This window comes from Homalodisca vitripennis, chromosome 5 (genome assembly GCF_021130785.1).
Source record: "Homalodisca vitripennis isolate AUS2020 chromosome 5, UT_GWSS_2.1, whole genome shotgun sequence".
NCBI lineage: Eukaryota > Metazoa > Arthropoda > Insecta > Hemiptera > Cicadellidae > Homalodisca > Homalodisca vitripennis.
In genome coordinates this window covers 123,203,646-123,347,824 of record NC_060211.1, presented here as the reverse complement: position 1 = coordinate 123,347,824, position 144,179 = coordinate 123,203,646, and the positions used below count along the sequence as shown (strand labels likewise).

Here is a 144,179-nt window from a genome sequence, read left to right as displayed (position 1 = left end):
GGGCTGTAAAATAGATATTATTGCTGAAGTAACGAAAAATAACGAGGGACTGACGATATGAATTTCGAAAACGTATTATTAATATTTAATCTGGGTAGGCTAATTTTTATGGTGACACATTGAATTAAGGCTGTAAAGTTTTTAATATTTGCTAAACTAACGAAACTTTTGTGAGAACTAACGAAGAACTAACGAATAATATGAAAAATGTGGGTAAGCTATTTTGTGTATGTCAACTTTACACACCTGTCGAGTACTACTTTTATTCCAGAAGCCAAAGATATGGCAATCAGAGTTTTCTCTATGTAGGAAACAATGTGTATAAACTATATCTGTGTTTTTCTGTTTTGCTAACGTTAGAAAGCCTGTGAAGTGCCCACCCATAAATGGACACTTAAACAGGGACTGCCATAATATTTTGGAATTTTCAAAAGAACTTATCAACTAAATTAAAAATGTCTTGTCCTTTTGTTGTCTCAGGGAGATCTTTACAAAACAGGAATGGTTCAACTATAGATTTTTCATCAATAAACTGTTACAAAAGTCACCACCAGTGATTATATAAGTATATGTATCTTTTCAGTGTAATTTTACTAAATCAATAATTAAAGAGTCCATTTCGGTACGTGTTATATCTCTAAATTGTATGTGTATATAGATTAGTGCACAAACAAAAAGTCAAAAAGTTAGTTTAAATAGAGTGTAATAATACACATTTCACTGACTGCTCTAACGAGGCCTGTAACTTGTGTGGGATTAAACAAATTTAAATTTGTAAGTTTGTCTGTCTGTCTGTATATCTGTCCGCACGAAAAACGAACTAACCTACAAACTTAAAACTGTACCATAAAGCTAAATTAAATTAATTAAAGTTAAATTATGGTACATGTCACTCCATGGGATTTGGCTAAATGTTTAGACTACATTGGGCAACCGTGATAAAAACGAGACAGTATCAACATAAATAAATTTCAAAAATAAACTCATTAACATATTAACGCATATGTAGCCTAACTATCCCAACACATATGTAATTTAATAGTGACTTAGTGTGTAGAATTTTATGATTTTAACACCGATATGAAAACCCAAATTTAATGAACAAAAATTTGAATGTATTATCTGGAAGAGATGCCAAGAAAGACTTCATATGAAGGTTTAAAATTTTTGCATGAAACTTCATTTATACAAGACTGAGTTTTATTATAGGTAATTTTAGTTTCAAACTCTATTTTGTACGATTGTTTGTCTGATTGTGCACAGTGCATCTTCAGATTGAAACTGAGACATAGAATAGACATTTTTTATGCAACCTCCGCGAATCCTGTTACTTGATCAAAATAATGTCAATAGATTGAATTGCATCGAAAAATAAGTTTTTCACGGTAAGTATATAAAAAAACGGATTCACAGGTTTAAACTATTTAAGTACTATAACACGCTAATAAAATGAAAAGTAAATTTAATTTTCTTTGGTTGTAGTATTGCAAAACATATAATTTATGAAGGTGTAAAAAAAATATATAGTTTCCTGGAGGTATCCTTCATGAAAGAGAAGTTGAAAATGAATCATTATTATTATTGAATGTATCATATCACTAGAAGTTACTCACGGATTGCCTTTGCAATTTCGTATGCTTTTCATTTGTGCACGAGTACTTCTTGTTCGAGTGAATTATATTTCCGACGCCGATGTAGTATGCCTTGTTGCCACGATAAAGAAAATCTGTCAAAAGTGTAATATCGTAACATTAAATATGGCCATTATAAATTAATGTTGTCTTAGCATTCTTTTCTTCTACAATTTTGTCTTCTATCCCGATCAAGAAAATATGTATACAGGGCAGGGAAAAGCTTCTCTCAAGACAACTAAGATGGGTTTTACAAACCAACTTTATTTAAGCTTATAGTAAGTTAAATAGTGACTGACCAGTACTGACCAAGCACAGAATAAATTAACATTTGCTAAAATTTAGAGTTTATTTTCACAAAAACTGTTATTATCTTATCTGGATATTTTCTTACTCAGTGCTAAACAGCGGTTGCAGAAAATGTAGAGATAAGTGATGCTACTATGAAGCTCTCAGTACGTTTTCAAGCCTATAAATGTAAACCAAATTGAAAATAGTGGTTAAACTATATAGTTAAACCTATGATTGTATCTACCGTCAGCAAACTATGTTTTACTCAAAACATACATTACACACATTACATTACATTTAACAGGTCTTTGAATACATTTCCTTGCTGCAATACAATTTCAGAGACCAAGATGAGGATTTTCATAATTTTGGAATACGAATAGGCCTATATGTTAATATACAAACAAACTCACTTTCGCATTTATAATATAAGTTACGATGTAGGTCTCAAAAACTTATTTCGGTCAAAAAATTTCCACATTCGGAACTTGCAATCTTCTTTTAGTCTAAGATATTTCCAGTGCCATTGTGCATTTTACAATGTACCTTTTGTCTCTGTTATCTGCATTTCACTACTGACCAAGCACTGTATACTCCTAATATTTTATAAAATTATTAAAAGGGTTTAAACTTCTTTCAACCTTTTTGAGGAAAATCAGTTGAAAACATCAAATAATGCTTTAATATATGTTAATATATTACTAACATATATTATATATTATTAATATATAATATCATATATATATTTTTTTTCTTCTTCGTCAGAACAACAAGGCAAACTCAACTATGGTACTGGGAAATATCTTAGACCTGAAATATATGACAAGGACTAGAAATATACGCTTTTTTGACCGAAGTAAGTTTCCGAGACCTGTATGATCTGAGATTTGTCTTTTCTTGATCGGGATGACAAGGCAGATTCAGCTGTGACGTTATGTATATAATTAATTTGAACCAGAAATGCTCCCACATGTGCCAAACATGATATAATAATTGAGTTAAACTCTGATACCATTTACCATGAACTTAAATAATATCTACCTGATGTATGCCTACACAATTAAAATTTTTATAGGGACTTCCATCATATTAGCCTACATCATAATTGCTTTTACTAAGTAATATAAGGACTTTGGTTCTAAGATTGCGTGCGAAGCCGCGGGTAACAGCTAGTATTCTATAAATACCCGGCCCATACTAGAACTACAATGAGATTAACTAACTATTAACTACAGGCCACATGTAAACAAACTATTAACTATATGTCTATAAAGTTGATGTGCTAATGAAAATATGATGCATATATTACCAAGGAATTGACTATGTAGACTCAACACAAATTCCTAAAACTAAATTTTACGTACAATAATTGTAGTGGAAATATAATGATAATGAGGATTATACTTATTGATGAAGGGAAATGTGACTACACTTGATGTTATTAAATGTGTAAAGGTGTAAAGAACGTTTGGAAGTACCCAAGCCAAATTTGACATTTTTTACAAAAAGTTATTGTTTTATATGGGTCCTAGAATTTTTAATATTATTCCGAAAAGCACTGCAAATTGTGCAAATGCTAAGTTGTTTGCAAAAAAATTGAAGGTTTTTGGCTTTTAAAAAAGATAATATTGATCACCTTATTAATATACAAGTTTTAATTTGTGTTAAATCTATATCGTAAAGAAACAAACATTATTCTAAGCGGCTAGGTTTGTTGAAGTTATATTGCCACAAATTGCATTTATTTAGTGGGACTTTATGTAGTTAAATAAAATATAAAAATCTTTGTAGCGCAAAATGTTTAATCTTGGAGAAGGAACCTCTTAACAGGCTTTGCCTTAGAGGCTCTATGTTTTTTGAAAGTAAATATATATTGGATATATACTAGAATATGTGTGTTGCATTTAAACTTATATATAGTATTTTTATTCTTTTAATTATGATAATTTGTGATATTGTATAGTTTAATTGCAGTCATAATTTTAAGACTATATGTGAATATTATTACCATCTTTTTTGGTAATTTTTGCACCAGATTATTTTAGTTGTGATGGATTGTAATTACTTTCGAAAAATAAATATATTTTATTCTAAAATTCTATTCTAAATTCTATTCTAAATTCTATTCTATTCTAAAATATGTACATACAATATTCAAGCTCCATGTGAGTTTTAAAAATTATTTCTAAAAAATGTCGTTCACTTTTTCAACATAATTATGACGTAGAATAAATACCATTCAAATTGTACTCATTGATGGACTAATTGAGTCATTTTATATGTATCATTAATATTCTTCTCTACAATGGAGCGAGAGAACAATGAACTTTCCTGTTGCGGAGCCCGCCGCAGTCTGACCTGTACCTAGTGGTGGGAATAACTGAATGAAAATAACTGGTTAGTTTCGGTTATTTTATTTTAACCGATTAGTCGGTTATTTTTGCTGCATCCAGTTTAAAATTAGTCTATACACTAATTTTTTCTACCGACTAATTTTTTCTATAAGCTGATTGTGCAGACTTAGTCTGTACTTGAATTAATCGTTGATTCTTATCGGTTTATTTTAAATTAGTCTTTAGATAAGTTTTTCTACCGACTAATTTTTCTATAAGTTAACTGGTTGTGAAGACTTAGTCTATATTTGAATTAACCGTTGATTTCTAACCGGTTATTTTAATTAGTCTTTAGATTAGTTTTTTCTACCGAATAATTTTCTGCAAGTTACTGGTTGTGCAGACAGTCTATACTTGAATTGCTCGTTTATTATATTAGTTTATGTTTTATTACTGAAATATCGTTCTTTAGCGATTAAACTTTCGGTTAACTTTGGTGATTCGTAATTAAAATAAATTATTATAATTTTGCAATTTGAACGGTAATTATCTTGTAGTGTTATAGATGATATATGATAATATAACATTTTTAAAATGTTATGACTATAAACGTATGCACAGAAAAAAAGTAATAATACAATTACAGAATTTCGTTTTCAATTACGGTTCTGCCAGTGCGGGTTTGCTTGGAATTTTTGGTTGTATATTCAGGTCCGAACTCAGACGGGTTTTCGTACAATTTTCTTCCGGAGAAGCCAGTCACAAGTCTATATGAAGGGACTGTGTCTGGTGGGGGGGACACGACGGGGCCCGACCGAATATCTTTACCAGGGCTCACCAAAGCTAAGTACGGCCGTGAGTAAATTGGCCGCGCCGCGCCGCGTACCTGTCTCAACAGGAATGGTTCATTCCCCCACCACCCCATCCTAAAAATGTGGATTGAATTTAAAAAGTAATCGGTTATTCATTCGACTAAAATAACCGATTAACGACAAAAATAACTGACTGGTTAGTCGGTTATAAAATCCATTCGGTTATCCATCACTACCTGTAAGTACCACGAGCTCCTCATGCATATGAAGATTGAAGAATAGGGCGATCAAGCCAGGAGGAGAGAAAGAGTGGGGTGGGGCAGAGCCGAGCAGAGCCGAACAGTACCGATAAATCCCGAAAATTCCTGACAAACCCTGTACATGCGGCTGATAGCGACCTCAGTTCGGAAACGGTTCTGATTTCTATTATCTTACGAATTAATGAGTCGTCTTATATCCGAACATATCTGCAAAACATAGAAATTATATAGAATTAAATTATATTAATATTGAACTTTCTTTATAAACTCCAAAACACTTTACAAAATGTGTCAACAAATGTTTAAAACATATATAGTACACACCCCACACACACCACACCACTGCTACTGTCCGATGAGACGTTCTAAAATTATTGATTGTTAGTTCTAAACTATTTATAATTTTGGAGGGAAGACCAGTCTATATTTTGGAATGAAACGGAAGTGGCTGCTGGATAGTTGATAAGTCAAGCCAGCGTTTCTACGCCAGGTGCAGGGTTGCAGTATTGGTTGATATATCTCCTTTCTGTGGCATGTCCTTTGATATCTTATCGTATTTTCTTTTGAGAACTTTAGTATTTGAAAACACTTTGTTAAGTATTCATATTTTTAATAACCTCAAGTTATTAGATCAAGTTTTAACTTATAGCAATAGCAATAGATTTCTCTGTCTGTTTGTTGGATATATCGAGAATGAAAAATAAGCTAGGCCTATAGACTTGAAATTGTGCGTGTAACTTCGACCAAGCCTGATATGTGTCATGTGTCGTCTGGCGTACGCGATTATAATGCTGATCAGATCTATAATACATGGCAATTATCGAATAATTTTAACTAATAGTAATGTAACCTACAAATTATATTTATTTGATTAAGGCGCTGTTGGAAAATGCAATGAACCAAATATAATGTTATAAAACAATTTTTATTTGTTTACATTTTAATACAAAAGATGCAATTTAAAAAAACTCAACTTAATTGTTGATTTTTGTATTTTGGAGACCCTGAAGATCACTACTTACTACGGTACTATGCTAAGAACACAAGTCTCGAATCTTTTGAAAAGTTTAAATGTTTTCAAGCATGAATGCTTACAATCACATTTGAGTGACTAAGAAAATTATAAAAAAGTACAATTAAATTGAAAATTCACTTGTGTAAACAAACAAATTTCTAAATTTTGGCGGGTAGGGCTCTTTTTAAATCCTCCTGGATGTTTAATCCACCCTCGAATTGTTTTCTAGCTACGCCACTGAATGTAACGAGGTTACTTTGTTTACAGTAGACTTCCTTACGTCTTTTTTGGGTCTTTCGATACTCCGTTGAATTGGTTTATTTGTATGTAGACAAGATTAATTGCCTGTCATTAATTACGTTGTAAAATCAAGGTTTAATGAAATTGCGCTGCATCCTGCTTTGAGAAAATGTAATATATATGTATGTTTTACCAAATTATTGAAAGGTGTTTAACTCAGAGTAGAAGCTAAAACACAGTGGTACATTTTAAGAGGTTTTGTCAGATTTAATTGCCTGCAATTTAATTTGTGCTGCATCCTGCAACATACAGCATTTTAAAATGTAATTTAAATATATGTATGCTGTACTAAACTACGGAAAAGGGTTTTGAAAATACAATGATACATTTTAATAGGTTTGCCAGGTACTGAACTAAATTAAATTCAGAGGAGTACGGAGAGAGAACGCGCGGACTGATGCTCTTTCCACTATTCCAATTACACGGGCTATCTGTAGTTGGTAGGAGGGGGCCCCTCCATCACCACTCATTCTCTCCGCCGGTTGCGATCACCTCATTATGCCGCTGCATGAGGAGCTCGTGTGAACCGGAACACTGTGATTGGGGGACCCCCTGTGATTTCCCCCTGGCCTGGGCGGACTCGCCGCTAAGCTCCTCCCATTTCACCGACTGCGCGCATACCTCTCCGCTTGGGGGCGAGTCCAATATTCGACGTTTGCGGAAAGAATCAGATTCGGACTTGGCGGAAAAATCCCAATTCGGAGTTGGCGGACTGTTACGTATTTATTCGGAGTTAACGGACTGGTCCTGCTATAATTCGGCGCTGACGGAATGCTTCAGTTTCGGCCCTATCGGGACGATTGAGTTTTATCGGCCTTACTGGATTGCAACTGCTTTCGTCCCTATAGGATTCGGTGTTTAACGGAATATTACATATTCGGATCTCACGGACAATATCTTATTTCGGAGCTGGCGGACTCTACGAATAAGTATTCGAGGTTATAGGAATGTTTTAGGTTAGAATTCGGAGCTGACGGAAAGTCCATTTTTCGACCTTGGCGGATTATTTTCGGAGCTGATGACGGAAAGTTTCGTTTTCGGTCTTGGCGGAAAATTTCACTATTTCGGCCCTGGCGGATTCGGTCCTCACGGACCCACCCTAAAAAAAAAATACTCTAAGTAACAGCTTGGAAGAAGATACGTGCACTTCTAAAGATTCTGGTTGATGGAAGCTTTCTTGGCCCCATGCAATGAGATTCGGCCTATATGAAAATCAGCGAAATGTGTGAAGTATTCGTTCTTTGCTCCTATATTATTTTATGTTAAGAAATATAATGTAGCCTACAATAATATTAGTTCTTATCAATCATAATTTAATTTTGTATCAAGAATATGATTATCATGCAAAAACACAAAGGTAAAAGATTTACGCAAAACCACTCATGTGACTTTTAATTTGTTTTTACTTATTAAAAAACAATATAAACTATTACAATATACTGGTGTATTGTAGGAGCAATTGCTACTTTTGATTGTTATAACATTTAATTTAAGGCAAATACAGTTAATTACTTAAAACTATAAAATTAAACATTAATACATATTCTCTTAGAATCACAATAGTGCAATTAGAATAAATATATTTACCCATTTGTAGTTACACTGCTTTGCAGTTACATTACGCAATAAAACCATCAGTGCAAGGAATTGCATCTACTAGAACAATTGAAGCCTCACCGATACTTTATGGATGAAATGGATGTTTCTGTTAATGAAATAGGAATTCAAATAAATCTGTGCATCGTTGTACCATCCCTTAATAGGTGTGACGTTATTCATGTGCACGCTGCAGCGAGCGCACTCAATCCCATAATTCATACAAATGTTTATTATGCAAGAATAACAAAAGTTTTTACACATGCCAAAATATTACACAAATCAAAATATTGAAGTTATCAATACATGTCACTTTTTTAAAAATAAACTTTTTGTTTTCACTATGACTTTTCTCATTCTTTATTTGAACATTCAACACTGTTAAATTTATATATTTTATTATTTATAAATTTGTAGTTATAGGAATTGGCAAAAATACCTTTGAGTACTCTAACCCCATATATATTTTTTTTATACACTTTCTTCTTTATTTAAAAAAGTACCATGTTCTGCATCTGCTTCATTTTGAAATATAAAATCTTTAACCATATATTTTTTCATTAAACCTTAAACTACCCTCATATTACGATACATTTTCAACGTTTTCAAATTAAACCAGAACACTAAAATCAATAAACAATTCGAGTAAAACACGAATCGTTTCTGTCCATGATCTCTAACCACATTTTCCCTGGTGCAGACTGTTCCTAAAGTACTCCTTAAAAATCCAAAGCCTACACATTAAATTAAATTATTTAATTAAAATTTAAAATTAAATTTCTATATGAAATATCAATTGCAATTAAATTAAAATTTAAAACATAAACTAAAACTAAAACATTAGTTTTAGTTTTAATTTATATTACTGTTTATTAAAACAGTAATATAACTAATTTTACATCAGCTATTGTTTATTCTATCTGGTATATTTAAAACAGCGGATTAATTAACCTCTGACTGTAGAGATGCAAAGTTAACTGTCAACACGGGCTAAAAATTCAGGCTGTTTATTCACTGATGCATTTTCTTACGGAGATTTGTTCCACTTTAAAGGCCCAGGGGTATGAAACCCAAGTATTTTTTGTCATATGTTTTTTTTCACCGTCCTTGGCACTCCAATCTTTAAATTGAACCTCGTTATAACTATCTTTATTTCTTCACAGCTCGAGAAAGTATCCTGAGAACCGATTCACTTACGGAATGAAATATATGAATTTGATTTTAACAGATTAAATCGAAATTTTCAGAATGTCCAACAGTACCCTAAACAACCCGTAGAGTTTTGTTGGGAAATGGCTTTAGGAGCACTACAGTTTTCACCAAGTAGTGTGTTTAATAGCACAAACTGTCAATTATTGATGAAGGTTAAAATATGTGTGTTGCTGTTGTTGTTGCTTGGTTTATACTTTAATCTTTTAAGCATTCATAAACAAGTTTAGATATTGTCGGAAACTTTACTTGGTTGGATAAACGAGAGCGTTTTCAATTCAATACCGTCTACAATTCGTGAGTACCGGAAGTGAAATTGATTATTGGTGGAGGTAGGAAGGGTGAAATCAACATTTTAGGAATAATGGCATGTGAAGTATTGTTTGAAAAATATTTATGCGAATTGTTCTGAGTACTGTAGGATTCAATGATTTTTATTTTTGGCTAGATTAAGCTGATAAATCTTGAAGAAGGGGAGAAAATGTATTTGTACATAAGTTATACACGTAAAACCCTTTATACATAGGTAGGCCCTAACCCATTAAAATACGATAGATTGAAAGTCGACCAGAAGTTGAAATCTAACTCAGTCTGTAGGCAATGCCTAAAGGGATTATTATCACGTAATCTTTACTGTGCCTGAGTGAAACATAAAAAACCACTATGATGGTAATGCCGGTTGAAGTGTAAAAATACAGGATGGGACAGGACATGGCGTGTGTGAGTGAGTGTGTACCAAACACGTGAGGACTACCTAATTGATGGGGACCATTCCCTGGGGGCTGGGCGTGTCCTGACATGCCAAGGTAATGATAGCACAACTGCTCTACACTGCAAACGTGTTCGCCATTTGTTATACGTCACTAAGAGTCCATAATTAGATATTCTTTTATAGAAGAATAGATATAACAATCTTATTCCCTAAAACTATTATCTTGCGAGCAAACCCATAAAAATCATAACATGTTAAACTAGAGTCCAAAGTCTTGGCGCCAGCTACAGCAACACTTGGTTAGTAAACGCTGTTTGTAATATACAGTAGATACCTAGACTATTGTAATTGTCTCCAATTCATTTTTTGACTGTTCATGTGTCTCCCATCATTTTGCACTATTCATTGCCAATTCCCAAATTCAATTGAGAAGTCAGTCTTCTGATATATAACCAGACCACATTGATTTTTCCCGTCGTAATACACACTTTGACACTCGTTCTGTACTGTATTGTACCAATTTTTTCATTTAAAATCTGGATTAAGTCTTTTGGCTGAGAATTAGACCACGTTGGTTTTCACATTCTAATATGCAGGGTTATCATAAAAGAACGATGCGGTTTCAGTAATTCGTAAGAAGATAGTAGGGAAATTTCTGGATGACTGTTATAATGGTATCTCTGAAAGCCTCCGATCCAAAAGTTTGTTTATAAGCTGTTCTAACCTCAAAGTTAGTTCTTATATTGTTGTTGTGGTGAGTTTAGTGAGTTACCTTATTCTCAGATATAAAGATAAAGCAAAGTGTTTTTTTAATGTTGGCTGAATTCCAAAATCCGTAGTTTTAGTTCAACGTGCTTTCCGACGTGAATTTGGAAGAGATCCACTACAAAAAAATAACATAACAATTGTTGGTTTGAACAATTTGAAGAAACAGGATCATCATTAAGAGACAGAAATCAACCGGTAGACCAGGTGTACCAGACGAAACGGTTGAACTATTTTGGCAATTAGAAGTCCTGGGAAGTCCATCCCTCGAAGCGTTGAATTAGGTATTCCAAAAATAAAGTTTTACATAAAAAAACTCAAATTATACGCTTATAAAAATGCAGATACAGGAATTAAAACCCAATGATTCTGTAAATCATTACAATTTCACTGTTGAAACATTGGACAGAATAAGTGTGAAAACTAATCATGTTTAGACGATGTCGTTTTTTACAGACGTAGCTACTTTCCATTTGAGTGGATGTGTTAACATACATAATTCACGAATAAGGGGTTCTGAAAACCCACACGTAATTTATGGGAAACAAACGTGATTCGCCTAAAGTTAGTGCGAAATGTTTGGGTGGGGGTGTAATGAGGAATCGCGTTAGTAGGGTCTTTCTGTTTTGCTTAAAAAACAATTAATGGATGATGCTTTCTCACACTTTAGTGCATTGGGTCACGGACATTTTTAACGAAAGGTTTTGGAGATCGATAGATAGGCCGGCAAGGACCTGTAACTGTGGCCTCCAAGGAGTTCAGACCCGACACCTTGCGATTTTTTCTTGAGGGGGTACATTAAATTCGTTGTTTATTCAAAACAAATTCTCGACCTGAACCACTTTAAAACACCAGGATTATTGTAGCAATGACAACCATAAACCGAAGAAATTTTAACGAATGCTTGGAGAGAAGTTGAGTATCGTTTGGACATTTGTCGAGCAACTAAGGGCGCACATATTGAAATTTATGAATTATGTAAAAAAAACAGTTTTGAAACGAAAAATAAGGTGAATAAACAACTTCAACTGTAAACAATTCGTTTTTTTTCTTTAAAACCATGTTCGAAACCGCACCATTCTTTTATGATAACCCTGTACATTTCGACGCTCGTTCTGTACTGTCCTGTTCCAATGTTTCATATTTAAATTCGGAATTAAGTATTTTGACAGACAATCCCATTGATCTTCCTGTCTGTTTTCTGGACCATACTCCAGAAACTCGTGTTGTACGATAACATAACGATAAAAAGCAGCGTTTTTACAAAAATATTCAACAACTTGCTCAGGTGGATTTCTAGTTCATATTTAATTACTTCTGTATCGTATAATATCGCCATTTACTTTGGCTGTTGTGCGTTGGTAAAAGTACATTTAGACATAATACGTGTATTATGATCATGGGACCAACAGAAAATGTGCATTTTATAAACACTCATCTTAAATTATGTGACATCGTTCGTGGTAGTTCTAGTAGTAGCGTCGAAACGAGAGGTTAAAGAGTCGATAAACATGTCAAAACTATAGAACATAGCTCATATATTTTTAGCTTTATACACTTAACATCCAGGACACGTAGATGAATCATCGTCAGCCAATGGATATGGAGATTCATATTATCATCATAAAGGTTTGTTGATGCTCATATAACTTTTATCTACGGGTCTAAACGATTGAATTCAGTGTGTAAACCCCATTGATATTTTTTAAATTTTGGATTAGACCAAATTTTGACTAGTTAATTAAATATGAGGTAAAATTAATCGTTTTACAAATATAATTTGATGCCTTTTGATTAAAACTTTTAGTGACCTATTATTTCGATTCCACAAAAACTAGCGTAATCGGCGATCGATTTCTTTCTTAAGGGGAATTTATGTATGGATTTTAATAAAAACTAGCTAGTGTGTTTATAAAGAGCCAATTGGTTCCGTTACCTGGCCCGAGGGCTGTACAAAGTCTGTTCCGAAATAAAGAGACAAACAAACACTTGCGACTTTTTAAACTTTTTCCTACAATTTAAATGTTCTAGAAAACATTTGCGCATGCCTCAAAAGCCAATTTCCTAAAACATTCAACTAAATAAATTTTAACTAGTATTATTAATTTTACTATCACCTTGTAATAGGTTTTTAAACAGTTACGCTTTACGCGAGTTTCTCATGTGGAATATTAGCTGCAAACAGCTACTTAAGTGTATTTAAGAAGTTTTTGAAAATATTTATGGATTTACTCTCTATGGATAATATTTACGGATTTCTTAAACATTCTGTACATATATTAGTAGATAACATAATATACTTACGTAACTATCACATTATTCGAAGTATAAGAGAAATGTAATAGTCAATGAAATTAACCCTAATTTATTTCAATGTCGTAGTTATCGTCGTATAACGTCCACGATCAATATACATAATCCACTATTAAAAATATTAATTTATATATTTTTTTTGTATTTTTAAAATTGTAGCAAATTACAGTCAAATTGTCTGGTACATTTTAGTTTCAATTCAGTTCGCAGAAAAAATGGCTTAGTATGACACCGTGTATCATGAATGAAACGGATGTGGCTGTAAAACATATTATTTAGTAGACTATGTTCATCGAATTTGGAATAATATTATGAAAGAAAATATTGAAATAACATTTGTAAGGGCTGCCAAAAATAGTATATTTCGTATTATAAGGAGACAAACCACACTTACAATTTTCAGAATTAAATAAAACTCCATTTTAATCTATTATACAAAAAGGGTTACGTAAGGACAATATATTTTATAATATATATATATATATATATATATATATATATATATATATATATATATATATATATATATATATATATATTATATATATACGAGAAAACTCACTTTACAAGAATTGTGCACATTCAGTTCTGATTTCAAGTATTAGGTATGAATGCCGACTAGAAGAAGGCGGAACGGAAACTGACTTAATCCCACGGGTTTATTAATATGTAAAACACCAAGCTTTTAGGTTAATTGCGGCGATCCTAGGATTCTCTTATGTAATTTAATATGACATAATCTATGTCATTATTATAGAACGTAGACAACTTTTCTGCTATTGTTATACTTGTGACGATTATGGGCCTTAACATCTCGATAAGCACAGAAGCGGGGGATGCCTAATACCATGAGATATTTTAATCCAGTCAATTACGGTAGGCCTACAAAAGTGTAAACTGTGTATTTATCCCATACAGCACCGATTTTGTTTAAAATTTGGATTTAGGTTCTACTTTCTCTCTATTTCAAAATCTATCTCGTTCCGAGGGTTGCTCTTTTTTAGGGTTAAAACCACTCCAATCCAAAAAAATTAGAAACATTTATATTGGAGCATGTAACCAATTGAAATCATATTTAATCAGTTAAATGAACGTGAAATGACAATTTTATTTTTAATATAATTTATTATTTATTATTAATCAGTTTCGGCCCTTAACAGTCACCTCTTATGGCAGAAATCATTAAAAAAATAATAATAAACATGTTATTACGCACTAACTTAACTGATTAAATAGTATCGATTTTCATATAAATTTGGATGTAGGATCTATTTACCCTCTAAATTACTACAAAGTTAAACGTGTGTCGGGAGTTGATTTTTATTTATTAGGGGTGAAAACTACCCCATTCGAAAAAATTCATAAAATACTAGTTTCAAGCTTGGAATCATTTGTAAATGCATTAAATTAACGTTGATAGACAATTTGATATACTAGACAGTTTGAACCCTAAGAATCATTGTGTTTTGTGGCCTATTTTACTTCATTCTCTTCAGACTTAAATCATCTACAACTTTTAGTTAAAAGTTTGCGTGTTTATTTCTTATTTCATGAAGTAAGTGTACTTCAAATCTAAACAAAGCAGGTTTTTCGAGACCAAAATTTGCATATTTTGTCTGATATCTCAAATAAGGTTATAGGTCTGGGGCGTATTTTATTCAAATTTTAAGTTCATTTTAGATAGAATCCGATAAATTTAACACCTACCTTTGCGCCATAAAAACAACAGTTTTCGCTTTATTTCCGTTCTTTCCCAGAAAATCGGGCGAAATCTATCCGGACATATATTTAAATGAACTTTTTTCATTATTTAGATGAGAGGAAACCACTTGAAAGTCTGTCGGGTTACTCGTAGGACACCCTTTATATAAATGACATTTCGACTAAGCCTAAAATATAGCCAATACGTGTATTCATCAATATTCTAATATACGACATATTCTAAATTCTACAAAAATGTGATTTTGTTTGTTTTTTCCCATAGCTCGCTTAATTTTTAAGCAATCGAGCTTCAAAAAAGCATTTTGTAGGTTTTTTAAGAGCTATAAGTTTATGCTAAAAGGGCTCAAAAAGGTACTTTACACGCGAACGCACGCAATCTTTAAACGGCCATATCTCTTACTCAATTTTTACCCTACAAAAAAAGATAAAACGCCAAAAAAAGTTATGTTGAAGAAAAGGGTGAATTTTCGCTAAATTACGAAAATGATTTTCACACTTCAAGCTCGATTTGTTTAAAAAAATAAGTACTTTAGACTGCTTAAACAACTCAAAACATACTATAAGAACATAAATAAAGTTAATTGGAAAAGTAACAACAATCTGTTTCAAATGGGGTGGAAGAGAGGGTGGGATTTTCACTATTAAAAAAAATAGATATCTATATTACTCTATTTACAACTCACTTAGAAATTTGCTAGAAAGATGCTAGAAACGTTTATAATAAAATAGTTTTATGGGTTTTTAAAAAAGGTTCTGTAGTTTTTTCCCAGCAAATAGATTGGTTTGTGTGTTTATTGTACGTAGAAATTGTTCATTTTGGTGTTTAAAAAAACCAATCAACTTTTAAAAGCAACAATTCCGTTTTTATTAGGTCTGTATATATCATAAATACACGATGTTTTTTTGTGTATGTCTTTTCTAAAGATTTTGCTCTCTACAGGTTTATCGATTAAATGCATATTTTTCCAATTATTTGACTAAAATTATTTTACTCGCGAATATATCGAAAAGTATAGAATTTCGGAACAAATTTCATAGAACAAAAGTTGCTTAGAATTAGTAAATTTTTATCGATTTTGCACTCATTGTCAACGAAAACATTGCTCACCCCAAGAAGGTGTGGCATCCATCCCCAGGGAAACTCAACCCCCGGCCCGGCACAGGGTATATAATTTGAAATAGAGAGACAAATAGAACCTAAATCCAAATTTTTATGAAAATCGGTGCTGTATGGGATAAATACACGGGATATTGACTGGACTAATGGTTGAAACCAAGTTTTTAGGTTAACTATGGCGATCCTCTGCATGTTTTAGCATGCGTGATCTAGTTCATGTGTAGCCACTTCCTGATACTGCAGGGCAAAACACACACAACACACACACACACCACACACACACACACACCACACACACACACACACACACACACACACAACACACACTGTTCCATATTGTATTGAATTTACTTATGTGTTATTTATTATGTTACTATAAAAAAATATATGTACTAGCAGTTATCCGCAGTTCCGCACGTACTTTCGTAGGTTTGCACCGTTACGAACACTTCTGGTTCGAGTGCATTTAAATTTTCCGCCGCTAATGTTCAGTTTGCCTTCTTTTCACGACCAAGAAACCACGTAAAACAAAGTGTATACTTATCATTATTGTTATTTACTTGGATGTTAGAATTTTTGTTCCATTGCTGATTTTACCTCTTTTCTGATCAAGAAATATATACATACATAGCTCTGAGACCTCTACTATTATCAAAAAACAACTAACTTAGGTTTTATAACAGTCTATAAACGTAAAGTAAAAGTTTGTCTACATTGGCTCTTATATCTGCACTCAGTTACCCGCTCCTTTGCACACCATTTAGTCGTGTATGATCACTGCTGGTTCGAGTGAATTATATTTCCAATATTAAGTTTACCTTATTGTCATGATCAAGAAAATGTGTCAAAAAGTATATATTTATGACCATTCTAATTTACTTTTTTTAGATAGTTACATTGGCTTTAAGATCTAATACTTAATATTTGATAAAAATGTACAGCTAAAAGTACATTAACAATGATACTACGCTATTTTCTTCATAAACTAATCTGAACTTTGTACTGTTAATATTTTAGAACATTTAAACCTGGAATTAGTACATTAGTTCAAAAGCCCAGTCCAGCGAATTTTTCATCTAGCATAGTTCTTGCCCACTACTTCAAAGGGAGTCTTCGCTGCCAAATTGTGACCATCTTGTGTTTTGCCAGCATTTTGTAAAATAGAGTACCTATTCGCTGAAATCTAAAACGGCGTTAAAAATATTTGTACTCACTATAAATGTTAGTAAATTGAAAATAATAAACAATGTTTACACATAACAGTTGATTGCATGACAAATGCTCTTTTAATTAATTGTTCACTACTTAAAGACCATTGGGAAGTAGCCCGGAGGAATTTTTGAATAAAGAATAGGCCTGTATGCATCATCCCAGGGACCCTAAGAATATACATGTCAAATTTCAGCCCAATCGGTTGAATAGTTTATGCGTGAAAGTAAAACAAACAAATGTACTTTCGCATTTATAATATTAATAAGATTAGGATGTATATAAATAAATATTAGGACTAACATACAGTTTTGAGTAATTGTAACAAAAACTAAGTTGATTTTACAAACACAATAAAGTAACGTTTAATAAATAATAAAAATTACTTCATGATGCTCATATTTATAAATTGAATTATGGGCGATTTTTAAATATTTTGTAGGCTGAGGTGTACCCCGAACCACAACAAAATTACAAAACGACGCATGCTATACTTACATGTACTTTGTTATAAAGTGGCCTAACACTCAAGCTTTAAGTTCAACCAGAAATTTATTTTAAGTCAAATATGCATCATATCTTAGCGCTTTCAAATAGTGTTTGGCTATTTGATATAATAATTGTCTCGCAATTAATTGCACTTTATAATAAAAATTAATTGCACTTGCTTTGAAAACTCTTCTCTTCAAATAGCTTATCTTCATATTCATATTCATATATATATATATATATATATATATATATATATATATATATATATAATGTTTTTTCCTGGAACCTTTATTGTAGATTGCATTTAGTTATTAAAAATAACGTACATTTTTTACATGGAAAGAAGAGAGTAAGAGAGAGTGTATTAAATACATTAGATCATTATAATGCCCTTTACATATTTCAGACCTCAAACATCTAAATTTTAAGACTTTTCCTTTGCCGGAACGACTTCTAAAATGTTCGGATCATGTGTGCCATTGGAAAAAAGCAACTTGTAAAGGAAAAGTCAAACATACAAAAAAAGCATCATTGAGAAACCAATTGTCTTCTGATAACTTATCAACTTGCTGCTAGAGATGTAAAGCATTTCAAAAAATATATACATGGGCAATAATAAGTCATATCTTAAAATTAAAAAAAAAAAACTTGTATTATTTTATTACAAAACAAAATAAATTCGAATAACACTATACAGAAAGTCCGAGTGGAGTAGCATAAAAGATATATTATATAAAAATACTTATTTTACATTATTTCTACAGATGCCACACTTTTTTAAAGTAATAACACTAAACATTTTAACTAAAGTGTCTTTTTCATACTTTTAAAACATAATATTTGTTGCAAATCTTTGCCATTTCCCCACATTTCGTATTATATTACATTTTATATCTAGGTCTTATTATATTGAGATACACCTTTAATACTTGAAATAAAGCACTAAAGATAATTCCATCGAAATTACAAATTATTAATATAAAGTGTAATTATTAAAAAATTAAAAATACAATAAGTAAAGCAGGTATCTTTATAAAATGTATTCATTTAAAGTGATTGTGAATCTTCTGTTAATTTAAAGCCCAGTGAACTTACTTGATTACATATTACTAATTGTTAGCATAATTTAAAGTCTTAAAGGTAATGTTTTAGAAATAAAAACACCAAAACAATGTGTAAACTATTCAATCTCCGCTATCGTGATAAGCTCGCAATATTAAATAGTGTATTTATGATATTTTCTTCGTTATGAATTAGATTATAGAAATATATTTAAAATGTAAAAGTATTCTTAAAAAATATATGGATTTACTTTTATATCTTAAGAAATATTTGTAATGAACATTTATTACACACTTTTCACCTTTCTCTTGCACATAGTAGATAGTGGGATTTTAGTCTGACAGTTTGTAAGATCTTACTTTTAGTAAGATCTTTAAAGTCAATTTAAAATATATTTCATGGATTTAAATATTTTAGAATCACAAAGAATAGAATCGTCATATTATGCATTTGTATAAACGAAAATCCTTCTATTGAAGTATCTACATTATATTATTTGATATAAAGCTTTAATTTGCAATTAGTAGAGATTTTTATGCTTTATAAAATCATGTTTATAACAAAATAAAATAAGGAATTATTAGGCATTCCAAAATCTAATTAGTTAATAAAATACTTATTCTTTATCATACCACTAATTAAAGCAATATATAAACATAACATTGTTTTTAAAGACGTTAGTAGATATTGGTTGGTTTTACTTGAAATATTAATGATCTTATTAATTATAAAATTTATTTATCTTTTTCTTATCTATTCTAGTATAAACTAAATAAATTTGTAATTTTAATAATAATTTTTGGCGTTACTGGAACCATTTCCAATACCTCCATAGGTATTAAATGAAGATGATTTGAAGATGAATGAAGATGATGGCTAATGTTTATACATATTTTTTTAGTTTGAAGAGGAAAAAGCTCCGCATAGGTCCTAATTGTTTTCTTCGATATTTGTGCGCTATGAAATGGAAGTGTAGTAAAATAAGTAGAGTAATTAGTTGACTGTTACAAAGTATAACGTGAATTTCATCAGTATAAAAATGTTCTACCATGCCACAATAAAAAGTCATTGATAAAAAGATCAAGAATAATATTTTATAGCCAAAATTTAAATGGATTTAACTTAAAAATAATGATTCTATTTCTCTTTGTTCTGTTGACCCCACAATAAAACATCAGTAGTTACTAGAAGTTAGTAGTTATTTAGTAGTACTAAATTTGCTTAATTGACTATATTTTTATTAAAATAAACATCATGATAAACGGTCACCTTTTCACGTATAAATGTAAAGTTTATTTAAGCGAAAATTCATAAAAAATTACGTAATTTCAGCTTTATTATTGTGGAATTATTCTTGCTAATGTAAGTAGCATGAAAGAAGGATGCCACGTCAATTAACAGAATCTTGCCCAATTCGAATCTACTTGGCTCTGGATAAAAAGATGAGACAGATCAAAGCCATAATCATGTTGGCAATGATTTCAAAACACAAGCTATGAGACATATCGTTAATACATGTCTACCAACTTTTACAGGACACATTTAGATGAGGGGTAGAATATATGTTATAATGAGGTCAGTCACCGCACAGTAGATGAGCTGTGTTTGCGATAAAAAGCAGTAAACGTCAACAAAACACAAGCTATGAGACATATCGTTAATACATGTCTACCAACTTTTACAGGACACATTTAGATGAGGGGTTAGAATATATGTTATAATGAGGTCAGTCACCACACAGTAGATGAGCTGTGTTTGCGATAAAAAGCAGTAAACGTCAACAAAACACAAGCTATGAGACATATCGTTAATACATGTCTACCAACTTTTACAGGACACATTTAGATGAGGGGTAGAATATATGTTATAATGAGGTCAGTCACCGCACAGTAGATGAGCTGTGTTTGCGATAAAAAGCAGTAAACGTCAACAAAACACAAGCTATGAGACATATCGTTAATACATGTCTACCAACTTTTACAGGACACATTTAGATGAGGGGTTAGAATATATGTTATAATGAGGTCAGTCACCGCACAGTAGATGAGCTGTGTTTGCGATAAAAAGCAGTAAACGTCAACAAAACACAAGCTATGAGACATATCGTTAATACATGTCTACCAACTTTTACAGGACACATTTAGATGAGGGGTAGAATATATGTTATAATGAGGTCAGTCACCACACAGTAGATGAGCTGTGTTTGCGATAAAAACCGGTAAACGTCAACAAAACAATATTTTAGGTGTTGGCGAGTGAAATATTAAAGTAAAAAGGCGGGTCCCATAGCAATTAGTGTAAAAGCTTGGTTATCAGCGCAACATATCTTTCAGCGAAAAGCCAGGCTAAGCGCTTGCCGTCGTGAACCTGCCGCCCTGCAGAGTTCGCCCGCTATTGGTTTCATTTCCAGTATCAGTTTTTTAATTTTTGTAATAACACGCTACCACTATACCTCACGGGCTGAATACTTTATAAATAAACAACGTGTTTGACTACCTCTAAAACTTTATTTTTTTTCTAATTTTAAGTATTTGTTATTGTACATTTTTAACTCTCATAAAACTGTTGATAGATGAACTAGTAACAATACAGGGTCGGTGTTATAAACGGGTCACTATAGTGGTTTTTGAAACTATAAATCTGACAACAGACTTTAAATTGGGAACTTGTTCTTGTTTTCTAGAGTTATTTTCAAATATGTACAGGAAACATTTAGAATTTGGGACTTTTTACATATTGTATATTTTTTATTATAACGAAGATACGAAAGCTCAAAATGTTGAGATTAAGTGTTATGGAGTTGAAAATGGGGGGAACTCATTTATAATGGATCTTTTTTTAAACTGAATTGTAATATCTGACGTTTGAGAATATTCGCTTGTTTTAAATATATTTATAATTTTTCAACGGGAAAAGGAGACTTATTCACGTTAAGAACGTTTGCGTTCGCAGTGTCTGAATAGAAAATAACATTTGTTCAAAAAAAAAAAGCGTCTTATCTTTTGTCTCCAGCTTCTAATGGTTGATTTAAAAATCACACATTTGTTATTGCACATTTCGAAATATTTACAAAACCATGGAAAATTCCTAAATTTAAGTAGTTACATTTACAATTTATAGAAAGTATTCAAATGGAATCTTATTTAAAAATGTATTTTTTCATTGTTAAACTCCTTACGGAATCTCAACACTTTGAGCTTTCATGTCTTCGTTATTAAGAGATCTGTCAAGAAAGTGCCAAGAATGAAAAAGTCTTAACATTATTTAATTAGGGTGTTCTGTAAAAAGATTAAGTTTGATTTGTCTATTTTTAAATATCTCTGAAACAATTATGAAATATCCTATTTAAAGTTTACTATCAAATTTATGTTTTCTAAGACTACAAAGGTGGCAAAAAAAGCCACCTTTGATGGCCACATTGGATAGTTCTCCTCCTCGTACTGTGGATGCTCTAAAAGTGCTTACAACTGCGGTGCAGATTTAATTTCACATAATATTTAGGTATTGAGGATGGAAAGGAAGTGGCCTGGGACCAGATTAAGTTATTGTCGCAGATAACCAATAAAGGCAGTGCGGTGTGCGGCGCGGGGGCGCATTGCTGTACCTAAGTCTGTACGAGCATAACTGTTCTCGAACTTTGTTCACTGTTTATTACTCTTGTAGTATTCATGAACCTGAATATTTCTACACGGTTCGTTTCAACTTTTTAAACCAATATAAGCTCCAGAGAGTTATAAAAGCTTATGGTTATTCGTATTGAGAACAAATATAACCTAATAATAACTTTAACTGAAAATATAACAGTATTCCCGTTAGGCTACAAGTAACCCACATACACTTTTATTTTAGGTTATTGATAATTCGTTAACGTAAACTATTAAAAAAGCGTTCGACATGGCAGTCTTTATACTGTATGATTCCAGTACATAGAATAATATCCAATAGCTTTAAAATGTGAAACATTAATAAAAACTGCATTTATTACAACTAGGTCTATATGACGATGAAATACAGCATGGATATATAATCCCATACATACATCTTTAATATGCATACATTTTAGGATTATGGTAGTTTTGGGAACCATGAACAGAGAAATGCAAAAATATTTTCCGGAAATTCCACCATGGGGGTGATTGCAAAGCCATATTTGTAACACATGGACCTAAGAATGAAAAAATGTAGTCCTAGACCAACCCTACGAGTACCCTTGGTTAGATTTAATAATATGTCGCTAATCAAACAATACGGTTACTGAGTACACTGATTATTTGACATTCTGAATTTATTTTAGAATTTATTAAGTACGAATAATAATAGTGTGAAAATACGTTTCAAATAGTAAAGCAATATTCAGATACATTGCAAAAAAATTGGATTTTATAAAGTTATTGTGACCTCACGTCCTCACGTTACCACAATAACAATCGTTGTATACAACTATACAAATATATTTAACGATACTGATAAGACTGATAAGAGGTGTGGCGAAAATGGGGCTCGAATTATACTTAACTTAGTATCAGCAATAAACAATTATTCCTGAAAAGTATTCTTCTGCTGACATTTCATAATCTACCTGTGTGTGTTTCTGTTATTTATCATTTAATATCATCATTTAAGTCATCGTGGTTTTTAATTGCATTTTTGTGTCATATTTTCTGAAAAACTTTTTCGAAAATGTTAAACAGTTTTGTTTTAGTTTTACCAACGACCAAAGTTGATCAAACTCGTTCCATTTGTATGTTGTAGACCGCACAAACTAGCCTTGCAAGCATGGGCGCTCACACGCAACTAATTTTTGTAACGGATACCAAACTGACTATTACCACAGAAGTCACATTATAATTTTATGTTTACTTACTCCTGTATTCAAGGGGAAGAAGTGAAAATACAGCTGTACTGGTGAAATACGCAAGGTTTTATCACATGTTTCTTTATGTTCCTTTTTCAAAAACATATAAGAACGTTTACAGATTCGATATACGTATTATTAAGATACATGAACATTAATTATCGTAGAAGATCTGTGAATCAGTGGCTTCAAATTAAGTAATATAAGAAATGTACAAATCAGGAGGGAGAATGCAAACAAGCATCTTCTTGTGGTACAGGATACAGGTTATTGTTTGCATATTTCTAATCATAGTTACTTGCAAACTATTACTTGTAATCAGTCAAAGAAAACGTTTAAAAAGCATACAAACCAATTTGTCACTTACAAAACAAACAAAAAATTATCACAAATATTAGGAAATCCCAAGGACAAAAACAGATTCGAAAACAAATCAGGAATTTATGAAATTTAATGCATTGACTGTGATAAATTGTACATTGGACAAACAATAGGGAACATAAAGACACGATTCAAAGAACAATTTGCACATAAAGAATATGGAAAAAAATGAAAAATCTGCTATTGCGAATCAATGTATTGAATCACACCATCTCTAATACAAAATTACGATTATTGAGAGAAGTTACCAACACAATACACTTAAATGCTTGGGAAACATTTTATATTAACACAAATCAAGAAAAACTTATCGATCAAGAAGGCGGACTCATTCAAAATGCAATTCTACTCTTATCTCAATTTATTAGAAAATTAAAATGTAAATCTGTTTAAATATTTTTATACTGGATAATCATATTTCCAAATCTTTAACACTATGTTATTATAATTATAAATATTATAATAGATAGTAACATATTATTTAGAAAAATGTAAACATTTGTTCATTTATGAAGTGCCAGATGATAGAATCATTGATTCCAAAAGACTTTGTGCAATAATAAAATTAATATTGGAATTTTTTTATTCATTTACCAGTGATAGTCAATGAAACTTTTTTCCAATGCTCCAAGATTCTTAATTCTTCATAGTTACTTGAAGTTCACTTTGTTTATTTCCAATCTTAGGTGCAGTTCAATTTATTATTTGTGTTGAATTAACGTTGTATTATTTCTTTGTTTTACTACAAAGCTTACCAAATTTAACTATTGGACAATTTAGTTCACAACACTATAAAAATAACCAGGTAGTATTCGTGTTTATATATACAAGGTTAAACATGGTAAGCTTCATGTCTTCGTCCCATAGCGGACAACATCCTTGCCCGGAGCGCAAATTCCAATGGACTGATGGTTACCATTTTCAATTTCCATACAGTAGTAGAGTTTCAATATTTCAACTCTGAGTTTTTTCTCCTAGAGAAGGAAGCTGAGAAACCACTCATTGCACTTCCGGAGTGACAGGGTGGGTAAGGTTGAGGGTAGGAGCCGCCTCCTGTCGAGATCCGTGGGGAGGGATAGTCGCACTGTACCTCAGCCATGTCACCTTCGAAGAAGGGGAGTCCAATGTTTCAGTCAAAGCGGGCAGGGGTAGCACGCCCTTATGTCTAGGCTATAAACACTTATGGAGCCGCACTATCTACACCTCAGTCAGTCATACTATCAGTAGTCATACAGTACACCCCAGTACTGCAATATCTCTCTAGATTTGCGGTTAGTGATGAATCGCTCTTGGACATCCATTTGGTTGGTGAGATTTAAGTGACTAATCAGTTTTGCTATTCAACTGAAAGGTTTAAGCTACCCAGAAGAGAACTCGCCTGGAGACATCTCTGAGTTAGCTAGTTCGAAAGATATCGTTTATACATACGGATATGCACACACAGACAGAAACTTTCGTCATCAACTGTTGTGAGAGACTCCACAAAATGCTCAGCCAATTAAACTTCGTAGTGACTAATTTTAAGTGTCTGAATTATGAATACGTTTTGAAGTCATGAGTTAAAATCTTATAATGAGAAAATAAATTATATCATTTCCTTTTACATATTCTGTGCACAAGTTCACTTGCGTCCATTTATGATGGACACCATTCGTTCGAAGTTTGGGCAAAAATCAACCGATAAAGAGATTGGCACTGTGAAATAATTTAAAATCTCTTTAAAAAAGTGGGTGGGGGAAGTAAGAAAATCTGTAGAAGTAGACGATTAAACCAAAAATATACAATATTAAAAACTTGCCAACCTTACAAATTATATATTTCAGTATCTTAAGAAACTAATCAATTGGAAGATATACAAGCATTATTACGGTAAGACATTATTTGATGAACTTTTAAGTTGATGAATCACGACTAGAAAAGTGAATAAATAGGGAGTAAACAACAAGTACTAGAATGAGATCGATGAGACGATTAGAGCTAAGCTGAGTTCTTATACGCTAAATCCACAGAGATGCTGACAAAAGATAGCATTCGGATGGAGCATACGTGAACCAGCGTATAATAGCACGCCGCGAACTGAATGCGAGAGAGCATGATAGAGTAATGGGAAGCAAAAAACACCGTTGCAATTAACCGTAGTGGTGTTACTGAACTGCAGTAATCTCTAGAATGGTGAAAACGGGCAATTAAAATTTCCACAAGTCTCACTGGAAACTCATTTTAAAAAGAGGTTTTAGAAAATCCTGACTTTTCAAAGAGAAACTGCAGGAAACGGTAATTACAATTCGTTAACATTGTAGTTTCTCAAATTTTAGTTCTTACCTATTTAGCTTTCCTTAACTTTTAAAAGGTAATACAAATATTTATTAAGTGATAAGTTACAAAATATTTCAATATTCTTTCTTGCTATCCTTCGGAGATTAATCACCACAGGCTTATCTACCAAATAATTATACAAAATTTACATTGTTATAAAATTATGATTATAATAGCATTTAATTTTTTCTTCTTAATAATAATACGAATTAAATACGAAATAATTAAAATGTTTTCTCTTAATTTTTCTTCTTAAAATTGTGTTCGAGGTCTGCCGCACGAATGGATCTCGTCTTACCTCAGGGATAGAAGCCAGTGTGTGCAGATTGCGAATACCCTGTCAGGAAAGGTTCAAATGACTAATGGTGTCCTACAGGGATCTATCCTTAGACCTGTACTTTTCCTTGTGTACGTCAACAGATTGAACTCATCGATCCTTACGGGGAAGATGGTTCAGTATGCTGAAGATACAACTCTCTGCATCAGAGCAAAAACAAAAGATGAATTAGAAATCAACTCATCTTTAGAACTGAATTCATGTATTCAGTATTTTTCAACACTAAATCTGAGGGCCAACAGTTCCAAATCAAGCGTCGTCAATTTTTTTCTTCGGCAGCAAAACAACCCGACAACTTCGCTACCGTGATGGCGGATGATGTTTTAATAGAAGAAACTGATTCCACCAAGTTCTTCGGAATGCACCTAGATCGAGGGCTAACTTGGGACGACCACATTGACGGCATTTGTTCAAAGGTTTCCTCAGGCATTTATGTCTTACGGAACCTTGCAAAATTCTGCTCTTTGGATATACTAAGAACGACCTACTTTGGCTTGGTATATCCACATCTGACATACGGTTTGAGACTGTGGGGCAGCTGTTCTAAATACAAATTCGAACATGTATTTAGAAGTCAAAAGAAAGCTGTCCGAATCATTGCAAAATTGAACTTCAGAGATTCATGCAAAAACACCTTCAGGGAGCTTGGATTGCTGACTTTGCCCTGTCTCTATATCCTGGAGGTTGTCCTGTACTGCCGTTCTAAGTGTAACTTGGTTCAAGGCAGGGACGTTCACCAGTATGGGACTAGAGGCAGGGACAACTTCCGCGTTCAACAACACAGAACTGCAGCATTCGAACGTTAGCCGTCTGAGGTTGGTGTCAAGCTAATCAATGAGCTCCCTGGAGAGATCAAACAATTGAGTGACAAAAAAAATTTTAAAACTCGACTAAGACATCTTTTGGTGTCGAGGGTGTTTTACTCAGTTGACGAGTTTATGGAGTTATGGAGGAGTTATGGCAGTGGCAGGATTGTCTGGTGAGAATGAAGATGAGAGTGAATGAGAGAAACATGTGACTGTGTGCGTGAGTGAATGAAGTGTAGGCCTACCTTTTTATTATTTAAATATTTATTTATGACATTTTTACTATCCAAATATTTATTTATGACGTTTGTATGCAATTTTATAATTGTTTTATAATTTTATAATAATAATATTAATTCATTAATATTATTATTATTATATTAATAGACAATAGACAATACTCTTTATTTACATATTCATAGAGAATAGTAAAAGCGTCCTTAAAACTAACCCCTTCAGAGATAAGATTTTAAAGACTTTATTAATCATGCAAAAATGAGGTTGTATTGCTTTATTTAACGACATAATCGTACAATTGGTGGAGATAGAAATGTGAACTAATTAAAAGCTCGTATTTTAGTAGTTACCTTATCATAAAAACCGCCTTATGATGTATTTTCGTATTTAGTACAATCTTATATTATATCGAACTCGAAAGAGAATCTCGCTTGCGAGAAACATTAAAACGTCAATTCCTTTAGTACTTTCTCACACAATGCGCTGCCACTAAAAAAAACTGTTTTACCTAAACATCACTGAAACAAACTTTCAGTAGAAAATTAATATGTTTTATACCAAACTACTCAATTCCCCTTAAATATTCTCCATCTTAAAATATCATTTAAAAAACTTGTAAATAAAGTAGTTTTGCTGAAATGATTAAGTAATAATGTGTATCTATTATTATTCAGAATTAATTCATAGCAATTAAAATTCCACTTTTAAAAATTTGTTTATTGTGAACAAAATTATACAAATATAATTCACTTGATTTATCATGAAATATTATTTAGTGTAACTCTATATTTAAAACGTTATTATACAAATAAAGACATAATAATCAGTATATGTACGTTATGTACTCTTTGCGCAGAGTGGCTGAGCCGCTACAGTCTACAAATACAGGTTTTAAAATTTATTAACTCAATGCCTAAAATGATTAGTTTCAGTTTATGACTTTGGCTAGCTATTATTGAGGCAATCTTTTGTTTGGCATTCAATCTCTGTTTCTTACAATGATGATTAGGCCTACTTTGTACGAGGCATTATAATTTCGATAAAAGAGCTACTAAACAGCAAACGTCTAATTTAACGTAGTCTCTGTTTCTTCCAGTTGACTCTTGTTTCTATGCAATTCTTCTTATGAAGCATTATGATTAGGGAACAAAAGAAAATAAAAATAAAACATCACCAGCAGTAAAAAGAACCTACTCCGCCGGGATCCGAATCCGGATTTCTCACTTGCCGGGAAAATGTGCTGCCACTACACCTCATAGCCCTTATTTTTTAACGTCTAAATTATTTTGTATTTGGCCGTTTCTATCACATAATGTGTGTAATAACCAAATTTAAAAATAACGATTTAGGTTACTTATTATACTATATATCATATTATATGATGCTAAATACTATATAAAATGAATGTGTAATATCGTCATATCTCATGTATAATGCTGTATATGAAATAACTGGCTCAATTTTGTTAAAGTTCTATTTTTTCATAATTTTTGTATTCTTATTTGTTTTGATATTTTTTGAATATTAGGCACCCAAGACCATTTTTATACCTTCTTTTCATAATTATAATTTATCACTTATAATTTTATCAACATGTTTATGAAAGGTGTGTGTGTAACTATATTTCACTTCTGTATAATTTTTTAAGATTGTTAAACAGACCAAAATACATACTCATAATTAGAGTAGATCTTGTATTAACAAAGTGATCATTAAAGAATGGTACTTTGTTCCTTGTTGCAAGTAAATGAAACTTTCAAGAAGAGAGAAATGTGTTGAAGCTTAATGTAAGAAAAACGTAATTGCTTTTCTTGTAACGCTCCTGACACAAGTCTATTAACGTTCTTATATGGGAGTTACAAGTACTGCTTTGTTCTTTATTGGTAGGCAATCAAATCACCTGGCGGGTAAAGACAATTTAGGCTATTGTTTTCTCTTTATTGACTTGTCACTTAAGATTTCTTTTATCTAAGATTCAAAATACTCATAGTTATTACATTTTCTGTGGTTGTTTTAACTGTAGTTTTATAGTTAAACATAAGTGTAATTTTGTATGTTGAATCTAAGAATAAAAAGAATAATGTAATTTTTTTTGGTATTAATTGATTGGTGTAAGCTATCTTTATTTATATTTGAAACAGTGAAGTTCGTTGTTGGAAATCAGCTAGACCACACTCAGTGTTGTTTATAATTCGCGGGGAAACGATAGTTTCTCTTCTTTATGATACGATAGCGGTGGGGCCACGGTCGGTGGGGACCATCGTTAATTTTATCTATATATATATATATAATATATATATATATATATATATATATATATATATATATATATATATATATATATATATATATGTAAACTATATATATATATATATATATAGTTTACATAAGGTGTGAACTAATGATGAAAATACTAATTAAAATCAGTTTTCGTCGATTTGGCGAATCAACCAGGTCTGGAGCAGGGGTAGCAGCTATGACTGAATGTGTGAGCGAATGTCTGTCTATCTCTGTACATCTGCATGGTGAGTGAATTGTACGCGCTTTATGTTGACATTTTAACGCATTGTATACAACGTTCCTTGTATCAGACAAAAATGAAATATTATTATTTTGCGAAAAAAATATGTTTTAATCTAATTAGTACTATGAGCAAGTATCCTATGAATGCAGTCCTGCAGATCTGTGACTTTCACGGATGAAGAATTCAAGTTATTAAAAAAATTAAAAATTAGTAATTACTAAAATTAGACATTTTTGTTTGTGTATCAAATTTATTAGAATAATTTGGATGAATATTGTATTTGTTCGTGTGGAGGGCATCGCCGGAAATAAGCTGCAAGTAAACGGAGCCACGGGCCAAGAAAGTTTGGAAACCCCTCGTTACCAAATTCACATTACTAGTCAATTCTCCCGCTTTTAGACATTTACTCGGCATTATTCCACTTTAACTTCTGTGAAACTTAATGTATCTTAAAAATTCATCCAAGAGATTAAAAAACTTTATTTGCAAAAAGTTTATAGAAGAATCTGTTAAAAATTGTGTATGACTTTGCGTCATATTATTTTTATCGTGTCTCATATTGGAGAAAAAGGTGTATATCAATTTTCTAACTATACACAAAATATTCAACCCGAACATTACTCTGGCATCAAGGGAATTGGCCTCAAGAATTATCAGATGTTGGGTGACTAGCTTATAATAGTCACGTGTTTATTACTTCAATCTGAAAGAATCATGAAGCCATGCCTTTGCCCAGTAGTTAATTACCTGACGTTCATATCGCATGGGTATCCCAAATAATGGCTGAGTCCACATTAACATCGTAGACAATTCCTTATTTAGTAATACATCAGATGTCTCAATTACCTCTAATTTCAATGCAGCCTGGGGCCAAACACACAATGAGGTTGTTGAGTTTACCCAGACTGGGAACAGCAATGTAAAATTCCCAGACGATTCCTGGCACGAACTCACAGGACAGCGTTTTAAGACCACTTACCTTGAATGATGTACAAACGAAGTATCTGGCTCTCATGTGGTAGTCTGTCAACATGTAGGTGACACCATTACCACTTACACAAGAGGTAAATCACGCAGAAAACATACAAAGTAGCAGAGCCCACTTACCACAGTCCATCACTTTCCAAGATGTTGGCCCCAGTGAAATCTTTTACCAAAAGTAACCCTGAGATGCTTCACCTGAGTTGGCATGGAAAGATTAGTTTCTTACACCATCAAGGCTGCAATGCCTTCCATCTTTCTCCTCCTAGTAAAAGGGATGGCGGTAGCTTTGGAAGGATTAACTGAGAGATTACTCCCTTGGGACCATCCCTTGGCTTTCTTAGATCGGTAACTGACCCATTTTGTTTACCAGCCCACAAGCACAGCCAATGACGCAGTGTAGCGGCTAATGGTACAACGGTTGTAGCAAGATAACCGAATCAAGCAACGTTGTTGTGTTCATAATAGTACAGTAAAGTTGCAAAGAGCCGTCGAATTTATGAATGAGTAAGATTCCAGATTCAAATTAAATGCTTTTAGAGTTGATGAACGATGCCATCCGAATCTTACTTGGATTTTAATTGGAATATTAGCCTCGGTCTGGAAGAAAATAAGGCTGATGCTCCAGAGAAAGAGAAAAGACACCTAAATTGAAGTGGGAATAACTTTGAAAACGACAGATTAATTTGGTATATGCGAGTAAATTATTACAAAATTGATGTTTGCTATAAAAATGTATTTGGTCTCCATAGCTAACGAATGAATAGTGACTGTGGTCTCCAATACCAATTGGCGGAGTAAATGTTTTAATTTCAACTAGCGAAACTTCAGGAATTACTCATCTATATACAGGGTGAGTTTTTTTAAAGTGATCCAATAGCTAACTTTTTAATTACACGACTTAGCACCACACTTTAAATTTGGAACTTGCTCAATTTTAAGTTTCACTCAGGGATACACTTTCAAATTTTTTGAAGATGGCCGCCATTTTCCAATATGGCGGTCAACTTTAAAATCTCTTATGGAACACCCTGTATTTTATGTTGTTTTTAGATTCTACTCAACAAAATAATACATTTTTGCTTTTGAGAGTTTTTCAATATCTCTAATGGTTCAGGAGCTACGTGGACTGGAAGTTTTCATAATTTTTGCCAATATGGCGGCCAACTTTAAAATATTTTATGGAACACCCTGTATTTTATGTTGTTTTTATATTCTACACTACAAAATAAGACATTTTTGCATTTTAGAGTTTTTCTATATCTCTAATGGTTCAGGAGCTACGTGGACTGCAAGTTTTTATCATCAGTCCGAAAAAATCCGAAAACTTGCTGTCCACGTAGCTCCTGAACCATTAGAGATATAGAAAAACTCTAAAATGCAAAAATGTCTTATTTTGTAGTGTAGAATATAAAAACAACATAAAATACAGGGTGTTCCATAAAATATTTTAAAGTTGGCCGCCATATTGGCAAAAATTATGAAAACTTCCAGTCCACGTAGCTCCTGAACCATTAGAGATATTGAAAAACTCTCAAAAGCAAAAATGTATTATTTTGTTGAGTAGAATCTAAAAACAACATAAAATACAGGGTGTTCCATAAGAGATTTTAAAGTTGACCGCCATATTGGAAAATGGCGGCCATCTTAAAAAAAATTTGAAAGTGTATCCCTGAGTGAAACTTAAAATTGAGCAAGTTCCAAATTTAAAGTGTGGTGCTAAGTCGTGTAATTAAAAAGTTAGCTATTGGATCACTTTAAAAAACTCACCCTGTACAGTAGAACTTTGCATATATATTCAAGTTACAGTTCAATAATTGTTTTTCTTACACTTTAAATTAATTTCTAGTAGATTGTTTATGTTTTCACTTTTCTAACCTCTTAAACCAGCCAAATTCATATTTGGCATATTTAAGTTTTGGATTATTTAAAACACCTTTCCTATTGCCTGAATGTTCAATGTGGCTGAATAAATAACCTGTTTACAAGTGAGCACTACATTTTCTGTTTGGTTTCATTTGAGGTAGTATAGCAATTATCCTAAATATATTACTAAGTGAAGATCGTACATCTGCTATAATGTACGTAATTATTAGAAAATATAGTACCTTGATCCTAATTCTAAAATTTAATTTTTAAACCATGTAATACAATTTTATCCACGAATATTTCATACATTTCTGTTTATAATATAATTTTGACAGAATTGATCAAAATATATTTTGTTAATGGTTTTAACATATACAAAAATGCATACGTGATCAAGATACAACACGGATCTAGTACCTAAAGACGTAGGTATTTTCTACCTTAGACCTATATATTTTTTATAGGAATACTAGAAATAACACTTCTTTTCATAAGGTAAAAGGTATATACGAGAGTACAGTTAAGCAATTCAAATAGTTCTAAACGAATATTGTCAACTTTAAATAATTTTATAAATTAAGTTTAATAATTATGAAATATAAAATTATTTTAATTAACCAATGTTGTAAATGGATAAATCAGCACCTTACATTACTTTTTTCATTTGCCTTATTGAGCTTACAGAATTTACTGGCTATGGTAATTTAAACATAACCTCGTTTTTCTCAATTTCATAAATAGTAGTGTCTTCTTTTATGATTTTTTTGGAATCCGTGCATCTTTTTTAAGATAAGTAAACTCATACGTTTCGTTATTAATGGCCATAAGTTCTGCAACAAAATACTCCACATGTTTCGGTAGACAGCTTCACAAGAACAAAACTTCTAATTAAAAGATTCACGTCATCAGGATCTTCAAAATCTGCGAAATCTTCTTCAGAAAACCTCTCCTCTTCGCATAGGTTAGCTATATCTCCTTGTTCTGAAGCAGGAGCTGTCGAACAGAACCATTTTAGAGATTTTGGCTTATTGATTTCCCTTTCTTCTTTAATGTTTTTTATCTATATTGCATTCTCTTTTTCTATTCTCTCTTTTTCAGGGGTGTACGTTAAAATTGGGGATTTATCCTTTTGACCTTCATTTATAAGTCTGTTTTCTAGGCAACGCTTTAAGTAAAGGTCTGATATCTTCTCAATGTTGTAATATGCTTTAAATGTACTGTAAATCACCCTATGTAACGGCTGTATTTTATGGCTGCTGTGTGGATGAAATGCCACTAAAGTAACACCATTTTCCTTGGCCAGTGTAATAGTATTCACAGAGGTATGACTCTTATAGTCGTCAATCAAAATATTGTTATTGCCAGCACAACTAAATTTAATCAAATGTTGCATAAAATCTTATAACAGTTTTTCAGTTGACCATCCAATTAGATTGGCCTATCCATTGGTTCAACAATGGGAGCATCCTCTAACATGTGGTCCATAACTTTCTTGCCGAGAAAAGTTAAAATTGGGGGCATAAATCTACTCCCCGCATTTATACCATCTATCATTGTTACGACCTTTGCGAGCCAATATTTTTGAGGAAACATGGACGATAGAGACAACAGTCCATCACTATTCCATGTGTTGAATGGTGAATAGAGGGGTTTTAATCTAAAGCTTTCTTATAATTATCGGGGGAAATGGGTCACGTTAGGTTTATTAAATGAAGTAGAGCGGGCCAAGCTATTTTCTTCGGAGTTTCTCAAAGAACTGAGAGAATTTCTGTTGTCTTGAACATCTCTCACAGAGGTTATGAAACCATTCCTTGCCAGCTATCGTTTTGATGTCCCATATATTCTATTTTTTCTTCACAAAAAAACCTTCTTTGTGTCATTACTTTGCCTACATTTATAATGGGTCAAACCTGACACTTTGAAGGCCTTAAGGTGCCGTATAAGTGTCGGTTTGTTAATCCCAGTTTCTTTAACAGCAGAATAAACGGTACGCTCTTTCTTTAAGACCGTTTCCATTGCATTCTTTGTGTCCTCTTTACGTATTGGGTTTTGTTAGCTCCAGTTTTGCTTCTTGGCATCTAAAGCCAAATATTTAGGGAGAGGTATTTTAGAATTATTATATTTCGTTTTATAAATTAAAGTAACAAATCTATTTAGTTATCTAAGAGTTATAGTTCTTACTATATATATATATATATAGTAAAAAATCTTGAATATGTCTGTAGGTCCTTCATCGCCATGCATAAGTATTAGGCATGAGATAATACTTCAGAAGAGCTCGTCTGCGGATAGAAGCAAGGTTATTTCTTGGATGTAGGGAGTAAGAACTCTGTTAGGCCTACTACTTATTTCTCTTTTAATATTTTAGGAAAGTGGTTTTTACGTTTATCAGTCTACTTAAATTACATACGTATGTACATGTTTTCCGAGAAGAAAATTCAGAGGATTGAGTATTGAAGCAGTAGTACATGACAAGTCCTAAGAATGTTGAAGTAGTTAGTCAGTATTTTATGGACGAGGAGCATCCAAAATAGTTTTCAGCTTTGTGACATCTTCAGACAATTGGAACTTATGGTATGTCCCAAATAGGCGATTTCTTCTAGGAAAAAATCACATTTGTCTGCATTAAATGGTTATTTCGACATAACTTGTTTAATACTCCAATCAAGTTTGTTTTACGCTCTGAAAATGTATCCCCTGTACAAAAATAAGCAGTGGTTCATGGAATTATCTTTAATAAATTGGTCTATGAACTTATGAAACTCATTAGTTGCTTTACAAAGCTTGAACAAAGGCACTTTCTTTCTTATTCTTAAGATATAAGTATGGTTTGTGTATGTTCAAAGTGCAGAAGTATTTCCCACCAGGTATTTTGTGGAATACATCTTGTATCTTCAATCTTGCAACTGTGGATTCAGATTAACCCTAAGGTCAGCATAAATTCTGACCTGAAGATTAGGCTTTGGTATGGCAACTATGGGTTCCCCACTGAGAATATTCAATCTTATTCTGTGATGCTTTCTGCCTCCAATTTGTCTAGTTCAGTGTCAACTTGTGCCATTCACTAAGAGGGGGTGGGGGTTGACACTAAACTAGACAAATTGGCATAAGGAACACTGGTTTAGCATATTGATACAGTTGAAGAGAAACATTACCGTTTACACATCCTATCTTGTCTTGAAAATTAGAGGAAATCCTTCACAATGGTTGAGAAATCTGGCTTTCTTATAACATTTGTTTGATTTAGTTCTGTGAAGTTAATTAAAGTTTGGAGATCCAATTTCTGTCAAGTAGTTTTTATGTTGACTATATATCAATCCTCGTCCCAAAAACACTCTTGATAGATAATTTTGACTTTTGCAACTCTTACAGGTGACCTGTATACCAACTTCATTGACATGCATTTCAAGTAACTGAACTTTGACTTGAACTGCCTTCAATGAAGACTTTCTGTATATGTCCTTTTTTGTTACAAAATTGGTATACAAATGTATTCTTTGCTCTAAATTTATAACAAGAGTATGAAATACATCCACAGTGAAGACACATTAACCTAATTTTTGCTAATTACAATATTTTATTATTGCGTTTACTCTTCTAAAAATTAGATAGCTTGCGATTTGGTTCTTTCCCTTTCTGTACAGGAAGACGATTTGATTTTTATAAACTTCCTTGTTTTACATCTTCAATGGACAATGCGATCTCTACACATTTTTCTAACATTAAATTCCCATTTAGCAACAACTTCTGACCGATTTCTGTGTCCAAAATAAACTGAACTGTAAAAGTAAATTCACTAAAGATACAGAGAATTTGGAATCTCCACATGAGGATTTAAATTCTGAGGTTTTATCCAATAGCTTAAAGGCAGCAAGAAAATCTTGTGTCACCACTAGTCTGTGTTCTGAATAAAACTTAATGTTGCTCAGTAGAATGTTTCTCTTGGGACAAAACTGATTTTTTTAGCAGATTGATTAAAATGTCATAAGTTGTGTGTCTAGGCATTCTAAGGCAGTAGAGTTTGAAAAAAAGGTCGAAATGTTTTGGTAAAAGACAGTTGATTAACAGCTGTACCCATGTTCATCATCGCTCAGTCATACCTATCACTTTTTAATAATTTTCAAATCTGAATATACTTTTCAGATGTTTCAGTTGTTATCATCAAAAAAGAGAGAGAAGTTGTGTTGAGCCTGTAGCATTGGTGGTACTGACCTGTTTTCATTTGCTGTGGTATTAATGGTAATCTTTGCAAAAATGTATTTAATGTCGAAATTAAATCAGACATTTTCACTCACCACCACTAAAATGTGCTTAATTAATTAGTTAAAAACAGGAAAACCCAAAAGAATTCATTCTATGCTCTTAAATGTTTAGAAAAACATATAATAAATAAAACATATGGTTATAATAAACATATTGAAATTGAACCATAATTATACCAGAGACATTTTTGTCCAGTTGACATAAGAGAGTTTCATTGTCACTATTTGTGCTGAAAATAAACATTCTGAGTTCCCATCGAGTTCACATTCTGAAGACCTAGTTATTTGTTCTCATCTTTTGTAGGAATACTACTGCCAGGGCTTCATTTCATACTTCCTGGCAAAATGCCCCTTACAAGAAGTCTAAGAAACAGTGGTCTTTATCAGAGATATCAACATTCACACTTACCTATATGGGCAATGTGTTTGATGCATTATACATTCAGTAATGGTTATTGAAATAAATTAACATACAAGGTAAATATATTTGGTTACAGGAAAAGTATTGGATTACAATTATTTGTGTATATTTTATTATTTATCCGTAAAATATAAAATAACTAGTTCTGTTTTATATACTAATACAGTATCATTTCTTACTCAAAACTTAGTTGTTCACTTTTTAGTACAGCAAGTATTTCTTACATGCAATTTAGATTTAAGCAAGTCTTTAATTAAACATTACTGATCATAGAATATCACCTCCATTGATTTCTAAGACTATATACATTGTATTACAATAATCAGAAGACTATGTAAAATACCATTCTGTCTTCTTTACTTTTGTTAAATATCCATTATAAAAGTCATGAGGGCTTATAAAGTTCTTGCCACCCATTCGCACACCACCACAAGAAACACACAAACCGTCCCCACACTGAATCTTCATAGTTCTGTTCAGCTTGTTGTAGAATATTGTTCCTGGCCTTGAGATGGATGTGTCTATGAAGTATCGTGGTGTCGTACTGGGCTCTGTCGGGGAGTTCAAGAAGTCAAGAGCCGACTGTTTTGAAGATTCCGATACTGTCTTTGGACTAGAAGCAGAAGTTGTGGGATCCAGTTTTATATCTAAAAGCCTAAGTGGGCAAATATTTACCAAACATTAGTAAAATGAATAAATGAAATAAAATAATGTGTGTAGTAGTTGAATGTAATAAGAGCATCAAAGTTAACTTTAATTACATATTGAGTTATAAAGCTGTGGAAAACAAAATCAAACTGCCATTGCATATTGTAAGCTCTATTCTATATTTTATTTTGTTTATTTTGTACAACAAACAAAATTTAAAACACAACTTTAGTATAAAATGGTTTGGATAATTCTAAACAAATAAGTTTTGATTTTTCTACAATAAGACAACTTTTTTTATAAAACCATAAATAATATACAGTTTTAATATTGTGGCATAAGTTATACTACTGTTATTTATAACATCTAAGGTTGAAATCAAACGTCTCATTGTAATTTATTACATCTCTAAGATTGAAATAAAACAACATTTATTTTGTTTATTTTATAAAAGAAGTTTTTTCTCCTACTTATATGATAGCTAATAAACTCATATATTTTTCTACAAAAGAAATTGAATCAACCAAACATTTTATTTATGAGTTGATTGACAGTTGATTAAAGATTGTCAAACCTAGTCTGGATTCCATGCCAACTGGTTGTGAGAGAATATAGATGTGACATTGCTCTGTGAAGGTCGTACACCTGCTTAGCCCCCATTGTTGTCCAGTTGACGTAAGAGAGTTTCATTGTCACTCTTGGTGCTGAAAAAGAACATACTGAAGTTAAATGTAAACTAGACCCTTCGTTACAAATCTTAATTTTTAAGCTGATAGGGTCAAAAGTGACATACACTTATTAACACATGGCTGCGGTACATGCATGTTACTACTACTCTCCGGCTGTCCTATAGCCTTACATGATGTGTTTCACAGTAACTGTGATAATTGGCTTTATTTGCTAGATTAGTTTTTTTATTTTTTTATTTCAATGCTACAATACAATACCATCATTAATTGCCATAATAGGAACGGCATGAAATTAAGTTAGAATTGCAGTAACTGTGATAAAAATAGAAACAAAAAATAGTATATGTATTACAGATATGAAATTCACAATAATATTTTCAGACATTCTCTAGAAAGAGATTATTATCTGAAAAACTGAAAACTATTAGTATTAGAATAGATTTATTAATGCAAAAACACATATTAGGATCATAACGTAGCATATTAGTACATTAACATAGTTATGATTCATTTGTAGATCAAAAAGAATGAAAAATCCACAGATTATAACTCTTGAGAGGTATTGGATGTTTTTTTTTTAATAATGAACACTGAAAAGTTTCATATGACATTTCTAAAACAAGTTGGGCAAATCTTACTGTCCAAAACAGTGACACTTGGAAGACTGAAAAGTTTAAATAAACAGTTGAAGTAAATAAACAAATCTCATATGAATTTTAATTCATTGTTCCAACTTTGTAGTTTCTTTTTATATAGTTCAATACAGATTTGATACTTCCACGCTCTTTAAAGGCATTCACTGTACTCACTGTAAAATGTAAAGCACCTGTAAAATGTATTTCCACTATGATTACACACCATAAGTGATCCCATATTCAGGTTGTGGTGCTGCCATCTCCAGGCACCGTGGCAAGTCTCTCACGCACTCCATGAGTAGTCTTGCTCCTTGCACTGCCAACCTGTCAGTGACCTGAGGCGTTGTCTCGTTAGGAGCTACTGGACACCTGTACTGTCTCACAATACTGCCAGTGTCAAACCTGTTGTACAACACAATGCATAAGTAGTCTGGTTCCACACACCACTAACCTGTCAGTGACCTGAGGTGTTGTCTTATTAGGAGCTATTGTCTCACAATACTGCCAGTGTCAAACCTGTTGACAACACAATGCATGAGTAGTCTGGTTCCACACACCACTAACCTGTCAGTGACCTGAGGTGTTGTCTTGTTAGGAGCTATTGTCTCACAATACTGCCAGTGTCAAACCTGTTGACAACACAATGCATGAGTAGTCTGGTTCCACACACCACTAACCTGTCAGTGAGCTGTGGTGTTGTCTCGTTAGGTAGTACTGGACACCTGTACTGTCTGACAATACTGCCAGTGTCAAACCTGTTGTACAACACAATGCATGAGTAGTCTGGTTCCACACACCACTAACCTGTCAGTGACCTGAGGTGTTGTCTTATTAGGAGCTATTGTCTCACAATACTGCCAGTGTCAAACCTGTTGACAACACAATGCATGAGTAGTCTGGTTCCACACACCACTAACCTGTCAGTGACCTGAGGTAATGTCTTGTTAGGAGCTATTGTCTCACAATACTGCCAGTGTCAAACCTGTTGACAACACAATGCATAAGTAGTCTGGTTCCACACACCACTAACCTGTTAGTGAGCTGAGGTGTTGTCTCGTTAGGTAGTACTGGACACCTGTACTGTCTGACAATACTGCCAGTGTCAAACCTGTTGTACAACACAATGCATGAGTAGTCTGGTTCCACACACCACTAACCTGTCAGTGAGCTGTGGTGTTGTCTCGTTAGGTAGTACTGGACACCTGTACTGTCTGACAATACTGCCAGTGTCAAACCTGTTGTACAACACAATGCATGAGTAGTCTGGTTCCACACACCACTAACTTGTCAGTGACCTGAGGTGTTGTCTTGTTAGGAGCTATTGTCTCACAATACTGCCAGTGTCAAACCTGTTGACAACACAATGCATTAGTAGTCTGGTTCCACACACCACTAACCTGTCAGTGAGCTGTGGTGTTGTCTCGTTAGGAGGTACTGGACACCTGTACTGTCTGACAATACTGCCAGTGTCAAACCTGTTGTACAACACAATGCATAAGTAGTCTGGTTCCACACACCACTAACCTGTTAGTGAGCTGAGGTGTTGTCTCGTTAGGTAGTACTGGACACCTGTACTGTCTGACACTACTGCCAGTGTCAAACCTGTTGTACAACACAATGCATGAGTAGCCTGGTTCCACACACCACTAACCTGTCAGTGAGCTGTGGTGTTGTCTCGTTAGGTAGTACTGAACACCTGTACTGTCTGACAATACTGCCAGTGTCAAACCTGTTGTACAACACAATGCATAAGTAGTCTGGTTCCACACACCACTAACCTGTTAGTGAGCTGAGGTGTTGTCTCGTTAGGTAGTACTGGACACCTGTACTGTCTGACAATACTGCCAGTGTCAAACCTGTTGTACAACACAATGCATAAGTAGTCTGGTTCCACACACACCACTAACCTGTTAGTGAGCTGAGGTGTTGTCTCGTTAGGTAGTACTGGACACCTGTACTGTCTGACAATACTGCCAGTGTCAAACCTGTTGTACAACACAATGCATGAGTAGTCTGGTTCCACACACCACTAACCTGTCAGTGAGCTGTGGTGTTGTCTCGTTAGGTAGTACTGGACACCTGTACTGTCTGACAATACTGCCAGTGTCAAACCTGTTGTACAACACAATGCATGAGTAGTCTGGTTCCACACACCACTAACCTGTCAGTGACCTGAGGTGTTGTCTCGTTAGGAGCTATTGTCTCACAATACTGCCAGTGTCAAACCTGTTGACAACACAATGCATGAGTAGTCTGGTTCCACACACCACTAACCTGTCAGTGACCTGAGGTAATGTCTTGTTAGGAGCTATTGTCTCACAATACTGCCAGTGTCAAACCTGTTGACAACACAATGCATGAGTAGTCTGGTTCCACACACCACTAACCTGTCAGTGAGCTGTGGTGTTGTCTCGTTAGGTAGTACTGGACACCTGTACTGTCTGACAATACTGCCAGTGTCAAACCTGTTGTACAACACAATGCATGAGTAGTCTGGTTCCACACACCACTAACTTGTCAGTGACCTGAGGTGTTGTCTTGTTAGGAGCTATTGTCTCACAATACTGCCAGTGTCAAACCTGTTGACAACACAATGCATTAGTAGTCTGGTTCCACACACCACTAACCTGTCAGTGAGCTGTGGTGTTGTCTCGTTAGGTGGTACTGGACACCTGTACTGTCTGACAATACTGCCAGTGTCAAACCTGTTGTACAACACAATGCATAAGTAGTCTGGTTCCACACACCACTAAACCTGTTAGTGAGCTGAGGTGTTGTCTCGTTAGGTAGTACTGGACACCTGTACTGTCTGACACTACTGCCAGTGTCAAACCTGTTGTACAACACAATGCATGAGTAGCTTGGTTCCACACACCACTAACCTGTCAGTGAGCTGTGGTGTTGTCTCGTTAGGTAGTACTGAACACCTGTACTGTCTGACAATACTGCCAGTGTCAAACCTGTTGTACAACACAATGCATAAGTAGTCTGGTTCCACACACCACTAACCTGTTAGTGAGCTGAGGTGTTGTCTCGTTAGGTAGTACTGGACACCTGTACTGTCTGACAATACTGCCAGTGTCAAACCTGTTGTACAACACAATGCATATAAGTAGTCTGGTTCCACACACCACTAACCTGTTAGTGAGCTGAGGTGTTGTCTCGTTAGGTAGTACTGGACACCTGTACTGTCTGACAATACTGCCAGTGTCAAACCTGTTGTACAACACAATGCATGAGTAGTCTGGTTCCACACACCACTAACCTGTCAGTGAGCTGTGGTGTTGTCTCGTTAGGTAGTACTGGACACCTGTACTGTCTGACAATACTGCCAGTGTCAAACCTGTTGTACAACACAATGCATGAGTAGTCTGGTTCCACACACCACTAACCTGCCAGTGACCTGAGGTGTTGTCTCGTTAGGAGCTATTGTCTCACAATACTGCAAGTGTCAAACCTGTTGACAACACAATGCATGAGTAGTCTGGTTCCACACACCACTAACCTGTCAGTGACCTGAGGTGTTGTCTCGTTAGGAGCTATTGTCTCACAATACTTCCAGTGTCAAACCTGTTGACAACACAATGCATGAGTAGTCTGGTTCCACACACCACTAACCTGTCAGTGACCTGAGGTGTTGTCTCGTTAGGAGCTATTGTCTCACAATACTGCCAGTGTCAAACCTGTTGACAACACAATGCATGAGTAGTCTGGTTCCACACACCACTAACCTGTCAGTGACCTGAGGTGTTGTCTCGTTAGGAGCTATTGTCTCACAATACTGCAAGTGTCAAACCTGTTGACAACACAATGCATGAGTAGTCTGGTTCCACACACCACTAACCTGTCAGTGAGCTGTGTTGTTGTCTCGTTAGGTGGTACTGGACACCTGTACTGTCTCACAATACTGTTAGTGTCAAACGCGTTATATTCCAGCCTATTGTACACCCAACCTGACTATCAGTGGATTCTGGTATGATCTTAAGCATTTATAAATAAAATGTGTCTGTATACCAATCCATTTTGATTTTGGTTTATTTTGTATTTATTGATGTGAAGTAAATTTGTATATTTATAAACCATAGACTCAGAATATGCAACAAACTGCCAGTACTTTATTATTTTATAAGGCTGAATTGGAGTAACTCCCCAAAATTTGTCTCAGGTGCAATTTGGCAAACTCTAACTTTTATTTGTCATAATCAAATTTTGTAGACGAAAGTCAGAAATAACTTTGTATGTCATATTATGAACCGTGGTTTATACAAATATTTTTTCTTTTATTTCCTTAACTACAATGTAATACATGTGTATCATTTACTTGTGAGGTTCTATCTTCATGATAGTGACACCAGTTTCAGGGTCAGCATTCATTACTGCGTAGAGTATGGGTGCGGCTCCCCTCCACCTCGGTAGTAAGCTCCCATGAACATTCAGAATACCTCTGGAATAAAAATAACATTATGTTAACAAGCCTAGTCTTTACTTCAAGAACACAACATTGAAAGATGTATGTGTGGATGTTTTAATTTAATACCATGTAAATATTATGACAGCAGACAAAATACAGCAACTACTTCTAGAAACTTTTATTGCCCTTTATATGTACTGAACAAGGAAACATTTTTCAGCCATTCCAAGCCTATTATTTACTATTGAAACTCCCACTAATATTAATGACATTGTATATAAGTATTTTCAGAAAAATGATAGAATGGAAAATATATTAGTTAAAATAATGTAGTATAATTTTTCAACATCCCAATTAATATTTTGTTTTGCATATTAATATTTAATATGATAAAATAATATTAAATGGTGTATTGTCCATAGTTACAAATTGTCAACTTAGTTTGTTAACAGGAGTTTTTCCATTCTGACATGTTTTTAAAATGACAGATAAGAGAAGGAAACATTAACTTTTAAATGCAATCCCCATCTGGTGAACTATCAAATTGAAGAATACAAAACCAAATTTCCTTTAGGGATCAAATGACAAAATTAATGTTACCACAATTCTATGGTCAAACTTGTTTTAATTTTTGTCTCTTAACCCCTCTGTAAATGTTGCACTATATATACCAATGAATTAAGTACTCACAAAGGAATTGCACTGATGATCTCCTTAGGGATTAAATGACCAAATGATACTACAATGCCAAGGTCAAACTTATTCTCGATCACACTATGGTTGAATGGCCACTCAATAACAGGCAGTTTCTCATCTTCTGCAAATGCTCGGACCACAGAGCCTGGTTTCGACACAATCGCCAAGTCACTCATGAGGGTCCCAGTGCGACTGTAAACAAATTACAGTACACTAGTTATCCTCCTGAAACCAGACAATATGGCAATCTCAAAAACAATTTTTCTTACATTTGCTTACAACAATAAATATTTACAATGCATATGAATATTAAAGTATGTTTTAAATAAAATACAGTACATAAAATGTTGAAATGTTTAATAAGTTGTGTAAAAATATTAAATTGATATTTTAAAAAGTATCTGTGAATATATTATTTCATGTGTGTGAAATTAGCATGTGACCTTAGGACAAGAAAAAATGAGTATTAAATACAATTTTCATCATCAAACAGTGAACCAAACATTTCTTAAACAATTCAATTTATTGATGTTTTCCTCGATCAAACAGTCAAATATATTTCTTTACCAGCATCTGTAGGCATTTTGTGGTTATTATAAAAATGCTCATAGAATACAATAGAGATATCCATTTGTTAATAGACTGAACTAAAATAGGATTACATCATACAACTGCTTCAATATGTTCTTGAACCGTCCCATTTACAATCAGATCTGATGTAACATTTTGATATATATTTCATATTAAAACAAAACCGAATGTTACATTGGCACATTTTTAATATTGATTCAAAATTTAACAAAAATATCCACATATTTTTATTCTTCATACAAGAAGATTAATGTTAATGATTATTTAATATTCAATATTGAACAGTACAATTACTAACAGTGTTTAATATAACCTACAGGAAGTATGTATCAGACCACCTAGGCCACTACCTGTATTAACGAAACTAATTAAATTAAAGTCTTTATTCCAACTGTAATCACACATTTTCAACCTCAAATAAAACTAATATCTAGGTAATGGAATATAAAGGAAAGTATGTATCCTTGTTTCTCAAAGGCAGAAGGAAATACAAATGTAGATGCCTTCAGTTTTGTAGATTTGTATACTGAAAGAGAGTAACCCTCCGAATGACATGATATGAACCCAATCGACCCTTTGAACATATTTAAAATATTGTTATCCTGTACAATTATATAATGAGCAAAATATAATTTGTTATACACCAATTTACTCATAAAAATAAGCTGTATAGTTTGAAAACAATTAAAATTTAACTTATCAGAATAGTGGTACATTTTTATGGTCAAAAGTAGAAAATTCGTAAAAATATACTTTTATTCATTTTAGCCACTCAAACAAAACTTTACATTTTGTATTAACAATTCCAAAACAAACAATATGTACACTTTTTGTCATATACTTTAAAAAATATATATTGACTATACACTTTAGTTTACAAATAAAGTAAAAATTATAAAAAAACAAAACTAGACACAAGACAAATAAATGAAAGGAGTGTCTACCCAGAGTTACATTCAGCACAAGCTCCTTCCCATCCCACCATTTTATCCCTCCAGAAGTGCTAAGCTAGTACTAGCCTACTAGTATATAGCAATTCACAAATATTTCACTAAACAGCTATTTGTGATCTGTTTTATATCACAATGAGTGAGGTGAATAAAAAGTAGTACTTGCTTCATTATACTGATTTTGAAGCAATTACTTCATGTCAAGTGAACCAAAATGAAGTCCTACCAAAGGATAGCACGGTACTTCCTTCACATTTCCCAGACTCCGTAGTATTTTGACTACTTAACACCTACTACCCTTCTGTTTCATATTTCTGGAGCCTGACATAAGTCAGACTCCATATCAGGCCGATATTCATGCACATTTATGAGTGTAAGTCCGTGAACGTTGTCATATCATTGACACACAACTTTTACAGTTTAAGGATGAAAGTGAAAATTATATTATTGTCTGAAAGTGTACACGTGGAAAAGCTTTACCACTAAAGGAGAAAATGGAATTGTCTTACACGTTGTACTAATACCAGTTTTCATTTTGGTGTGGCTGAAGATTTTAATAAATCTGGAGTCGATCACTCAGTAGTTTTTAAGACTTTTTCACAATATTATGAACTGTATCATTGACCGAGCACATCATTGTGTTAAATTTCCAAATTCAATAAGAGAACCCAAGAAGGGTTGATCCATTCATACCTCACCCTCCCCTATGAACCACACTATAGCAGAAAGAAGAAATATGAGCGAAGAAAATCTGATGTCTCTAAAAGAACTCTTAAACCAGCAAAACTGGACAGAGGTCTATAATACCGACGAAGCTGATGAAGCCTACGCTAAATTTAGTAGCACCCTTCTTACCGCCCTTAACGAAGCATGTCCAAAAATAAAATCAAGACAAGGAAGAAGGAAAAAGAATTATGCTCTGTCTGACCCCACAGCATACCAGTTGAAAAAGGACTTCCTCAAAGCACAAAACATCTATAATACTACAGGTAGGGAGGAACATAGGCAAACTGCCATATTATTGGAAACAAAACACAATATCAACAATTGCAACGGCTGAAAACAAAACAAAATCAATATGGAATTTTATTAATCTAGAAAGAAAAGCAAAATCAGACAACAGTGCCTTAACACATCTCAACATAAATGGAAACATAGTATCTGAACCATTGGAAATGGTAGACCACTTAAACACCTACTTTATTAATGCAGCCGATCAAACAATAGCAGGTAAAAACCCAAATACTAACCACTTAACAGAACCAATCCCACAGGGAAATATTCCCAACTTAATCTAAGCCCAACTGATCCAGAGGAAATTTCCAAAATTATCAATGAACTTAAACCAAAAACTTCCTCAGGTTATGATGAAGTCTCCTCTAGGCTATTAAAATTGTGTAAAGACGACCTTATAGAGCCTTTAGTTCATATTGCTAACAAATCATTCTCTACTGGAACCTTTCCATCAGCTTTGAAACTTTCAAAAGTATATCCAAAACACAAACAAGGATGCACAGCACAACCATCTAATTATAGACCGATATCCTTAATTCCAAGCATATCAAAAGTTTTTGAAAAAATAGTTCTATCTCGTCTTTTAAAACACCTAACAAACAATCAACTTCTGACAAAATACCAACATGGTTTTATGCCTGGAAAATCCACAACCACTGCTTTGATTAGTCTGGTGGAATTCATCATTGACCAACAGGAAGAAGGAAATACAACTACTGCTATTCTGCTTGACTATAGTAAAGCTTTTGATTGTCTTGACCACAAACATCTCCTTAAAAAGCTGTCATCACTAGGAATTCGGGGAACAACAAAAGAGTGGTTTAAAAGCTATTTAACAGACCGAAAACAACTGGTGGAGATAAAACACTATAACAATGGAAAACTAGAATTAGTAAGATCACATCCGAAGAAGATCACAAGAGGAGTCCCTCAAGGATCGGTTCTAGGCCCTGTTCTGTACATACTCTTTACAAACGACTTTCCTAAACTCCTTGAGCTCTATTGCAACTGTTTAATGTACGCAGATGATACAGTGTTATTACTTGGCAGAGAAAACACAGAACAACTAGAAATTGATTCCTTCACAGCCATAAATATGGCAATCCAATACTGCCACAATAATGACCTTGTCCTCAATGAAAAGAAAACAAAACAAGTAGTACTAGGAAGAAACAGAGAAGTTGTCACACGAATACCAGAACTTGATGAAGTTAGCTCCACCAAATACCTTGGAGTTACAATTGACGAAGACTTATCGTGGACACACAACACATCAACTTACTCTGCAAGAAACTTAGCACAGGACTGTATGTGCTGAGAAGAGTGAGAAGTATAAGTGACACCACAACTACCAAGACTGCATACTATGCACTCTTTGAGTCACACATATGCTATGGAATAGCTGTATGGGGAGGAACAACTAACACTAACCTACAACGTGTCTTCCTAAAACAAAAAAGAGCAATCAGAATTCTAGGGAACCTTCAACCAAGAGAAACATGCAGAGACACTTTCAAGAGCCTGAAGATCCTCACAGTCATAAGCATCTACATTCTAGAAGTTGTGATTTATATACACATCAAGGCGCCAGACGCGGCAAGAAATGGAGCACAGATCCACCACCATAACACCAGGCACGCAACCAACTACTGCCTTCCTGTGCATCATCTTAGTAGGACTGAGAAGAAACCCAGCTACACTGGCGCCAAAATGTGGAACTCTCTACCAGAAGACCTTAAGAAGACAGAAGTACAAAAGTTTCCACGCCGCCTGAAGAGTTGGCTTCAGGACCGACCCTTCTACAGCCTAGCAGAGTTCTATAACTGGAAACAACATTTCAACTAGCACTAACTTGAAATTATTTTACCACTTTGATAGAGCATTTTAACACAAACTTTGACATGTCCATTTTTAACTCCAACTTGTTTCATTTTGTATCATCAATGTTAACTTTAGATTTTTTCATTCTATTTCATATGTACATTTTTCTCTGTAGAAGTTTCATATGCAGCCAGATTGTATTCATTTAACACTGCTTTATTTTTAATGTTTAACAGTTTTAACATTTGTGTCAAGTAATAATCACTGATCATGTAACATTACATGTTTTATAATATGTTAATTAATGTTCTACACTGTAATAGTTAGTAACTTTGTATTTGACGCCATTACTAATCTTAACGATTATGTAAATAAAGAAATTTTGAATCTTTGAAGTTGCAGTGGGAGACCACTTTAAAAATGCTGTTACAAAAGATTGAAGTATTGAAATGCATCAAGACATGATGAAACCTGTGTTTTCAATGGTACTTCATTTTTGTTTTGGTATGAAATTTTTCTTGTAATTTAATAGAGTTGCTTTTAGTTTATAAATTTTACGGCTTATTTATCGTATTAAATAGGTATTTTATTATTTCATATGTCATTTTAGTTTTATCAAACATGGCCGTAATTTTTTCTAGTGTATTTTTGTATTAATACTCAATACAGATAAGTATGTTGTTTTCAAGAACCAAGCAAATAAAGAAATAAAAGAAATATATAGCAAAAAATTTATACGTAAGTAGTATTTATTGAACAAAATCTACTGGTTCTATATGGTTTGAAAAATTATTTAAATTGTAGGCAAAATGTTATTACTATTTATGTTGGAAAGATGTTGGGCATTAAGCATATAAGTTATTATTCCAAAGACTGATTTAAGCACATCATTTTGTAAATGTAAACTAATTTAAATATTTAATTGTATTTGTTCAATAAGGTATAAAAGCACACCAGTAAATTAGACACACACAACACATTCACACTCATAAATAAAATTGTATTAATTTATAGTATTTTTGTTCTTTTAAGTGATGTTTTATATTCTAAATAAAGTTTATTGGTAAATTTTATTACTCTATGAATCAAGAAGCTCATCTGTCTCCATAGCTGTATTTACATATTTTATTTTCTATTTGAATTTTCTCGAGCTCCATTTGTTGCAGCAATACAGCACATTCGATTTGTGAAGAAGACATTTCATTAGTAGGTTTGACTTTTTTTCTCCTTTTTCAAAATTAGAGGATATTTTCTCCAACACTGAAATCTGTCATTCGTACTTCTCCTCCATTCATATTTTCGATCTTAACAGTGTTCCATGGAATGGTTTAATTTTCAGTTGTACACTATCCTGCCATGGAAATACTTATCGCACGGTTCGAAGAGAGAGCCTGGATGGCAAGAAGTAATAAATGGACTAGACAAAAAAATTTATTATACCAAATATCTAAAACATTTAAGGACCTGAAGGATCTCCAATTTACTAAAGAAATATCAATTTTAAAATATCTACCAGCAGCCTGTGGCTTTTAAAACCATGTACTATAATTACCAGTAAGTAAAATATCTTCATAACCTCTAAGGACTGCCAGCAACAATCCCTAACAATTTATTCAGTACCCATCTAATCTATTATATAGATACCATGAGAAAGTTCGGTACTTTGGGATTATACCGACCACACCAGTATGAAGAACACAAAAATATAAATATATAGTAACAAACATGATAGAACGAAAAAACAACTCTTTAATAACAAAATTACAAACTTACAACGATTATCAATTGTTAATGGGGTCAGATTCCGTAATATGCCCCCAACGCTTACACTTTTTCAATGAACTTAGAACTTAATAAAAAGATGTAGTTGAGTAACAGAACTAACATTCCATCAATCAACAAGCATTTCCAGGTATTGTGATCATATTGTTGTCGCTGTTATCTTATCTTTCTCGAGAATCCCGATTACGGCAGGCCGCACGGCATCACATGGTTATTTAAGTTTTTTTTGCACGGTACATAATTGCCTTTCCATTACAATTCAATTTATATTTCTGATCAGCCCCTCTAGAATTTTACTGATAGGTACTATCTCGAGGGATGTTTTTCTTGCGTTGACATCAGCGCGGGGCAGCACCAGGTGCTGCCGAAGTCCACGCTGATGGCCGGAGTCACTCGCATTTTGGGTGGCGGAGTGTGATCAAGAATAAAAACAAGTTTTGGTACTTTGGGATTACACCGACCACACCCAGACATGAATCGTTATTTGACATTTTGCTTCTACTGATTACTAGATTAGCGTAGAACAATATTTCGTCAATATAAAACAGGAATTGTCTTATCGCAAACCCCTCCCCATCCTCAGACAGAGGTCAAAGTCGAGAGGTCTAGTAGATAACGTGATTGCAGAGTCTCGCCGCCCGTTCAGCTGGTGCGTCGCTTTGTTGTACTTCCGTGTTTTACCTCTACATTTCTCCAAACACAAAAAATTCAATAAAAACAAACATGATCAAACTAAAACTAAACTCTTTATTGAAAAAAAAACACTCAAAACTTGTTTTTATTCTTGATCACACTCCGCCACCCAAAATGCGAGTGCCCATGCCTCGCGCTGATGTCAACGAAAGAAAAACATCCCCCGAGATAGTACCTATCAGTAAAATATCAAATTCTAGAGGATCTGATCATAAATATAAATTGAATTGTAATGGAAAGGCAATTATGTACCGTGCAAATCATGTAATGCCGCGTGGCCTGTCGTAATCGGGATTCTCGAGAAAGATAACAGCGACAACAATACCGATCACAATGCCTGGAAATGCTTGTAAGTTTGTAATTTTGTAATTAAAGAGTTGTTTTTTTCGTTATATCATGTTTGTTTCTATAAATTTATATTTTTGTGTTCTTCATACTGGTGTGGTCGGTATAATCCCAAAGTACCCAAGTTTTGTGTGTTTTTTTTTTCAATAAAGAGTGTAGTTTTTGTTTGGTAATGTTTGTCTTTGTTGAATTTTTGTGTTTGGAGAAATGTAGGGGTAAAACACGGAAGTACAACAAAGCGACGCACCAGCTGAACGGGCGGTGAGACTCTGCAATCATGTTATCTACTAGACCGCTCGACTTTGACCTCTGTCTGAGGATGGGGAGGGGTTTGTGATAAGACAATTCTTGTTTAATATTGACGAAATATTGTTCTACGCTAATCTAGTAATCGGTAGAAGCAAAATGTTAAATAACGATTCATGTCTGGGTGTGGACGGTATAATCCCAAAGTACCGAAAGTTCTACAATGAATTCTCATTATTAACAGTAGACCATCTGCAAATTCCTCCAGAATTCTGGGAGATTACATTAAATCTCAATACATCTACTAAACATTATTTTTGATTTCATATGGGATAGTTACTAATAAATATTATTTGTAGACCTATACAAAACAACAATCTTTGAAGCGATACAGTTTTTCATACAGATACCAGAACCGTAAACTTAAAATAACTTACAGTTTTGCACACAATGGTTGGACACTCTTCAAAGCAAATTCATCTGTACCAAAAAATATTATTCTCCAAGGGGGGCCACTGACATTAGATGAAATGTTCCGTTTAAAACGATGATAGCATTTTCCAAAAACTTCTGCTCTTGTAATTTGTACAAATGAAGAAAATGGATTCAATAAACTAACACAATAAATTGTTTTAAAGCAACCTAAATTCATTGTAATATTAGCCTAGAAACTTAGCTTTTTAGGTTAAGTAACAAAAAATCAATAATGATTATAATCTAACTACACTTTGTACACCTGATGTTTTATTGTGATACTAGTTAAAATTAGTAACACAGTGCTCAAAACTATTTCGAGATTTTATTCGTGGTGTAGTTTAAAAAAGTGGAGTTCTAGTTGCAATTGCCCATAAATTCTAACCTACAAAAGACAAAAACATCACAACATCGACCTAATGAAGACTCCACAGACCACAACAAGCAACACTGTCGTCTGCCTAACAGTGTTTCCACTGTAGGCAATTTAGTTGGCTCTTCTCAGAATTTAAAAGTTTTTATATACCTCAATTAATTGAAAGTTCCACCAAAATTCCATGCCGTATTGATTATAAAACATATTTAAGGAAAGTGAGTATAAAAATACCAATAGCAACAATTCTCCATAAGGACACGCCAAATTAAAACATGAAAAAAGCAGCAAAATAGGTTTTTGTTTTGAAATAATCCATTTGTGATCGAACATGTAAATATTAAAAATAGGTTCTTACTGTAGTCAAAAGAAGAATACAGATAAAAAGGAAGAAGAGTGCTGTAAAACATAGTAACTTACCTTATCGTTTTGAAATTATTAATTGCATGATAATACTACAGCGTATTTGAGGTGCGTTTAAAAATCTTGTCAGATATTTTAGAAGCTCATTTCATGGTTCTTCTAATTTTGAATGTCCATCTGATAGTCAACGGATCCATTCAAATATACAATTTATTATAAATACACATGCGCCTACCGGCAAGTGACTACAACCGAGAAAGATTCTTACACTTCGAGATAAAATAATGAATTATGCCATTCAAGTCAACTTAACACTTAAAAACAATATTATTCGTTTCATTTTACTTGATGCACATTTCTAATGCATATGAAAGATGGCTTCAATTATTTAAGTAAAATTATGAAGAAAGTTTCACATATTTAGGTTTTGTGTACTTTAAGGATGAATTTTAAAACGATATACTATGGCCATAATATTTTCCATAGTCCAAAGGCCCCAACAAGCCCAAATTCGAATGTAAGCATTGACTCTAAAATAGGACTCATAAAAAATGTACATTTATGGTGTTCCCAAAAAGTTTATCAATCATTGTCAAAATTGGCTTGTGGGTAGATCACTTTATTTGGTTTCAAACCAAGGCATCATATTTAGAGTGACCTGTAGAGATCTACCTCAGGGAAGCACCTTGAGCCCATTGCTATTCTAATTATATTTGGCAGAAATAAACAACTGTTTGCCTGAAGGAGTCATATCCCTACAATATGCTGATGATGTGGCTTTGTACTCAAGTAATAAGAAAATTGATCAAGTACTGGTTAAAATGCAGACTGCACCCACAAATATTGATAACCTTTTCAATAATATGAGCTTTAGTTTAAGTGTGAGTAAATGCAAAGCTATGGTTGTATCTAGAAAGAAGAGGATAAACAGTGTTGTAAATCTTAAAGTTGAAGGTCAACAACTCCCAATTGAGCCAAGAGTTAAAATGCTCGGTATAACGATCGATAATCAATTAAAATTTGATGAACACATAAACAACTTAATAAACTAATGCAGTAAAGATCTGAATATCATAAAGATGATTACCTGTGGAAGAAACGGTGTTAATCCTCATTTCGCACTTACAGTTTATAAAACCTTAATTAGATCTAAACTTGATTACTGCTCGTTTCTGTTTGGGAACTGTTCAGAACATAGATTGTTTGAAATAGAAAAAATTCAAAACCAAGCACTAAGGATAGCTTTAGGAGCCCTCAAATCATCTCCTATAATCGCCTTACAATCTGAATCAGCTTTAGAACCTTTAAACCTGCGAAGAAAAGTTTTACGGAAAGACTTGTGTATAAAACTATCACAGATATTGATAACCAAAATCGATACAGATGCCTATACCTACAACTACTGATCAACATCAACCCTTACTGGAAATATAAAAAGACTCCACTCTATATTGAGGCCATAGTTCCATGGTTAACTTCATCCCAGACTTTCCTGAAATGAATAAGAAAAAAATTAGATCTACTGATTGGGAAATTCCTCCTCAGCTAGCAAACATTTCTATACAGATTAATGATACAATAGATGATAACATTTTAACTAAGAAAAATAATTCTCTGGAAGTTTTCCAACAGATAGTTAACCAAACGATCAACTTAACCTATAGAGACGGTATCAAAATATTTCAGACGGTTCTAAAACAGGCGAAGTTACAGGAGCAGCAATTTTGATACCACAAATGAATGTGGAAAAGAAATATAAACTTTCACCAAATGCATAGATTTATACAGCTGAGCTTTTTGCTCTATACATGTGTTCTCAGCTTGTTAATAACCTCCCCAACTGTGACATATTAATCTGCACTGATTCCCTTTCTGCCATCAAATCACTACAAAGAATATGTGATGGCTTAATAGAAGATAACATGTCTCTTGAAATAATAAAAAACTGTGTAGACTCCAAGAATAGAACAACCTTTCAGTGGATACCTAGCCACGTGGGTTTGAAATATAATGAAATAGTTGACAAGCTCGCAAAAGAGGCAGTGGTGAATGGAATATCTGTTCAAGACATCGCCCTTCCATTAACTGACCTCAAATCGTTCCAAAAGAGGAAGATACTTGAAGAAAAAACAACTTGTTGCTGTATACAACAAAGGCCAGGTGGTATAGGAGTGTACAACCTATCAGTCCTTTACTACTATGGTACCGACTTAGCAGAAGGGAAATAGTAAATATAATCAGATTAAGAATAGGACATGTCACAGTGAACAAAACTCTTTATCTAATGAAACTTTATTTCACTCCTCTATGCTTAAATTGCACTGCAGGAGTGAATGAGACTGCGGATCATCTACTAATGAAATGTCCACAATTTGACTATGCAAGGAACTCATGTTTGTAACAAATTAGAAGAATACCTTATTACGATATCTCAGAAAAACTCAACAGAATTTGATCTACTTTTGATGCAAGATTATATAAGGAAATAAATCGATTTCTGACAACCATAAAAAGAAACATATAGCATAATCGTGGAATAATGATCGAAGGCAATCGCAGATGAAACCAGTGCAAAACACTTTTTTAAGTGAAAATTGACTTCATGGTATAATTCCAAGTCAGCCGTAAGGCGTTTAGATAAAAAAAAATGTCTGGAGTGAAACCTAGCTCAGAACTTAACGTCGTGGTCTCAACTTTACAATGTATTTCTAACCAAATCCAACCCAGATAAGGAAGAACACGAAAGAAAAATTACAATTCTATTGCACGGTCTAGGTGCCAACTGTTTTGAAATTCTAAACTATTTTAACTTAGATACTAGTAATTCAGTAAACTACCATAAGTGGTAAGCAAATTATGTTTCTCCTAAAAACGTTACTGTTGAAAGGCATAAGTTCTTTACTTTAAAGCAAAATCCAGATGAATTGTTTAAATTTTTCATACAGACCTTGTAGAAAAACGCCTAAGTTGTGAATTTGACAAATTATGGAAACATTTAGTGCGCGATGTTCTGATATGTGGGTTAAGTCTCCAACACAACGAATAAAGACTATTGCGTGAAAGACCTTACCTTGGACAAAGACTTTTCTATTTGAAAAACGGCAGACTGTCATCTATGCAAATAAAGAAGTTGGAATGTACCCAGATAGAACAAGAAAGCACAAGCAAATTCAACAAATCAAAAGTGTCGCCCAACGCTCAAGCTCAACAATCAAATAGACTTCCCAAGCGTAAACCAAACACTAAGCAATTCATAAAAAATATTACAAAAAGTGGTATAAGTCATTTAGTGAATTAGCTCACGGTATTGAGTGTTTCTCTTGTCAGCGTTTAAACCATCTACCTCATATGTGAAACATATATGAAATGTCTTGACCATTATAAAGAAAAGTCAAGTAAAAAGAATATTAGCAATAAAGTAAATGAGGTTGACCTTAATAATCCCAGTGTAAATATAGTAATAACATAGTTGAACATAATTTGTCTATTGGTAATTTCACAATTGAGAGTGTAACTCAATCACAAACTAATTGTTATTGCTAAGAAAATGTAGAAATCAATGATAAAAATGATCTTTTTAAACTAGACAGTGGAGCTCAAACTAACTTAATATCCTACTTTATGTTCAATGAATTAGGATTAGTCAGTCCTTAGTCTACTAATCAAATATAGTTATCTTTTCTTTTACAGGGAAATTTCGATGGCAAATTGATTTAAACCGTGTAATTATAAATCAAAATCAATCAATCCCATTTGTAGTATTACGGGGTGTTGCTTAAATGAAACACTCAGCGAATATTGCATGTAATTGACAAGATGTAATGACAGCATAATAGTTCCTCGCAGTTTGCAAAAAGAAATATTAGATAAACTTCATGAAGATGCAAATACATGAGTTAAGAGCAAAATGTGTCTAGTATAAGTTTAGATATTAAGAAATTTGTAAATAGTTGTGTTACATGTGCTTTTTACTTTCCTATTAATTCTAAGGAACCAGACATGAATCATGACATTCCCTCTTTTAGCCATGGTCTTAAGTTTTGGCAGACCTTTTTGAATTTAAATCCTCTCGATACTTAGTTTTAATGGACTATTATGCAAAGTACATTGAATGTATATAATGTCTCTAAATTATATTAGTGCTAAAGCTATAGTTTCAAACTTGTGTGTCATCTTCTGAATTCATTCATGTTACAACATCACCTAAAGATTCTCAATCAATTATAGGAACACACCTAAATATAATTTACCTTCTCCTGCCCAGTTCTCATTTTCTAAGAACCACGTTCGTTTATCTCTACTGCCACGTTCAACAAGTTCCTTGTAGCAAACGTAACAAACCACAATCCTTAAATTGTAAATACAAAAATAATATCCAAAAGTATTGTGACAAACGTGTTAAACCTTGTCACAATTTGAAATCAATTAACGAGTTTTTTATAGAGAACCAAGACGCTCCTTGGTCTGATGGTAAAATACAAGCTTTAGAAAATACACTCCTTTCACATTTGGTGCAGGATAAAAAAATGGTAGGTTATATAAACGCAGCCAGAATAGTTTTGTCTTAATTTTATATTCAATTGCTCACCCAAAAAGTATTAACCTCATTGTTAGTCCCGTGGTCAGACATTTCGGTCCCGTTTCAGGCAATCCTGATAACCTAAACTCAGCCTAACCCAATCACCAACCAAAATAGTCATTTAACTTCCCACAATGAGACAAATGAAACCATGAGTCCCAATCCAAAATACGACATAGAAGGTTATGTAACAAACCGAGATGCTAGTCAGAAATCTCAGAACGTCAACTTGCTAAATAATTTAAGTAACATACGTTATTAAACATAATAAAAACTTCCCACTCTTCCTTTATAATTGAATAACCTCTTTTAAAATTTGTCTAGTTGATTCTTATTATTTATAATGTGTTTAAAAATAAATAACAAGTTGTGTAAAAATTCTAAGTGTATTATTGTAAACATTTGTTAGAAAAAGGAAGAACATAACAGCCACTGAATTGATGACTGGGTTTGCACTGCACTGTATTTCTGGTTGACAAAAAGGAGTATATTAAGATTTTAACTAAACCTTCTAGGTTTTATGACAATATGTGAATACTGTAACTGTGTAACACCAAATTTTTAACTTGATTTGTTATGTTCAAGTTAAAATCTGTAACACTGTATCACTTTTCTATAAATGTAGTAATGGTATTTGTGGCTCATATGCATCATAAACTTTGATGATATGTATATATGAGAAGATTGCATTCATAGTCTACATAAGACCTAATTGCATCCAATTCTAACATTTGTTCCCCTTGAAATTGTGGGACGGCCAAAGGTTGTGGATGTGGGCTATTTAGTGACAAACGAAGGAAACAGCTATTTTAAATATATTACAGAAAACTAGTAAACACACTTATATTTAGTAAACACTTACAATAATGAAAAACACACTACATTTTCAATTTAATTAATAAAAATTAAGTAATTACTATGAAATTTAAAAGGGTTATAGCTCAGAACAAAGGGTTTATCAGAGTAGCGCCTTTTATTCTGTAATGGTTAGAACTAGCTTTATCGAACCAAAATTTCGGCCACAAAATCCTCAAATGGATGCAATGTATATATTCTGGAAATTAAGTCTTAACTAAATAAGGTTAATATTAATGTACTTACTACCTACCTATAAATTTTAAAATACCCAAGGTTTAAAATAGATTCTTTAGAGAAAGTGAAAGCTTTTTTATTTTCAGCAGTAATTTATTTTTCCTTGTTTACGTGTTTATAAAAGGGAAGTTAATAAATGTCCAAACACGGGAAGAAAGCCTCTTAAAATGTTTACACTTTTAAATTACAATTTTCAATGCCTTAATCCTCTGCTTGTTTTGTTTTATTAAATAATGCTTGCCGTATTTGGGTACTGAAAAAGCTTTTTTTAAATATTTTATTTTATCTCTTATAAAACAAATTAAATATCTCGTGTATACATTCGTTTAAAATTATGTATTTTGAAATGCAGGCTACGGTAGTACAGAAGGAGTTGCACTGATTGCAGGAGGCATATTTGTGATCAGACCATTTGGAATTTTGAGTTGCCTAATAGATACTTTCTCGAGAGATGTCTAACGTTTGTCACCAGCAATGCGGGCAAATTTGTAAGAGCCAAACATACTCGAATGGTTAGTGCATTTAGAGCTGTACTTTTAAATTTAAAAATAGCGAAAGAGCCATTCTTTCTGGATTTAAACGACAATTGTTTCCGTAGTTGGACGACAAATCTTCCTGCTAAGAAACTTAGATCAATTTTTTTTTCTGAAAACAAAACACTGTTTGGCCATTTGACTATTGCCACCATTAATTTTATTTAATTAAAGTAATAGTCTGTAAACTTAATATTTATTCAACAAATATATAAAGGATTCTTAAAGTAAAAATGAAATTAAATGAAATGAAATTAAAAATGTCTTTATTAGAGGCGAAATTAGGACTATAAAGTCCTCTCTACCACTCAACCTCGTAAAAAATTAAACTAACGCGCGCGCGCGCGCACACACACACACACACACACACACACACACACACACACACACACACACACACACACACACACACACACACACACAAATATCTATTTATATACATTATAGTAACATAGTATTTAAGTAACATACTGAGTATGAACAAATTCGATTATTTTACAATGTAACTGTAAATGAATTATTTTTATTTCAATATAACTCACAGTGTAATAAATTAGGAGTGTAGTTATGATCACACCTGCCATTTTGCCACAATGATAAATCCATAATGATAAATACTCATTTTCTACAAGTGTGCAACTGCAACATTGTAAATAAGGCCTAATAATGGCTTTAATTAGACATGGCTAAATATAAAGTATCTGTAATATTATTTAATGGAGCAAGGTTCATAATTTAATTTTTCTTTTCATAGTTCATTGTAGAATTTGCATAATTTTTTAGAGTGAATGAAAATCTGGCTTTAAATATAAAAATATAGTATTAATTTTGCGAATGAAAATATTTCCACTGTTTTTGGTGCAATATTGTTTTTAATGTATGTTTTATTTTCGGAATGTCCATTCCGATCAATTTCGGTGAATATGTAATAAGAACAACAACTGTACTTTAAAACGTACCATGTCATACAATCCAATATTTAAAAAGTCTGTTAACGAGTTTCGGTATAAAGATACCATCGCCAGAAGATAAAAACACAACACAATTCGTTAGATTTGTCAAAAGTATTATACAGTTACATACCAACACGACTGAAACCAACAAAACCCGATAGGCCGGAATGTTATACATAAAGCAGTGTGTCCAAATAAAGCCCCAGGTTATGACGATAGCAGGCAGTTTGTCAGGGAACTTTCTATAAAAGGTTACATTTTAATGATAATGATTTTAAATTCAGTTTTGAGATTGGAATACTACCCTTCTCAACGGAAAGTGGCGAATATGTAATACAAAAACCTGGCAATGCCGCTTATGAAATTACATCTTAATGGACAAAGTACAGTAGTCATCTTCCCATAATGTCTAAAGACGTTTAAAAGCTTCTGTCAAGACCATTCAATGCTGAAGCAGGTCCATAGATAATGGATATCATAATCAAGAGCTTGACAACTGGAAAATAAGTGTTCAAGCTCTGTGTGTTCAGAGGATTTTCTTGGCATAAGTCAAGCTCTCAATAATGCATGGTATTAAGGCCTTCTTCTTAAGATAAAATCTTCATTACAACATACGTATTTGTAAACTTCTCAAATCGTATTTGAAGAGCATAAGTTCCTGGGTGTATATTCTGCCTTGCGTATAGAATTGAGTTAGAAGTGGCTCAGGGAAGTGTGGTTGAACCTGTTATATTCATTATTTTCAGCCGATCTTCTAGCGACCCCAGGAATAATAGTAGCAACATTCCATGACGACACATCTTTCCTCGCCTCTCAAAGAAATCTTACTGTTGCATCTCAAATGCAACAATTAAGTCTAAATGAATTATTTACCTAGCTCAGTAAATAGAAAATAAAAATAAATCAAACTAAATAGCTAAACATTGTGTTGTGTTATTATTTATTATCAAATTTTGTATGATACCTATTTTGTTACTTTATGTAGATTTTTCATCTGATTATATTAATTTTATTTTCCGCTGTATTCTACTATCTATGCTTGTCTTTGTAAATTGGCTGCTGCTGCCGTTGGAAAATAAAATAAAAAATAAAAAAACATGACTCGCGCTCTAAGGGCACATGCATGCCCTCCAGTCTCAACTAACAATGTGCAGTTGCCCCAAGTTACAGGAGGTGAAATACCTAGTTAAACACGTTGATAGAAGGTTACGATCCTTAAATAATGTATATAGTTTTAAATCATTCCTCGATTTACTTAATTCTGAGATACAGCTCTACGTTGTAAAAGGTATTTTATATGTTCACCTGTGTAATAAGAGGTCACAAAGACCCCTTTGTTTTTCAAGGAATATTTTCCTGGTTTTAAACTATGCTTTGCTGCTTACAAAAAGATTCACTATTAAGTTGTATACTATTATATGCAAATTGTCACTTAATTATCTTATCTATAAAACTACAGTTAAAATAATTAAAATTACATAGTAATTACAAAATAGACAACAGTAAAACATTATGATGAATAACCAAAGCTTGCAAATATGCAAATAAAAAAAAACAGCTCCGTAGCAGACAGCTGCTAACGAGTGATGCACGTGAACGAAAACAACATACAGAATGGATTTAAGTTTGAGTTGATAGTTTCGAAAACAAAAATTAATTGGCATTGACCGAGTACAAGAGGAAAATGGTATACCATATCTGATGATAACATTTAAAACTTCTTTGTTTAACTATGATTATTGACAATTTATATAATAAATTTTTTTAAACTTGATGCTAGACTAGCTCTAGTTTACAATAACCAGTAGGATTAGTATTTACATACACATTTAAAGGTAAAATGGACGATGAAACATCATCTGATGAAGATCGGTCTAAGTTTTTACAAGCAGTGGACAAACAATTTATCAACGATGATTGGTACTCAAGCAAAACTTCTACCACAGGTATGATGGGTTTAAACAGTAAAAGTAAATGAGCTAGGCCTAGTATGTTTTCTTTTTTCCTAAGTTTAACTTGATATGAAGTATAATGGGTAGACATTTAGTTTATCAATTACCACTTAATTTAAAAAAATTCCTTTCATTAAAAGATCTTATGGACAGTTTTGTTCGTTTTAGAGCCAACTACATCGTATATATGAATGCCAAGAAAACTACTGAAAAAAGGGCTGCACAGTATAATAAGCGGTCATCACGACAATCAAATCAATATATAAACTATCGAATATATAAAAACACTTGGAGTAGGGTACGATAAGCAGACCCGGTTTTTTATATCGAAATTGGCAAACGATATTACATAATCATAACCATCGATATAATCAATCGATACTGATTCATTATTTTAAACTATTAACTTAAATAATCTATATCAACAGCTGTAAACACTCTAAAATAATTCACGTCTAGGATAATATTTCAATTTTACATAAGACATTTGGATTATTAAAAATGGCAGTCAATTTTATAAAAACTACACGTTGGTTTTTAATGGCTTCAAAATGTTGGACTCGTATGGACAATTATGAGTATTGATGATTCAATTGTCGTGGTGGCCACTTAATATACTGCAGCAAAAAAAATAAAAATACAATGCAGACGCTAGAAAAAACTATTGGTATTATTTTTCAAATATAATGTTTAAGTTTGTTTTAATTGGTATAAATTTTAAATGTATATGTTTTGTGTTCTATGAATTCAATGATTTATTGCAACGTCAAATACAAAAAAAAGAATTGACTGAGAAGTCAATCTATACCAAATGGTTCCTTAAAAAATTATTATTTGGTTACTTGACAATGCCAAAAAATTGATATATAATGAGTCGGTTTGAGAATCAATTCAAGGAGATCGGCTTCTCCTTTAAAAAAAAATTAGAAGTACATTTTTTTAAATGTTCAATTGTAGGAAAAAAACTATTTTTTATTTTAGTTGTGTGGTGCATTTGTTTTGCATTATTGCATTATTTTAAAAGTGCAATGTTACCCAACAAGTGAACTATGAAACATCCAGTATCGATTAGTATATATTTTAAATGTTTAATATATACTAATGGATACTGATAACTAACTCTATGGTAACAGATATTTTCAATAAAATATGGTTATAATGTCCTAATATCGTATGTTATAATTAAGAAAGATGAAATTGAAGTATAATTTCATATATAATATCATATATCCATTTCAAATCACCCAATAAAAATAAAATTTGTTGCTCAACATTTTTAATTTGTCTAATTTTTTTATTATGAGTTCCCTATGGGTAGACAATCACAAAACACTATTTGAAAAAAAATTTTACATGCCATAGTTTTTCCTGGCGGCCATTTTTAAAATGGCGGTTTTGCAGATTTTAGTAAAATACGCGGTTTGCGAAAAGTTTAATTGCCAAGTTATTTTTTAAAGATATCAGAATAATCCAAAAACCAGTGTATTCAGCATAAAATGAACTTCAATTTGACATTATAATAATGTTTCTTTTGTGCAAGAAAGTCAGTCAAACTTGTTCTGCAAAATCTCGGAAGAAAATCGTCAATTGTTACTTTTTAAGACCATAAAAGTTTAAGAAGGAAAAGAGACTCACTACTAATATTTTATTTCTTTGTTGAAAACTAATATAACTACCTACTGAAAAAGTTTTAGCCCTGAGAATGCTCTCCTTTTTTTTCGAGAGTTTTTCAAAAATGGCCGAAAGCCTAATAATGTCAATTTTCTAGGGTTAATAACTAAAAAGGGACTGAATGAAAATAAATGAAAATTTTACAGAATGTTCTTTATACAAATAGGAATATCTCATAAAAAAAATTATGACTGAGACTTAACTACATTTAGAGATATACAGCATTGAATTTCAGTTAAAAGCGCTACCCTTTTTCTCGCTTGTGCGGTACCAAGTTAGCAAACAAGGGCTTGTTTAAATCATTATGTTAACAATAAACTTATATTTAATGCTCAAAACATTACATTCCTTATTTAAACCTACTTAGGATTTACAATAAAAAATTATTTAAAACCAGAAAAATAATGGTATAAATAAACAATACTCATAACCTACAAAATACCACTTGCGCAACTTTAGGGAAAATAATTTGCTTAGATCTATTATACTGTCAAAATGTATATGCATTTTAATTTATGTTCTAAAATATAATATTATCAAATACATTTTATAAAATACATGATATAAAAATATGTGTTAGTACCTGAGGAATATTTTAAAATAGTAACTCATAATCTTACACAGTGAGAACAATAGGTAAGAATCATAATTCTTCAACTTAACTTACAGATACAATTTTTTTACACTTGCATACAGTATCCACATAATATTGTTCTTCTGTGCATTTAGATTTAAAACATTGGTTTCAATTACTTGTTGGCTGCAATTTTCATCAGCGAATTAAATAAAGATGATATTTCATTACATAGTTTCTCATTTATGTTATGTGTCCTACCAGACACAGTTGTTAGTTCCAGTGGAGTCACCTTTCGCACTATTTTCTTAGCAGGCACCCAGGCAGTGTCATTTTTGGAAAGCTGAAAGGCAGTTTTTGGTCCAGAAGGGTGAAAAGAAATGCACCAATACATCATTGTTGACTTCATCTTTGTCTTCGATTTTACCAAACCACCACTTGTCATCATAGATACAAGCAACATAGTCATTACTCGTAAAAGATGATACATTTGTGAAAAATATCGATGTTTGATGATCATCAAAGTTTGAGCCTGCAGAAGTAACAAAAACATGTTATTTGGTTGCCACTTCATGGGGATGTATCTGTGATAGCTTCTTGTTCCTTTCACTGGTAAACAGCATTCAAATCTCTCTGTAAGTTTTGTTTCCATTTGCTTGATTTCGGCTGAAGGAACAAAAAATATACTGAACTCCAGTAATATTTTCTCAACAATATTTGAACATATCTTGTGGAGTCAGGATATGTTGTTCAGTGTAAGGTCTTTTTAAGTGAAGCTAGTGTAACTTCTCGTTTCGTGGTTCCCCCAAATACCATCACAAGAATTCTTCCCGTGTGATGAGGCAAAGAAATTCCATTCTGCTTTTAAACCGAAATCAATTTTGTGTAGGCAGACATTAATGAAGTTTTTCTTATTTTTGTACTGGCTGCTTGCTCCATCGCTAAAGTAAATTACCATTTCAAAATTAGGGTTTATCTTCTTTATTTCCACTAATTAGGTGATGTTGAAATGTGTACACGGTCGTGGTATTGTGATCAAGATGGTCACTAATTTTTCTGGTTTTAAATAATTTTTATTGTAAATCCCAAGTAGGTTTTTAAATAAGGAATATAATGTTTTGAGCATTAAATATAAGTTTATTGTTAACATAATGATTTAAACAAGCCCTTGTTTGCTAACTTGGTACCGCACAAAGCGAGAAAAAGGGTAGCGCTTTTAATTGAAATTCAATGCTGTATATCTCTAAATGTAGTTAAGTCTCAGTCATAATTTTTTTTATGAGATATTCCTATTTGTATAAAGAACATTCTGTAAAATTTTCATTTATTTTCATTCAGTCCACTTTTTAGTTATTAACCCTAGAAAATTGACATTATTAGGCTTTCGGCCATTTTTGAAAAAACTCTAGAAAAAAAATGGAGAGCATTCTCAGGGCTAAAACTTTTTTCAGTAGGTAGTTATATTAGTTTTCAACAAAGAAATAAAATATTAGTAGTGAGTCTCTTTTCCTTCTTAAAACTTTTATGGTCTTAAAAAGTAACAATTGACGATTTTCTTCCGAGATTTTGCAGAACAAGTTTGACTAACTTTCTTTGCACAAAAGAAACATTATTATAATGTCAAATTGAAGTTCATTTTATGCTGAATACACTGGTTTTTGGATTATTCTGATATCTTTAAAAATAACTTGGCAATTAAACTTTTCATGGCAAACCGCGTATTTTACTAAAATCTGCAAAACCGCCATTTTTAAAAATGGCCCGCCAGGAAAAACTATGGCATGTAATTTTTTTTCAAATAGTGTTTTGTGATTGTCTACCCATAGGGAACTCATAATAAAAAAATTAGGCAAATTAAAAATGTTGAGCAAACATGACTGGGTGATTTGAAATGGATTGACCCCATATATATATATATATATATTATATATATATATATTTACATTAAATTGTATAAATGGCAATTAATAGCCATATTTAATTTCAATAAACATTGAATCGCAAAAAAAGTACTTGCTCCGCCGGGAGCATATATATATATATATATTATATATATATATATATATATATATACATATATATATATACATACATATATATATATGTATATATATATATACATATATAATATATATATATATAATATATATATATACATACAATATGTTTTATCACAATTGATAGGAAAAACTATTGTATTAATTTAGCCTATAAACCTGTTCTAAAGTTTGTAAACTGTAATGTTAGTGATCTATTATAAAAATGAAGATGATAAAGAGTAATTTAGTTTATGTCATAAGTGACAATCTTGATTATGACACAAAAGTGCAATGTTACCCAACAAGTGAACTACAAAACAGAAGGGTTGTTTATTAAGTAACACTTTAAAATAAAAACTGCTCAAATTAACAATGGACACGGGTGGATATCAGAAGTTCATAACATTCATTGACATAATCAAAATGTACACTTTGTGTTCTATCACCCACAAAGACCAAGGATATCCTTAAAAAACTTTTAAAAGATCAAGTTTGGATGCAAATCAAATGAATACTTAGGAAAATGACCTGGAATTTATGAACATCACTGAATTAACTCTTTACATAACATTAAAACTATGTGAAGAAATTTCTCAGAGATTTAATGAAGAACAGAATGAGAATTAAATGCTAGAAGGAAATAGTTGTGTTACTGTAATAATAATAATTTAGATTTACGCAGACAATTTAAGACATTTAATTTAAAACATGAACTGATTTGTCATCCAAATAAGAGTTACATAATGCAGCCAAAAATAGCCAATGAATAAGGTATTGAGAATGAATTGTAATTTAAAATTATAAACATTGAAATACCCTCTCTGCTTGTATTTGGACGGTCATTTCCTCCATTAATTTAAACATTGGAAAACAGAGTAAAAATATAATTCTGCTGATGAAAAAATGTCTTTCTTAAAACTGTCCATAGAATTAATTATTATTTGACTTTTATATGGTATTTGGTTGTTTGACAGGTATTTGGTCTTCCGATCATATGTTAGTTTGCTTATTTAAACGCATATGTGACAGATACGGCCAAATACAAAATAATTGAGTCGTGAACAGTAAGGGCTCTGTGGTGTAATGGTAGCACATTCACCCGGTAAGTGAGAGATCCGGGTTCGAGTCCCGGCTGAGCAAGTACTTTTTGTGATTCAATGTTTATTGAAATTATATTTATATATATTTATTTATAAATATATAAATCTAATAAATTAATAAAAGTGTCTTTGTTTAATTTAATCTCTTGTTTTCTCATCATGTAGCCAATAACTGTTTTAATAATTGTAACTTTTTAACAACTGTAATAATTGTATTTTAAACTTTTTCTATTTCCTGTTGATAAATCTCGTATTTTCTGTTACGTATTCTTGTTATTTTTTATCTTTAATTTGGTAAGAATATGAATTAAATCTTGACACTATTCTTGAATATATGTGTATATGCCAAGTCAATAAGGTTGTTTTGAATTGTATTGAATTTTAGACAGTATATTAGAATAGAATAGAATAGAATATAATATTTATTGTCTTTAAGCTGGACATTGTCAATAATAAACAAATGGCATTATAATGAGATAAGAAAAATAAACAAACAGAGATTGTCCTACTGAGCCACCAACAACATCAACATGATCCATTATAAAGTCAGAACATATTATTTAACATTCAGATACGAAACATACAAGAGCCACAATAAAATTTATAGTAAATAACAAATAACAAGGATGTTTAAAGCATAAAAATTAAAAATATCTGATGTTGAGTTATTAGGGAGTAAAAAAAAAAAACAAATAAATAATTAACAATAATTATAAAACTCTATAAAATAAATAACAAGATAAAATTTAGATTAAAAAACATTATTAATTAGGCCTATTTAAAACTTACAGTCTACGTTATTACAGTTCAGGTACTCATTGATTGAATAGAAAGGATTTATTACCAGCCAGTTGAAAACAACATGTTTAAACTGTTTCAGCTCTACTGTATTTGCCTTGCGGTCAAGTTTATTAAATAAAGTAATGGACATATATTCAAAATTCTTTTGGGTTTTACTTAACCTGTAGTAATTTGTATCTATTAAATTCCTATTCCTTGTATTGTAAGAGTGCACATGACTTCTGAGAACATAATCATTTAACTTTGTCTTTACATAAACTAAACATGTGTATATATACAGATTTATTACAGTAAGAATCGATTCTTGAATAAATAAAGGTCTACAGTTAGTATTTCTTACGGAGTTTGTTAAAATTCTTATTGCTTTCTTTTGTATTATAAGAACTCTATCAATACCAATTCCATTTCCCCAAAAGAGTAAGCCATATAAAAGTATGCTATTGAAAAAAGCAAAATAGGAATTTTTTAAGTATTCTTTAGGTACAAAATTCTTTAGTTGTCTCAGCAAAAATACCACTCTAGATAATCTAGCACAAACTTGATTAATGTGATCTGACCAAGTAAGTTTACAGTCTAAAACAATTCCCAACAGTTTTACATTTGGCAAATAATTGTACTGGTTAGGTTGTAAAGTAGGCTAAATAAAATATTTTGTGTTTTACTTTCATTTAGAGCCAGTTCGTTAGACTGAAACCAAGTTTTAGCCTCAAGACATGCCTCATCTACAGAACTACACAAGTTATTAATGTTACTATCGGAGCTAAACAATGTAGAGTCATCAGCATAAAGGATAACATTGGCCTTAACATTACAGGGAAGATCATTAATGCTTATTAAAAACAACAAAGGCCCAAGAACCGATCCCTGTGGTACGCCAAACTCAACTGAGCGATAAGCAGAAAGACTCCCACCAACACAAACTCTCTGCCCTCGCTCAGTCAGGTAAGATTTTAAAAGAGCCAATTCAGAATTTTGTATGCCATAATATGATAATTTAGAAAGCAGGATTTCTCTCGGGACACAGTCAAAAGCTCTGGTGAGGTTGAAAAGGATTGCCATAGTGGCAGATTTGGCCTCAAAGCCATCAACAATCGACCCCACCAAAGCTCCAACATCATCCAGAGTACTTCTTCCTGCTCGAAAACCGAATTGGGAATTTTGAAAAAGATTGAAAGTTTCAAAGTACTTACTCAGTTGTTTATTCATGATGGATTCCAGAATTTTTGAAAAAATGGGCACCACAGAGATCGGTTTATAGGAACCTGGTAAATCTTTGGAACCCTTCTTATAGATAGGCACAGTTTTTGATATTTTTAAAGATTTTGGGAAAACTCCTATTAACAAGCACTGATTTATACACCAAGTGAGTGGCAATATGAGAGAGAAACAAATTTTCTTTAAAAGAACACTTGATAAGCCATATATATCTTTACTATTAGAAGATTTCATCTTATTCACTATTTTAGAGATCTCCTCACAGGACACTGGGTTCCCCTTAAAGCTGTTGGTAGTACGGGGAGCACAACCAAGTAGGTCCTCAGCAGATGAATTACTAGGAGTGATGTTCTGTCTTACTTCTTTCACGGTATCAACAAAGAAATCAGAGAATGCCTCAGGTGAAATGTCGGGGGTAGATGAAGTAGTAGGGCTTCTGACAGTAGCAATAATGGACCATGCAGCCTTGCAGGGATTTGACGCAGAGTTGATTAAAGTCTCATTGGCTCTAAGCTTAAGCTCTATTGCTTAAGGAAGCTCTATTGCTTCCTTATGAAGAAAGTACAATGTTGATTTACACTATGATCAATAGCAACAGCTAAATTAAAAAGGTATCTGAATGAAATCTAATTTTAGACTTTTTCTGATTTCAGATAACCTTGGATCCAAAATGGAAACACTCCCACCTTCACTACGGAACACTGACAATGAGCAATATGATCAGTCCACAGTAATTGGCTTGAAAGTAACTCCAGAGTTCCAGAACTATGTGGCAAAGCATTTATCAATTCTAATTGATAAGTATGTGGTAAACAAATATCTGTAATTTTACTCCTTTTTTGGTCAGTTAACACCTAAGATAAAGAAAATAGCAAAACTGATTGTTTTAATGTCATTAGTTCCATGAGCACTTTGACAAATTGTGAATTTATGAATTCAAATTGTGTGATAAAGTAAAAATGCTATATATCCAATATAAATTTTACTGTAATTCAAGGAGAGAAGTAACAGAATGTCATACTTTTCCCCTTATATTAGAAGCAGAATACAAGCGATAGAAGTAGATGGATTTTGAATGAAGTAGTCTTTTTACATATGCACATATTTTCTTGATCGGGGTAAAAATCAATATTACTTATAGCATCAGAAGCATCGCAGACCGCAATTAAAAAAATCTTGAAAAACCACTTGAAAAATCTTAGAAAGTAAATTAAACGTACAAAAGTAGATGCTTTTTACTCAGAGTTGGTTTTTGTTGGTATACGTTTTCTTGATTGGGACACAAGTCAAACTGAACTATGTCACTTGAAATACCTTAGATAGAAAATTAATTTAAAGAGTTGGAAGTTGACACTTTTTGGCCAAATTAGGTTTTTGAGACGTATGTATATTCATACAACAAAACCTCAAATAGAACCAGTCAAATAAAAACCTGGCCTCTTGGAGCATATTCATGATGACCAACGCCGTCCTGGTAAAAAAAAATCTGTCAGCATTGTCTTGACATTGCTTCAACTTTGTCTTGCTTTTTTCGGCCGTTGCTCTTCGCGAGTTTTCCACTGTGAAGATTGAGCCTTTGTTTTAGGGTTGTAGCCATAAACCCATGACCAGTAATTTTTTTTTTTTTTTTTTTTTTTTTTTTTTCCTTCTGAGGGAAGAGGACACTTTGTCCCCGCACTTAGTCCTTAAAAGGACCTTTGCGCCTCCCTTACTTTTATTTGTGCCCTCAAAAACCGAGGCCTTTTGCAAAAACCAATCAGATTTAAGGGCTCCTGTTCTTTGATGTCCTTGGGGCTGAGGAGGTATGCTCCCAGGTATCTTTTCCTAGTCTCTACGATGGCAGGACAATCCAACCAAATGTGCTCCGCTGACTCCTCCTCCTCTCCACAGAGTCTACATTCGCTGCTCCGACTAAGGCCTACCTTCAAAAGGTGCTTTCTCAGAGGGCCATGTCCTGTCAACATTCCTAATATCAGTCTTATATCCTCCTTATTCTGGTCTAGGAGAGCTGTCCATCCTTTTGCATAAGGAGAGATAAACATTTTGGATATTCTTAAACCCGAGGCTCTGCTCCAATTCTTATATCTTGTCCTCTTTTCCCAATCTTTAAACCAGAGCTTTAATGCTGGAGAAGGATATTCCACATCCTGGCTCTGGCCCCACCAATATGGATTCCGCTCCCTTTTTTGGCGAGAGAGAATGTCCGCTTTTTCGTTTCCATGAATTCCTTCATGACCCGGCACCCATCCGAGTGTTACTCTATTACTTGTTGCTAGCTCTGCTAGGGCCTTCCTGCATTCCCAGGACCGCTTTTCGAATCAATCGAACAGGTATCCAGTGCCTTCAGTGCAGCCTGACTATCAGAGAGTATAAGGTATGATAATCCTTTAGTCCCCAAACTGTGTGAGTCTTCTAGAACATGAATCTATTGCCATGACCTCCGCCTGAAAAACTGAGGCATGTCTTCTCAGGGGCACAGCCATGTCAACTCCAGGTCCATGTATTCCATATCCTGCCCTTGAGTCTAGGAGTGAAACCATCGGTGTAAAACTTCAGGACTCCTTTTTTTGGGTAGACCTCCCTTTTAATCCATTCCTCCCTACTTCCGATAGAGACCGTGTATGGTTTTTCAAAAGGAGTATTTCTTAACCATAGTATCAGATACTTTGGTTAGCATTTCAGCCTCAGGGAAATTTTCCAATATCTTCATATGGCCTTCTAGGGAGGTTAACATTTATTACCTTTGTCCCATAGAAGCTTCATTGCGCTCATCGCAGCTGTTCTCATCACTTCCTCTGGCCAAGAGGAGTATAACCCAGAACCGCTTCCATTGCTAGTGTTGGGCAGGAGCTCATTGCTCCCGTGATGCTTAAGCAAGCTAACCTCTGAAGGACTCTGTAGCCTTTTTGCAGCTGTTGTTTGTTTCGACCTTCGGCCACCATACTAAAGCAGCATATGTGACCATTGGTTTCACTATGGTTTCGTAAATCCAATAAATCAATTTTGGGTTTAAGTCCCCATTTAAATCCAAAGAGTCTCTTACAGGCCCCAAGGGCCATTATTGCTTTGGATATCTTGTTTCTAATATGGGAGTTCCAAGTGAGCTTCTCATCCAAGATTAAACCCAGATACTTCACTTCTTTTGTTTGGTTGTATGCTGATTCCCTCCAGGACCGGTTTAGCTAGCTGGAATTTCCTTTTCCTGGTAAAGGTAATCATGTTTGTTTTTGATGGGTTGATCCGCAGACCTTCCCCATGACACCATTTGCTTATGAAGTTCAGTTCTGTTTGTAATTGGCGTTCCAGCCTGCCAGTGTTTTTCCCTTTTAATTCATAAGCACTAGGTCATCCGCATAACATAGTAGCCTTATCCCCCTCTTCTCTGCTTTTCTTAGGATATCATCCACTACCATCGCCCACAGGAGAGGAGATAAGACTCTCCCCCCTGGGGGCAGCCTCTTTGGGCCGTGATCGCAGCCGATTCGTCCCCGTACTTGGCTTTCACCTGTCTGCTTTTTAGGAGGGCTACTATCCATTTGACTACGTCCTGAGGAAACTCAAAACGTTCCATCGCAAGTCTATCATGGATTGATATGCTACTCGGTCGAAAGCTCCTTCAATGTCCATGAAGACGCTCTGACTAGGGCTTCCTTTTTTTCGAAGGTATTCTCCACCTCTCTCACTAAACTGTGGAGAAGCAGTGGTGGTTGATTTTCCTTCTATGTATGCGTATTGTTGTGTGAGGACTAAGTGGGTGTGTTCCAGTAATATTGCGTCCCTTATGTGTCTATTTATTATTTTTTCCATAGTTTTCACCATGAAGGAGGTTAGGCTTATGGGTCTATACGAACTGGGTTTTGTTGGATCCCTGTCATTTTTCCGCAAGAACACCACTAGTGCTATCCTCCAATTCTTTGGTATATAACCTAGGGCGAAACTGCTTCTAAATAGAATGCTAAGGGTATTTAGTAGAATGTCCAGCCCCTCTTGAAGCAGGGCTGGAAAAAAACTCCATCCGCCCCCAGGAGATTTAAACGGCTTGAACGATCTTATCGCCCATTTAATTCTTTGTGTGTGAATAGTCTGTTAGACACCTGTCTGGCTTTTGCCACCTCCCGACTGGATCCCCCCCCATATAGAGAATAAGTATCCTCATTACGAGTTAGTTGACCCCCCGGGAAGTGTGTCTCCAGAAGTAGTTCTAAGGTCTCCTTCCTGTTCATTGTTAGGTCACCGTTGTCCTTTACTAGAGTCCCCATAGATAGGATTTGTATGCTCCGTTTGGAGAGTTTTTTGAAGCCTGGATGCCTCGGGAAGACTGTTGATATTTTTTACAGAAATTCCATCCAGGTTCTTCTTTTATTTGTTCTTAGTTCTTTCTTATATTCATTTTGGGCCTGTAGATAAGGGAGGCCAGTTCGTCTGTCCTTTTTGCCCATTTTTTAATAATTTCCTCGTTTTGTTTCTTAATGTTTCCAACCTCCCAGTCCACCACGGCACATCCCTCTTCAACCGGTTTTGCCTGGGAGGACAGTTTTTCTCGTAGGCCCTTATTATAGCTTTGCTCTACTATTTGTGCAGACCTTTCTAATTCAAATTCATTTCTCTGCAAGGGTCCTATTTCTTCCAACTCTTCTGCCAGGGACTCTCTGTAAACCTCTCCAGTTGGTCGATTTAGGAGAACCCTGTGGGTCACGTATCTTTCCCTATTGGGACTGTGTCTCCTCTATGTCAAACCTAATTGGACAGTGGTCCGATAGTGTAGGCCTCCTTGGAGACGTGCCACCTTACTTTATATTTATGTTTTTAGTCCTGTAGATAGTGTTATGTCCAGGACTTCTTTACTATTTCTAGTTATAAAGGTTTGGGCTTGACCCTCTATTCTCTAACACTAGAATCATTGCTGAACATTAAACTGTAGAAGTTCCTCACCTCTCTTGTTTGTGTTCGTACTTCCCGTGGGTGCGGCAATATCGTGTGGTGAGCATTGCAGTCGCAGCTGAGAATGAGGGCCGAGCCTCTGTCTCTGCAGCTCTGCAATAGTCTTTCTAGTTCTTTTGGTGGGCAAGCTTGTTGACGGGTTGGGGAAGTAAGCTGAGGCTTATAGTAACCTCTCTGTCCCCTTGCAGTGAAGTCACCTTCACTGTAGCCGCCACCAGATCCCTTGTTATTAGATCTGTAATCGGAAAGACTGTTATTAGTTTTTGAAGTTAGAATACAAGTTCTTGGGGTTTTCAATTGTTCGATCATAAATGAGATTACCTACCTGAGTTGTCAGTCCTCTGATGCAACCTCTATAGATCCAAGCTCCTGGATTAGGGCGATATCCTGGCCTGTTGAGATAAACCTTCTTCCCAAGTATGTCAGTTGCGCCCTTTGCATGGTGTAGGTTTATCTGTAGTATTAGGCGCATACTTACGCCTTCTTCCCACCTCCCCCAGGTGGTCCATCCCCGTCTCTTCTTCTGGATTGCTTGGAGACTTTATCCCCTTTTTCTTCCTCGAGCCGAGACGGATGGTCCTTTGAGTGAAGGTCCCTTCTTCAAGAAGAGAGAACAGGTGGGTCTTTCTTCTTCGAGAACGCTGCTCTGGCTTGTGGAGTAGACCTTTTAGGTAAGGTATGTACAGATTGCTCTGACACCTTCGTGGCCTCCTCCACTTCCATCTCTTCAGCGGTCATTTTTTCTGTGGTGACCGTCTCAGATTTCTCTGTAGTCCCCTCTTCCCTTGTGGGTTTGTTCTATGTTTTCTTGATGTTTTTTCTTCAGTCTAAGCTGAACTTTCCCAAACTTGTAGCCGATTCCATGGACCTTTCCTTCTCAAGTTTGTTCGCTGTAGCGCAGTCGACTGCCAGGGTGAGTAGGACAGACTTCCCTCGTCGCTTCTCCGCTTCTCCGAGAACATTCCATTCTCCGACAGATAGCTCTTTGTTTTGTCCTTTTAAGAGCTTCATTATCTTTTTCGGTTGTGTCAAGTATGCTGTCAGAAGATAGACAGTCGCGATTCTCGCACGAGGGGATTTCTTCCTCTGGTACTATCCTTAGACTGGCCTCTTCCCAAGGCTTTAGGGAGTCTTGCTTTCCTTTAAGCCATTCTGCTGTTTCAGTGTTTTCGCAGGTGAAGATTAGAACCCCTTGTCTCCTGTTGATACGTAGAATCTTGGAGAGTAGGGACCCTCCTGTTCCTCCACGATAGCTTCCAGGATGAAGCTCTGGATCTTCTCCATTCTGTTTCGGTTGTGAGTAGTGTCTCGGGAAAAATTGGAGTGCAAGACCCCTACCCTTATACCAGCTACCGCTTGTTTGTATGAAGGTTTCTGGGGTTTGTCCCAGATTGCTCCTTGCGTTCCCCTTGATTTCCTTCGTTCTTTGGTTTTCTTCCTCTGATGGGCCTCCGGAGTGGATCCATCAGAGTGAGGTCTTTTCCGGTTTCTTTCCCTCTTTTTGTTTGTTCAGTTTTCTTATTTCTTTCTTCTGGGATTGGTTTTAAGGCCAATTCCCTGGCTTCTCTTCTTGGGAGTACCCTCTTTTTTCGGAACAGACCATGCGTTTCCTGGCGGCCTCCACATAACTTAGGCAGTGCTGGGAGCTGTCTCTCGACTTTTGCTCCCTCTTCCTTCTGGTGATCGCCCTCCAGTATCGCATCTTCTTCATTCTGTTTCGACTCTGACGGAGTAGTCGGAGGCTATTGGACTTCTACTAGGAAGTCCGCCTGTTTTTTGGGTTTGGTCAGGATTGCTAGGGTCAGAGCCATCATCAATCCCTCTGTGTTTCGTGAATTTTCATCACTTTTTTGAGTGCTACAAGAGAGCTCTCTGGTTTTTGTTTGTTTTTCTGTAAATTCTGTACTCATTGTGTTCCCACGAGTAGCGGAGATCTAAAGGTCACCCAAGCATTGTCCCGCTCTACTTGGGGAATGGCTAGGTTTAAACTGGAGGTCGCCAGGTATCCAGAGTTCGCATATTTACGACCAAGCTCTCCCTTGATCACGCAGCCCTCGCATATGCTGTTCCACCTTGGCTTGGATTAACAGAAGGAAAATTAGAATTAGAATAGCTTAAGATAGATTGTTGGGAAGATTACCCAGACAGGTGAGAGTAGTGGGAAAAGAAAGTTAAAAAATTTGGATAGTTCAACAGAAAGCCCGCCAGATCAGCTCAGCCTGATCGGAATTATAAAAGAAGACAAGATTTGGATTCAGGCAGTTCCCAGGTGCACGCGCACGAAAGTACAGCACTCAAGAAGAGAGAAGGTGGCTGTGGCGTGTGCTTCGTGGACGCTCTGGCTTGGCACATGTGTTGGGGTATGAAGACCCCGCCACTTCGCACCCCTCATCACCAGTAATAACTTTTTTAAATAGTCCTGGGTCACTTTTTATCAAATCCAGATTGTTCTGTGCGATTTCAAGTCGACAGTTCTTTGGTCTGTTTTTAAATCTTCGTGTAAAATGTTACAAACTGACGATATTGGTATTCCTAAATCTTCTTCCAGCTCTCGGATAGTCAATCGACGGTTTTCATTAATTGCTGCACGAACACGTTCAACATTTTCAGCGTTTTTGGCCGTTAAAGGCCTGCCAGATCGGTCATCACTCTCCACTGGTATGCGGCCATTTTTAAACCACCTAAACCACTCTTTTGTTTGTGTATCGCCCATAGACACGTCACCATAAACTTTCTGTATCATAGTAATCATCTCTGATGCTGAATGGCCAAGTTTTTGGCAAAATTTAATGCAAATGCGCTGCTCAACACGTTCAGTCATATTGAAATGCAACACACACACGGCAGTACTGTACGGAACAGAGCGCTGTGACTCACTGAGTGACCGGATCGTATTCAATCCCTAATATGGGAAGGAGTAGTCTCGCCCCTCCCCTCCAATAACCGGTTCGAGCCGGTCGGTTACGCCGCGGCCGCCTACTGGTCAGTATAAAGCGGTTGGATACTTTTTGGACAGACCTCGTATATCTATATGTTTGTATACATGACACTGATAGGCTCAGAAACTATTGGACCGATCATTATGATAATCTGTATGTATATGTATTTTTCCACGGAGAAGGTTTATATGCTATGCCCATTGATATAACTCGCCACCAGGCTGCGCTGCAAAAGATTTTCAAAGCGCCTCCACATTATAAACTGCAATTATAAGACAGTTACATATATTAATTAGCCAAACACTATTTGAAGGGGTAAACTATGATGTATATTTGTCTTTAAAATAAATTTCTGGTTGAACTTAAAGCCAGTGTTAGACCACTTTAAAATAAAGTACATGTACGTGTACAATAGCTATAAATATACACTTTTGACAGATTTTCTTGAACATAGCAACAAGGCAATCTCTACATCGGTGTTTGAAATATAATTCACTATTCGCTAGAACCAAAAGTGCTCATACATTGGCAAAGCTTATGAAAAGCGTGAGAAACAGCTAGTTATTACATACACACAGAATATAATGGCATATTGTTAAGCAAGGATATAGTGTACATGGATTAGACACAATGGAGACTACGGTTCTCCGCTACATCGCATATGTCAGCATATCCTGATGAGTGATCGCCGTTACTGCTGGTGAAACAAGGAGTAATCTTGCGTAATGGTCAGGATTACTAGTTTTATCACATCACTCCATCTTTAATTTGAATATAAAATAAAAATGATTTCTGGTATAAAATGAAATGCTCAGGTATTAGTGGTTTAACTAACATCAAAGTCTTCCAGTTCACAGAGCGTAAAAACATTACTAGCACAATTAATTTGAGGTATTTTGGCCTCGTTTTGGAGAGCCATCTTGACAGATCAACATCTGGTTGAAACCATATTAATATCTATTGACCAAGGTTGCCGATATGGGAGTAAACCATACGGACAGAGTGCCCCAGGCCTCATAAAAGTCTATAGAAATTTTTGTGTTCCCATCACTTTGACTCATGTCGGACCAACATTCGCTTTGTATGTTATACTTTATACTTTCGTGCCTGTACCATACCACCGTGACTGCAGTAAACTAGCCCCAGCCCATAGTGTAGCCAAATGCAAGTTTACCTGGCAAAAACATTATAATTCAAACTATCCCAAAAGTGACTTTAATGTACCGTTTTGTGTTAAGAATATAACACCAAAAATAAGACATATAAACCTATTTAAAGCTGCAAATCTGTCCTAGACTATTACGAGAAGATTAATGTTTTACTAACTCTTTTAGACAATCAGTTGAAGAATACTGTTGCGGGTTCATTAACACATCTAAGCTGTTGTAAAATGCCATTTATACCATAAAAATTTACTCTTCAAACTTTTTTTAAATGTATACAAACTCGGTTTTAGTGGTCTGTAATATGTTTTGTCAAAATAAAGGCACAACCTTTTCTGAATCTTAATAATGGTATTAAGAGCAAAAAGTAACAATATAATAACACCTCAATAATTATATTGTTACATTTTATTTCATCTTAAGTGAATAGAATTATATTACCTGTTCAATGTATAAATATCTGACCTTAAATTGTGTTATTTTCAAATTATCTTAACATTAACTGAAAAAATTATTTGAGAATAGTTATTTATTTTTGTTTTATTACCTGTAATATGGTTTACATAATAATAATTAGTAAATGTGTCCATAAAAATATTTATAATTAATGTCCGTGATTGGAAAATAATTTGTTTTTGTTTTTTTATTTAAGAGTAATTTTATTGTTATATTTTGGTTATTTGTAGAACTAATATTACACCATGTATTGTTGCAACAATGGAAGTTTCTTATCATTAAAAAGCAGCTAAAGACAGGTTATATTTTGAGTTGTATATTCTGGGCTATATAACATAATTACATGGTTAACCCTCGAACTAGTGGTGTCTGCTCCTGTATTGCCACCATTTTTTCACTGTTTGTAAGCTTTGCATTAAACTGTCATATACCTCTAAAAGTTCTACACGTATACAACTAAATTATAAAATATATCATTGTTTACTGCATATTCCCAATAATAATAAAGATTTCGGTGTTTGAATGGCATAAGAAGTTTTTTTTTTGATTTTGTATAAATTTGCACTATCTTATCATATGTGTGAAAGATTTATAAGAATTACAAAATATACAAAAGAAGCTCAATTTTATACTCACCCAAAATATATGTAGTTTTAGTGGCTTTACTTAAAAATGTTTACTCCTTTTAGCAACTTTTGAACTTTTTCCTGCAGTCTATAGAATGCCATTTTTTTGGTTTGTTCACAGACAACTAAAAGAAGTTGAACTCACAAACCCAAAACGTGAAAAGAAATTAAATAAGAAGAAAAAGAAGGGGGTTAGACTTTTACATTCAAGTTCATCATTTTTGGATGCAGAAGACCCTGAAGATTATAGTGTAGTACACAATGCAAAGAGAAGATTTAGACCAGAGGCTGAAGTTGACAGTGAGGAGGAAAGTGCTAGAGTGAGGGAGACAGCTGTGAGTGCAGATTGGGTTGTGAATGGTGAGGCTACTAAAGGGTGGGTGAAAAGTACAAAGGGTGAAGTGATTGTAGGGGAATATAGGTACAGTGCAGTGAATGGTAAAAGCAAAAAGAAGAAAAATAAAAAAATAAAGGAAGATAAAACTATTTAGTGAATAAATGATTTTGTATTTAAGTGTAATTTTGTAAAAATGTTAAAATCTTATTTTTACAAAATGGTATTAATGAAAGAAACATGATTTTTTTAGACATTCGACATTGTTTAATGGTACAAGAAAAAAAGTCATCATTTCGAGATCGAAATGAGCAGATGTTATCAATGCTCGCCCAGGTAATTGCCATGTCAGGGTGCAAGAGACTACAGTTTTATTGTCATGATCTGTTTATCGTATCGCTTTGCAGTAATGATATCCATTTTTACTCAATGTTGTTCTTCCTTGTACTTCTATTAAGGATTAATATATAAAGATTATTATCATTTCATTAATTTGTGGCAGTCGTTTATTATTCCAATAACTTCTGACTTGTGCGGCTCGTTATGTACAATGAAAATGGCAGCAACAAGATTTATATAACAAATCCTAATTGTTATTTTATTTGTTCAATTCTCATATTATTAATTTTCATAATACAAAGAAAATACATCTAATAAGCTTTATAACAATGTGCAACATGTTATAGTTTTGTTTGATTAGAAGTAAGTTTTTTCTTGCAGCACAGCAAGGCCAATTAATTCAGCACAGAAGCATGTCTTGATCATTCTCCTGGGACAGTCAATGAAGTATCCTTGAATGTAAATTATATAAGTTTACCTATACACCAAAATGTAATTAAAATAATAAAATTTTAGAAAATATAGTTTTGCAGAAAATATAAGCTTTTTCTTCAAAAAGCCATTATAAATTACTAATAAAGTAATTTTTAGTTCATAATGATTAGTAATAGATTGAAAGTAGTAAATTAGTCCAAAGTATACTTTCTAGAACTTAATTATAGTCGAATAGATATAACTTCCGTATCGGCGTGGTGGGGCGTTCTGACGTTGGAGTGAGAGGGAGAACTGCCTGGTTGGCTACCTGACCAATAGGAGTGAGGAGCGTCTGACGCGGTTGCCATAGCAACAGGCACTGTTGCCACATCGGCAAAGGCATATTGGCAAAAGCGGTAGGCTTATTTTACTGCACGCTGGTACATCTGGAGGGTTTGTTCCTAATTATTGCTTGTTATTTGCTTCAATGCAAACCACAGACTACCATGAAGAAATGAACCATGACACTTTTTCAAAATGGTTCAGAGAATCACTTCTACCTAACCTTTCTGCTCCATCGGTTATTGTTATGGTCAACGCCCCATACCACTCCAAGATTTTAGATTTTAGGCCCCAACGCAACGTAACAAAAAAGCGGAAATTCAGGTGTGGCTTCGCGAGCATAACATACAATTTGCAGAAGATTTTACAAAAGCCGAGTTGTTAGAAATATGTGAAATGAATAAACCACCGGTCCCCAAGTATATTATAGATGAGATGGCTAAAGCCCAAGGACATAAAATTGTCAGACTGCCACCTTACCATTGCCATTTCACTGCAATAGAGATGGTTTGGGCACAAGTTAAGGGATACGTTGCTCAGAACAATAAAACATTTAACATGACTGAAGTTAGGAGGTTAACCGAAGAAGGACTTCAACAAGTTACAACCGTAGAATGGACGGATATCGTAAAGCACACAAAAAATCTATTTTAGAAACGTGGGCACAAGAAGGTCTCATTGAAACAGCAGTAGAGGAAATGATAATTCACGTGAATGGAGATGACAGTGACAGAGAAACTAGTGACCTTGAAGATTTTGCTGACGAATATAGAGTGCAAACTAACCAAGGAACACAGGAAATATACGTCAACAGAATGTATGCTGACGGTGTTTGAAGTATTTTGACAGCCCCCGCAATAAATATATTCGTGCTGTGAATGCAATATTAGGTTTTCAGAGTACCCAAATTATTTGTCCTTCACGATATCCGAATTATTTAGTAGTTGTAGATTATTATATAGTATAATGGTAACATATTAATATCGCACATATTTGTGTTAAGTTAGAGAAATTTCGTTTCTGATTACTAGTGTAAACAATCAAAAGACAACACACACTGACGTGTTGTTTGTTGGTAAGTACGCTGGCGCGCACCGTCTGATGTTCTCTTCTCAGTGTTCGGTAAGAAAGTGACCGCTCACGGCAGTGCCCGCACCAACGCGGCAACAGTCTCCCCACTGCTCGCTGCCCCTCCACACGCTTCCAATACGGAAGTTACATCTATTCAACTATAGCTGCTTATTTTTCATGCCTATTATGGTGTAAAATTTATCAATTATCTGAAGATGAATAATTGGAGATGCACAGTAACAAATTAATAAAAAAAAGTAAAAGTAAAGATGTCTTATTTTACCAGGCGAAGTTATGGCTAAGAAGCCCTCTTTAACACAACCTGGTGACCAACGGCTTAAAGGTGACTTCCGAACCACCATCAACGCCCAGGCAGGCGGGCTGCTTGCAAGGACAGGGTTGCTCAGCGGTCACCCATCCAAGCAGCAGCCACGTTTGATGTTGCTTGATACGGTTATCTTGCGATAACCGTTGTACCCACTACACAGCGCCATTGGCAACAAAATTTTGTTGTAATTAATGTATTATATCCAAAGACAAAAGGTTTATTTCATTAATTATTTTATTGGTACAGTTTTTATCATGAACTGAGATAGTGAATGATTCTTGACGTGAATCTGTTCACAGACATTTATTTTAAAGACGTGTGGCATAGGTCTACAATATGAAGATTAACTGACCCAATAAAATACCTTTCTTATCCCCTGCTCTAAATTCTTTCTTTTTTGAACAGAGTTTCGTTAGTTTAGATGAAAGGTTCTTATTTAGAGTTTTATTTTTTTAGTTTAAGACAACTGATCCTTCAACATTCTAAACTGATAACTATGTTGCATTTTACCAAACTTTGTTCATTTTTGTTACATCTATGACATTACAATATTTTGTACTGTTAGAAATTCTGTAATTTATATATAAAATTTGTAGTTTGCTGAAAAACAAGTTTTACCAGGGAAATTTACAAATAATAACCTTAATGATAAGTTAAAATGTACTTTAATTTATTAATATCATTACAAAACCATTTATATTATACACATTTACAGCATTATACATATTACTTTTCATAACAATTATGCATTATAAAAAACTACCTATTTTTAAAATGCTTTTCTTTCCTGTCTTCTCGTCTTGACATGTGATGTCTGTCTTCTTCTTCATCTTTGAATTTCCTTTTCCTGGATGTCTTTGAATCACTCTCAGATGATTCACTAACTTTTCTTTCACTCCTATAGCTTTTGGGTTCACGTTTTTGTTTGCTATTTTCAGAATTTGAGGACTGTGTTTTCTTTTTATGCTTCCTTGAGGTGTGCACACTGTCAGAATCTGAGTCCACATCACTTTCACTCGAAGAGGTATCCAAGTTATATTTTTCTTTCTTATTAGAACGTGTTTTCTTTGAACTTTTCTTCTTCTTCCTCCTCTCTTCTAAATCTGATTCATCTTTTTCCTTCTTTTTCTTTTTCTTCTTATCTTTTTTAACAGAATTCTTCTTAACACATCCACCATTTTCCATTTTCTCAAGTTTTCTGCAAAGACAGGAATTGTTATTAGAACATAAATAAAATGTAATACATCATTCCACACAAATTGTTAGAAAGTAGAATTATGTAAGAACCTAAAATTTAATACATTAGTACTTAATGCTGTAATGCAACAAAACATCATGAAAATTAGTATTTTTGGCACCATTTCTCAACCATCCCAAGATAAAGCCAAATTTTAAATACAAGGAATTATTACAAGATTTTGATAAGTGTTAAGAAAGTGATACCTTGGTATTTAGTTGTTTTACGTGTTTGAAATATCCAAAATTTAATTATTAAAAAAATTTGAAATGTACTGAAAAGTGATAACTGCAACATATTTGTAGAAATAGTACTTTTTTGGTTAGCTTGGATAAAAATTTGGATTTGCTAAACTTTTTATCAAGTTAATAAAAAAAAAAAAAAAAACTGTGAAACTGTACAACTTTGACATTTTAGACCACTTTGTATACAAGAAGTGAAATAAATTGAGTTTTTCTCAAAATGATCAGTGAACTTTAAAATGAAGTATGGCTCAACTTACATTTACATCTGAAAATCTTTCAAAAATGACCCCTACCTCCCAAAAAGTGCCATTTTGGGGGTAGTTTTGGCTGTTAACACATTCGAGTCTACGCTCGAGCCAGACTCGAGCGCCGTTGTTTAATCACCCAGCCGGCGCTCGAGCGTGACTCGAGCACAGCTTTGCCGATTGATATACGGAGTTGCCCGAGTGATATTCGAGTGCCGTCTGCTGCATTAGATAGCCAGCTTTGTTGGTTAGTTCAGAAAAATTCCGCTAGGCGCTACTACGTCATAACCGCTTGAGGCTTTTGTTTATCGACTGACGTGGCCTGGCGCGTCGTCAGTCAGTCTATCTACAACAACAATCATGGAGAGGCGCGCATTTCAAGAAACAATGGAAGAGGGCAGTATATTAGCTGAATTAGAGTTAGATACGGACTCTGATATTGTTGATGACACCGATGATGATCCGGATTTCAGCAGGTTCTACTGCATGGACTGTAATGTGGCACTCTGCGTACCTGACTGTTTCAAAGAGTATCACACTAAAAAGGATTTTGTGTGATTTTTTTAGCATTTGAATTTTTTTTGGCAATTAAAATTATTTGTAAATATGTATATAGTAAATGCCTTTAAAAAAATTATAATTACTTGTTTTATTTATTCAAAAGTTAGTTTTCAAGTAACACAAGACATGCGGGAGTTTTTATTTTTCTTCAAAAAAGGTGAGTTTTGAAATTTTTTAAAAAATTAATTAGATTTTATAGGAATAAAGTTTTACATATCAATTTAAAGAGGAAAGATAGAACTTTCAAGAAAATATAATATCATATACATGATATTTAACAGTTTTCTAAAAAAAAATCTGAAAATCCATTAATTTATGCAGACCAGGCTATAAAAACAGCAAATAGCGAGCCAGACTCCAATGTGTTAACAATATTTGCTGAAATTCATTGTGGCTGATATATGGGGGATTTTCGTTACAACAAAGGAGGTAGGTTTCTTGGTTCAGCTGCTATACATTGCAGACAAGTGGTCTGCTTTACTCTGTACAAAAGAAAAATTCCGTGAGGCAACTTACTGAAATAAATTCAGGAGCATTTGCATTAATGTCATATGCTTCAGTCATAAGTAGGGGTAAAGAAAGTTATGAATATTTTAGTTTGTACAGAATTAGAATTCACACATTTTTTGTTTGAGTTGGGTAGCAAGCACATCCATCATTGTCACACTAGTATTAAATGGATTAAAAGTTACAAAATCTCAACTGAAATACAGAAAGACAGACATAGACCATTGGTTGCATTTAGATTTTAGTTCTTGGTACAGTAAACAGCATGAGAGGAGGCACTTGCGGAATGATATAAAAACTGTACTATAATTTTAAAAACATTACTACTACTTGGTGAAATCGCTGCAACCAACATTACTCAATTAGTAAATTTTAAAGACTATGCGTCAGTTTAAACAAGTTTATATTGAGATAACTTTTAAAAATTTTGAATTTTAAAACCTTGTAGAAATAAACTGGTTGCTGACTGTAAATTAAAAAATGGCCTATCTTTTAGTATGTTGTAGTAATAAATTATAATTTTTTTAAACTAGTGTAGTTTTGAGAAATAACATGTAAAAGTCATTCTGTGAGGATTTTTTGAAATATTTAGGTCAGGAAATTTTTGTCAGTGAAAAAGTTTATTAGATAAAAAGTTGAACTAATTTTTTTTTATTTGAAACTTTTTATTCAGAGGTGTTTAGTTTGGCTATGAACAGGTGATTTAACCCCTCCCACACCTTAGACTTATTAGAATGGTAGACTTTGACCAAAACACCAAATACAGTTATATCCAATATTATAGATTATGTGTTTTGGAAAGTTTTTTAGTTCAAAAAAGGTATTCGAAATGCCTGGTGCACGCTTTATGTTTATCATAGTTGCCAAGGCAGTATTTATAACGAACGACCTTCACTCTGCGGCAGGGGGAGGGGAGCGCCCTTTGTCTAACTCCAGACCACCTGCTCGTCAGTTCTGCGTCTCCTACAGAGCCATAACCAAACATATCAGTTTAATTACATTTTACAATGAAATTAAATTTATTTGAAAAAAAGTTTTGTAAATATTTTATTTTTTATTTTTATCTATGCAAATTTTAAGTAAAAAGCCCTGTTTTTACTTTTTTGCTTCTATCTTTTATAATTAAGCCATAATAAAAATTAGCTTTGAAATTAAAGAAACATTTTTTTTTTACTTGTCTTGGCATTGTAGGATGGATTTATTAGATGCGTGAGAAGGGTTAAATGAACATATAGTTGTGCTCATGACTAGTGAAGGCGCATGGTTTGTTTTCTCATTTGTAAGCATGTTTGTCCTCATTTAGAGAAAAAATTATTCCATGTTTACTAATTGCATAAATTGTATCCGAAATTAATTACTATGTGATATCCCAACACTTTATTTGCATATGTAAGAAATTTCTAACTTAAATATAATGAAGTGTTACTAGCTGAAACATTATATTCAGATTTAATTTCTATAATTAATTGTAAAAAAACTACAAGTTTTACATTGTGAATGATTTTTTAACTACATTACTTTAAAAATAGTACTAACCAATACATACATGAAAGTATGGATTATTTTTAACTTATGATTAATACTTAATACACATCCACATTCTACCTCAATCCATATTCTCTTTCACAATCAATCCAATTCTTCAATTCCTGGCATGTGGCCATTATCATCATATTCATCTCGCAATATCAGAGCTTTAAATTTAGATATCTCTTCTAAAGCTTCGTCGATTTTTGGCTCTTGAGCCTTATATCATTTTCAGTTCTTTCCACATGTTTACACTTTGTCATGTATTCTTGTTTTTCAATTAGTGAAAATGTTTTCCTCACAACATTTTTAAAAATTCTTGTTTTTGAACATAGTGATTTTCCACATAGTGTTACACATCCGCCCAATTGAGTGTGTATTACCGTTCTTGAAATGATAGTTTAGTTAAGTAGCAATGGTGTTTTTATCAAAATATCGATGATGGTTTTCATTACTGATCCTGCAAAATGTTTATTCAACTATTTAAAAACTATTAAAATAGTATCCTGAGTTTTTACTTTTGTGGCAATATTGGAATTATTATTTATTTTAACCATAATGACCTTTTTACAGGTAAATTTAGATTAAAGTAATTTTGAAGAAAAAACCTAATTTAACATCTTGATTAATAGTTGTAATTTTTTTTTAATGATAATATTCTGACAAATTGTTTTCTAAATTAGACATTCCATTTACAATGTTTTATAAATATGTTTAATTAATTTGCAATTTTTAAATGTATTATACTATAGGTCTAGTGGTACAGATTAAACATGGGATTAGGTTTCACAGAACATATACTGCACCTAAATGTGTTAAAAGTTGGAATTTATTTACAAACTGTGACTGTGGCACAGAGTAAACCTACATAGCCGCACACACCGGCAGATATGACTGGGAGTCAAGCTAATGTCTTGAGTCTCCACTTACGATTATCCACTCCTCACAGTTCATCGTGCCACGTCAGGGCCAAGTGCCCGCACTCATCTTGTTTACTGTACATGGAACAATATTCTAAAGTTTGTGTAGAGTTTTGTTACATGCTGTACAGTAAGAAATTTGTATATTCTACAGTAAGAAATGCATTACAATTTGTTTAGTAAATAAATCATATATTGAAGAAGTAGCTTATCTCTTAATTTGTAGTATATTAAATTAGATAATTACATAAAAACAATAATCATATACTTTTAATTCTGTGAGAGATTTCAACAGAAAGGGTGCCTGTGAATACAGATACCACAGTTAAAATCTATTTAATGTATTGTTACTAATTATTATAACAAACCTCAAAAGCTTGAGTTTCTTTTTGGTAGATAGAGACTTGAGAATCTTTAAGTCTTCTTGAGTGACTTGCGTATCTTCTTCATCTTCACTCGGTATCATTGACTGAAAAAAAAACTTACTGTAAATAACAAGGAAATGGGAAATGCAAAAGTCACATGGTTAATAGTAATCAAATTAAACCTTACTTTGATGTACCTATATTTAATTTACAATATAAAACAACAGCAGTTTCCAAAATAACATAAGTCCGAGCAAAGTCCAAGTAGTAACATTACTGGAGGGAATTGAGGATATATTTAGATAGGCACACAAAATAAATATCAAATGTGAATGAACTCAGCCTTTGTCAGTAGATGTGCAGTCTTTAATGGCAGTTAACCCATTGGGGAACTTGTCTGAGCATTACTCGTCGCCGACGAGAAGGACTGAATAATCCTTCCTGATCAGCACTTATTGTGCTCTATCTAGTCACTAACAATCACATAATTGTTTGTTTTTCTGCTAGATCGCAGTTATGTGCCCTCCTGCATCCTTAAGAGCAATCACTCTGATTCGCTTTGTTATGTTGGCACACTGTAAACACAACTAATAGCTTGGGCTGTTAATGTTTAAATTTTGCCATGTGCTCAATTTTTATCACTGTTTTCATGAACGTTCTGCTTATATTCTGCAAATTGTGTGCTCAATGTTTAGGGTTTAACTGTTTATAGTTGTTGAATGAGGTTTTAGTTTTAAATTCATCTGTTAACTCATGGAACAAGACAATTTGCTTACTTCAGAAGTAGACAGATACTTGGAAAGTAATACTTGAAATAAATGATAGCAAACCAGATAGTGACAACAGTGCTGATGACGTAATTATTCAACACAATAAACTAGTGTCTGCTGACTGTTTGCCTTTAGAAGAAAATGACGACTTTGATTTAAAAAGTAATAGAGTATTGACAGTCGCTTTTGATTTTCTGTTTTTTTTTTTTTTTTAGAAAAAAAGAGTAAATAAATAATAAAATACATTTTTAAAACGTAGAGAAATCAACAAAGATTATTGTAGAGCAACAAATGGACTAAAATATCTCTAAAAATATTGAAATGTTAAAATGTCTGTAACCAAACTCATTCTATTAATATTTTGATAAGCGCATTCATTTTTGCCAAAATCAATTCAAACATTAAGTCCTAGAGAGGCTAGATTATTTGTTTCCTCAATGGGTTAACGGGACAAAAGCCTTGGATATTGTTACTTTTACCAGCAATTATAAGTAGAGAAATTTCTCCTTCAGCAAATTCCTGTTTAAATATAGGAAAAATTTCCGGTAGAATTTTTAATCCACCTCATCCACATTCAGGTGTTTCCTACTCCCTTTACTACAAAATATATAAATTAGAAAATTGTGCAAGCAGAAAGCCAAGAAAGATAATACAGGAAAATCTACACATTTATATGCGTATTGGTTCTTGAAATGAGCTGGTACACCTTTGTTGTTTGGTTGTAAGTTTAACTGAAAGTCAGTTTCACATAATCTCAGACATCTTTATATTTGATAAGCGAATCTCAATCACAAATATAACGTCATTAACCCTTTGGATGCCAACGTACCGGTATTACGGCCGTCGGCTACTCAACTGAAAATCGCCAACGGCCGTAATATAGGTACGTCACGTTTTTCACCTGTAATTTTCTTATAGTTCATCTTATTGCTGCGAAATTTTGACTAATGGATAGTCGATTAGTTGCTTTGCAACCACAAAGTAGTTAATTCGTTTATGGACTGTTTTTTTGGTCGTATTTGAGCTTCGCAGCTGTTGAATTGTTTGGTCGAGATTGAGGTTACGTTCGTGTTGCTATGCGTTGTTTACGTTTGTAATTCTCTCATTACTTTTGTTGTTAGGGCATTTTTACTATGCCCCTTTTATTAGATTCATTGGTACTTTGGGATTATACAGACCACACCCAGACATGAATCGTTATTTGACATTTAGCTTCAACTGATTAATAGATTAGCGTAGAACAATATTTCGTCGATATAAAACAGGAATTGTCTTATCGCAAACCCCTCCCCATCCTCAGACAGTTGACATTTAGCTTCTACTGATTACTAGATTAGCGTAGAACAATATTTCGTCAGTATAAAACAGGAATTGTCTTATCGCAAACCCCTTCCCATCCTCAGACAGAGGTCAAAGTCGAGCGGTGTAGTAGTTAACGTGATTGCAGAGTCTCGCCGCCCGTTCGCTTTGTTGTACTTTCGTATTTTACCCCTACATTTCTCCAAACACAAAAATTCAACAAAAACAAACATTACCAAACAAAAACTAAACTCTTTATTGAAAAAAAAAACACAAAACTTGTAATTATTCTTGATCAAACTCCGCCACCCAAAATGCGAATGCCTCCGGCCGAAGGTGCTTCCGAAGCTCGCGCTGATGTCAACGAAAGAAAAACATCTCTCGAGATAGTATCTATCAGTAAATATAATTCTAGAGGGGCTGATCAGAAATATAAATTGAATTGTAATGGAAAGGCAATTATGTACCGTGCAAAAAACTTAAATAATCATGTGATGCCGCGCGGCCTGTCGTAATCGTGATTCTCGAGAAAGATAAGATAACAGCGACCACAATACCGATCACAATACCTGGAAATGCTTGTTGATTGATGGAATGTTAGTTCTGTTACTCAAATACATCGTTTTATAATGTTATAAGTTCATTGAAAAAAGTTTAAGCGAATCTGACCTCATTAACAATTGATAATCTTTGTAAGTTTGTAATTTTTTAATTAAAAAGTTGTTTTTTCTTTCTACAATGTTTGTTTATAATATATCTATAAATTTATATTTTTGTGTTCTTCATAGTGGTGTGGTTGGTATAATCCCAAAGTACCGATTTGTATAGTGTCAAATATTGATTTGTGAATATAGTGTAACATTACATACAACGTCCATGCAAATTACAAAAACTGTGCCCGTGTCACATTTAGTGAAAAAAATCATAACTGGACTTCTATATAAGGTAGGCTTTTGAAATTTTGTAATTAGGTTAAGGGTTAGATATAGTTTACTAGGATATAACAGGAAATCAGCATACATTTTCTTTTAAACCACTTATTTGTGCTAAAAAAAATGTTTTTTGGAAATTTTAATATTTTTTTCTTAATTTTTAACTTTTTTATAAGTTTAAATTACATTTATGCAACTAAAATTTACCAACAGAACAAGGGCATTTCATAAGCAAAATAATGGTAAAAAAATCATCAATATCTGTTAAAAAATAAAAAAGTTATGATACATTTAGTGGAAGCTTGCAAAACTGCTGTAAATGCCCTTGGCGTTTCTGGGTAGTACTTTTGGAAAATGGGCTGGCATCCAAAGGGTTAAAACAAAACATATTGATTCAAACCAAAAAGTATTATTCAGCTCCAGCAAATATGATAATATTTTGGAATAATCAGTACAAAATTCAGGCAGATACTTGATAATTCTGAATCCAAACGAACTTTAGGTCTTTTAGTATGAATGTCTCTTAGTGGTTTAATTATACTAATAACTCTTTGTACACAATTTAGTTTTGCTTAAGTGACAGCAAGACTACTAAGGTTGTTAAATACATTTACACATCAACCATATTGTGTACAAAAGGTTAGAACATTAGTTAAAAAAAATAAAATTAAAAAATTTCTATTGTTTGAAGACACGTATGCAATGAATGTTACCTGGTTAGAAGTGTGCGGCAGTCCGATGTGATGTTGGGTGTCCAAGGCACTCTTCTTCATTGCAAGTCCATCTTCTTTCATCTGTCGCACCAACAGCAGAGGATCCAGTCCATTGGCTGTCTGACTGACACTCGCCTGCTTGAATAGTGGACACTCCTTGTCTGCCAACATAAGATAACAATACGAATAAATGATGTTTTTGTTGACAAGCAAAATTGGATTTTATTGGTTAGGTTATGCTAAAATAGAAAGAGCCCTTTTCTAACTTAATAACAGAATGTCTGACTTAATTAGCATTTGGTTTGATGCTACTCCACTTATAACATAATAAGTACCCCAAGTATCTAAAGTAAGTACTAGGGGTGAGTGTTAGAGTCTTGCGTTCTTCCAAAATATACTCTATTACACAATACTGCACTCTCGTGTGGTGAACAGTGTGAACATGAGAAGAGGACATCTAACGTTAAAGGATAATGAGGGATCAGTGGCACTATCTCAGTACTGTGTAAAATTTGCTCCTCTAATAAAATGGCGCATGGAAGCACTAAAAAAGGTTTTTGAAAAACTTGACCATTCTCAATCTGACCATTTTACAATATCTTTCAATAAATTAAAGGACAAAATAGTCACTTGAAAATTTATTTCTTAAAAGAACCATGTAGAATAAGCTTTTATCAGAAGCCATTGCCTACTTTTGTAGTAAGTGAACAATTATTAAGTAAAAATGGAAAAAATAAAGTATTCAAGATTGTAGAAAAGTATCCCAATCTCAAACAATTAATTACATTGCTAACAAGTGCCTCCTGTAATTTCTTTCAAACGAGATTACCGAGCTATCACTGGTGAACAAAGAAGCTTTCCCAGTGGAAAGGAGTTAATGCAAGTGAGTTATTTGGTGGGAGTTACATTAAAAGAAAAAAGTAGACACAACTGTGTTGTACTTTAGTATATTAAAAATGTATTCAATCAAAGAAATATATTTTTTGTATGTACGTAACATTTTGTACTTTCTGTTTTATATGATCCATAAAGTATTTTGTAATAGCTGCATGATAGAAATATTCTGAAATACACACTGCAAAAGTAGAGAAACAATACAAGTGGAAACTTTGATTCCTACAAACTATTTTTAGCCATGTCAGAGAAAGCGAAAAATATTTCATGTATAGTGGTTGTAAAACAAATCAGCATGTAGATTTTTGATAGTCAAGCCATGATGAAAAATGATCTTTTTCATTTTTCCTTCTAATGTTATGTTATAAAAGATATTCGAATTTGTAATATTGATGAATTTAGTGTAGAGATATTCCTGTTCCTGGGTTCTGTTTAAAAATCTATTGTTTTGTTGAAGCATCTCCAAGATACAAGTCAGTGAATTCCTCTAGGATACAATTGACTACATCCGAATGAGTCAAAAGATCAAATTTAATGGGTGTCCAGAAACAATATTTTACTGTAAATGGAAAGAGATGGATCATTAGTTGCATTTGATTTTTTGTTTCATTTCACCAATGCAGAAATATCCTACAGTTTTTATAGAATTTTTAATTGTTACACCATGTATTTATATATTTGTTTTCTGTAATACAAAATTATTTATTGATCAATATTTCTAATAGAAAATGTCTGTCTATATCGATTTACTAACAACCAAATAAGTAAGTATACCATAGTTCTAACTTTCTTACCTGTATTTATGTGACCCCACTTGTGACATTTGATGCAGCGAACATTACGTACTTGAATTCCAAATGGCTGATCACGAATCTCAGAATCCCCTTTGCAATAACTAAAAATCAACATGATTGGTGTTAAATATGTTGAATACAAGTACAAAGAAAAATATAACTATGTAAAGAGAATTAAAGGTGTAAAAACTACATATTGATTTGAGATAAATCAATACATACAGATTAAGCTTATACCATATCCTAAAAAGGAAAACCACACAATTTAAAAAAAAAGTTCAATGATAATTGGATAAGAGAATGTATGTTAGCAAGGCAAGCTTTGATTATTTCAAGGACTAAGTTAACTTTATTGGTCTGAAATACACACCACTGCTACAAGCTAATTATTATTATGTTTAAGGTTGTCTATGCAAAAACATTGTCTGTGGTTTTTAAATCTCACTCAGCGTAGTTTTCGTAATTTACCAGTTCGTTTGAAGAGTAACAATATTATCTCAGTGAACATCTCCTTGGAGATATTTTTAAATTTAAAAAGACAAGTTAAAATACAATCTTTAGATCTCCCTGCAGTAGCAAGGGAGCAGTATGCAATATTTGGTAGTTTGAACAAGGGTGACGAATTTCCCCAGGACGACCTGATTGGTTGCTTGCTGCTGAAACCATAGACTGGTCGGTCTCATGGTGTGCAAAAAGCCCTTGAGGCTTAAGTGCATGGCAATAGGTCACCCCATAGAAGAAGAAATCGGCCAAAAACATGGGGAATTATATAACAAAAATGTATCTATTACATTTTCTTTGTGTACACAGTTTCTCTTCACCCTCAGATGACAGTGGGTAGTTTATTATTATCTGGAGATTTTTCCGACATCAGATCATGTTGGACGATCTAGATTGTGATCTGAGGTCGGGAAAGTACCGATAGGAAATGCCCCTGGCCTTTGGTGTCACCCCACACTTCTGGCGAAAAAAGAAAAACATAGCCTCGATATAGTACCTAAATTCAACCTCAGACCTCATGAATTTTTTGTATTGATATCGTATAACAAATAGTAGATAGGGCCAGAGTGGCACCCATCTTGCCAACATCACTTCCGAAAACATCAAATCTTGAAAACACAAACTGATCAACATGATGATATTTAATTTTCACAGTAAGTCAAATAAAGTCTGTTCTTTCTAATAGGGTACTTTTTTAAGTCTCCGGTAAGAAAAACTCTTCCATACATAGTGGCCTCCAGATTATGCCAAAGCACCTGAAAGTGTTATAATGTTAATAATAACAATAGTTTTTTTACTTATGTATACATTAATTAAATAAGCAAAACAGAATTAGGTTTCATATTGTTTGTATTTTTCATCGAGAATGTCTATAACTTTTATTTTCTTTGGACTGTTTTGTTACATGACGTTTACCATCACAGATGCAGGAATCTGCTGCAGAAGCACTAATCAGGGAACAGTTACTGTCACTGTAGTTGTCAAAACAAAAACAAGGACGGAACCAAGTGTCACAGCCACACTTCACAAACATCTTACTGCACATGCGACAGATACAGCTGAGCAGCAGTAACACAAGCAATGCTGCCAACATGATGTACAGGGCCAGCAACAGCGGTTGCAGGATGCACCAATAGTCCCATTTGTTTTCTTCAGGACAATCAGTGGTTACAGGTTCACATGTTGTAATAGGTTTACATGTGGTTGGGGGGTCAGTACAAACTGGCTTCTTCACAACGTCCCATTTGTACGATTTGCAAGGTGCGGCATTTAAGTAATGAATACAACTTATTACATAAAATAATTTTGCTAGCATATTCTTTAATTTAGATTATTCGAGATTTTTAAACTTCTTGATGCTATTGTCTAGCTGCATATACACATTATATCTATGGAAACTAAAATAAAATAAGCATTTTTATATTGGCTAGGTTTTTTAACCCTCCTTCTGATAATCAATGACTATCCACCAAGTAAACATGCAGTTATGCTTGTATTTGTTATAGTATGACATATAAACTTATCATCTTGACTGAAGAGCCAATATAATAGCCAATATATAAGCTACAGTTTTTTTTTTTTTTTTTAGCATCCATTATGTAACATCAGTCGCCTGTCAAATTAAACTTTGTTTGTGTCTTGGTGTAGTTTACTTAGTTACCAGTAAGTATACTTGTATCATTACAATCTGTTTCATATAGTGATTACTATTATTTAGGGTTGTAAGTTATTTTATTTATTGTGGTAAAGTATCTGTAAATACCACATAATTGTCTTCTTCTTATATGGGTACGTATTTTTTGTGATTAAATCGGTAAATATTAAGATCAGCGACTACCGCTCCGATCGCCGTAATTTTTTGCATAACACAGGTTAACATAATTTCACCGAAAAAAATAGTCCCGATTGTCACATATAAAAACCCATTTTTCGGCAGTACAATGTTGGCAATACAAAACACATAAATAACAAGATTTTCGACTATCAAACTAAAAACAATGGCCGACCATGGTCGTTTTGATGAGTTGACAGTAGTCACGTGACAAACAGGAAAGTTTCCGATTGGCCGGGTGGATTACGTGACCTATAGGACGGCTTCGATTGACCGCCAGACGTCAACAAACAAACCCACATGAACAAGGAATAATTATTATTGAAGCTGTTGACATGGCGTGCGATGTTTCTTGTCACACGCTATTCTTCGAAGCATGTTTGTTTGATGAAAAACGCGTTATTAACGTATTTTGTGCGCACGAGCTTCCAACGAAGACAAGCTACAAATTAATTAGTTGTTATCGAGTTGAGACAAGTGCCTCCGGCCATCAGCGGGGTTCGTGCTGCCCTGCGCTGATGTCAAGGAAAGAAAAACATCCCTCGAGATAGTACCTATCAGTAAAATATAAAATTATAGAGGGGCTGATCAGAAATATAAAACATACCATTAGGGTATGTAAAATATTTTTTTAAATTTTAATTGTTTTAATTTTAATTTTGTTTAATTTTAATTTTTTTAAATTTTATTTTTTCAATTTTTGGGGGTGTAAACGGCCCCAGCGACAATCGGGACTATTTTTTTTTGGTGAAATTACGTTAACCTGTGTTAGTATGCAAAAATTACGGCGATCGGAGCGGTAGTTGCTGATCTTAAGATTTACCATTAAATCTTTAATCACTATATTGTTACTCTATGTTTCATTTTGTATGTTTAGCTATAAAGTGAAAACTCACCAGCACAGAAGATTATTCAAATTAAGAATCGGACAGGACTTGTTTTTATTTAGTTTATGAAATGTCACAAAGTGTTTTAAAACACTATATTTTAATAAATAGCACATGTCCAGTTAAAATGAAAGTATGTAACTCAAAAAATTGTTATAATCATTTATCAACAAAGTTTACAACCCTTCGTATTTGTATATTTCCCAAACTAATAAGAAAAATCTACTTTTAATGAATAATGAAATAAAATTCTAGAAAACTATAAAAAAATTAAATTTTTACAATTAAAGATTAATGTAAACTTCTTTCCTCATACAAAAATGCAATTCTTAAAAACAAATATAAAATAAAATAGGTGATATTGTAACACTAAATAATATTTTTAACTAAAACAATTTTAATACACAACATATGTCTGTTCAAGGTATGCTTTACACTAGTATTGCAAATATATATTTACAGTATATAGGGGTTCTGGAAAGTCTTGAAACAGTATAATATTATCTTCTGCACTCATAAAGGTACAGTAGAAACATTAAACTTTGTACATTGACATAGGGCATAAAATTGAACTTTGATGTAATTAGTAGCTCTTCACCACCTCAGGAGGATGGCCCGTAAGGAGTCGGTGGAAAATCTCAAATGTAACCATAGAGATTTGCTTACCATTTTAAAGGTCTTAACATCATGCAGCAAATTAGACCTCAAAAGGTTAATCCTAAACTAAATGGCGACACTCAAAAGTTTCAATACTGATCTTATGTGCAAGTTCAAAAATGACTTAATTTTATTCTAACCATATCAGAAGAAGCAACAAAACTTCACACATGATTACTGTACACAAACACCTAAGATTTATTCTGTCCTGCTATTCTTCTATAGGAACTGTGCACGATTGGGTCAGTAGACAACTTTTAATTGGTTCATACACACATAATTTTAAAGGATTAGTCAAGCAAAGAAGTATGACACAACCCGCTCATCAAAAACTTTATACGTTACAAAATGGTGGGGGTTCATAGATTTTTAAAAGTAAACTGTACACTCAGTAGAAAAGTCAGGAAATTGCTTTAATTAGTTTAATTTTATATTAACAATTTGTAGTGGTTATTAACAATAACATGACACCACATTGTAGAAGAAGCTGCATGTATTACAGTAGTTGTAATAAAAAAGAGCACAAAAAGACAAAATTAAAAGTATTTTGAACTTAAAAGAATTAATAATCTTCCCTTATCCTGAAGAAAACTGAAATAGATTACAGGTAATAAATCTAGAGCAAGCTTATCAATTAATTCTTAAATCTCAATACCCAAATGGCTTAAATATAAGATAAATGTACACATTTTCAATATCTATTTGTGTCACTAATGATGATACAGCTGAGTCTCAATGTTTTCCTAGTTGTGTATTTATATTTTATGGTTATATTGTTCTTTATTGTGTTTATTGTTTATATTATACATTTGCATTATTATGCTTCCTGAAGATGTGCATATAAAATCCGTGAAATATAGAAGTTATTCAGTCATGTGTTAATTTGTTTCAATATATATAATTTAAGTATTTAAGCATACAGAGTGTTCACCCTGTACATCATAAGACTTTCCTTTTCTGAAAATTCTACAGTTTATAAATAAAGAATTTAGTTAAAACATAATTTTACATGTATTACTTAATTTCATAACAACGCTCTAACTTTCTGCAATCTATTTAAGAATTCTCCACATCATCTCAAGATTAATCAAAAAGTGTAGTTTTCTTTAATATTCCAGAGAAAAAAAAACAAACTACTAGTTTTACAGATCCTATTTTTATACCATTTATTATAACACAGAATACTTCATTAGAAGCTTCAAGTTGGTTTAAACTTGGTTTCTATTGAAAAGAATCTAAAACTAAGAATGTTTTGTCTAGTTTAAGGAAATCTTACAGCAACCTATTCTTAGGATTTTAGTAATATAGCTAAGTTCTACATTGCTAAATTAGGAATTTGTATTGACAAAAATTTCTAACTCATAGCCACAAAAACATTGCAAACCTCTTTTTACTATTTGTAAAATTCTAACCGTAATAAATAAATATCTTTTTTATCTAATAAAGTATATTTGGTACTTTGGTATTATCCAGAGGCTGTTATTTTTGGAAGAGTTTTCCTTACTGGGAACCTAAAAAAAACTCTATTTTTAGAAAGAACAGACTTTATTTGACTTACTGTAAAAGTTACATACATTACGATCGGTTCGGGTTTAGTGCCTCCCAAAAAGAAGTGATGCTGGCGAGGAGGCCACTCTGTCCCTATATACTATTTGTTGTCTACAAATAAAATGTCCTAAATGCGCTATAGTCAGCTTTGTAAAAGTTCTAGCAAAAAGAAACAAAATGAATAATTTCAAAACTATGATGGATGGTATTTTTTTTTAAGTTGAAGCAATTTAAATGAAAATATATTATTTTTGAATAGCTAAACAAAATTGGGGCTAAACAAAATTGGGATAGAAACATTATTAGTGCTTAGGAAAATTAACAATATGAGTAAGTTACTAAAGTACACATCAACTTTTCTTGCTTCTTGAAAAGAAATTCTTCATAATGTCAAATTTCATGCCAGAAAGCATTTCTGCATTAGTGTTGAACTAGTCATAAATTATTGTTTGGTTTAACTTTCTAGTTTGAGGCACCTTTGAACCTGCGGCAATGCCTTATAAGCCTATTGGTAAATCCATTAGTGGTGTGACATCTATGTGGTGAATCAAGCAGAAAATCATCAAAAACATGCACAGCAAATCTTATGCAATGCTGATTAACATTCTCATCCTCATTGCTGTACACATACAAATTGTTTATAAAAGCTAATATTTTTAAAGGTTTGATAATTTATTCATATTATTTGATTTCTATCACAGTATTTAAATTTAATTTGCAATAACAGATAACCTAAGACAAAAAGTACTCACTCTTCTCTTGGAGCATTAAACTTGCGCTGCCACTCAAACTTGTATTCTGGTTCATCGTCTTCACGTTCTCTTTCTTTCTTTGCACCAGGAGGAGGTTCATACATGAAATTCACACTGAGTTTGTCTTTGCTCTCTTTACTTAACATTGCTCTGAAACACATGAAACTAGATTCATTAGTAAAATGTTAATAACAGTTGTTATGAGTCTCTTTTACATAGGGTTGCTATATTACCCCATTATTATCATCAGAGATCACCGAATTTTGAGGGTAAAAATTAAGCTTCACACAGTGTTAGCAAATTAGACAAATTTATTTTTTAAATGTTGTAATAATAATAAGTTTTAAAATGCAAATTTTGTGTTTAACCCTTTTACTGCCGACGTCCGACATATCGGACGTCGGCATTTTTGCCGAAAACGCCAACGTCCGATATGTCGGACGTCTGTTTTTTTTTTATTGTTACTGGCTACTGTTATGTTCAAATGCCGAAATATTCGGTATTTTGGTTGTTTAGGAGGAAAGGATAATGAAAGAAGCCATTTGAAGAACTTTGGATTTCTATTTTCGTCGTCTTTGACTAGAATTGACGAACTACCTAGACAGCTGTCAAAACCAGATGATCGGGTTAGATTACTGAAATCTTCGTTCATTGTTGTTGTTTACAATGTTATCGAAAGTTTTTTGAAGTGTTACTTTTGTTGATCAAGGATAAAATGAGTAAAAGAGTTACATCTAACTCTCCTGTGAGTGAGGGAACAATAATTAACAGTCTAATCGATGGTGGTGTACAAGAGCAAGACGAACTGAGTGACGATTTCCTTCAGAATTTGTCAGATTCATATGCCGATATTAGTGTTAAGGCTATTGATGACAATCAAAGTGATGTGGATGACACTGATGACGATCCTGACTATCTTACCATCAGATAATGAGGAGTTATTAGATAGTGAGGGGGATGTGGCACAGATAAGTTTACCTTCAACTTCCACTGGTAGGCCTAGAGGAGGCCTACCAGTTTTGGGAAAATCCTCATAGTGCAGCTATGTTTCAAGGTAGCACCTTCAAATTTGGTATATGTTCTAAGCAATTGCTCTAGTTTATAATGATATCATGCTCAAAATTTTAGTATAATTTTAAAAATAAATTATCAGATGCCAAACACAATTTTTATTTTTTTTATTTATTTTTTATTTACATAATTTTTAAAATTAAATAATGAGTTTGTTTCAAATTAAAATTTCTTTTTATTATTTAAAAAACAGCATTTAAATACGAGTAAATAAAGTAAAAATTCATGCAAATCTAATGAAAAATAAAAAAGATACAGCATTTTTTGTAAATGAATGCACAACAGCGATTTTCCCCCTTGGCAATTTTGACTGGTACGATAAAAAAATGGCCGGCAGTAAAAGGGTTAAGTAGAATTTATTTGTATCCAAAGCTGAATTCAATCTCTCTGTATATATTTGTTAATAATGTTTGGTTTTTTAGTGGAAACTTTAGTCAGCTGTTGTCTTTATCAAATTGTAGGCATAACATTAACAAATCATTAATTTTATGTTACAATGCATTGAGATGATTTTAATATTTAATTTTGATCATACAAGGTATACTCGAAAATTAAAGAGAATTTTTAAATTTTTGAAACGTTTATAACACTCAGAAACCCTTGTTTTACTCATAGCATAGAATAGAATAGAATAGAATAGAATATTCTTTATTGCACATATTCTTGGAGAACAGGGCAAAAGTCATGTTTATGTTACAATTGGTGTATGAGTTAGTGTTTGTCAAAAATTGTGTGTGTTCTACATTGAACAAATTCTTGGATTGTGTAAGTTGGTCGCTCCAGTAGCCAGTTTCTCAAGGAGGCTTTGAAGTTTCTTTTCTGGCAGTCTTCTTAGGGATTCAGGTAGAATGTTGAAGAACATTGCTCCTCGATAAGAAGGTTTCCTCTCAAATAAGCTGAGATGATGTTGATTTAGGAGAAAGTTGCTCCTGTGTCTGGTGTTATAGGAGTGTCCGTCTCCAGTCCTTGCTTGTCCTGATTTGATTGTATAGAGGATTGTCTCTTGGATGTAGAGTCCTACTACAGTCAGTTCTCAGTTCTTTGAAGGCTGTTCGGCATGTGTCAAGTGGTCCTAGTCCCTTTTAGAGCTCTAATTGTCCTTTTTTGTAGAACCAGTACCCTTTGGAGATTTGAGATTGTCGGTGCCTCCCCAGGCTATCAAGGCCGTATCTCAAGTGAGATTCAAACAACGAGTAGTATGCTGTCATAGCTACATCAGTGTTGCTGATTTGTGCAATTTCTCCTTATTGCGTAAAGACTGCTATTTAGTTTTTGACAGAGCTGAGCTGGTTGATGTGTGGTTCCCAAGAAAAATTTCGGTCCAAGGTGAGTCCTAAATATTTTCCGAATTCTATTGTTAGTTACTTCTGGGAGACCATGATAGTTATTTTGAGTAGCTGTAAAAATTAGTTGTTGGGTTTTTGATTCATTTAAAACCAAATCATTTAGGTTGCAATATTGTTTAGCCATATTAAAAGCTACAAAGGAGTCAATGTCTAGTTGATCTTTGTTTTTGTTTGCTACAATAAGGGCTGTATCATCGGCGTACATTACCATTTCACAATGGTTTTGAAGGTATTCTGGAAAGTCGCTAGTCAGAAGGATATACAAGACGGGTCCAAGAACAGAGCCTTGCGGCACTCCTCTGCTTACTGGTAGTGGTTCAGATTTTACTTTTTTGGACCGTGTTGTGTGTAGTGTAAGTAATTTCCACAATCTGTGTCCTATTGCTGAGGTAGCTCTTGAACCAGTCTATTTCTTTGTCAATGATTCCCAGAGTTTGCAGTTTTTTTGTAATGAGCTTGTGGTCTAGACAATCGAAGGCCTTAGTAAAGTCCAAAAGTATACTTGTGGCTATATATCCTGCTTCCAATTTATCAATGATGGTTTCAATTAGTTGGACCAGTGCTGTTGCTGTAGATCTGTCTTTTACAAAACCATGTTGTCTCGGAGTAAGAAGGTGGTGCTGTTTGAGATGGTCCAGTAGTCTAGTTAGCACTACTCGCTCCAGGATTTGGAAAAAGTGGAGATAAGTGAGATTGGACGATAACTGGTGGCTTCGTCAGTTGCTCCCAGTCTTATATTTTGGATAAAATTTTTGCGAGTTTCAACCCGCTGGGAAAAGTCCCTTGTAAAAGTGATTTGTTTATAATAGTTGTTAGTGGAGTGATAATTTCATGTTTGCATTGTTTGACCAATTTAGAAGATATTTCATCGTCTCCTGTTGATGTTTTTGATTTTAAGGTGTCTATGATGTTTCCGACTTCTATTTCATTTGTCTCCTGGAAAATTAGTCTTGGTATTTGGGGTATGTAATTTGGTTCTATTGTGTGTGTTGTTCGTTGTTCAATTTCCTTTGGTATCAAGTGTTCTGTCAGCAATTGTAGCAAAGAAGCTATTTAAGTAATTGGCAATGTCTATTGGAGAGTCTGATGCGTAGTCCTGTATGTTTAAGCGTTCAAGTTGAGTTTTTTTCTAATCTCTCTTTTCTTTCATTATTAATCACTTTCCACATGGCTTTTGATTTGTTGTCAGATCTTTCAATGTAGGAGGAGTTAAGCTGTTTTCTTAGGGTTTTTAGTTTTAAGTCGTAGGATTTTTTCCTTTGGGCTGTTTCTTTTTTTGTCGTCAGGATGGCCCGTAATGTGTTCTCGATTTAGTGCCTCTAAGTATGCGTTTTTTAGCGCCTGGCTTTCATCATCCCATATATTCTTGGTGGGATTTCTTTTATGTTTTACTATTTTGAGAGGGCAGGCTATGTTCATTGCAGATTGGAGGATCCCATGAAACGCTTTATAAGCAGCATCCACATTGTCCTGTGAGCATAACTTGTGACCAGTCCTGTGTTTGTAGATTATACCTCAGTTCTTCTACGGTTCTTGTGTTAAATTGTCTTCTGTATGATTGTGTCTGCGTGGGGCTTGTCATGTTTGTAGAGATAAAGCATAACTGGGCAGTGTGATCTGAGAGGCCTGTTTTTTAGCACTCTGGTTGATATTTTCAGTTTCGTTAATGTTGGTGCATATGAAAATCTATAGAAGTCTTGCTGTGACTGGTTATTCTTGTAGGGGGTAGGTGAAGTCTGCTCAGTCCATAGCCGTGAATCATATCGTCCAAGTTTCTTCTGTCGTTGCTTGCCACCAGGTTGTCTACATTGACATCCCCTATTACGAGTACCGGGTTTTTAAAAGATGTTATTTTGTCCAATTCAGATGATAAAATATCTAATGCTTCTTCCAAGTTGCTACTAGGTGGCCTGTATAAACCTAAAAGGTGCAAGAATCCTTGTTTCATCTCAATTTTTTAGAAGGATGGTTTCACATATAAGTTTCTGATGTGGTTCCTGATAAGGATATTACTGTAATTTTATTTTTAAGGTTTAAGTTTGCAAAGGCAGCCACTCCACCTTTTCTGTGTTGTTGTCTATTAAAGCTGCCTATAAGTCTGTAGCCAAGGATTCTAGTGCTCTCCAGCTTTTCGTTGTTTAAGCCATGTTCAGTAAGTATTAGTAAGTCTGGTTTGTTGTTGTGGAGGAAAATGAGCAAGTCTGTCGGTTTTGTTATGAAGGCCGTCAATATTTTGGTGTGCAATCATAAGTTTCTGGTGCTTATTTCTAGGTTTGGAAGAATTTATATTTTGGGGATTTTGATTTATTTTTGGTTCTTGTGCTGTTGCTAATTTCGGCTCAGCTATGTCCTTGTGGACTTGATTTTGGTTTTGTCTAAAAAAGTGTCAAGTTGGTGGGTCGCATCCTGTGAAGAGGTTTGAGTCTGAGGTCCTGGTTGTGTAGGAGACTGGTTAGGCATATATGAGGGTGGCAGTTTCACATAATGCAGAGGGTTTGCCGTATTTTTTTACCTTGTCTTTATAAATGTTAATATTGTTCTTGTACTCATCAATGTGATGGTTGAAGAACTCCTCGATACTTTCTCCTTCTTTTCTGATTTTTGCTAAAGCTGGTGGTGATCTTGAGATCTTATGGGAAGATGTGGAAGCTGAAGTTATTTTAAGGCCAGGCATTGCTGATGTTGGTGTCGTCAGAGGACTCGTTTCAGAGGCTTGTCGCCCTGGTTTGTTTTCTTGAGTCCTGTCCTTGGGGTGTTGCAGCCTCCTTGCATTTGGCAACTTGCAATGCTAACACTGAACTGAGTCTTCTTTTTGTTTTTGGAGATTTTTTTTTGATACATTAAATTTAGAGCAGTTTATTTTTCTGACTTAGATGTGATGTCATTTTGTGGGGATTTGGGGTTTGAAGAGCAAGTTTTCCCAACTTGTTCTTTTTAATTTTTGTATTTCCGCACTCAGTTTCATATTGCCTTCTTTTAAGGGCAGTCAATTCGGTAATTGTTATCAATGGTAAGAGAGTCTCTCCTGTATGTGAGCATGTTTGAATACCAACGTCCCGATTGGTAGCTTGAGGGATTACTGATTTTATTGACTCCGATTTGGAAGTGAGTTCTTTTTATAGTTTTTTCTAAGTTAAAAATTGTTTTCTCTAGATTGTCAATAAGTTTGCGTTGGTTGTTGTCTTGTTCTTCAAAAAAATTCTTGGAGCTTTGTTTGGTTATTTCTCTCCTTGTCTAGCTGGCTCTGTAACTTTGCCAGTTCTTGGTGTAAATTCTCGACTTTGCTTCTATATTTTTCTTCAGTTAGCTCCATTTTCTCTGTCTTTTCTGAAGTATCTGCCTAGCAGGCTCACCATAGGCCTTTGTAAACATTTTCCACACTCTGTTACACTTTATTTAATTTTTCACACAAAATTTGATCCTATCACAAATAGTTAAAAATCAATCAATAGTTAACATACTAACTTCCAAGACTTTTGATTTAAACCATTATTTATTGAAAAAAAAAATACTGACTTTAGTTCTGTTCCATAGTAATTAGAATTCCAGCTTGGAACATAACATTACGCTGCATACTCAATGGAATACATGTACTTATGTACCAGTACATCAATGTAAAATAATTAATTGCTTACATGATAGTTAAATAAAAACCATTTGTTTACTCACTCAGTCATTAATTAAACAAAATAATACCGAAGCCATTTCACTTTTGTTATGTGATTTGTAAATATACAGGCAAGCGCGGTGCAAATGCCTGTCACACCAAATAAGCCACCATACGTGACGTAGCAGTGATGGTGGGGGAACAGTCTGCCGGCCCGGAGTTCATGCTGGCCCCGCCTCAATCCATTAAACGTTTCAAGATGCCAGTCATTTGCATGTGGGCAAAATCTTTACCTGGGGCATTTCATAACACAGATCAGAATACATGTTCTGAAAATGTTCAAGGAATTTCACGCAAAATTTATTCTGACTTATTTTTTGTTAGTAGCCGTTTAAAGTTAAATAAGTATACAATTGTACCGTTAAAATGAATATTTTTACATACATAATTGATAATTGATACTATAATACATATAATACATATGATAATTGATACATATAATTGATTTTGGTAAATAAATAAAGTTCACATTTTTACAAAGAAATGTAAATGCTTATAACAATTTTTGTCTTGTAAGATTTTAAGATTATACAGTTTCTAAACGATTGAAAGCATCATATTATATTAACATGCCAACATTGTGATTTATTGTCCCATCAGTGTTGTGCGAATTAAACATCTAAACTAATAATGCATAATGAGTTTGTAATTTAAAGATAACGGCCACTTGTAAAAATTCATGTTTTTATATTTAATGCATTAGCTTTTCGGAAACAATCTTTTTAAATGGAGCTTTCAGTTTAATCCGAAACAAGCACATCACAAGTACTTTTTAAATACTTAGTATAAAAAGTAATAAATTACTTAAAATCACACAGGACATACTGTCACTACAAAATTATTGTCATTAATGGAAACTTCATCCACAACTTTACTATCATCATTATATTTACCAACAAGATTTATTATTGGGTTTTGTTTCAAGAATAAACTATAAAATTAAAATGGAGCATAATTTAATAAATATTAATAATAAACCAACGAGAAATAAAAAAATCTCACATAGGTGAGCGTGTGACTGTTGTAGTTTAACCACTAATTTAATCCTTGAACTATATTCTGTTATGTATTAAATGACAAATAATGAACGGCACATTTTTTTTAACACGTCTTATATAAAACAAAAACCGAATATGAATGTTTTAAAGACTATAATCATCCTGTTATCAAACATCCAGTAAACCACTGGCTCTTTTTGAACATCCAATTAAAAGTGAGATTAGTACTTTCACGTACTTTTAAACTTCAGGTTAAACTGGATGTTGGAACTGAAAGAGTTAACCTCCAAGCATTCACTTTATCGCTCCTTGGTTTTAAACTGGTTTTTTCAATTTGTAAAGTTTTAGTTTCAATTATGCAACAAACACGTTTTTTATTTAAAAATAAATGGGGATTACAAGAAATATATTTTGTTTCCATAATTTGTATTTTGTATGTGCTTTTTGAAAATAGAATTTTTTTGCAATTATCCTTCATTTCAAAAGTTTGCAATCGCTCTAGAAAATGCAGTCTGAACTAAAAATTTACTTATCCAAAATATAGTTTGTACAAAATTCAATGTACTTTTAGAAAATATATACACTGTTTAGTATTTACAATATCAAAACACAATATTGACAGAATACAATCACTTATGGTTTCTAGGAACTTGTTAGGATTTAGTCCTCTTATGATGTAAAACCATCTATATTATGCATATTTTTATTTACAACTAAATGTGTATTACAACAAAAAATATTTCAAAACCCATATCACAATTGTTACTACAAAATTACGAACAACATTAAAAAAAAAAAAACTCCTGGCACCGACCAGTCACTGATTTTCTATAAGTCACATAATCTGGCCAAATTGGATAAGCATCTAGAGACAGAGCGTGGGAGAAAACTTGTATTCAGCTGTTTAAAACTATATACGTCTTATTTCAGATGGTAAAAGCTTGGTCTAATGATGCCATTCTAAAGAGCAGTATACACGTCATGATTGCAACTACGAATGCCCCAGACATGTATCAATGTCACAATCACAACAATTAACACCAGGAGGATTAAACAATATGGATGAAAAAGGTTTGTTACCCCGCAATAATAATGAAAAACTTTGCGAATAGAATACAAATCACATATACCAAAAGAAATAACTTAAAGCTGAACATAAATGAATCATATTACATTAGACTTATTATTAATCTTATGGGGGGAAAAAAATTATTTAGTACCCTGACATTTTTTACAACTGCACATACCAAGTATCTGCTCGCAAGGGAATATCATTGTTCAACACAGCAAGTAGCAACAACTCAGTAGTTGTTATTTGTATACAATTTTCCATCTCATCAGATATCACAATTAACTCCTTTAATTTTCAAGAATTTATATTAGACTAAACAAGCTACAGGATTGGCCTCATATTTTTGTACTAATAATCTAATACAGATGTCTTACTTGTTATTGTATAGATCTTGTTCCTTCTCATACTGGACACGCAGTTCTTCCTGTTTCTTTTTGTAGGAGTCTGCTTTCTGCTCTGCCATCCATACCTAAAAATAACATTCATATTATAAGAGATTGAAAACTTTTTGGCTGGGCCCAAGAGAAGATAATTTCTTAGTGGTGACCTAAAGAAACTACATTATTAGAAAGAACAGACTTTATTTGACTTACTGTGAAAATCACATGTCATTATGACAATCGGTTGTTAATTTTTGCCTCCCAAATGGAAGCGATATTGGTAAGAAGGCCACTCTATCGATACTACTACTTGTTATTACAGTAGAGTCCCGTTAATCCGACCTAATTGGGACCGAGCCCTATTTGGATTATGTGATTGTTCGGATTAGCCAGAATTACAGAAAAATACAATTTTAACTTGAGAATGGGTCTAGTTTGATATAGAATTATCAACATTGTTTATTAAAACATGTTTTCTGACTGTTGCATTGCATTTCTTGACAAATAAACGTGTTTGCGAATACTAAGTACATTTACCGTATTTAGTGTGAGAGTTCTATTGTTAAGCAATGTGAGTCATCCAATAAACTCTCTTCAATGCGACAGAAGACAATAACTGAATTTATGTCTTTTAACAATTAATATTGTACTCAATAATAATATCAGTACTGTACGTCCAATTTTTGTTTGATTTCACTTCTTAATACAGTAATTTAACTCATACTTAACCTATAAGTTTCAATTTGGTACTGTATTTAACTTCATTATTTATGTACTGTACCGTACACAATTTGTCTTAATAAAATACCGTATGCCTATTTAATTAAAGTTTTATTTATGTACGAAATGATGCACCCATTTTCATTTTTTAAGTAATTAGTTCCTATAACTGTTCATTATCGTTATAAATAATTCCTCCTGGACCTGTTCGGATTAACCGACGTTCGGATTACATGTGTTCGGATTAGCGGGACTCCACTGTACGCAATATAAGTAGAATTAGATTAGGTAAAAAAAGGGTTATCACCAAGGGGAGATGGTCTTTAATTCAATGCAGGCGTTTGATAGGAGGGTCTTGGGGACTTACGGCAAGACTATTGTACTGGCTTTATGTTTCCGTAGTCAGACCTGCACTAATGTATGGAGCTGTTGCCTGATGGCCAAAGATGGCGGTAGCTTGTCTGGCTGGCATCCAAAGGATGGCTTGCCTTGCTATCACTGGGGCCTTTCCTAGTGCGCCGGGTGCAGCTCTAGACTGTTGCCTCAACCTCACCTCCCTGGACGTTCATGGTATGGCCAGGAGTGCCTACTGTCTTCAGCAAGCAGGACTCTGGTCAGGCTGCAGCGGTGGACACTGTAGGATAAGCATCCTGATTCAGGGGGATGTTCTGCACATGATCTCTGATCAGATGCCACAAATATTTTCCTTTGACAAAGTCTTTAGGATTGTGATACCTCCTGGGGACGATTGATTGGAAACCTCTTCCACCAGCGGAACTTGAATGGTTTACAAATGGCTTTAAAACAAAAAGCGGCACAGGCGCTGGAATTGTGGGGGTGAGACCATGCAAGGAGCTGGTGGTCCCTATGGATCCTTATTCTACAGTGCTTCAAACGGAGGTAGCAGCCATTATGGAATGTGCTCGTGAGACTCTTTGCCTGCGTTATAGGACTAAGATGATCAATATTTTCACGGATGGCACTGGACTCTTGTGTGTTCAAATCCAAACTTGTCTGGGATTGCTATCAAGTTGTTTCTTCCCTTGCCAGAATCAACAATGTGACTGTTTGCTGGGTTCCTGGTCATGAGGGAATCCCTGGGAATGAAAGAGCTGATGCCCTAGTCAACCGGGGCTCAGTGTCAATTATGACAGGTCCTCAACGGGTTCGTGCTGAACATGAGAGAAGGTGGAGGTTGCATCCAGGTATGAGAGTGAGCAGAATGGTACTACAGTCGCCTTCCTTCAGAGTGGCATCTGACCTTATCTCACTAAGTAGATCGATGTCTTCTCGGCTTATAGGTCTGATCACAGGACATGGTCACCTGAGGAAGCATCCTTCAGGAGGATCCGCTCTGTAGAATGTGTGATGAGCAAGATGAAACTGCCGAACACTTGCCCGTTGATTGTCCTGCAATAGCAAGGGAGCGGTATGCCATCTTTGGTAGTTTGGACAAGGGTGGTGAATTTCCCCAGGAGGACCTGATATGTTGTTTTCAGCGGTTTGTGTAACTACTGAAATCATAGACTGGTAGGCCTCATGGTGTGCTTCGGGGTGTGCCAAAAGCCCTTTAGGTGCTTTAACCCTTTCCGGGCCAGGCGGCAATATATTGCCGCCTTGATATTCGTCGTTTTCTTAAATAAATACGACGTCAAATGATTAAAGTTTTATGTTTTTTTATTCCCTGCTATATTTGTAGATAGTTAATATGAATATAATTTTTATTTTGGAGGTCTATGCATTTTTATTTTGGAGGTCTATGCATTTTTATTTCGTAATTGTCACGTGACATTATCAGGTGACTCGATCTATTGTTGTTAATTCTTTATGCTTTAGTGTAATCGTACTATTGTATGCTGGATTCTTCTTCATTATTTTATTTAGTGGTTGTAAATATTAGTAGTGTTACCTGCTTAGCTATTGTGTGTAGTAGTTACAATGACTGACAATTTGCGATCTCACGGGAGTGAAATTGTAAGTAGCATATTTGTAAATAGAAAAAGTGTAAATAAATTTCAAATAAAATTGTGTAAATATTTCTTGGTAAATAGTGTTTTTAACTGTATTGAAACTGCTTATGGATCCTACAATCATCTGTTTACCGGTACATCCATAATGTGAATATTTATTTTAAGTTTCTTGCAGTGTAAGAGTCAGTTGCTTTATCACTTGTTGTGAAGTACAATTATGCGTATTTATACAAAATGTGTCATAAAAAATTTATTTATGAGAGAAATAACACAAAATTTTGTATGGTTGTTCCTTTATAAATGTACAATATAATAACATAGTTTTCCTACAGTAAAATTATTTTTCTTTTTTAGTTATTTACAAAAAAAAATAAAATTGTTTGTATGTAATCCATTAAAAAAACATTATTTTTTTTTAATTTTAAATTACTTAAAACTACATCTATATATTTTTTTGTTGATAGTATATATATATACGAGTAATTTGGTGCAACTTTTAGGTCATTCTCTAATGTTTATGAAAAGTTATAAATTTTAATCTAAGAGACTGCAAAATCGTCAATTTTAGCCTGGCACTTTTGACTAGTCACAAGGGGATATGATATGTGAAAAAATTTTGCAACATCTCATATTTGGTCCTGGCCCTGAAAGGGTTAAGTGCATGGCAATAGGCCACCCCATAGAAGAAGAAGAAATAGATTAGGTTATTATAAACATGTTACTAGTAGTACCAAAGATAAGGATAACTTTTAAGAGCGCTCACGTAATCTAAGCTTGAATTTAGGTACTATCTTGATGGATGTTTTTCTTTCCCGTCAGAAGTGCAGGGCCACCGAAGCTGGCACTGATGCCAGGGGCATTTCTGATCGGTATTTTCCCAACCTCAAATCAGTCTCAGATTGTCCAACTTTTCCAACGTCAGATCAAGTTGCGAAATATCCCTGGAGATATTACCTGAATTCAAGCAGAAATCACATGAGCGCTTTTTAACTTTTTAAATTCATAATATATATATATATATATATATATATATATATATATGTTTTTTACTTACTCATACAGCCTAATAACAGTACTTTGGTATTATCAGGAGGCCACTATTTTTCCAACGAGTTTTATAGTTCCTTATAGGGGACAAGTTATAATTCTTTGTTCCTTATAGAGGAAAAATAAATTACAATATTAAAAAGAAGAGACTTTATTTAACCTCATAGGGAAAACTTATCCAAAAATAGCGCTTCGAGATAATACCAAAGTACCCTAATAACAAATAGTATCTAGATAGGAGCAGCTTCTTGCTAACATTGCTTCCTTTTAGGGGACAAGAGAAGAACCGAATGTCATATAACATGGAATTTTCACAGTAGCTTAAGTCAAATAAAGTCTGTTCTTTTTAATAATGAAGTTTTTATAGGTCCCTGGTAAGAAAGAATATTTGCAAAATAGTGGCCTCTGGATAAGACCAATGTATTTTTAAAAAAAGGTATCTTTAATTTAATTAAATGACAGTTAACTTAAACAAAATAGTCTTAATTGTTGGTTTTGTTCTTATGGCATTTATATAATTTAAATGAGATATGTCCCATTCCTGTCAATTGTTTGTTTGATGGTCATGGTTCCTTTATTATTTACGAGATTTATACTGTATATTAAATTAATTGGTACTTTGGGATTATACCGACCACACCAGTATGAAGAACACAAAAATATAAATTTATAGAAACAACCATGATAGAACGAAAAAACAACTCATTAATTACAAAATTACAAACATTTCCAGGTATTGTGATCGGTATTGTAGTCGCTGTTACCTTATCTTTCCCGATTACGGCAGGCCGCACGGCATCACATGATTATTTAAAAGTTTTTTGCACGGTACATAATTTATTGCCTTTCCATTACAATTCAATTTATATTTCTGATCAGCCCCTCTAGAATTTGATATTTTACTGATAGGTACTATCTCGAGGGATGTTTTTCTTTCGTTGACATCATGTTTGGTAATGTTTGTTTTTGTTGAATTTTTGTGTTTGGAGAAATGTAGGGGTAAAACACAGAAGTACAACAAAGCGACGCACCAGCTGAACGGGAGGCGAGAAAATCACGTTATCTACTAGACCGCGCTCGACTTTGACCTCTGTCTGAGGATGGGGAGGGGTTTGCAATAAGACAATTCCTGTTTTATATTGACGAAATATTGTTCTACGCTAATCTAGTAATCAGTAGAAGCGAAATGTGAAATAACGATTCATGTCTGGGTGTGGTCGGTATAATCCCAAAGTACCAATTAATTCATTTAATTTTAGTTTACTACTTGTATAGCATAGGCTACTAAACTCGTTGGAAATTGTGTTTGCGAGTTTAAGTACTATTAGCCAGGTGAAATCATATTATGTTAGTCTAGTACTAGTAGATTGTAGATGCAGGCACTAAAAGTAGGCTACAGAAATGTTGGGGTAGGGTATGATAAGCGGACCCGGTTTTTTATATCAAAATTCACAAACGATATTACTTAATCATAACCATTGATATAATCAAATCGATACTGATTAATTATTTTGAACAATTAACTATAATCTATATCAACAGCTGTATCAACACTTTCAAATAATACACGTAAGGTAATATTTCAATTTTACATAAGTAACATTTGATTATTAAAAATGGCAGTCAATTTTAGAAAACTACACGACATTGTTTTGAAAGATGATAAGGCATTTTTTTCATGGCTTTAATATGTTGGACTCGTACCGGAAAACCCATTGTGTGAAATTTGTGGGAAAGAAACAACTGTAACTTTGAGAGGAGCAAATATGGTCATCTTCAGTTTTCCTAATTTTGGTTATAATAGGTAATTTGTTTCATCACTGTAAATATTAAATTCAGATTTCAATTTAAAACATACGATTATTATTGAGGACTATCTTAGATACTTTTATATCGATTGATAATCTAGGATTTGAAATGCGAATATACTGTAAGTATTGATGATTATATATTTTTTTATATAAAAAACCGGGTCCGCTTATCGTACCCTACCCAAATGTTGGCCTTTACTTGTCTACTATTCTGTCAGCCTTGATTATTTTTCTAGGTCTATTTGTAAAAAATAAGTGGCTGCAGTAAAGCGCCAACTTATGGTTGGGATCAAATCATTTTCTGGTTTTATAAACTACCCAACAATAAAAAACCAAAATGATGAACTTAATTACGAATTAGGTACCAGTAAGATTAAACGCCGGGGCGGCAAATCACGAATTTGACGTTACCAACGTATTCTGCTCACCCTCCTGAACAAAAAATATATATAGTACTAGGGGGTGCAAATGACAAATAACATGATTTTAGGGGGTATATTGATAAGTGGTAAAGTTTCTAATGTTTTAATGTTCAGTTTGTGTGCTGTGTCTGGATAATCTGTTTACTTGAATATTATCTGCGGCCGGGACTGATAGCAGCCTGATAGCATACCTGTTATCTGAGTTGTCCGGGGCATAGGTCAGTTCTACACAAGATATCGTGTTCAGTAGGTCGGATTGAGTGAGTGAGTTTACAATGATGAATCAACCATCCACTAGTTCAACCAACCCTAGTGAATTGTGTGTGTCGGAGTGTTTCGTAGGGCACGTAAAGAGCTTACGTTTTAACCGAAACGAAATTATCTCTTTTTTAATAGAACAGGGCATTTTTAAAAATGAGTGTATTTGTTCGTCGTGCGGTCGAGTGGTGTTTTTAAACCGGGAGACTGTGTCGTTTCGTTGTGATAGACCACTTTTTTGTTGCTGCTGTTTAGCTATATCCGCCAACACACTAATGGTAAGTGTTCTCTGTTAATATCCATCTATATATTTGAGTTTTTCATGATTTATTTAGTTTTTAAACTTTACATAATTGCCTTTGCATTACATTTCAATTTATATTTTTGATCAGCCCCTCTAGAATTTTATATTTTACTGATAGGTACTATCTCGAGGGATGTTTTTCTTTTATTGACATCAGCGCGGGGCAGCACCGAAGGTGCTGCCGAAGCCCGCGCTGATGGCCGGAGGCACTCGTAATTAATTTTTTTTCTCGAAATTAAGAAAAACATTATTAATTTTGATCAAAATTCTGCTCATTTCTGTAATTTCTCATTTACGTTTGCAAAGATGGCGGCGCAACCGATGACGTCATCACGAGGTTCAATCATTGGCCACAAAAGGTCACGTGACGCTAGACGTGGATGTAGAACATGGAGATATTACTGGAAAGTTATTTAATTTTTTATTTTCTAGAACTTCGTTATTTCTCATTTCCACCCCATCAAACCTTATACTTTTTTTATATAGGACGATTCCAATAAGTTAAAAACGCAAAACTCGTATTTTTCCGCCCCGGCGGTTAATATGATAATTACCACGAATTATATTATAGGTAACTTATATCATATTATGACTTAGTTTAGCTTTATTTTATATCTAAAAATAAAAGAATGGCGAATTTAAACTATTTACCCTATGTAAATTTATTAATGACTGCAGTATTATAAGAGGGGCACCACCACAATAGAATCATATTAATCATAAATTTTATGACTATCTAAGTTAAACTATAAAAACAAAAATGTTGACGAATTACATTATATAAAAACTATCTATGTTGTGTATCTATAAAATGTAACAAACAAAGAAGTAATTTACTTCTTTACTGTTTTGAAGGATAAATATAATTGTGTCAGAGCTTGTAACAAAAATAACAAAATTTCACCACTACAGTAATGTAGTTGCAGCCATCACTCAAATGACAAACAAATGAATTTACTTTGTTTGAATCAATTTTAAACAATATTGTTATAATACAATAAAACAGATATCATTGATTGTAAATAACTATAAATGTGCAATATTATTTTTCGTAGCATTTATTTTGATACTTACTCTTTTCAGGTTATCTCGAGAAGCTGGATGAAAGAATTTCTTGCACATGTAATTATTAAAACCTTTACCCATTGTTGAATTTTAATAATCTATTTCTTCTTATTGTATAAAACGAAATACAATGTACTTAATAACACGAATGCAATAGATTTCTACACAATATCTCCAAGACCTAATCCGACCCAAACAAAACTCACGGCAACCACTATGTATGTATTTGCAAGTGTAAGTCTTCTGCACCTAACTGTATTCACAACCAACGAACTAACCAACTTTCGCAATCGGTTAATGACATGACGGGTCCACTGACGACAACCACAAAACAATATTTTCAGTCTAGCCAATATCAAAAACAAAAAGTTAAAAACGTTTTTTTTTCATTGAACAATCAAAGTTCTAATAGACCAGGGCCTAGTAGGCCCTGCTAATAGACATAGTCAACGCAAAGAATAACATCACAGACTAGTAGTTATAAAATTCGACTAAGAGTGTATCAGAGTAGGATTATTTGATTTGGAAAGATTTTGGACATTCTCCATATTGTTAATACTTAATTAAATTAGCAGAGGGATTCGATGCAATTAATTCGTTCTGCCTCATAATACCAAACGACTTATAGATCCATAAGATTTTATTTTCGTCCAGAAAATTAAACGTATAATTTTCTGACTTAGGAACTAATATTAGCGAATCCTGTATAAATAATATTTTCACAGTTGTTTTGAGCCCAACCATATGAATTCTAATATTTCCAAATCTGAAATTATCTAGGTAAAACAATATAGCCTAATTGCACCACCTTTAGATACCTGTGAATACTTGTGATCTGAATAAATTCTCGCATTTGTATTCTAAGAAGGGTACACTTTATAGGGTACATAACAAATTTCCAGGGGGAACATTATTTAAAAAAATGTTCCGATCATAAACTTTCATAAACACGATGTTCAAACTGATGTTTTCCAATTACAAACAAAATGTTGACTCACGACCACAAGATTTAAATACGAGTAGATTTCCATTGGAGTTTAAAATATTGCTAAATTAAAAATTGAAATATGGTCGCTGAATCATTTGGATCCGTAAATACCACATGGATGTTCATTAAAATAACTCTGGAACACTAAGCTCCCGTCTTTAGATAGTTTCCACTCTCTTTTAGGTCCCTGATTTTGGGTCATCTCAGAGTCATTGGCAGCTCACTACATTTGGAAGTTCCTGGTATTTGGAAGCTCTCAGCCTCTAAAACCTCCTTTATATGTACCCAGTCCCGGCCTTCGGAATCCCCCGGTTTCTGGCAGCTCTCCACTTTTTACAGTTCCTATTGGCCTTTGGGAGCTCTTAACCTCTTGGACCACCCGCCCTCTGGCAGGGCCTAGTCTTAGGCATCACCAGGCAAGTCTTGGCCTCTGGTAAAAAGCTGTCTTTAGTACTTCACGGCTTCTGAGAGCTCTCAGCCTCTAGAACCTCCCGGCGTCTGGCAGTTTCGGCCTGCGGCATCCTAGGTTTCTAGCAAGTCACGACAACTGTCATACCTCGGCGTCTAGCAGCATCCAGTATGTGGTACCCCTCGCCCTCTGTGAGTTGTCAGCTTCCAGAACCTTCCCGGCTTCTGTCTGCTCCCAATCTTTAGCAGCTTTCCAACTTCGGCAGCTCCCCACTTTTGGGAACTCCACACCTTGACGGTTCTTGACCCTGGGGGGGGGCTCACCCCTAGGGCTTCCCGGCCTCTACCATGCCTCGGCCTCTATCAGACTCAGGCCTCTGGTATCAGTTTCCAGTATCTCCCGGTTTCTAGTTTTAGTAGTTCTTGGCCCTTGGTAGCCCTTGGACCTCTCCGCCTCTGGCAGGTATAGGCATCTAGCAGATCTTGGCCTGTTGTAGGAGTCAACATCCAGCACGTACTGGCGTCTGGCTGTTTCCGGTCTCTGGAAGCTCTCACTTTCTAGAACATGCCATTCTCTGGCAGCTCAAGGCCTTTGGAAACTGCTCTATTTTCTCTCGGAAGATATCAATCCTTTCTTATGATTATTACCATTGAACGTTCATACCAATCGTGGTTAAGAATAAAATTGTATATATAATGGTTTGATCTTAGGCCTCCGTCACATTTTCTCAAAGAACGAGAAGAATCCATGTTCAGTTTACATATATCGCAAAACATTACATGCCAATTTGGTTATTCATTCTACCAGGTGTTTAAAGTAATTGTACATACAATAGATTTGGTTCCAGGGCTCCTGGAACTTCACACGAGCAGTAGCCTACAACTTCAAAAATGTTGAACAAGACCGTTGCCACTAGTAAGCGCTTCGATTCTAAACGTTTGTACACGCATTCCCGACGTTTGTGCTCGATTTATTGACGTATAAACAAGAATTTTCAAAAGCACTACCAGCTTCACACGATTAGTGCAACTTAAAATTTTTTGAATAAACCCGTTGCCAATCGTTTGTGCACCTATGCTTTGTTGCAGAAGTAGAAAAGAGAATCTTTGAAGCACTGCCAACTTCACACCAGCATTACAGCTTGTTTAGCAATAGTGTATAAAAAAGGAATGAAGTAGTCAAACTCATTGTATTGTACACAATTTTATAAACTTTTAAATTCGTATTACAATTTATTTGCACTTATTATTAATGTAATAATAAAACAATGTTATAAATAAGTGCATGTTATTGCTGTATTCATACACAATGTAAGAATATTCATACTGACACCTTTAGGTATTATTAAAATGTACATATCGTTACAAAATCATCAATCCACACTCAACCTTAACTTAAAAGACGTTTTTACTATTATTATGTTTATACATTTTACTATTAATGTTATATTATACATGTCAAATAATAGGCAATTAATATTTTAATGTATATTTTAAATAATATACACAATTAATCTAAACTTAATTACATTTCCTATTATATTCGTAAAATAAAGTTTATCACTATTAATTACTACTAAACATTAAACCACACACACATTAAACATTATTAATATTGCATTAAACTACTATGCATACGTGTACTCGCATATACATACTCGTATATAGCATAACAAAATCAAGATTCAGTGTGTATGATGGAGTATATTGACAATAATACAAAATAATATTAAATTTTACTCTTACAATACTTTATTCATTATACAATAAATGAAAATATACGTTATGCAACGAATTTAACGATACATTTAATGAACGTGGTATGCTAACAAGGAACTATGGAAAACTCTTTATAATTCCTATAACAATGTCAAGTAAAAATTATATCCAATTACATATATACAGCAGGAATTTGCCAGTATCGATGTTACTTTTAGTTTATATGACCTTCAGTGTTTTAAAACAATTTTTAAAATTCATATTTCGCGACAAGACGATTGATTGATATATTTTTACATAAAAACACAACTAAATATTGTATTTGATTTCAAATGTTCTCAACACAGTGCAATTATTTATAAAATGTACTTACAAACGTTAAAAGAACCCCTTTCAGCAATATCTTTCTCAAAAGTTCTAATAGCTTAATGAAAATATTATTTTAATTATTTAATTTTGTGAGGAAATGATTCTAATATACTAATCCAATTTTTTCCAGCTTCATAAGAATAAAATATTTTATTTGTCCCAAATACTTCTTTATGCTTACCGTCAAAATGTATCTGCTTATACATTTAGTGTTGAATTGTTGTGTATACATTATCAAGCGAGGACACACCTTTTCTTCATTAAATATATGTTTTGATACCGTTCTGTCCAACCGGTCGTATCCCCCATGTCATTTCCGTATCTTTTAGTGTAAGTCACGTAATGACCGGGGCCTCATAATAAAAACCCTCATTCGAAAAGTACAACAAACCACCCAAATTTGAGCTTACTTGTCCGCAAAGCCAAATGCAGATGTTGACCAGATCATTCAAAGGGAAGATGTGGTAGCATAAAATTGTATGCATGGCTCTCAAGTTTTAACGTAGATATCATAAATTTGTACCTCAAACAAGTTAATTAATACAAAAGAGGTGAACACTGAATGCTTCGCATTTATTATGGTAAGGGTTCCGTAGGTGACAATTACCTATACTTCTCGTCTAACCGAAAACCCAACCTAAAAGGAACCTTCTTTTCAAAGGCTTTCGACAAGAAAGACCACTTGTTATACCAGATAAAAATTTAGGTTACAGGAACTTTCCGATCACGTTCTTGATATCTTCAATATATTGGTTGATATCTTATCTTTCAGAAAGAGGGCCGTATCCACAGTTAATGACACAATTTATAAAATAAACAGTTCGTTTGTTTCTCATTAATGAAAATATGCTAATAATTTCCAAAGGACATGAAAGTTTTTAGTTCTAGTCATTATATTTATATTTTATTTGTTATAATCTTTTGTGAGGTACCAGTTAGAATAAAAAAGCTGGCCTCTGTGCAAAAGATTGGTTAAAAATATATGAATTCATCCCTAAAATTCTATATATGTGTGTTGTTCGACTATTAAAATATAAATACTAATAAAGTTAAAACTTCCCGATTACAAATTGTTACGAGACTACAAATGTCCAGGCCCGGATCATTTAGATGGAGTTGGGTTCAGTCAGAATATTTTAATTTCGTCATCAATGATTGAAATCGGCAGTATAATGAAGGTATCTTACTATAATGTTATGTATGCATGACTAAGATTTCTCAACAATCATTGATTGGAAATCACAACCTCAAGTCTGATGCTGCGAGACACCTAATTACTAAATCTGATCTGTAAGTTTGTTGATCAAATCTGTATTGATACATGTTTCCTGTATTAGTTCTGGACGTTAATGCACACATATGAAGATAACAATGATATTGATGTAGTAATATAATTCTTAATAACTTATGTGATGCCTTACTGTTTAGGCGAGATGTTCAAATCTCTCTGTTTGAAGACCACAATATGTCCATTCGCAATTAATTGCTCTAATCAATAACGAATATACGTCTAAATCAACGAGGTTACACGAGAAGTTGCAAGATACCGTAAGCGAAGCCACACAGAATATCAGTATTTTGTAAGAAGGAATATAAATATTTCAGGCCTACTAAAACCATTAAGTACTATAACAAAAAAACGTAGAGATCTAATATTTAGTATTTTGTTATATTTCTTAATAATAGCCCGTCTACTAATATAAACCACTACAAGGTGTATCGAAGGGCACTGCTGAACGTAACATCATTAATATATCTTTTTATGAAACCAACTAATACCACAAAGTAAATAAGTTCATCACATGTGCTGGTAAATTACTTCAAACTGTAAGGTGATTACAGTATAATCTGTTTGTTTACTAGTTTATTTATTCCGCGGTTTCTCGTTGCCATAAGATTTATTTAAAAGTTCTCCATAAGACCAATGTAAAAATGTTAGAGCTTATAACTTTCTTTCCCCAAATTAAGAGATCTTCTATGGAATAAAAGGAATCTTTTGCAGTTAGTAGGACCTTCCCATGAAGATTTATCACACATACGGGCAGACAGACAAACAGCACGATTGTAAAACACTCGAAACTGCAGTTGATTGTTCTGTAATCGGCAACGGCAGGATGCAATCAGCTGTTCGCCTGTGCGATAACTCTTTATAGAAAGGCCCTAGAGACTTGAACCTGTATTCCTCTTGGTCTAAGGCAGAACTCTATTGGTTTTGGCGTCAAAGAGCAGCACATCTACAGCCAGTTCTGTCGTGTCCTTATACAATCCGCTGTAAAGGTTTATTTTGTATAAATCTCTTCAAGCTATGGTGTATTTGCTTAGGCGTAGCGTGCACAGTATTCTACACAAAATAAGCCCTGCTAGTTGAAGCTTCAGAAAAAAACACAGCTTACAATATTGGCACACAGAATTTTATGTACTTTAGAGTACAAGTTAGGAGCCGGCTGTAGTAAAATAACCTTGAGTTATCCCCATAAGAAATATGTTTTACTCGTGCAGTTTTACGCAGTTATTGTGGTGGAAGAAATATGGAAGACGTCTCATTTTAAAGATGAAATTAACACGCACCCAAATGCTTTTTAGTTCAATATTTGTATGGGTCACTCAAAAAATAGCAAACTTTGTTATACGTTATCGTTTACATATTAAAAACGTATACACTTTAAAACAGACTAAATAGCGTTTGTATGATTATTGATTACGGTATATTTTTAAGGTGAGGCGTTTTTCACAACGATACAGTCTAAAATAAGGGCTTAAAACTGCATAATGAGGTTTAACACTGTTCTTATGGAACATTTACAACTCTAGGTCATTTAACTACAAGCGGCTTTTAAACTAAAGAGATGTGACTGTCAATCACCCCCTCCTTAATAATATATTATAATACATGAATAATAATATTTATAATAATAATATAAATAAGGTTGTATGATCGTCACGAGAATGATTTCATTTTTTAAAACACAATTATAGATTAATTTCAGAGAAATATTCTGATTCATTCATTGATACATGTGATCAAAGTACTCTTTACTCTACACTTAGGTGTCCCTACATTCAAATTCGTTTATGGCACTACAGATTAAATATACAAACTACGGTTAAATTTACTGATATTTTACATTAGTACTTATCAAATACTTCGATACTAATATTATTAGTCATATATTTCTTTTTAAATACTTGAACTTAAAAATATATTATTACTGTATTGTTTTGTTTAAAAACGCCATCGTGTATTATGTACATTTTTATTGTAAGGTCACTGTATCGCCTTGGCTGTGTCTTCCACTGGCTCCTGTCTCATTACGCGTTTTATAGCGTGTAAATCGCGTGTTGTATTTTATAACTAATTGTTTGCTTGTGTTTATTCTTTTCTTGATGTAATGTGTTTAACACAATATATTGTAAGCTGTGATTCAGCGTGTTTCATGCAAACTTTTTATTTCATTGACTTTATTTTATAACATAATAACTTACCTGAACTTTAATACAATATATATTTTTATAAATTGTATATAAAAATTACAATTTTTATACCCCCCGTTTTTTTAAACCAGTTGCATTAAAAAATGACTTGAACCCTACACCCCGTGCTTGTTGGCCTTAAAACTTTGTTCGTTATAATATTTAAAAACTCAAAGAAATTTCACGCAGATTTCGTTTTAAAAAACGTCACAATATAGGCATTAGTTAATAAGAGAACTGTGCAACTTTGAAGATTTTGAGAAAAATAGTTTTTTGAGCGTACGAGTACCCAATCAATAACTTGCTTAATCACATCGATTTTTTTGGTTTTGTTATTACGCACAGTTTTGTCCATTTAATCTTTGCTGAGACTCTTATGGTTTTCAAGATCCCCTCAGTGTGCATAAAAGTTGGTTCGCACGACATATAAATAAAATTTAATACAAATTATAGTATAAAAGTTTCAAAGTTTAATTAAAGTACTCAATAACATATTAAAACAAATAAATGTCAAGATAAAATTCCTACATCATACACTAATTAATTTAAAAGTATTTAAATACTTTACACTACAGTATTATAGTGTTTCTTTTAGTAATATTTTTAGTATTCTGTTCTGTTTGTTACATCTTCCAAATAGAATTGGATATTTTAATAATAATATAGTTTTAATATCACAAAGAAATAATTAAAAACACAATTAAAAAATCAAACACAAATGCTTCAAATCGCAATTTAACACTAATGCTAAGAACGAAACAGCAACTTCAACCAAGCAACGACCACCTCAGTGACCAAACTAAACGCTTTCCGAGTCAGGTTCGTACTCAATATTAAAGCGGTTGCTGTTGTAATCTACTTGGCATTTTGTACCACGTGTCATCTCCTGCAGGTCGCCCACCAACACACGGTAGTTGTCCTCGTTCTCAGTTATACGGTTTGTAATGTAGTTCTGTAGCCGGCTGGTCGCAGCGTACAGCTTGTTCCCGTACACCTTTATGCCTGAAGTGAATTGTAGGGCTGCATCATCCTGCGGATAAAAACAGTTTTGGTGAAAAACAAAACAAAATAATGAACATGTCACACCTTTGCAAGAAAAGTGACACAACTCATTTTTTTTAAATTTCGGTATTATTGCTTTAAACAGCTGGGAACATTGTTTTCTTTTATGTGTAAAAGTGTCACAACTCAAATATAACTAGTTTCCAGTAATATGCCTACAGCGCTAGTGTCGTTTTTCTTTTGGCTAGACTCATTGCCATTTTATGTTCTAAACTGTCACGTCTTACTAGTTTCTGAACTGTTACAGGGTGAGGTTATGTTGTTTTTGTGGAAAAGTGACACTTTTAAAGTTGTGCCGGTTTTCTTTATAAAGTTGTTGGTATAAGTGTTTCAGATTCATGGAAAAACGACACATTTGTGAGTTGTGTCATTGTTCTTTTTAAAATATTAAGAAATTTGAAAACTAAAGTAGTAAACAACGTCACAAAATCTTAGTTGTGACACTTTTCTTCATAATCTGTGATCAAATTCTGTGGGAAGTGACATGTCAGTTCTGTTTTGTTTTGAGATGTGACAGTTTTCTGTATAATTAATTTAAAACTCTGTTCCTTGAGTTTCGTATATAAATCAAAATTATTGATTTTTAACTTATATGTAAACAATGAGTGTAAACCGAAGAACTGATCTAATACTAAAATTGGCTAAAAAGAGTAATGAATCTTCGATTGATTCAATTGGTGAGAGCTGCGGTGTAAGTCCAGCTTTACCTAATTTGGAGAAAGTACAATGGACTGTTATTTCTAACAATGAACCTAGCATTACGCAATCTGTTGAAGGACTCATACAAAACCTGATTTAGTTGATCAGCTATTTGAAAACGAAGATGACCTAGCACAACCTTCAACGTCAAAGGAAGGGTTTTGTGATAATAATCTTACTGTACTATACTTAATGACCTTGAATTAAGTGACAATTCTGATTCCACCCTGGGTAATGAAGAAAATATTCCTGAAGATGTTGATGATTCAGATCTTGACCCTTGGTATTCTCCTGAAGTAAATGTAAAAAATAAAAGGTGCACACTTTTTAAAAGGCGGAAAGTACAAAAACCACAATCAATCCTGCTGCAAAATGATATGGAAAAGAATCTAAGACCAATGCACTCCAATTGTGAAAACACTGATCTAGATGAGAGCAATGAAAACATTGAAATCATTCTAGAAAACATAAGTTTTCTAGAAAGAAGCCCTGTAACTAAAAAAGAGGAAGAAAAAGTTCATTAAAAAAAGACGAATGGATTAAAAATAAGGCTAAGTTACAAAAAAATAGTGGTAAAGCTTATGTGTCTTGTTCAAAAACTAAAATAGCATTTTCTGAAAAATCAGTAAAATCCTCCCTGTAATGATAAGTGTAAGCCAAAGTGTGCTTTAAATGTTAGTCCGCAAGAGAGACAAGAAATTTTTGAAAAATCTTGGAAACTTGGAGATTTAAGTAGGCAAAGAGATTTCATAGCATCCCACATGCAAATAATTCAACCTGAATATCGGTATGTCAAGCAAGGCAGCACAAGACGTCTTAATAATGCATTTTATTTTGTAGTGCAACGCAAGCGCATACGAGTATGCAAAACATGTTTTAAAAATACAATAGATATTACAGACAGGCCTATTCGAACAGTGCTAGATAAAAAGGCGGGAGACGGATTTATCCAAGAAGATCTACGAGGGAAACATTCCAATCACAAAAAAGTTTACGAAAGTATCAAGAACGACATAAGAAGACACACTGAATCAATACCCAAAATTGAGAGCCATTATATCCGTCAAAACAGTACCCGGGATTATATCGAGGGAAGTAAAACAATTGCAGACCTCCATAGAGATTATGCAGATTTGTGCAAATCACCTGAAGATGGAAATGTAAAGGCTAGTGGAAACTATATCCTGTACCATAAAATATTTACTGAAGAATTTAACATATCAATGTTCACACCTAGAAAGGACCAATGTGAATTATGCCATTCCTATAACATAGCAGAGGGCAATGACAAAGAAAGCCTAAAAGAGAGCTATGAAAGCCACATACTAGAGAAGGATTTATCACGCTTACAGAAGGAAGCTGATAAGAAAAGGGAGAACCCAAAAGAAATAGTCGCTTGCTATGATTTAGAAGCTGTACTTCCGTGTCCTAAGGTATCATTAATGTATTATAAATCCAAACTTAGTGTTTATAATCTCACCGTATGTGAGCTTAAAAATGACTCGGCATATTGTTATGTTTGGCATGAGGGAGAGGGTGGCTGTGGCTCTGTAGAGATTGCCAGCTGTGTGTTAGATTTTATAAGAGACAAATCCCAAAATAAAAATGATGATATTGATTTCATTTTCTATAGTGACAACTGCAGGGGCCAACAAAAAAATAAGTATCTGTTTTCCATGTATCTATACGCTGTAGAGTGCTTCCCAGTTAGGAGTATTACCCACAAGTTTCTCATCAGAGGCCATAGCCAAAATAAAGGCGATAATGTGCATTCAACCATTGAGAAACAAATAAAAAGATCGCTTAAATCAGGCCCTATATACCATCCCGGCCACTATATTTCACAAATAAGAACAGCAAAAAAAAAAAAAAACTGGGAATCCCTACAATGTTATTGAAAAATGCCATTCTGACTTTCAAAACTTTAAAGTCCTGTGGGAAAATATAGGATGCAATGCCACGTTAACTACTATAGGATGGTAATGAGCGACGTAAAAGTTGTGAGAGTCGAAAAAGCTAAACCTCTGACATTACAGTTCAAAACCAGTTTTGATGAAAAAGAAGAGTTTCACACAGTCTGTATTCAAAATGTAAATGGGATAGAAGATGATGCAGAAGCTGAAGGACGTAAAAAAAGAAAATCAGCAAGGAAGAAATAATATAAACAGCTATTAGCTAGTTGCAGTGCTTACACATTAAAGCCAATGTATAAAAAAAGACCTTCAATCACGGACAGAAAGAAAAAAGACTTGCAATTCTTGGTAAAAAAAGTTATTCCTGGTTGTTATGCTTTAATGACTCCCTTTGAGTAAACAGACATGTCTAAACTCACCCATGTTTTTCTATATAGATTTGGTTAGCTTTTTTAATCATGTGTTTTAATTGCAGGGCACAAAAAGGGGGTAGTAATTAAAATGTATTGTAATAACGTGCCCACAATTAAAAGTATTTCTGTATTTTTAATGTATTCACATCTTGAGTTTTATATTACATTTAAATAGATATTCAAAATTTTCTACTTTTTCTTTTATTTACCTAATTAACAACTCAAAAAATAGATCTTTCAATATGAAGAATAATGACACAATTAAAAAAATCAAGGTCATTTCTAAAAAAACAAACACTTAAAATTTGTGGAATAATGACATAAGTCAAAGTATATATGTTTTTAATTATTATATAAGGTATGGTACAGACACAATAAATTGTTATGTATATATAAAAAACATTAAGTACAATATATGTACATTTAATTAAAAAATTTACAAAGTACATAGACTGTTAAGAACTTTCAAACTTATTATTCCAAATACATGCCGATTTTAATTTTGCTCTCCTGTAAAATAATGTCTTTTTGAGTTGTGTCACTATTCTTGCAAAGGTGCGATGTATAGTTTGACTATCTCCGCATAGTTGCAATTTCTGAATCAGCTTAGGACTTGCTCTGTTAAATGATATACCATATACGGTACATTTAAAACTATATGATATGCAAAATAAGTTTACTTGGATGATTATGATTAGCCTGTTCGAACTGGTGTAAATTCAGAAAGACAATTCACGTACTAAAAGAAGTTCAATTTTATAATGATTCGGGCGATGTTGAATTATTTGTTTTTTGGAAAGTAAAGTATTTTGAGACAATTATTGAGCATATGATATTTCACTCAGATTAGTAGGAGATTAATCAACATGGAATCATGAATGGTCTAATGCACTCGTGTAAAATCCGTAAGATCTGCACATTGTGTGCTGTTCCAACCAGTATTAGCTACAAAATGATGGAAGAAATAAAAAATAACACTTCAATTTCCTATAAGCAAATAAAATAACAAGTTTCCTAAAATTATTTTTAAGCTATAAAAATCAAAACTTGGACAGTACCTTTGCTAAACTGACGATATTACTCTCTGTGAACCTGGTACGGGAGTCCCAACAGGCGATCTCGTTACTCCCAAGGAGGCCAAAGAACATGATGCCGTCTTTGGTCATAGTGGCAGCTGCAGACTGACTGGACCTGGTGCCATTGAAGAGATGGAAGGCACGAGGAGCGGCGTTCATATTGTTCTGCCAGAGGCTCTGGTTGCGTAGGTCCGCAGTTTCGACCCAGGATTGTTTCACACTGTCGATGGAGTGAAAATAGAGACGTCGGTTGTTCCTGAACGGAGGTCCTGGAGACATACAACATTTAGACAATAATCAGCAATGGCATAACCTAAACTGACAATATCCGTCATGCAGAAGGTAATGACAATAAATGACATATCTATAAATTCCCTGTATGTGTTATACACAATTATGACGTGATTATGGACCAAGTCCATACCATTTTGTACCACGCAGAGCATTAACTGACAACACACGAAGTTCATGTTAAGAACTAGACCAGGAGTAGTTATCTTCAGGGACATTTTCTTGGGTCACTCCAAATAAATATAGACATTTGAAATAGTCATTTTGGGCCATTCTAGTTCCTCGAATGATTGCTTTCGCTAACGCCAAGCTTACCGACTTCAGGCTATAACGGAGTACTGGAGGCCCGATAGAATGTAACGAAAGCCTTAAAATTTACCAAATGTCACATGTTAAAATGTTTAGCTTATGCTTACACATTTGTTTATTCTATAATTGTCTCCTTACCATCATGGTTACCCCATTCGATCATTGTAAAAATATTCGTTAACTCGAATTATTATTCACATTGAGAAGTAGCCTAATCTAGTCAAACAAGTTTTCTGACCACTACAGGAATTAAAGCTTGGCGTTAGCGAAGTCAATCACTCCAGGGACTAGAAAATTCATTTCTGTCTGTATGTTCGCACTATTATAAAAAAACGACTTGACGTATAACCTTTAAATGTTGTATGAAGCCCTCATTTCGATATATGCAAGAGTTCTTTGATGGTGCATGTCTTTCCACAGGATTTGACTGAGAGTTAACGAATATTTTTAATTTGGTCTTATGGGTAACCGTGATGGCAATGAGAAAATAGCAGAATAAATAAAGTAGTAAACAAACTGAGTACATAGTTATCAGACGTTGTCCTTTACTTAAAAGTGTCTTTAACCTCTTCAAGGAGCAAGGCTCATATGGGTACATTAACTTTTATATTTTATTTCAATATTATTTAAGAGCCATCTTATGAGAAATGTACTCAATACTAACCATTAACATCCCATAAGTTGGCTACACTGAATACATTTTGCTGCACATGTTTTCTGTGTCAGCTGGACCAGTTGTTTTGAAGGCGTACTGGGTTAAGTTGTGTTTGGTGTTTCGTGAGTTTTGGTGAAGTGTTTTTTTAGATTATATATCTTGTGAGTACTTGCATAAGAATTTTATATTAAGGTGCCAAATACTATTAATTTCAATATTATTACCTAATTTAAGCCAATTTAGAGTCAGGGAAATAAATATAAGTAATTTTTGAAATGTACTCATTTGGGTACAAAAGCTCGAATAGAGGTCAGTATTAATGTACTCATTTGGGTACTTAGCTCTAACTTGGATAGTATTTGGACATTGTCTGTCTATCTGTAACAGTTTTTTTGATAGTAGTTTGTCTATTCAACTTATGCAAGAATACACACAAAATATAAATGTATTTTTACTTTTATTGTAGTACGAACTTTGATTCATAACATCCGAAAGCAAAGTCTTAGGCCTAGTTATGGAATAAAATATTTGTATGATTGGCAAGTTCCCAATTCAAAATTTAGCTTCTAGAATAAACAATTCAATTTTTACAGTGTTTATTCCTTCAAGTTGTGACTAAAATGAGTAGATTCATGGAATTTGGCATCAAATCCAGACTTTATTGAACAAGTGTTAGTTATTATGGAGAATCCAAATAAGCTCAGATTTAGAATTCTCTGATAATGATAGTGATTCAGATGACTCTGGCGACAATGAAGATGTTACTACAAGAAGTCAGAAGCAACCAAAGAAATCGTGCTACTTTCGAAAATTAACAACCAAGGACATACTGGAGTTCTTCATTGAAGAAGAAGTGGACCCACTAAATGACAATGAAACAAAATGTAAGCCTGCAAAATAACATTAGCTTACTAGAAGACAGTGTAAGTGACCAGATTGACGATCACCAACTCTCTATTACGGAATGTGTACATGAAGTGTCTAAACATTACACCCAACATTCCACCTGATATACCACAAGCAACACCTGATAAACCTATTTCACCTAGTTACTGCACCTACTGTTCAACAACGAATCTACAACTTTACATATTCAAAATTCCTAAACCTAAAACAAATAGACAGAAGAGACAAAAAAAGTCCAATGCTAATCATCCTGTTTGGGGACGCTAAGGACAATAATTTGAATGCAAATATTCCACCATTTCAGGGCCAAAAAGAGTTTAATCTAACTGATTCTAAATGGTATTGAATCACCACTGTATTTCTTTTCTAATTTATTTACAGAGGAACTTATTGATCTAATTACGAGAGAGACAACTCGATATGCATCTCAAAATGGAGAAGTAGACTTCACTGTTAGTAGCCAAGAAATTAAGGTTTTCCTAGCAATAAACCTAATCATGACATACATACATTATCCAAACATTAGGCTATATTGGTCATCATTACCTGCATTGAGAATGGACCTCATAGCTGATTCAATGCCACTGAAGAGATTCGAAAAAATTAAACGTTTCTTGCATTTTTGTGGACAATGACAAAATTCCTGATGACAACAAAGATTTTTTCATCAAAGTTCGACCCGTGATTGAAGCCCTTAATGAAACATTTCAAACATGCATGTCTCCCCCAGAATTTCTTGCTGTAGACGAGGCCATAATTCCATTCAAGGGTAGATCAAGAGATAAGCAGTACTTGAAGAAAAAACCCAAAAAGTGGGGTTTTTAAATCCTGGGTGCTAGCTGATTCCAACGGATATGTCTGTAAGTTTGAAATGTACCAGGGAAAGAGGCAAGAATCTACGTCTCTGATATGGGTGTTATAAGTGATACTGTGTTGAGACTGTGTTCTCATATTCAGTGGAAAAAATCACAAATTGTTTTTCGTATTGGACAACCTGTTCACCAACTACACAAATTGCTCAAAATATTGAAAGGCAAAGGCATTGAGGTTGTTGGCGTTTTTCGTAGTGACAGACTGTATGGAGCAGATGCAAGCTTGGAAGAACCCAAACAATTTGGTAAAATGAAAAGAGGCTCAATGAATGTTGTTACATCTGAAGACAACATAACAATTGTCCAGTGGAAGGACACAGGAATTGTTTATGTTGGCTCAACGTTTGCGGGCATACAGCCAACAGACCTAGTTAGAAGATGGGACAAGACAGAAAAAAAACATGCTCATGGTAGACCGTCCCTTATTGTGTACAAATCTACAATAAGTTTATGGGAGGGGTTGACCTTAGTGACAGAATGGTTGCCCACTACCCCCACTCTCTTAAAGGCAAACGCTTCCTATCTTAGAATATTTTTTTATCTAATGAATGTTGCGGCAGTAAATGCTTGGATAATTTTTAAGGAGAAAACCAACTCAAAGATGCCTTTTGTAGATTTTAAGGCCAGTATTGCTAATGCAATGATTCAAACAGCCTGCAACAAGAGAAAAGTTGGTAGGCCACCCTCCATCACCACCCCGCCTTTGAAAAAAAGATGTCCGCCCATGGAGTACTACAGGATGTTCGGTTTGATGGAAAAGACCACTATCCTTTCAAAAAGTAAATCTGGCCGCTGCAGGGACAAAGCCTGCACGAGCAGAACCCGATATAAATGTGGAAAGTGTGATGTTCCTGTCTGCCCAGAATGTATGGAAAACTTTCATAAAGCAAACTAAAAACTGCATAATACTATTATATGATCATTACATAATCCTAAGATTATTATTTTGACAAAATGCAGATTTTTAAAATCTAGATTGTATACTATAATTAATAAATATTTCTCTTGTACTAATTTGTTATTTCTTTATTTCCTAAAAATTTGTTACCAAATGTCAAACATGGTCAATATTTTACAATAAGTAGGCTACTAAACATGTATTTATCCAATATAAGGTTTAAAATATTTTCTAAATACAAATCACCTCTAACTAATTTGTACAAACCTAAATATAATTCACATAATAAATCAAGCTACTTAAATATGCTGTAAAATATTAATGTACTCAAAACTAACCATTGACCATGTACGGTAGTAAAAAAAAATCAGATGGTGATCGATGTAGGGTCTTTTGGGGGGGGGGGGGGTGGGGGGGGGGGGGGGTGGGGGGGGGGGGGGGTGGGGGGGGGGGGGGGTGGGGGGGGGGGGGGGTGGGGGGGGGGGGGGGTGGGGGGTTACAAAAATGAGTGCGGGTCGATTGAGACATGATGACGAGGATTTAGGGGATTTTGTGAACAGAATATTAGAGGAACCTGCGAGTACAGGTACAGAGCCAGTGGGTGTTGAAGAGGAGGATAATAGTGAATTGACGACAATGGTAGTGAATCAAGTGAATTGTTTGGAGGTCATGATTCAGATATGGACCCTGAATATTTTCCTTCAGAGGATAGTAGTGAAGACAGTGATAACGATATGAATACCTTGGACCAAAGGCAGCTCGTCCACAACCAACTTATTCAGCAGCAGCCCAACCCACAACCACAGCCTGACAATGGAATCCAACAGGTAAACCAAAACATTGAACCAAATTACTTAGCCTTGACCTGGGGAAATACTAACCAAAACAACTTATCAATCATTTCGAGTTCAATGCATTACCTCTTATCTCACAAGAAATAAGGGACAAAATTGAGGGTGCTTCCCCATTTGAAGTCTACAACCAAGTCTTTGTTGACAACTCTTTTTTTACAGAAATTGCACTGCAAACAAACCTATATGCACAGCAGACAATTGAATCTGGTGTACCTTCTGATAAGTCTCGGCTCAAATCCTGGCTTCCAACAGACGAAAAGGAAATTAAGCAATTTTTTGGTCTCATAATATGGATGGGGTTAGTTCAAATGCCAAGTTTAAATTTGTATTGGAGCACAAAAAAACATATACAAAAAATGAAATGTGCAAAGTAATGCCTAGAAACAGATTTGAACTGTTACTTAGAATGCTTCATTTCAGCGATAATACAAATGCAGATGAAACAAACAAACTATACAAAATACAAAATAATACTTGACTCCCTGAATGAAAAATTTAAATCTGCTCTGACTCCTCAGCAGCAACTCTGTATTGACGAGAGTTTGGATTCCCTTTCGTGGCAGGGTGGGATTTAGACAATACATCCCTAACAAGGCCAGCCGCTATGGCATTAAGATCTTTAAGCTATGCACTGAAAAGGGTTACACCTGGAATTTTAAGGTGTACACAGGTAAATCCGAAGGAAGGAGAGTTGGTCTTGCTCAGGCCATTGTGATGCAGTTGATTTCCCGTTACTTGATGCTGGTCGAACACTGTATGTTGACAATTGGTACAGCAGCATAGCTCTAGCCCATACCTTGGAAAGAGCGTTCCACTCATTTAGTTGGAACACTTCGTAAAAACAGAAGAGGAATCCCAGCATGCATTGCAAATGCAAAGCTAAACAAGGGTGATGTTGTGGGGAAACAAAGCAATAGCAATGTCGTCGTGATAAAATGGAAAGATAAGAGAGAAGTAATGATGATAACGACACAGCATACTGATGAATGTATTGAGTATTCCTCAAAGGCGAGGAATCAAAATAAAACCAAGATGTTGTGGTTGAACTACAACAAGGCCAAATCTTTCATAGATTTGTCTGATCAAATGGCTTCATATTCTAGACCTCTGCGACGCTGCGTAAAAATGGTATAAGAAATAGTACTGTTTGAACTACTTCAATAAACACAGCAGTGGTGAACTACTACACTTCTTCTGTTACAACATTGTAAAAGAATGAATGAAAAGAAAATGCAAATCACCCAGTTCAGACAGGAAATCGCAGATTCTCTTATTGAAACCAAAGAGGGAGAGGAAGATGAACCTCAAGCTGCAACCAAAGAACTCCCAAACATAAGCTTATCGAAATCCAGGGTCCTAAACGCTCAGTACGTCGGAGATGCGGCAACTGCTACAAAACTCTCTCAAAGTCTTATGGTCGTGAACATGCCCAGAAACAGTGCAAGAGAGTAACCACAAAATGTGTCGTCATGTGCAATGTATTTATTTGTTTGAACGTGTTTCAATGCAACCCATAAAAGCCCATTCATGTAATATTAGTGTGTAATCTAAAGTTCTGAATACAAACATGATGTACTTATTACATTCAATTATTTTAATTATAATCTAATTTTTCAAGGCTATAGAGGTTTTATAATTTTTAACTTTTACTCATGTTTATAAAACCAAGTTCTTGTACAACTGGGTTTTACTTAGTCTATTCCTATAGTGTAAACCACAATAAACAAACCCAATTTTTCAGCCTATTTATTTTGAGTTGTAAAAAACAGTATCCAATAACCATATGACCTTTTTTTATCTTCATTTAATTAAGCTATCAGTTAGTATAAATATATAATTGCTGGAATGTGTTTACAGAATACTGTGAAAAAAAGTTTAAAAAATGTATAACCTGAGAGCCACCGGTGGTCCTCCACGGCCGTAGTTCAGTACACCTGATTTGAGAGCCACCGGTGGTCCTCATGGCGCACAGAGGAAGTTCATAAAATTAGTCCTTGGCCTACAGATACAGCAAAAAATATATTCCTTGGTGGCAGTCAACGTGTTAAGTGAAAATATTTTGAAAATTTCGCCTACAAATTTACATTCCGGGCTTGATAGCGGCTAATACGGCTGGTCATAGGTCAAACCAATTTTCAATGGAATTTAGAAAATAGCGCGATCAACAATAAAGTTCTTGTGACATTTTGCCCTATCCCCAATGGTTTGGCCGCATTACGCCGTGTTTTAAAGTATCGATTTTACAAGTTTTTACGTGAGATACTGTTTTTGGGCTCCGTTGCAGACAAAAACACTTAGGTTTAGGCCAAAATTATAAATTTTTATTTTAATACAAAATAATGCGATCTACAAAAAAGGTCCAGTGGTCTGTTACCCTATCTTCCATGGTTTAGCCGTAAAACGTGATTATGTTGAAAATTTCACTTAAAAACTTACCTTCCGGGCTCGGTTATGGCCGAACCGTTGGCCCTAGCTTAAATGTAAAATTTTTTGTAACTAGCTATTGATAGGATCTACAAATAAGGTTCAGCAGCTTTATATCGTTTATCTTTCCGTAAGCCTGGTAAATGCTCTAAAAGGCAAATTCTTTGTCGTCAATTTTAGGGGTTTTAAATCTTGCAAACTATAATTAGTGCCGATTCATGCTGGTTCCAGATTGACCTTGTATTAATACGTTAACGAGTGACTAAAACCCCCCTCCACATCGGGATTTGGCTGAGCGTTAGTGAAGCTTCAAAAAGTAGATAGGGACAGAGGGTTATTGGGTTATTGTATATAGAGCGTTATTACGTTCACAGACACAACACCCTCTAAAATAGGCCACGTGTGCCATTAACCCCTTGTAACATTAACCCCCCCGGAATTTGTTTCATATGACCAGGCAATATCCTGACTAAATTAAACCCCCTGATGTCTTAAACCCCCTTTAAACATTCTGCCTGATAGTGGTTGAACGGTAGGTCGTAGATCAAATCTGAGGGCACAATTCGAAAGATAAAATTAAATTTCCGACAGGAAAGGTCCAGTTACTTTTTCTTCAGTATCTCTAACGGTTAACCTGTAAAACGCCATTAAAGTCAAAAACTTTGATTAAAACTGAAAAATTAAATAACATAGGTCCAAGATAATTCCGATTTCCGCTTATCCCCGAATTTAGCCAACACCCGAAAGGGAGCCTGGGGTGTTGTCGTTTAACCCCCAGGGTAACATTACCCCCCCCCGCGTAATTTTCCTGTTATGACCAAATAACCAACTGAGTAAAATTAAAAACCCCCTGATGTATTAACCCCCGGTAGCATTAAACCCCCCCCAGGGAATTTCCTGGCATGACCTCATGTCCGAATTTTACCAATCACCAAATCTCTTAACCCCCCCCTGGGAAGTTCCTGGTATGACCAGATAACCCCCTCCCTGGGAATTTCCTGGCATGACATAATGTCCGAATTTTACCTATCACCAAATCAATCATATCCCCGAATTTAAGGCACACTTACTTTGGGGGCCTGGGGGCGTAGCCCCCAGCGAGCCGAAGGCGAGTGAACAATATACACTGAAAAGGAAATAAAAAGGGAATGAATAGATAGGTGCGGGGAGGGGTAGGGAAGTATCCAAGTCACACTTTAGATGCAGTGAGCATAACGAGTGAACAATATACACTGAAAAGGAAATAAAAAGGGAATGAATAGATAGGTGCGGGGAGAGGTAGGGAAGTATCCAAGTCACACTTTAGATGCAGTGAGCATAACGACGAGTGAACAATATACACTGAAAAGGAAATAAAAAGGGAATGAATAGATAGGTGCGGGGAGAGGTAGGGAAGTATCCAAGTCACATGAAACTATGCCGCACACACACTGTGGTCTGCAAATACACTTGATTGTCGCCGCGCGTGGCCCGGTGGTGGATCGGTAAACAATTTGCCTGTTTTAGTTTTGAAGGCTACCTTATTTCTGTAACAAGGATTTTCTCGTGAGTTTACTAATACGAAGTTGTTTTATAGATCATTATAATGAAAATAGTAATATCCGTCTTATAAAAGAGTAACGCGGTAAAATCGGACTGCATTTTTACTTCTTTTATTAACATTTCCTCATTTTTCGTCGCTCCTTGACATGCAGAGCCGTCCCAAAATGGGAAGGGGGTATTGCGGGGATGTACTTTACGCCACTGAGCTTATGCTTAAAATTACTGAAAATTTGGTGTAACGAGTATATTTAGTCCAACACTAACACATGTTTCAAAGTGAGTAATACAGACCAATATTATAAGTACTATAAATATAAAATGTATTAAGGTATATTGTCAGTTAAAATTGTATTTCGTATAGAGATTTGATTTGGTTAATAAAAGTCATTCTGTCCCATATTTGGAAGCAAATTTAAACAAATTTTATCACAGCTTACGTTTGACTTTCATATAAATTCTTAAATTGTTTGGACTTCAGTTTGAGAAGAGCCGTCTTTATGCAGCAGAAGTTAAACCAAATAAGTTCATATATTTGTAATCCTTACCTGAAGTATTATGAGTTAATGCGTCATGTATATACTCGTATGAGCAGAGGCTTCATCCGTTCCCAAGGTTAGTTAGTCATAGTGCTCAGATATCTCACACTAATAATATTTTACTTTAATTTTTGTTTAAGGTTTCAAACTTTGAGAGACCACGTCGAGCTCCAGCAGTACTAGGGAAGAATTGGCACAGCTAGCTCCAACCAACAAATTACTTATTGCAGTAATAATATTCTTGTCGATCTACTGTTGTAAGAAAGTACAGTACAACAGTAAATAATATGGTGACGCCATTCACATTTTCTACTTTTTGCATTTTTAACATGATGTATTTATTTACCATTTCATTTTCTATGGATAGCTACAATTAAAAATTACTGAGAATATTTTGTGTTGAATTTATTACACTTTACAAACTTGTAATTTTTATTATTTACAGAAGGTTCTATTTAAGTTTTGGTATTATATTATTTTTCTATCAATTCAAACAATGGGGTATTTTGTTCACGTTACGAGTGATTTAATGGAATGTCACATTGTTAACCTTCAATATTTAGACGCAACAATACGTAGTAGTTGGTCTTCTTTCGTAAATACTTTTAAACTAAATATTTCGGATCTAAATAACTAGATAAAAAGACTACAAACTATTGATCTATCTTGTATGTTGGATTAATGCATTACACCGATTATCTTCCCATATTTAGCTGTCAGGATAACAGGCCTCTTTCATATAAATAACATTAATAAATATTATTAGCAAATCAGAAGATTAAAAAAATCATCCTAACTTTCGCTCTACAGATGCGTGTTATAGAGACCAAAGCGTCTTCAAGAATTTTGTATTAAAATTTGATTGACGATACTTTTTATTAAGATTAGTTTTGTAAATTGTTTGCATTTTAAGTTCTTCTAAATACGAGTAATGTAATAGCTAAGAACACTAATTGGCTGAGCGACAGCGAAGCCTATCACCTTAGGGGATGGAAAAAAAAATTCATTTCTGCCCTTTTGTATGTACATGTCCGCACGATATCTTTAAAAAAATTGACCTATAAACTTGACATTTAGCATGAAAAATTGAGCCGGTTCAAAGTCTTGAGCCCAGTTATCTCCCCGGCTAATGTATGTGTCTTTATATAGTACATGTAAGTGTTGTTCGTTGGGGCTGTAGAAGGCACTGACTGTACTGTTTCAGAGCGCTCTGCACATCCTTTTCAGAGTGGCTAGGAACTTCTGAAATTTTTGATTGTTAGAGGAAGTACTTGTAGTAAATTTTTGCCTTTTCAAATTATTTATGTTAATTCCTTTTTAATTTTCCCACTAACATGCTGGCGTAAGTTCTACGTTTCTCACTGACGAGGTCCAGGAGAGGAACTCTTGCCTCCTGCTGCCTTTTCATCATGGGTGGTCGCAGACACCAGATTCCAGGGTTTTCCTGCTCTGTCGAAAAACTGGCCACCACGATGAGATGAATATACCTAGCCAAACAACTGTGATACCCTGCTATTTGTTTAATTTATTTATTTTGTTATTGTTGCCAGTTATTATAATTTATGTTTGTTTTTAAGTTTAGTTTAAATTCTATTTGGTTTTATTTCTCGGATTTCATTAGGGGCCCGCCCTTAGCGTTTTAAATTATGGCGTTCCTATTTTTTTAAAAATTTTTATCCAGGTGTACCTGAGACACATGACAAAAATTTTGGGTTAGCTGTAGTAATGAGATTTTTTTAATTTGTCAAGCCAATATTGTTATTTCAACAGAAAGGTTCTTATATTGGTTAAAGATATTGTTTTCTTCCTTCTAGGTTTAGTTCTGATCCGCCATCATGGGTGCTCGCTTCCTAATATGGTTACTTTGGGTGTGCGAACGGGGATGTGCGATTTCAGCGTATTCGATGATTGTGCATATCACTCAATGGAGTTTGGCTGAACGTTAGCCAACATTGTTTACATTGGCCTAATGTGTAATAACGTTGACAACGAGAAAGTAACAGAATATACAAATTAGTAAACAAAGTGAGTACGATGATTATGGCATTTTAACATGTGACACATTAACTTATTCTTACAGTACAAAATTATAACAGAGTGGAAAGTCAATGTGGTGGCAAGATTTAATATCAGCGCACTGTAATAAATCAAATCAAAATCGTTTATTCTTACAAAATAAACATTATTAATATATTCATTGCTTTACAAATATTATCAAATTGAATATCTGGTTAAAAAAAAATATAATGTGTAAAATATTTTTATATTTCTAATTTAATTATTCTCACATGGGCTACAGAAGCCTGTGCGTGAGAACGAGTCACCACAAAGTACTTAGATGGAATTTCCAACCGTAAGAAGTTTTGGTATAGCTTAATAGAAATGAAGTAAGAAACAAAATTAAATCACAAATACATTTTCTATTGAAATGAAAATGAAGTGAAAATTTATTTGGATGAAGTAAGTGAATGGAAATTACCGAAAAAAGGACAAAAGAACAAAACTACCGACTGTTTAAGACTATGACCCCGGACAGACCTTGGTGCAACTCTTTGATAACAACAGACGGGCATCGGGAAAACTGCGTACAATATTCACGATTCCTTATCATCGAGGATTGTTTTTATATATATATATATATATATATATATATATATATATATATGTATATATCATATATTTATTTATTTATTTATTGCATCATCGTATTAGGTTCGCATGGCCTGCCCACCAGAACACACACACACACACACAAACAAGCATATATAAAGAAACTCACTGTATTACTTCTTCCTTAACACATTCTTATATATGCCAAAAATACATACAATCATAATATACTTGTCCAAACATAGCTCATATGCCTACAGCATATCTTCAGCATACACATGCAACAAACACAACTCACTTGTACATAAATATAAATATAATGTTTTTATATGCTTATATACTCACATTCTCTATTGCCTATAATTTGATGTACTCAATAGTTCAGTACGGTTTCTTCACATAATATTTAGCCAGTTTAATATTATTCTTTTTAGAGAAAACGTGGTTATACTGTTAATTTTTTTATGGAATCCGACAATTTGTTGAAAATAATATGTGCTATATAATAAGTAGTAGTAGTAGTAGTAGAGAATGTTTTAACTAATTTAGGAACTTCAGTCCCTCCTGTAGTAGCATTTCTTGTTAATACTCTTGAGGCAAAATAGTCAAATAGGTTCACTGAAGTATATTTAAAAAAATGTCAAATACAAATTTCTCTATTGCCGTAGACAATACAAAATGAATGGCATTCTACAGAATTAGTGGTTTAAAGTTATTTACGAGCGCACAATATTTAAGCACCATTCAAACATACATTATATGCTCTGATACCCCACTCATTCCTGCCAATATTTCCACTTACAGCGCCGGTTGTCAGTCTACTGATTGAGCGGTCATCTAGTCGTATGCGATAAGCTCGTCAACACTATAAAATGCTTGGGACGCTAAAACACGTTTCAAACGAGTTTTTAACGCCTTCGGCGGTTAAGCATTCTTTATTGAATTTGGCAACTTGTGATAAAACGAACCCCTGCCTTTGAGGTTAATGTGTTCGTAAACCTCCGTTCTGTGTCATCCAGTTCGGTAGGCGTCTCTGCCTGTCTCATATCCGTGTATGTTTCGGTCCCTTGTCAGGGCACATTTCGCCGTAAAAAATAAGATTGTCTTTATAAATGAACAAAATAGGCAGAGTCGATAGTTGCGCAATTATCCGAATTGTTTGCTTTTGCATTTTAAAAACTCTTAAGAACTGTCAATTTGCGCTGCCACCACTACACCAAAACCGTAGGTAAGGTGTGGGTAAATCAAGCAGTAATATGCCGTCCTAGAACCTGAATAGGGCAATATTTGGCTAATAACCTCAAGACATAAATGCCCGAGGAAAGTCTGAAGCAAACATGGTCAATATATGCATTCTCCGATCTAAGAATATCCAAGGAATTTGGAACAATCCACCTCATTTATCATGGTATCATACAATAAGACGACTGGGACGTTATCGGAACCTCGCTCGTGATCGCAATGTGAAAATCGGGAAATGTGATTTTGAAGAGTTTACTGAGACATTGAGGCTATTACGATGTTAGACACATTTTTTAATGTGCCTAACCATTGTCTGAACAAAGCAGGATTGTTTTTGATTTGTTGCTGAAAACATAGTGTCGTGTCATCAGCGTACTATACAAATTTCCCCGCAGTAATTATGACTTGGCTGTCAGGATAACAGGTCTCTTCCATATATGTAATTACTGTTGTACTGGATTACTTCGTTTATTTTTGGTTGACACTATTGTATGGTTGAAAAACTGTAAAAATAAAGATTTTTGAGTTTGAGTTTGAGTTTGAGTATAAATAAACGTATCATTAGCAAATATCATTGACAGAAATTAGAAAAAAAAACGTAACAACTGCTTTTATATAAAGCTGTCTTACATCCAAAATTTGCATTTCATTATCAAAGCGTCCGAAGAGTATCTTCGACACCTACCTAAAGCTGCATTCATAACAGATTTCTGTGTGACGACCTATTACTGTCCTGTATGCCCTCCCAATGCTCAAATCCTCTCTCAATAATTGACTGCACATATGCCACCCGAACTTCTTTAATTGTCAGTACTTCATGTAATTGTTGAAAAGCGAAAATCATTTTTCCTTAATATCTTATTGATATAACTTATGTGTGCCGTCCACGTTAATCGATTGTCAAACATAACGCCAAGATGCTTATACTCATTAACAAGGTAAATTATATCCCACGAGCAATCAGAAGTATGAGTGAAGTCGTGGATCCTAATACTGTTGATTGGAGTGTCGCTGGATTCGTGTAATGATAAAGGCATAAATTTAGTTTTAGCAATGTTCAACGTTAGTAAGTTTTGATCAAACAATTTTTTTTATTCTTAAGCTGCTTTTACGAAAACATTGTCCAGCGTTTTCGTTTGAAATAATTAAATTGCTGTATCGTCAGCAAAAAGATACAAGCTACCGGAAACGTTTATTTTTTTATATATTGTTCATATATATTAAAATTACTAACGGTCTCAGAGTACTCCCCTAGGTTACACCACAATTGACGGGCTTCAGGCCACTATTAACACCATTAATAGTTGTAAACTGCTCTCTGTTGACCAAGTATGTTTGGAATCAGTTAAATGATGTTCCACGTACGCCAATCAAATGCAGTTTCTGAAGTAATTTTTCCTGTCTACCGTATAAACTTTTTTTGCTAGATCTAGAAATATTAATAACCGTCGATTGACATCCTGCGTTACTTAGAACAGTGCATTGGCCGCATTTTAAGCATATCTCCACTTGTTGTCTGTTCTCTACGTCATGCTCGAGTTGAACCTTCTCCTTTATTCAGTAACCTGACTGAAAATTGCTACTAAGTCTCGAAGAAATTCAGTAAATAATGAGAACATTCAGAAATAAGTTGAAAAATTATTAGCAGACGCAGTAACAGAAGAAAGTTGATCACCATGTGAGTTCAAACTCTTGTTACTACTAATGAAAATTATAAAAGGCGAATGGTGATAGACTATTCTCAAACTATCAACCGCTTTACTCCTTTAGGTGCTTATCCTTTACCTAGCATAGAGCATGTTGTCTCTCAAGTATCGAAATATTCTGTTCTTATCACCATCGAATTGTCTAATGCTTATCAACAAATTCCCATACGAGATAATGAAAAGAAATACACTGCTTTTGAAGCTGGTGGCAGGCTGTATCAATTTAACAGAATTCCATTTGGGCTAACAATTGGTGTAGCTTGTTTCCAGAGGGTGATCGATGGCATTACACAATCTGAAAACCTAGATGGAACCTTTGCATATTTGGATTACATTACAGTGTGCGGCAAGGATTAACATGAAACTCATATTAACCTAAATAAGTTCCTTGCGGCTGTCATAAATGATAAGAAAAGCAGATATCCTCACCAGTCAATAAAACTATTAGTCTATAAGATAAATAACAGAACCATTAGATCTGATCAGGACAGAGTTAAACCACTAAAAAAATCTACCACTGCCTACAGACACAGCATCGTTAAGAAGAACTATTGGTATTCTATCGCATTCTAAATGGATATCGCACTATTCAGACAGAGCCCGAATTTTAAAACAAACGAAAACATTTCCAGTTTCACCTGAGGCTGCCTCAGACTTAGAGAACTTGAAACGGGAAACAATGTAATCAGCATATCTGCTACAGATGAAAGTATTTTGTTTGACGTTGAAACGGATGCATCTGAGCATTCCATTGCTGCTAGCCTCTCACAGAATGGACGTTCAGAGCATTTTTCTCAAGAACCTTGACGTTAAGTGAACAAAGACATTCTGCAATAGAAAAAGAAGCTTACGCTGTCGTTGAAGGTTTGAAAAGTGGAA

The 144,179-nt window shown here is 33.9% G+C and overlaps 4 protein-coding genes and 1 non-coding gene across 9 annotated transcripts; 2 read left to right on the top strand and 3 right to left on the bottom strand.

Moving 5' to 3' along the window:
- Positions 1–37,952: 37,952 nt before the first annotated feature.
- On the bottom strand, positions 37,953–53,470 carry LOC124362824 (methionyl-tRNA formyltransferase, mitochondrial-like). 3 transcript variants are annotated; one of them, XM_046817658.1, is made up of 6 exons: positions 52,787–53,291; positions 44,902–45,099; positions 44,122–44,244; positions 40,024–40,202; positions 39,051–39,180; positions 37,953–38,483 (listed from the first exon to the last, which is right to left on the bottom strand). In XM_046817658.1, exons 1-6 carry the CDS (start codon positions 52,999–53,001, stop codon positions 38,159–38,161), a joined length of 1,170 nt encoding a protein of 389 aa, XP_046673614.1. In that variant the 5' UTR covers positions 53,002–53,291; the 3' UTR covers positions 37,953–38,158. The 3 variants fall into 3 exon arrangements, with proteins under 3 accessions (XP_046673614.1, XP_046673616.1, XP_046673615.1); XM_046817660.1 differs by lacking the exon at positions 52,787–53,291 and adding an exon at positions 53,350–53,470 and having other exon boundaries at positions 37,957–38,483; positions 44,902–45,132; XM_046817659.1 differs by having other exon boundaries at positions 37,957–38,483; positions 44,902–45,132; positions 52,787–52,925.
- Positions 53,471–62,304: 8,834 nt separating this feature from the next.
- LOC124362823 (protein CUSTOS-like) lies at positions 62,305–81,019 on the top strand. Of its 3 annotated transcripts, XM_046817656.1 has the most exons (4): positions 62,306–62,662; positions 69,668–69,795; positions 70,722–70,869; positions 80,315–81,019. In XM_046817656.1, exons 3-4 carry the CDS (start codon positions 70,739–70,741, stop codon positions 80,682–80,684), a joined length of 501 nt encoding a protein of 166 aa, XP_046673612.1. In that variant the 5' UTR covers positions 62,306–62,662; positions 69,668–69,795; positions 70,722–70,738; the 3' UTR covers positions 80,685–81,019. The 3 variants fall into 3 exon arrangements, with proteins under 3 accessions (XP_046673613.1, XP_046673612.1, XP_046673610.1); XM_046817657.1 differs by lacking the exon at positions 69,668–69,795 and having other exon boundaries at positions 62,305–62,662; positions 70,722–70,876; positions 80,315–80,351; XM_046817654.1 differs by lacking the exon at positions 69,668–69,795 and having other exon boundaries at positions 62,308–62,662.
- Trnat-ggu lies at positions 68,022–68,092 on the top strand. Its single transcript has one exon. It is a non-coding gene; the product is annotated as a tRNA-Thr (tRNA).
- A 2,639-nt stretch (positions 81,020–83,658) lies between the features above and the next one.
- On the bottom strand, positions 83,659–116,421 carry LOC124362822 (corepressor interacting with RBPJ 1). The gene is made up of 7 exons (XM_046817653.1): positions 116,347–116,421; positions 108,735–108,829; positions 100,207–100,356; positions 94,031–94,131; positions 92,343–92,503; positions 88,632–88,732; positions 83,659–84,219 (listed from the first exon to the last, which is right to left on the bottom strand). The coding sequence occupies exons 1-7, from the start codon at positions 116,416–116,418 to the stop codon at positions 83,781–83,783; spliced, it is 1,119 nt and encodes a 372-aa protein (XP_046673609.1). The 5' UTR covers positions 116,419–116,421; the 3' UTR covers positions 83,659–83,780.
- A 7,318-nt stretch (positions 116,422–123,739) lies between these two features.
- Positions 123,740–128,749, bottom strand: LOC124362821 (major royal jelly protein 1-like). The gene is made up of 2 exons (XM_046817652.1): positions 128,438–128,749; positions 123,740–124,322 (listed from the first exon to the last, which is right to left on the bottom strand). The coding sequence occupies exons 1-2, from the start codon at positions 128,732–128,734 to the stop codon at positions 124,092–124,094; spliced, it is 528 nt and encodes a 175-aa protein (XP_046673608.1). The 5' UTR covers positions 128,735–128,749; the 3' UTR covers positions 123,740–124,091.
- Positions 128,750–144,179: the final 15,430 nt, after the last annotated feature.

Excerpts from the sequence above, each read along its gene's own strand:
- LOC124362824 (XM_046817658.1), bottom strand. The coding sequence starts at position 53,001 with ATGAATTTAGGTTGCTTTAAAACAATTTATTGTGTTAGTTTATTGAAT. Across the intron at positions 44,245-44,901 it reads ATCATCAGTGCAATTCCTTT|AGGTATTCTGAATGTTCATG; the intron begins GTGAGTACTTAA and ends TTTTTATTCCAG. Across the intron at positions 38,484-39,050 it reads TGGCATGGAATCCAGACTAG|GCTTTTAGATATAAAACTGG; the intron begins GTTTGACAATCT and ends TTGCCCACTTAG.
- LOC124362823 (XM_046817654.1), top strand. The coding sequence starts at position 62,557 with ATGGACGATGAAACATCATCTGATGAAGATCGGTCTAAGTTTTTACAA. Across the intron at positions 62,663-70,721 it reads AAGCAAAACTTCTACCACAG|ATAACCTTGGATCCAAAATG; the intron begins GTATGATGGGTT and ends TTCTGATTTCAG. Across the intron at positions 70,870-80,314 it reads TTATCAATTCTAATTGATAA|ACAACTAAAAGAAGTTGAAC; the intron begins GTATGTGGTAAA and ends GTTTGTTCACAG.
- LOC124362822 (XM_046817653.1), bottom strand. The coding sequence starts at position 116,418 with ATGGGTAAAGGTTTTAATAATTACATGTGCAAGAAATTCTTTCATCCA. Across the intron at positions 100,357-108,734 it reads CAAGATCTATACAATAACAA|AGCAATGTTAAGTAAAGAGA; the intron begins GTAAGACATCTG and ends CATGTGTTTCAG. Across the intron at positions 94,132-100,206 it reads TTTAATGCTCCAAGAGAAGA|TTATTGCAAAGGGGATTCTG; the intron begins GTGAGTACTTTT and ends GTTGATTTTTAG.
- LOC124362821 (XM_046817652.1), bottom strand. The coding sequence starts at position 128,734 with ATGTCTCCAGGACCTCCGTTCAGGAACAACCGACGTCTCTATTTTCAC. Across the intron at positions 124,323-128,437 it reads ATATCGTCAGTTTAGCAAAG|GATGATGCAGCCCTACAATT; the intron begins GTACTGTCCAAG and ends TTTTATCCGCAG.